General features: G+C 43.7%; 2 protein-coding genes and 2 long non-coding RNA genes across 4 annotated transcripts in view; 1 reads left to right on the forward strand and 3 right to left on the reverse strand.

Moving 5' to 3' along the window:
• Positions 1-11,393, reverse strand: part of LOC311134665 (ELKS/Rab6-interacting/CAST family member 1-like) — a 43,874-nt gene extending 32,481 nt beyond the window's left edge. Inside the window, exons 1-3 of the mRNA XM_084168413.1 lie at positions 11,212-11,393; positions 6,044-6,906; positions 5,579-5,767 (exon numbers count right to left, since the gene is read on the reverse strand). Of these exons, the coding sequence (XP_084024539.1) occupies positions 5,579-5,767; positions 6,044-6,613 (759 nt within the window). The 5' untranslated portion in view covers positions 6,614-6,906; positions 11,212-11,393. The remainder of the gene's footprint in view (positions 1-5,578; positions 5,768-6,043; positions 6,907-11,211) is intronic.
• A 12,845-nt stretch (positions 11,394-24,238) lies between these two features.
• Positions 24,239-24,784, reverse strand: LOC311134683. Its single transcript, XR_014613714.1, has 3 exons — positions 24,705-24,784; positions 24,564-24,629; positions 24,239-24,440 (listed from the first exon to the last, which is right to left on the reverse strand). It is a non-coding gene; the product is annotated as an uncharacterized lncRNA (long non-coding RNA).
• Positions 24,785-26,700: 1,916 nt separating this feature from the next.
• LOC311134685 lies at positions 26,701-27,598 on the reverse strand. The gene is made up of 3 exons (XR_014613716.1): positions 27,456-27,598; positions 26,900-26,918; positions 26,701-26,747 (listed from the first exon to the last, which is right to left on the reverse strand). It is a non-coding gene; the product is annotated as an uncharacterized lncRNA (long non-coding RNA).
• An 11,117-nt stretch (positions 27,599-38,715) lies between these two features.
• Positions 38,716-99,399, forward strand: LOC311134661 (serine/threonine-protein kinase WNK1-like). The gene is made up of 26 exons (XM_084168409.1): positions 38,716-38,839; positions 42,007-43,262; positions 73,933-74,105; positions 74,250-74,470; positions 76,116-76,273; positions 78,582-78,670; positions 78,901-79,120; positions 79,340-79,441; positions 79,556-79,934; positions 80,062-80,222; positions 80,369-80,446; positions 80,798-80,833; positions 81,278-81,418; positions 86,609-86,688; positions 86,895-87,054; positions 88,772-88,888; positions 89,074-89,199; positions 89,315-89,366; positions 89,453-89,596; positions 89,812-90,851; positions 91,008-91,082; positions 91,345-91,976; positions 95,141-95,328; positions 95,503-95,604; positions 95,778-95,986; positions 96,116-99,399. Exons 2-26 carry the CDS (start codon positions 42,477-42,479, stop codon positions 96,488-96,490), a joined length of 5,844 nt encoding a protein of 1,947 aa, XP_084024535.1. The 5' UTR covers positions 38,716-38,839; positions 42,007-42,476; the 3' UTR covers positions 96,491-99,399.
• Positions 99,400-104,441: the final 5,042 nt, after the last annotated feature.

Genomic DNA, 104,441 nt, shown 5'->3' on the forward strand with positions numbered 1-104,441 from the left:
GAGCCCGAGGCCGAGGGAGATTGACAGTTATTTTGTGTTTCTTCCATTTGCGAATAATCGCACCAACTGTTGTCACCTTCTCACCAAGCTGCTTGGCGATGGTCTTGTAGCCCATTCCAGCCTTGTGTAGGTCTACAATCTTGTCCCTGACATCCTTGGAGAGCTCTTTGGTCTTGGCCATAGTGGAGAGTTTGGAATCTGATTGATTGATTGCTTCTGTGGACAGGTGTCTTTTATACAGGTAACAAGCTGAGATTAGGAGCACTCCCTTTAAAAGTGTGCTCCTAATCTCAGCTCGTTTCCTGTATAAAAGACACCTGGGAGCCAGAAATCTTTCTGATTGAGAGGGGGTCAAATACTTATTTCCCTCATTAAAATGCAAATCAATTTATAACATGTGTTTTTCTGGATTGTTTTGTTGTTATTCTGTCTCTTACTGTTAAAATAAACCTACCATTAAAATTATAGACTGATCATTTCTTTGTCAGTGGGCAAACGTACAAAATCAGCAGGGGATCAAATACTTTTTTCCCTCACTGTGTGTGTATATATATATATATATACATACAGTGGGGGGAAAAAGTATTTAGTCAGCCACCAATTGTGCAAGTTCTCCCACTTAAAAAGATGAGAAAGGCCTGTAATTTTCATCATAGGTACACGTCAATTATGACAGACAAATTGAGGAAAAAAAATCCAGAAAATCACATTGTAGGATTTTTAATGAATTTATTTGCAAATTATGGTGGAAAATAAGTATTTGGTCACCTACAAACAAGCAAGATTTCTGGCTCTCACAGACCTGTAACTTCTTCTTTAAGAGGCTCCTCTGTCCTCCACTCGTTACCTGTATTAATGGCACCTGTTTGAACTTGTTATCAGTATAAAAAGACACCTGTCCACAACCTCAAACAGTCACACTCCAAACTCCACTATGGCCAAGACCAAAGAGCTGTCAAAGGACACCAGAAACAAAATTGTAGACCTGCACCAGGCTGGGAAGACTGAATCTGCAATAGGTAAGCAGCTTGGTTTGAAGAGATCAACTGTGGGAGCAATTATTAGGAAATGGAAGACATACAAGACCACTGATAATCTCCCTCGATTTGGGGCTCCACGCAAGATCTCACCCCGTGGGGTCAAAATGATCACAAGAACGGTGAGCAAAAATCCCAGAACCACACGGGGGGACCTAGTGAATGACCTGCAGAGAGCTGGAACCAAAGTAACAAAGCCTACCATCAGTAACACACTACGCCGCCAGGAACTCAAATCCTGCAGTGCCAGACGTGTCCCCCTGCTTAAGCCAGTACATGTCCAGGCCCGTCTGAAGTTTGCTAGAGTGCATTTGGATGATCCAGAAGAGGATTGGGAGAATGTCATATGGTCAGATGAAACCAAAATATAACTTTTTGGTAAAAACTCAACTCGTCGTGTTTGGAGGACAAAGAATGCTGAGTTGCATCCAAAGAACACCATACCTACTGTGAAGCATGGGGGTGGAAACATCATGCTTTGGGGCTGTTTTTCTGCAAAGGGACCAGGACGACTGATCTGTGTAAAGGAAAGAATGAATGGGGCCATGTATCGTGAGATTTTGAGTGAAAACCTCCTTCCATCAGCAAGGGCATTGAAGATGAAACGTGGCTGGGTCTTTCAGCATGACAATGATCCCAAACACACCGCCCGGGCAACGAAGGAGTGGCTTCGTAAGAAGCATTTCAAGGTCCTGGAGTGGCCTAGCCAGTCTCCAGATCTCAACCCCATAGAAAATCTTTGGAGGGAGTTGAAAGTCCGTGTTGCCCAGCGACAGCCCCAAAACATCACTGCTCTAGAGGAGATCTGCATGGAGGAATGGGCAAAAATACCAGCAACAGTGTGTGAAAACCTTGTGAAGACTTACAGAAAACGTTTGACCTGTGTCATTGCCAACAAAGGGTATATAACAAAGTATTGAGAAGCTTTTGTTATTGACCAAATACTTATTTTTCCACCATAATTTGCAAATAAATTCATTAAAAATCCTACAATGTGATTTTCTGGAATTTTTTTTCTCATTTTGTCTGTCATAGTTGACGTGTACCTATGATGAAAATTACAGGCCTCTCTCATCTTTTTAAGTGAAGAACTTGCACAATTGGTGGCTGACTAAATACTTTTTTTCCCCACTGTGTGTGTATATATATATATATATATATATACATACACACACACAGTTGAAGTCGGAAGTTTACATACACTTAGGTTGGAGTCATTAAAACTCGTTTTTCAACCACTCCACACATTTCTTGTTAACAAACTATAGTTTTGGCAAGTCGGTTAGGACATCTACTTTGTGCATGACACAAGTAATATTTCCAACAATTGTTTACAGACAGATTATTTCACTTATCACTCACTGTATCACAATTCCAGTGGATCAGAAGTTTACATACACTAAGTTGACTGTGCCTTTAAACAGCTTGGAAAATTCCAGAAAATGATATCATGGCTTTAGAAGCTTCTGATAGGCTAATTGACATAATTTGAGTCAATTGGAGGTGTACCTGTGGATGTATTTCAAGGCCTACCTTCAAACTCAGTGCCTTTTTGCTTGACATCATGGGAAAATCAAAAGAAATCAGCCAAGACCTCAGAAGAAAAAAAAATGGTAGACCTCCACAAGTCTGGTTCATCCTTGGGAGCAATTTCCAAACGCCACGTTCATCTGTACACACAATAGTACGCAAGTATAAACACCATGGGACCACGCAGCCGTCGTACCACTCAGGAAGGAGACGCGTTCTGTCTCCTAGAGATGAACGTACTTTGGTGCAAAAAGTGCAAATCAATCCCAGAGCAACAGCAAAGGACCTTGTGAAGATGCTGGAGGAAACAGATACAAAACTATCTATATCCACAGTAAAACGAGTCCTATATCGACATTACCTGAAAGGTCGCTCAGCAAGGGAGAAGCCACTGCTCCAAAACCGCCATAAAAAAGCCAGACTACTGTTTGCAACTGCACATTGGGACAAAGATCGTACTTTTTGGAGAAATGTCCTCTGGTCTGATGAAACAAAAATGGAACTGTTTGGCCATAATGACCATCGTTATGTTTGGAGGAAAAAGGGGAAGGATTGCAAGCCGAAGAACACCATCCCAACCGTGAAGCACGGGGGTGGCAGCATCATGCTGTGGGGGTGCTTTGCTGCAGGAGGAACTGGTGCACTTCACAAAATAGATGGCATCATGAGGAAGGCAAATTATGTGGATACATTGAAGCAACATCTCAAGACATCAGTCAAGAAGTTAAAGCTTGGTCGCAAATGGGTCTTCCAAATGGACAATGACCCAAGCATACTTCCAAAGTTGTGGCAAAATGGCTTAAGGACAACAAAGTCAAGGTATTGGAGTGGCCATCACAAAGCCCTGACCTCAATCCTATAGAACATTTGTGGGCAGAACTGAAAAAGCGTGTGCGAGCAAGGAGGTCTACAAACCTGACTCAGTTACACCAGCTCTGTCAGGAAGAATGGGCCAAAATTCACCCAACTTATTGCTACCTGAAACGTTTGACCCAAGTTAAACTAATTGAGTGTATGTAAACTTCTGACCCACTGAGAATGCGATGAAAGAAATAAAATCTGAAATAAATCATTCTCTCTACTATTATTCTGATATTTCACTTTCTTAAAATAAAGTAGTGATCCTAACTGACCTAAGACAGGGAATTTTTACTAGGATTAAATGTCAGGAATTGTGAAAAACTGAGTTTAAATGTATTTGGCTAAGGTGTATGTAAACTTCCGACTTCAACTGTATATTTATATATATATTTAGATGGCTGTCTATGCAATCTTTCCGTTTATAATCTAATGCTAAATTGCAGGTTTTACAGAATATATTGTTGTCTGCAAAGAGCATCCCAGCGGGGTATTTGCATCCTCTTTTTTCAAGTGATATTCTGATTTATAATTTCTTCATCTTTTCTGGTTGGATTCATAGTCTCTCCCCTTTAACTGTCCTAATTGCCCAATTTTTATAACCTCCTATGATCAGGGATTGAGTCTGTTGGAGAGGATCAGCTTGAGCAAAGTGAGGTGTAGAATCACTGATCTACAAATAGTATACCCTGCTAAATATTAGTCTTTGTGCAATTAAGATTCGTAAGCTACGCCTGCCCTGGTTTAGGCGATCCCCCACACAAAACACTCCAGACATTGAATGATTGATTGGAGACAGCTTCTGTCAATTAAATAGCATTTTCTAGGATTTTCTTCCTGCAGCAAACCCAGTGGATAATGCTGGAAATACCGGTCAAAGAGAAAACCCACAAAAAACTACCAAAACGCCTAACCCTATCTATAGGCTATAACCTGTCCTGTGCTTGAGGTGGTAAATTGCCCTAAACACAAATCTAGGATCAGATTATCTTTTTTTTTTCTTCTTTTTTTTTCTTTAACCTTTATTTAACCAGGTAAGCCAGTTGAGAACAAGTTCTCATTTACAACTGCGACCTGGCCAAGATAAAGCAAAGCAGTGCGATAAAAACAACAACACAGAGTTACATATGGGGTAAACAAAACATAAAGTCAAAAAGTACAACAGAAAATATATATACAGTGTGTGCGAATGTAGTAAGTTATGGAGGTAAGGCAATAAATAGGCCATAGTGCAAAATAGTTACAATTTCGTATTAACACTGGAATGATAGATGTGCAAAAGATTATGTGCAAATAGAGATACTGGGGTGCAAATTAGCAAAATAAATAACAATATGGGGATGAGGTAGTTGGGTGGGCTAATTTCAGAAAGGCTGTGTACAGGTGCAGTGATCGGTAAGCTGCTCTGACAACTGACGCTTAAAGTTAGTGAGGGAGATAAGAGTCTCCAGCTTCAGAGATTTTTGCAGTTCGTTCCAGTCATTGGCTGCAGAGAACTGGAAGGAATGGCGGCCAAAGGAGGTGTTGGCTTTGGGGATGACCAGTGAGATATACCTGCTGGAGCGCAGACTACGGGGGGTGTTGCTATGGTGACCAGTGAGCTAAGATAAGACAGGGATTTGCCTAGCAGTGATTTATAGATGGCCTGGAGCCAGTGGGTTTGGTGACGAATATGTAGTGAGGGCCAGCCAACAAGAGCGTACAGGTCACAATGGTGGGTAGTATATGGGGCTTTGGTGACAAAACGGATGGCACTGTGATAGACTACATCCAATTTCCTGAGTAGACTGTTGGAGGCTATTTTGTAAATGACATCGCCGAAGTCAAGGATCGGTAGGATAGTCAGTTTAACGAGGGCATGTTTGGCAGCATGAGTGAAGGAGGCTTTGTTGCGAAATAGGAAGCCGATTCTAGATCTAACTTTTGATTGGAGATGCTTAATGTGAGTCTGGAAGGAGAGTTTACAGTCTAACCAGACACCTAGGCATTTGGAGTTGCCCACATACTCTAGGTCAGACCCGCCGAGAGTAGTGATTCTAGTCGGGTGGGCGGGTGCAAACAGCGTTCGGTTGAAGAGCATGCATTTAGTTTTAATCTAACCCCCAATCCTTTCTTTAACAATTACATGGATGAAAAATATCACACACACACACCTGTGTCTCATCCTGCACCACGCGGTACTGTTCCTTCCAGACAGTGATCTTGGACACCTCGTCCTTCCTTAGTGCTCTCTCCTTCTTCAGCTCAGGGCTCCAGAAGGTCTTGATGGAGTTCATGGAGGAACTCAGCTTGCTCTCCTTCACCTCCACCTCACGACGCAGCAACTCGTTCTCACGCAGAACCTGAGGGACCAGGGTACACAGTCAGTCAAACATACAGTACCATACAGTCTGACTATCACACACACTGCAAATACAAAATGTTTTCACACAAAGCCTTCCACTAGCAGAGCACTCAACGTCAAAGTCAAACTGGATCCTCTGCTCAAAGTAGGGTACATGTCAAACAAGTTATTACTAACTTTCCTTTTGACATCACAGCATTGAGCTTTCCTTGTCCATTGTCATTCTACAGACGGACGGATGGACAGACTAACGTTACCAACTGTGGCTACTGACCTCTTTGAGTTGGGCCTGCAGGTCCAGTATGGTGTTGTCCCGGGCCTGTCTCAGGGAGTGAGGGACCGTGGAGGCCATGTGGTGATCCCCAAAAGCCAGGGCATCGCCTGCCATCATCCCCCCAGGGAGTACAGCATTGGCCTGGGCCGATGTGGCGATGTTGGGGGTGCTAGCTGCCACCCCTCCACCCCCTCCTGCACTTGCCCTTGACCCGTATGTCACCCTCTGCCGCCCCATTGTAGTCATCTCTCGACCACTCTTGTTAACGTGGTCGGACATGGCAACCTCGTTGTTGCTCAGGTACATGGGTCCTGAGGTGGCATAGGCGGCATTGAGGGACTGGATGTTCTCCATGGAGAGGGTCTTACCCCCTGCTCCGCCTGGACCCCCTCCACTGCCCCCCGTGCTGTTGGTGCGACGGTGGCCCATCCGTGGGGAGCGTGGGAGATGAGGGGAGCGACATGAACCCTGGCTTCTCCCCCCATCCCTCCCTGTGTCTCTTCCTCCATCTCTTCCTCCTCCGCTGTGGTTGGCATCCGCTCTGCCCACAGAACGGGCGCTGCCGTACATGTTCGCTGAAGCAGAGGAGTGAACGGATGGATGGTGGGAATGAAGGGGTGCAGTGTCTGAAACGTGAGGATGTAGCTTTGTCTAGTGTGTGTTTGAGATTTTGACAGCAGATCTGTGAATTTGTGCTGACGTGTCGCTCTGTTCCGGCTTCAACTGGAGTGTGCGAGCGCTTGTTTCATGTGAAACCGTTGAGCTCACTCTTCACGCTCACTCACTCTCAGAAGGGACTGGGTGACAGCTGTTCTTGGAGCTAGAGAATGGCCATTCAGAGAGTCCACACACAGGAAACTGATCTGGAAGAAGGAACAGAGTTTAAATGGGACCATCCCTACACCGAAAAGCATACTGTCGCAACCAGGGGCGCAACTTTGGTTTTAGAAGTGGGGGGGACATAACCTGGCGGGGGGTCTGGGGGTCCTCCCTCAGAATGTTTTGGCATCTAAAGCTTATTTCCTGCATTTCTATAAAATCTAATATGACCCTTTTGAGGTCACTTTTATTTATTTATTGTAAATAAGAATAGAATATGTTTCTAAACACTTCTACATGAATGTGGATGCTACCATGATTATGGATAATCCTGAATGAATCGTGAATAATGATAAGTGAGAAAGTTAGACGCACAAATATCATACCCCCAAGTCATGCTAACCTTTCACCATTACAATAACAGGGGAGGTTAACATTTTTGCGTCTAACTTTCTCACTCATCATTATTCACGATTCATTCAGGATTATCCATAAGCATGGTAGCATCCACGTTAATGTAGAAGTGTTTAGAAACATATTGTATTCTTATTTACAATAAATTGACTGCAAAATGACACAATACATTATTTACTATTAATTTCTATTGGGCACAAAATAATCTCAAACACAACTAAAACAAACAGCAAATGCATCCAACAAATGTGTAGAGTCACAAGCTTGATGTAGTCATTGTGTGCTATGAATGTGGAACCAAATACTTCATTTTGTACTACTTTAATACACATACGTACAAGTGAATTTGTCAAGAAGTGCTGTAATTTCTAAACGGTTCACCCGATATGGATGAAAATCGCCTCAAATGAAAGCTGACAGTCTGCACTTTAATTTCAAATCCAAACATTTGGAGTACAGAGCCAAAAGAAAAAATGCTTCACTGTCCCAATAATTACAGAGGGCACTGTAATTCATATAATAGGCCTAATAGTACTGTAGAAATATTTTTACTTGCACACAATATAGCTGGATGGCCACGTACTGCCCCTAAGGGTCCACCGCCCTGCAGTGCCCCAACCCAACACACCCCACTAAGCTTTAGGATCTTAGTGAAACATTCATTATTGGTTTCAGGTGTGTTAGGCCAAGGCCAGAGTGACAACCAATAGTACAGCAGACCCCCAGGGCCAGGACTGAGCAGCCCAGCGGCTAGGGATTGCCTGAATAGGTATCTCCCCTGACGTGGGCATGTTTTCAATACATACTCCTTTTGTCGTACAGTATTCCATATAAAGCATCCAGACCTTATGAAAGTTGCACAGTATACCCTTAATCTTGTAATAAATCAAATTGAGTGATACATAACTTGACATTTCTGCTATATATTGTGACATTGTGGGAGGATAACCAGCCTTCCAATTAATGGCAATGCATTTTTTAGCCGCTATAAATGCTAGGTTACACAGTTTCTTCTGATAACTGTCTCCAGTATCAACATTTCCAAGCAAACAAAAACAGGGAGAATCTGAAGACATGTTGAGATAAAAGAACATACTCTTTGCCAGAATTCAGCCAGCCTCCACAAGAGCATAACATATGCAAATATGTCCCCTTTTGTGTTTTACACCTCCAGCAGTGGAATTACATTTCTGAGTGGATGATATTCAGTTTCACTGGTATATAGTACGTTCTATGGATGGTCTTTATCTGCAGTAATTTATGTCTGAGATTATATGAATATGACTGGGCATTCAAACATATCTGTATCCATTCAGCATCATCAATAGTGCCTCCCAGGTCTTCCTGACATTTTTGTTTTCCATGTTTTGTGTCATCGGGAAAAGTCTATCAACCCTTGATAAAGTTTGGAAATCAACTTTAAAGGTTTGTCAGACTGTCTTAAAATAGTTTTAATCTTTGAAGCTCCTGGCTTGTCCAGTGTTTGCTGCACAGAGAGAATAAAGTGTCACCTCAGCGCTGTCACACACTGGTCTTCCCTGGTTGCCTGACCCTGCTGAGATCCCTGTCACCATCTGATCCTGCTCAGATGAGGCATGACAAATAAATACATTGGTGTACATTTATACATTATATTATCCAAGAATAGAATCAAAGGTTCAATATTTTAAATGACCATTATTCCCAGGTCCCAGACTGTAGCCTACCCATAAACTCAAGATGGAACTTTGTATCCATTCATTGATTGTTATAATATACTGCAAAATTCATCTGAGCTCCGTAGACTGGTCTTTCCTGGCTGTATGACCCTGCTGGGACACCTGTCACCATCTGATCATGCTAAAAAATGATGAGCATAGTGTTGTGTACTGACTGTGCACCATGACAGTGAAGGCTGTAGAGCTGTTTATACCGTGTCCGTGTGAAAAGTAGGGAATTAACTAGAGAACCTGGCAGATCAATATCATTACATTGCTATACTGACTCTAATTAAAACTCACATTGCGCTGTCAAAAAATGTCAGAATATCAGTCTTCAAACATTTGGCCACTGGTTTCATCGTTTGATTCAGGTCTAGTGTGATTGAGGCAAAAATAATAGCTAACGTTAGCCAACTTTTGGCTAGCTCTAATGGTACATCAACTGGTGAAAACAAGCAAAGTTAATTTACTTCTGTTGAAACGGGACAAAAAACAAAGGCTACAAAACATTTCCATACACAAAACAACTGTTAGATACTGCTACCTGACTGATAGCTAGAGGCTAGAGCTGAACTGGCTGTGGTAGCTAGCTAGTTCAATCACTTCAGACAGAACTTCAGTCGAGAGGGGATGAAATATTAGCTAACGTTACACGTCAGTTAAACTACTAGCTCAGCACTGGGAATAAATACTTTTTTCTGTTAAGTCAAACAGCAGTTACCTTGCCAGCTACATCAGTCAACGAAAGAGTAGCCAGTTTCTGCTTTGCTTGCTTTGACAACTTAGAGAAAAAGCACAACACACGCACAGAAAACAGCGGCCTCTGTTCGCACGCTCTGTGGTGTCCGTGCGGTCCTAAATCCAGCCGGCTGAAACTGCTCTGAGGCGTCCGCATGGCCCTAAAGAACAACCGATACCGCTTTTTGTACCACAGTGCAATGATAAAACTGGGTAGGACAAAAATGTAATTTCAGAATGTGGGGGGGGGGGGGGGGGGGGGTCATGTCCCCCCCCGTCCCCAGTGAAAGTTACGCCGCTGGTCGCAACCTCACTGTAGTGTCAAGCCAAGGTGTATGAAATAAGGAAAAAACTGGATATCCCTAACACACATCCGGGGTCCCTACACCAAGGATGTAACAGGAGTACCTCAATCGAATATTTGTCCCAACTATTCAGATCTAAACCACTAAAGAGCAAGCAGAGGTTACAGTGGCAAGAAAAAACTTGGTAGGTAGGAAGAAACCTTGAGAGGAACCAGACTCTAAAGGAGTCTGTGCCATATACTTCAGAAGAGGTTCAGCGTCAAAGGTTGAATTTCATGTAGGGGCGCATGTGCGTTATGCTATGTGTCACGTCATCTGGCTAATGTAGGGAGGAGCGCCCCTTTTCAGTTGTATCAAATGACAGAGTTGTGATCCCAAACATGCTACATAATTTCCAAAGAAACTCACCATCAATATGCATAATACATTTCACCACGGACAATTTCGATCGCAGACTCGTCATACGCGTAAGCATAGCTAGTTGGCCTATAGTTTCAATTGGCAGGCTAGTTACAGCTAGCAGCAAAAGCTAAGCTAATGTTGCTGTGTTATCAAGCGTTACAATGTAACGTTTTGCCGCAATATCATATTTTTTTGTAATGTAGCATCTCTTTGGCAGCACTGTTCCGACAAACGTAGGGATATCGCACTATATTGAGCAAGGAAGCGTGCTACATTGTTTCTTGCTCGCTAAGTGGATCGCTACATTAACTGTGTTGGATACACCGACTGACAGGGTTGGCCATTTAAACCTTGGGAATAAAAAAAAATGGGTGCAAGATAGGTAGCTGGTCCGAGGCGAGGGTAATAATACAATTGTCAACTTAGATGGCAAGACGTCTAAAATCTTTAGAAATGGACATCTAAAATGTTTTCTACGTTGGAAATACAAGCAAGGGGCTCAGGAGCCACCGAAAACATTCCTCTCAAATATGTACTGTTATCCCTTTCTCCTCCTCCATTACTTTAGGGCTGAACATCATTTACAGAGTTTTCCTTCATTAAAAGAAATCGCGCTCCCCTAAAAAACGAACACAAATGCCGTTATTTACATCGCCAAAATCTCATTATATCCCGATGCATACAAATGCATAAATACAAGGTATCCGATACGGTCAAGCAGAATCCGTTTTTTTTGCTTAGCAATGAACACAATGATTATGAAAATCACTTTTAGAGTGAACTAACGTACTTTGCTGTAGCTCTGTCTGATGGGGGTCAAGTCAGTTTGCTGTATCCTGCATCAAATGGAAAACGGCTACATATACGGACATTTTCCCTTATTACTTCAGCATACCTCTATCTGATTTTACCATATTTTTTGCCAACACAACCAGCGGGTCTCTTCTTCAGCAGCGTCTCGTCAGCGACACTAAAAAAAGTATTTCCGGGTCACGGAATTTTGGACATTTTCTAAATAAAAGTCCCCCACGTAATCGTAGAAAATTGTCAATAACCTGTATTTATTATTCATGATATGAAAAATAATTGTCTAAACATTAACAATGATTCATATTTGTTCATGTTTAAGTGACATTTGCATTAAATGTGGGTTTAAGACATGTTCCAAGCTCAAATAAATGCCCCGCTACAAGTCACTGTATATGAAATACACATTGGCTTATAAAGCAAAAAAGATTCTACGTGCCGCAGTAAAAGTATTTTAGGGAAAACTCAGTAGGGTTTGTAGAATGTATATGGTATCATTTCATGGAGCTCTGAATAATACGGAGTGTTGCTGGTCTTTTACTCTGCCCATTACATTGGCCACAATGCAAATCCCTGTAATGCATTACATATGGGCTTATAGAGCAAAAACTATTATTTGTGCCGATGTAAAAATGGGGTGGGGAGGACTCAGTACGGTCTGCAGAATGAATGTATGGTGTCATTTTCTTTCACGTTTGTTTTCTACTATTTATATTTATTTATTTGCATTGTTGGGAAGGACCCTTAAGTAAGCATGTCACTGTTATTTTTTATTTTATTTAACCTTTATTTAACCAGGTAAGCCAGTTGAGAACAAGTTCTCATTTACAACTGCGACCTGGCCAAGATAAAGCAAAGCAGTGCGATAAAAACAACAACACAGAGTTACATATGGGGTAAACAAAACATAAAGTCAAAAAGTACAACAGAAAATATATATACAGTGTGTGCGAATGTAGTAAGTTATGGAGGTAAGGCAATAAATAGGCCATAGTGCAAAATAGTTACAATTTCGTATTAACACTGGAATGATAGATGTGCAAAAGATTATGTGCAAATAGAGATATTGGGGTGCAAATTAGCAAAATAAATAACAATATGGGGATGAGGTAGTTGGGTGGGCTAATTTCAGAAAGGCTGTGTACAGGTGCAGTGATCGGTAAGCTGCTCTGACAACTGACGCTTAAAGTTAGTGAGGGAGATAAGAGTCTCCAGCTTCAGAGCTGTTGGTTATGAAGCATGTGACAAATAACATTTGATTTGATTTCATGGGGCACTGAATAATACAGTGTTGCTGGCCTTTTACTCCACCCAATCCATTGGCCACAATGCGAATCACTGTGTTTGGAATACATATTGGCTTATAGAACACACCTTTACACATTTAAAATCAGCCCATGGCCAGCCACATGTGCCAAAAAATGCATTAAGTAAATCGCTTGGCCTGACAAATAAAATATTTTTTAGGCAGTATCCTAAAATCATGTTGTTATAGGTTTATATCACCCAAAATTATGCATAGACTTCCAACTATTTTCTTAAACCCACCTTGGTCGCCTACACAATAGCAATCAATCAAAAGGTTCACCTTTTGGACTGAATATCGCAGGAATCTGTGTTCTGGTTTTGTCGATTGTGTGAACATTTTTTTGGCTCCTCATAAAATATGTGCTCACTAGGAAATGCCTTCATTCATGGATCATATAGCCAATCTCTCTATATTGTAATTTGTGAGAAAATACAAGATTACTAATTTGCTTCATTCAGCTTCATATGATGACTGCTTTGACAATGTACAGTAAATGGCCTAATGTCTTATAAGAATGCTATTTTAAAGTGCTAAACAAGCACAGTATAAGGATGTTGTTACTATTACTGTTTGTGTATGTAGGCTTACTGTATGTGTTGCATCACCGCCTGGTATCGTAACTGCTCGGCCTCCGACCGCAAGGTGCTACAGAGGGTAGTGCGTACGGCCCAGTACATCACTGGGGCCAAGCTTCCTGTCATCCAGGACCTCTATACCAGGTGGTGTCAGAGGAAGGCCCTAAAAACTGCCAAAGATCCAACCACCCTAGTCATAGACTGTTCTCTCTGCTCAAACGCATTGGACCGCAGAGTGAAGGAAAAGCAGCCAACAAGTGCTCAGCAAATGTGGCAACTCCTTCAAGACTGTTGGAAAAGCATTCCTCATGAAGCTGGCTGAGAGAATGCCAAGAGTGTGCAAAGCTTTCATCAAGGCAAAGGGTGGCTACTTTGAAGAATCTCAAATATAAAATACATTTTGATTTGTTTAACACTTTTTTGGTTACTACATGATTCCATATGTGTTATTTCATAGTTTGGATGTCTTCACTATTATTCTACAATGTAGAAAATAGTAAAAATAATGTTCAACCCTGGAATGAGTAGGTGTGTCCAAACTTTTGACTGGACATATTACCTTAATTATTTTGACTAACCTGTACCCCCGCACATTGACTAGGTTCCGGTACCCCCTGTATATAGCCTCGTTATTGTTATTTTCTTGTTATGCTTAAATTTTTTTACTTTAGTGTATTTAGTAAATATTTCTTAAAACTGCATTGTTCGTTAAGGGCTTGTAAGTAAGCATTTCACGGTAAGGTTGTATTCGGCGCATGTGACAAATAAAATGTAATTTGATTTAATTTAATAGGCCTATGTGTTGGGGTCAATTCGAATTGAAGTCAGTCAATTCAGTGAGTGATTTGAGTTCACAAAATGGAGAGAAAAAACTTGACATAAATATATCTCCTCATCAGCTTATTAGAAGTAAATTAAAATAGATATGCCTACCTCTTTTCAATTATTGCATTGAAATATAATTTTTCTTCCTGAATTGATTGCCTCCAATTCAAATTGACCCCAACCCTGAAGCCTAAATCCAACATTCAAATGAGATGAGGATCCCACTGCACTCAATGCATTCTGTTCTATAGCCTATCCAATTCACCTTCATTTACAGTTTAACGCCATGTTCAAGTAGACATAGTTATCAACAGTTTGTTTCTTTGTTGTTCTTTTTTGTCTTTCAAAATGTAGCCTACAGGTAGCCTAGCATTCAAGTAAGCTAGGGCCTACTCTATCAGTTGGTTACTTTTCACTGTCACGTTTTCGGCCGAGGCTGCTCCTCCTCCTGGTTCGGGCAGGCTTCGGCGGTCGTCGTCCCCGGAGTACTAGCTGCCACCGATCTATGTTTCATGTTCGTTTGGTTTTGTCTTGATGTGTACACCTGTGTCTTGTTAGTCCTCGTTAGTGTTCTATTTAGTTCTCGTTGTGTGTGTTTGTCTTTGTGTGTGATTGCTCTTCTGTTTCGTGTTGGAGCTACGTACTTCCCTCCAGTGTTTTGGAGAGGTTTTCGCACATGTTAGTGCGCTGTTTGTTTGACGCCTGTGTGCGCTGTTATTTCGCCTTCGGGCTTATTGTGCTTATTTTCTACGTGAATATTGCACTAAAGTCTTTTGGACTGAGCTTCTGCGTCCTGCGCTTGATTCATGCACCACACCCACCTTCAGCACCCCTTGACAGAATCAGCTACATTTTCACAATCCATGGTTCAAGAACAACTTCATTACAGTGGTGTAAAGGACATTGTTGAAGATTTTGTTCAGGAAATTCTACCTGCAAATTTCTTGGCAAATGATCTGCTCTACATTCACAGTCTAAACATTTCCAGTAAGTGTGATGCCCAGGCAGTGTATGGCCAGACTACAAAACCACTGATCGTAGAACCCAGGGACATTTCTGCAGAACTCACAGGCCCATACTTTGTTGGTTCGAATCAACAGAGCAGAGCATGTAATATATTTAAGAATTCAAAAGGCACTCAACATTCAAGCTGTAACCCATGGCCCACAGACTTTGTTTGTAAAAATGGACACGGCTCAGATCAAATTACCTAGAAGCTTTACTCTACCTTGCATATTTAGCAACATACAGTGCATTCAGAAAGTATTCAGACCCCTTGACTTTTTCCACATTTTGTTACGTTACAGTCTTATTAGAAAAATTGATCAAATAAAATAAAAAAATCATCAAGCTGTCTCCCGAGTGGCGCAGTGGTCTAAGGAACTGCATCGCAGTGCTAGCTGTGCCACTAGAGATCCTGGTTCGAATCCAGGCTCTGTCGTAGCCGGCCGTGACCGGGAGACCCATGGGGCGGCGCACAATTGGCCCAGCGTCATCCAGGGTAGGGGAGGGAATGGCCGGCAGGGATGTTGGTAGAGCATGGCGTTTGCAACGCCAGGGTTGTGGGTTTGATTCCCGCGGGGGGCCAGTATGAAAAAAATAAAAAATATGTATGCACTCACTAACTGTAAGTCGCTCTGGATAAGAGCGTCTGCTAAATGACTAAAATGTAAAACATGTAAAGCTACACACAATACCCCATAACGAGAAAGCGAAAACAGTTTTTTTTTAAAGAATTTTTGCAAATGTATTAAAAATAAAAATAAACTTTGCTATGAGACTCGAAATTGAGCTCAGGTGCATCCTGTTTCCATTGAACATCCTTGAGATGTTTCTACAACTTGATTGGAGTCCACCTGTGGTAAATTCAATTGATTGGACATGAACTGGAAAGGCACACACCTGTCTATATAACGCCCCACAGTTGACAGTGCATGTCAGAGCAATCGGGGGCAATCAGGGGAGAAGGGCCTTGGTCAGGGAGGTGACCAAGAACCCGATGGTCACTCTGACAGAGCTCCAAAGTTCCTCTGTGGAGATGGGAGAACCTTCCAGAAGGACAACCATCTCTGCAGCACTCCACCAATCAGGCCTTTATGGTAGAGTGGCCAGACGGGAGCCACTCCTCAGTAAAAGCCACATGACAGCCCGCATGGAGTTTGCCAAACGGCACCTAAAGACACTCAGACCATGAGAAACAAGATTATCTGGTCTGATGAAACCAAGATTGAACTCTTTGGCCTGAATGCCAAGCGTCACATCTGGAGAAAACCTGGCACCGTCCCTACGGTGAAGCATGGTGGTGGCAGCATCATGCTGTGGGGATGTTTTTCAGCAGCAGGGACTGGGAGACTAGTCAGGATCGAGGGAAAGATGAATGGAGCACAGAGAGATCCTTGATGAACCTGCTCCAGAGCGCTCAGGACCTCAGACTGGGGCAAAGGTTCACCTTCCAACAGGACAACGACCCTAAGCACACAGCCAAGACAACGCAGGAGTGGCTTCAGGACAAGTCTCTGAATGTCCTTGAGTGGCCCATTCAGAGCCCGGACTTGAACCCGATCTAACATCTCTGGAGACACCTGAAAATAGCTGTGCTGCGACACTTCCCATCCAACCTGACAAGAGCTTGAGAGGATGTGCAGAGAAGAATGGGAGAAACACTCCAAATACAGGTGTGCCAAGCGTGTAGCGTCATACCCAAGAAGACTCAAGGCTGTAATCACTGCCAAAGTTGCTTCAACAAAGTACTGAGTAAAGGCTCTGAATACTTATGTAAATGTGATATTTTATTTTTTTATTTTTTATTAATTTGTAAAAATGTCTAAAACCTGTTTTTGCTTTGTCATTATGGGGTATTGTGTGTAGATCGATGAGGGGAAAAAATAATTTAATCAATTTTAGAATAAGGCTGTAACGTCACAAAATATGGAAAAAGTCAAGAGGTCTGAATAGTTTCCGAATGCACTGTACACACACACACACACACACACACACACACACACACACACACACACACTACTTATGCTGCTGCTATATTGATTATTCTTACTATTTATCCTGCTACAAGTCACTTTATCCTTACCCCTGCCTACATGTACATACTGTATCTACCTTAACCACTCCAGTATCCCTGCTTATTGTACATTTGGCTCTGGCACGGACCCTGTATATAGCTTCCTGTCTCGTGTTTTTCTAATTTAATGTGTGTTTTCTTTTTAAATCGACTTCATACTATTTGATATTGAACACTGCATTGCTGGGAAAGAGCTAGAAAGTAAGCATTTCCCTGTACTTGTGCATGTGACAATAAAACTTGAAACTTATTTGAAACCTCTGTGTAACTGTTGATGTGATATTCAATGTGATATTTGTTATGAATAAAGTATGCTTTTTTGGACAACATTTACTTGCATCCCTCTTGCCTTTTTGAATAAACATATTGTACGTTGTATTTTTTTCCAAAGTGTCCACCAGAAAGAAGATTATAAGATATTTGTATTTTATATTATAGAGTATTTTGGTATGACAATATATGCATCCTATGACACAGTACTATATTTGAACCATATAGTGTTCAGGCACCACATTTTAAGCTGTTTGACCACAATAAAAGTCCAGCAACACTCTCTATAACTTAGCTTTTTGTTCAAACTCACCCTACTGAGTATTTTCCACCCCACTTTATCTGAGACAGCTAGTGAACCTTTTCCTTTACAGTCCAATATGTATTCCATATACAGTGACGTGCATTGTTCTGTTGCATGGGTAGGCTTCAATAGTCACAAACTCTGAATGACCAAATAATTTGTATTTATTAGCAAAAGATAGTAAAGGCAACTGCTGGGCACAGCACATAGCGTTATGGTTTCACAGAAATAGGATAAGACACATGAGGTTTTAAGCCACTAGAGGGTGCTACTTGGATAATACATTAAGCTTTAAGCCACTAGAGGGTGCTACTAGGACAATACATTAAGCTTTAAGCCACTAGATGGTGCTACTTGGATAAGACACATTAAGCTATAAACCACTAGGCCAAATAATCCTCCAGGAATACAACTCAAGCAAACTGGAAATAAATTAAAACTGTGATAGGATCTGTAAGAACCAAGAAACACTTTTAAGTATAGAACCAGTTATATACATAACATACAATTACATATTAAAAACAGCCATTTCTGAACTGTTCACCCCGACACCATCTAGAAGGCGGAGACAGTACAGGTGCATCAAAGATGGGACCGAGAGACTGAAAAACTGCTTCTATCTCCAGGCCATTAGACTATTAAATAGTTACCACTAGCCAGCCTCTGCCCAGTACCCTGCCCTGAACTTTATTCACTGGTACTAGCTGGCTACCACCCGGTATTCAAGCCTGCACCTTAGAGACTGCTGCCCTATGTACATACAGTGAGGGAAAAAAGTATTTGATCCCCTGCTGATTTTGTACGTTTGCCCACTGACAAAGAAATGATCAGTCTATAATTGTAATGGTAGGTTTATTTGAACAGTGAGAGACAGAACAACAAAATAATCCAGAAAAACGCATGTCAAAAATGTTATAAATTGATTTGCATTTTAATGAGGGAAATAAGTATTTGACCCCCTCTCAATCAGAAAGATTTCTGGCTCCCAGGTGTCTTTTATACAGGTAACGAGCTGAGATTAGGAGCACAATTTTAAAGGGAGTGCTCTCAGTTTGTTACCTGTATAAAAGACACCTGTCCACAGAAGCAATCAATCAATCAGATTCCAAACTCTCCACCATGGCCAAGACCAAAGAGCTCTCCAAGGATGTCAGGGACAAGATTGTAGACCTACACAAGGCTGGAATGGGCTACAAGACCATCGCCAAGTAGCTTGGTGAGAAGGTGACAACAGTTGGTGCGATTATTCGCAAATAGAAGAAACACAAAATAACTGTCAATCTCCCTTGGCCTGGGGCTCAATGCAAGATCTCACCTCGTGGAGTTGCAATGATCATGAGAACGGTGAGGAATCAGCCCAGAACTACACGGGAGGATCTTGTCAATGATCTCAAGGCAGCTGGGACCATAGTCACCAAGAAAACAATTGGTAACACTACGCCGTGAAGGACTGAAATCCTGCAGCGCCAAGGTCCCCCTGCTCAAGAAAGCACATATACAGCGCCGTCTGAAGTTTGCCAATGAACATCTGAATGATTCAGAGAAGAACTGGGTGAAAGTGTTGTGGTCAGATGAGACCAAAATCGAGCTCTTTGGCATCAACTCAACTCGCCGTGTTTGGAGGAGGAGGAATGCTGCCTATGACCCCAAGAACACCATCCCCACCGTCAATGGAGGTGGAAACATTATGCTTTGGGGGTGTTTTTCTGCTAAGGGGACAGGACAACTTCACCGCATCAAAGGGACGATGGACGGGGCCATGTACCGTCAAATCTTGGGTGAGAACCTCCTTCCCTCAGCCAGGGCATTGAAAATGGGTCGTGGATGGGTATTCCAGCATGACAATGACCCAAAACACACGGCCAAGGCAACAAAGGAGTGGCTTAAGAAGAAGCACATTAAGGTCCTGGAGTGGCCTAGCCAGTCTCCAGACCTTAATCCCATAGAAAATCTGTGGAGGGAGCTCAAGGTTCGAGTTGCAAACGTCAGCCTCGAAACCATAATGACTTGGAGAAGATCTGCAAAGAGGAGTGGGACAAAATCCCTCCTGAGATGTGTGCAAACCTGGTGGCCAACTACAAGAAACATCTGACCTCTGTGATTGCCAACAAGGGTTTTGCCACCAAGTACTAAGTCATGTTTTGCAGAGGGGTCAAATACTTATTTCCCTCATTAAAATGCAAATCAATTTATAACATTTTTGACATGCGTTTTTCTAGATTTTTGTTGTTGTTATTCTGTCTCTCATTGTTCAAATAAACCTACCATTAAAATTATAGACTGATCATGTCTTTGTCAGTGGGCAAACTTACAAAATCAGCAGGGGATCAAATACTTTTTTCCCTCACTGTATGTATTTATAGTCCGGACTCAGACATCACTCATTCTATTATTTCTATATTTCTTAATTCCTTTATTTTAATTTCTTGGATTTGCGTGTATTGTTTTGTATTGCTATGTATTACTGCAGTTGGCGCTAGGAACATTAGCATTTCGCTACACCCGCGACAACATCTGCAAAATATGTCTACCTGACCAATACATTTTGATTTTATTTACCTTTGAAATTTAGATATTAACATTTGATTTTAAATGTGCTACACCTTATAATATTATATGTCTTATAGTAAGTAGTATTTCTCGTTAGTTTCGATTTTTCCCTGATGTAGTTTTAATTTTATAACATAATTTTAACATTATGCACTATGACTATGCAGAGCTGCAAAAAAATATTGATTTCAAATCAAATCCCATTTTATTTGTCACATGCACCGAATAGAACAGATGTAGACCTTACCGTGAAATAATTACAAGCCCTTAACCAACAATGTAGTTCAAGAAATAGAGTTAAGAAAATATTTACTAAATAAAATAAAGTCAAAAATAAAATAAAAAGTAACACAATAAAATAACAATAACGAGGCCATATACAGGGGGCACCGGTACCGAGTCAATGTGCGGGGGTACAGGTTAGTCGAGGTAATTTGTACATGTACACTACCAGTCAAAAGTTTTAGAACACCTACTCATTCAAGGGTTTTTCTTTAGTTTTACTATTTTCTACATTGTAGAATAATAGTGAAGACATCAAAACTATGAAATAACACATATGGAATCATGTAGTAACCAAAAAGGTGTTCAACAAATCAAAATATATTTTATATTTGAGATTCTTCAAATAGCCACCCTTTGCCTTGATGACAGCTTTGCACACTCTTGGCATTCTCTCAACCAGCTTCATGAGGTAGTCACCTGGAATGCATTTAAATTAACAGGTGTGCCTTCTTATAAGCTAATTTGTGGAATTTCTTTCCTTCTTAATGCGTTTGAGCCAATCAGTTGTGCTGTGACAAGGTAAGGGGGGTATACAGAAGATAGCCCTATTTGGTAAAAGACCAAGTCCATATTATGGCAAGAACAACTCAAATAAGCAAAGAGAAATGACAGTCCATCATTACTTTAAGTCATGAAGGTCAGTCAATACGGAACATTTCAAGAACTTTGAAAGTTTCTTCAAGTGCAGTCGCAAAAACCATCAAGCGCTATGATGAAACTGGCTCTCATGAGGACCGCCACAGGAAAGGAAGACCCAGAGTTACCTCTGCTGCAGAGGACAAGTTCATTAGAGTTACCAGTCTCAGAAATTGCAGCCCAAATAAATGCTTCACAGTAACAGACACATCTCAACATCAACTTTTCAGAGGAGACTGTGTGAATCAGGCCTTCATGGTCTATTGCTGCAAAGAAACCATTACTAAAGGACACCAATAAGGAGAAGAGACCTTATTGGGCCAAGAAACAGGAGCAATGGACATTAGACTGGTGGAAATGTGTCCTTTGGTCTTGAGTCCAAATTGGAGATTTTTGGTTCCAACCGCCATGTCTTTGTGAGACGCGATGTGGGTGAACGGATGATCTCCACATGTGTATTTCCCACCGTAAAGCATGGAGGAGGAGGTGTTATGGTTTGGGGATGCTTTGCTGGTGACACTGTCTGTGATTTATTTAGAATTCAAGGCACACTTAACCAGCATGGCTACCACAGCATTCTGCAGCGATACGCCATCCCATCTGGTTTGGGCTTAGTGGGACTATCATTTGCTTTTCAACAGGACAATGACCCAACACACCTCCAGGCTGTGTAAGGGTTATTTTACCAAGAAGGAGGGTGATGGAGTGCTGCATCAGATGACCTGGCCTCCACAATCCCCCAACCTTAACCAAATTGAGATGGTTTGGGATGAGTCAGACAGCAGAGTGAAGGAAAAGCAGCCAACAAGTGCTCAGCATATGTGGGAACTCCTTCAAGACTGTTGGGAAAGCATTCCAGGTGAAGCTGGTTGAGAGAATGCCAAGCGTGTGCAAAGCTGTCATCAAGGCAAAGGGTGGCTATTTGAAGAATCTCTTAATATAAAAAATATTTTGATTTGTTTAACACTTTTTTGGTTACTACATGATTCCATATGTGTTATTTCATCATTTTGATGTATTCACTATTTTTCTATAATATAGAAAATAGTAAAAATAAAGAAAAACCTTTGAATGAGTAGGTGTTCTAAAACTATTTACCAGTAGTGTAGGTAGGGGTAAAGTGACTATCCTTAGATAATAAACCACAAGTAGTAACAGTGTGGTTTAGTCAATGTAAGTAGTCCGGGTGGCCATTTGATTAATTGTTCGGCAGTCTTATGGCTTGGGGGTATAAGCTGTTAAGGAGCCTTTTGGACCTAGACTTGGCGCTCCGGTACCGCTTACCGTGCGGTAGCAGAGAGAACAGTCTATGACTTGGATGACTGGAGTCTTTTACCATTTTTGGGGCCTTCCTCTGACACCGCCTAGTATATAGGTCCTGGATGGCAGGAAGCTTGGCCCCAGTGGGATGTACCCAGTGATGTATTATTCACATAGCGGTTTATCGCACACTTTTATTGTGAATGCAAAATCGGAAAACTGGAAGTCTTAAAGGAAAGGTTCACCCATGTTGAATGTTATATTGTTTTTGTGCATCTCTGATGGACGTTCTATTGATTCCCTGGGTCATTTCATGTTTTCATTTGTATCAGAGTTATTGGTGTTCAAGCAGGCAGAAGTCCGGCTGGAATTATGTACCACCTTGATAAAGTCGCTATCACTACACTGGAAGTTAATAGAAATACGATTTTTAGATCGCGAAAACTTCTATCATACATGTCAGATTTCAATACTGGCCGATGTCATAACTCGGGAGGATGTCTTCTCTCGAATGAGCCATTGATCATATTTTTGCGATATTCCTACCTTGAGAAATGTGTAATTTAACGGAGGGTGTAGCACATTTTTCCTATTTGTCTGCCTCTTTAGTCCATGGTGCATTGCATCAAATACTTCTATAATTTAACGGTATTGCAGCTGCCAAATATATTATAGAAAGGAGGTAGGAATCCAATTAATAAAGAACGTATAACGCTCCACCAGCAGACTGTCGTCCAATCGCGTTCACGTCGCCATGCAGTGTCACGCGGTTGCTAAGCACTCGTCACGCAATCCTGTCTCAAGGTCAGTGTATATGTCGAGAAACGTTTCTTATTTTCCTCGAAAGTACGTAACATCACGATTCCAAAACTATACGACACTACAGATATCAAGTTAAATATCTCACATCTCGGAAAAGACTTGTAATGTTGTAGTTTTTGTTGACGAAATTCGTGCTAATGTTGGGTTTTTGAGCTAGCGCCCAATAGACAACCATTCACTCCTTGAGGGAGAGCGCGCCATGTCCCAGAATCGCCCAGAAAGCACCGCGCTGCCCATTGACGTACCATGGGCAACGTTTCCTATATCCTCAAAAGTATATCTGCCGTTGCGAATGTTAGGCTCCACTCTGAGTCACATCGATCTGCACGTTGAACATGGTGAGATTGTAGACTCCTGAAGTGATAGTGCAGTTTGTTTAGTTGATTTTAGAGCTAGCGTAGAATCCCGTATTATCGTCATATTCAACAGCGTTTAAGAAATATATTACCTTCAACAGTGTTATCTTGTGATCAAGCCTTCAATGTTTTGTGATTATTGGTGTCGTAAAAATGTTAGCTAACGGTTTAGCAATTAGCAAGTTTGACATTTCATTTGAAAATATTACTGTTATCTGCTTTTGATAAGCGGTTTAGCAAAAAAATACGTCCCGTATTATCTGTATACGGCCCCCAGTTATTGGGCACCTTACTATTTTGTTCAATTACAAGATATATCCGTTTAATTTTGTTGAAAAAAGAGACACCAACCACGTACCCGAAGTGTTTACTAGATAGTTGACTAGTTGGCTAGTCTTCCGGTAAAAAATAATGACTTGCCTGTCAACTTTTCATTGCGTAGCCCGGTGCGCCCTCTTGTGGACTCTTAAAAAATGGTTCTTCACCAACATATTCAGTGTTGTAACCAAATTAAATATGAGTATTAATAATTTACATCAAATACACTTTAATTTCAGTTATGTGCATTAACATAAAACAATGAAAACACTGTTGGAGTTTGTGTTGCAGAGGTGCACTTGGAAAGTAAAGGAAGAAATACACAAGATGGGTTCAATAAATATATATATTATATTTTAGACATTTATTTTTTTGAACAAATAAATAATTTCATATGAACACAAACAAAACAAACTATTAAATCTCGACCTCCATCCCTATATTGTCACAAAAATCACAATAAAAATCCAGCTCCACCGCTACCTCTTGATCCCACTGCACACACCTGCAGTGGAACCAGTGCTGGCAGAAGTCACAGCACACCCATGGCACCTCGGATCTACACTCCTGAGAGGAGCTTGCAGGCGGATCACGCTCCCCGCAGCGAGCACAGCAGGTGGTGTCTTCTTTTATAAAAAATTAAATAATAATACAAATTGATTAATATGGTTTTGCAAAATGTAGAAGTTCTTCAACAACAATAGTAATTGATACAACTGAGAGAGCGAGAAAAACAGATTATGAAGTACCTGAGAGTGGTGCCATGGGTGGTGTGACAGATGTGACCGGTGTAGCTTTTCTCTTCCTTTTCTGTGCTGCAGTTTGAGAAAAAGTGGTGTTAGACAGAGCATGTTGCATAAAAACCCTTTTAAACTTTTTTACATCAATACCTCTGGAGGAAGCTGCAGAGGTTTTGGAGGAGGCGGAGATGACTTGAGGGCTGGTGCTATGTACTGTAGATATGTAAAGATATATATATATATTTTTTACATTGCTGTTTTATAAAACAGATAACAAACAGTCATTTTTTCGTAATTTAACATGTGTTTACCTGTGGAGGTGGCGGTATTCAAATTGCAGGGGGCAGGGACACCAGACGAGGCTGCAATGGTGGTGTGACCAGGGGAGACGGAGGAGGCAGTTGGTCCAGAGGAGGCCGTGTTGGTGGTGACAGACATGGGGGGTGGTGTGCATTGGGGTGGTGGTGGACAAAACCGCCGACGATGGCTTGGAGGAGCTGGTGTTTGTAACGGTGGGGTTGAGGGGCCGACGATGGTGTGGCCGGGAGAGTAGGCATGTGGCCTTCTTCTGCAGCTGGGGACTCCGGCGGCTCCTACAGGTGTTGCACACTGGGAGGCACTGGCAGTGGTGATGCAGCTGTCAGGAGTGGTTCCAGCAGGGGGTCCAGCAGAGGCGATGGCGTCAATGGTCTCATCCATGGCAGACCTCTCCTGTGCCCTCTGTGTTCTGAGGGCTGCCCGACGCTCTTTCTCCTCTGCCCTGGCCCTCTCCTTCTCACCCCTCTCCTGCCACTGGCGCGTGTATTCCTCCCTGGTGAGGCATGTGGCGACCACAGGGAGTCTTCTGTATCGGTCCAGCCGATACTTCAGGACAGTAAGGATGTGCCCCAGGTCCTTCGCTATCAGCCCCCCCTCTATTAGGGGGTGCTCTTCTAGAGCTAGGGATAGGACTGGAGCAGCGGCTGGGACTGGGGCAGGGGCTGAGGGTCCTCCTGTGGTCGCTGGGGAGGAGGTGCTGATGGATGGCACAGTGCTGCTGGTTTCAGTAGAGGCGGTGTTGGGATCCGGTAGGGTCCGAGACGGCATTAAACGGGACCCTTCAATGGCTGAAGGGTCAAAAGGGAAGAGGTCACACTTCTTAAACCCTTCCACCACATAGCGCATGTCCTTGCATCGCTGGTACGAGTAGCGGAATACTCTGACAAATTCTGATTTGTTTACCATATAGGAGTGGGGGGGGGGGGGCCTCCCAGGGGGGGCCTCCCAGGGGGGGCCTCCCAGTGTGTAGTGGCCACCGGGGAAACACTTGGGGTAGATGATAAACGGGGGGATGTCCTCCCCAGTTGCGTTGAAGCAGGCCAGCACTGTGATGTGCTCCTTGGTCCCCGGAGCCTGCTGGTACACGTGTTTTGCGCCCCGGGGAGCCAGCACTTTGTGCCTGCTCTGGTCGCTACGAAACCCAGACTCATCGCAGTTATAGATTTGTCTGGGTTTCTCCCTCAACCCACTCTCCTCCAAGTGCTTCTCATAAGAAGTGAAGAAGGTGTCCATCGTCGGACGTGTGGCACACTCAGCTCTCCCCCTATCCAGGGTGTCCGGCCTCCTCATGCTTAGGTTCTTGTGCCTCCTCCTGAACATTTCCCACCACCTCTTCCCCAGTGGTGGGATTGTTTCCCCTGGGTGCCGAAACCTACAATAGAATAGAATATATAATTGTCCATCCAGGATGAAAATGTTTGTTTTGGCATCACCATACACATCCACATTTACATCACACACATTGATAACAGTCAGTCCAGCATTCTACATACATAAACCTGCGTATTTTGTCGGCGTATTTCATCAGCCTCTGTCTGGTGAAGGGGAACCCATGGCTGGCGCAGTAGATACAGTACTGCACCAGAGACTTTTCATCCTCTGGTGCAAGCAATGTGGGTGGGCCACTGCGACAACCATGGGTCACCCGGCCGCTCAGCCTGTCCGCCAGGGTCTGCCGAGGTACACCATGCACCTTGGTAGATAAGAAAAGAAAACTGTTACTAGCAGATAAAATTCACATACACATGGTAATCTCCTAAAAACAAAAGATGCCTAACCTTGGCAGCCTGGCGGATAGCCATCCCTGCCCCGCAGTCCTCCATGGCATGGAACATGTCCACCTCACTCCACTGCTTCCTCTTGACTTTCTCCATGCTGCAGTGGTAAATACATGTAGCTAAATAACTTGGCATACTATACACATTTTAGAAAGATAACTCAATCTGAATATGTATAAACATTTACATTTCAAAGCTAAGGCATTGAAAGGTGATGAAAGTTTTCACAATAACTGAAAGTGTACCCACGTTTTTTGTTTGATGTTATCTGTAATGAAAATTAGTGTCCCAATTAGTGTAATATTGATGCATACATTGTACCATTTAACTAAATACTGCCTCTATGTAGCTGTTGTAAGATGAAATATAGCCAACAGTGATAGGTGTCGAAAAGTTCATGGTTCAAAGTTCCAAATACATTTTTTGCAGATTGTGCAAAACGCCTCCGTCAGAGGACTCCAATTTTGATACGGTAAAGCTTGACAACATGCAGCTGTTTTCGTGATATGTATTATCTAACACTTACAATTTCTTTCCTTTTTGCTTACTTAGCAGTTCTATCAACATTTAGCAACTAAGATAGCAACATTAGAAAATCCATTAGCTATATTTCAGAGGTAAAAAGTTGGATATTAAATTAGGTGTGGTCTGTCGCGCAGTCGAATTTTACAATATGCAGCGTGTTCCACAAAATGTGTACATATAACTTTTTTGAAAACTCTCAAAACCTAACTTAACTTACATAAATTGCACTGAAAATCGGTGGTCAGCTAGCTAAAAGGGTGTCGTTAGTCACAAAACTTACCGTTATTTTTCAGTCCATTTAAATGTTGAGCTCGAGGTGATTCAGTCCTCCAACCGCTAGAAAGTGTCCGAGGTCAGGGGGTGTCTGATGTTTGGGGAAAATTAGCTAGCTAGCTAGGTTACATGCTGATATTGATTTTGGTATTATTGTGTGTAGTTACGGCCAGCCAGCCCATAGAGAGAGCATAGCATTGCATTGTGGATTTTGTAGTCGACTTGAGCTGCGTCCCCTGGTATCATATAAACACACATAAAACATAAAAGAATGCATAGAATTGCGGGAAATTAACTTTAAAACTGCAACATTTTCTCTCCACCAACAAGGGTGTCAACAGTTTGGTTTCGCATGTGTTGCGAGGTGGGGGTTTGTTACGACGCAGATAAATTACATTATCCATCGGGGCCTTTGCCACCAATTACATTTGTGCGACCGGACCTTCTCAAATAGTACTTGAGTACCCCTGGTCTATACTTAGTGAGTGGCTGTCTGGCTGACACATTCGATTTTATTTTATTTTAGGGGCGTGGGAGAAACTGCCAGTGGACACAGTGCCCTTCGCTCCCGCTTGAACGGCGTAGCAAGTACACTACATTACCAAAAGTATGTGGACACCTGCTCGTCAAACATCTCATTACAAAATCATGGGCATTAATATGGAGTTGGTCCCCCCCTTTGCTGCTAGTTTACATACACCTTAGCCAAATACATTTAAACTCAGTTTTTCACAATTCCTGACATGTAATCCTAGTTAAAATTCCCTGTCTTAGGTCAGTTAGGATCACCACTTTATTTTAAGAATGTGAAATGTCAGAATAATAGTAGAGATAATTATTTATTTCAGCTTTTATTTCTTTCATCACATTCCCAGTGGGTCAGAAGTTTACATACACTCAATTAGTATTTGGTAACATTGCCTTTAAATTGTTTAACTTGGGTCAAACGTTTCGGGTAGCCTTCCACAAGCTTCCCACAATAAGTTGGGTGAATTTTGGCCCATTCCTCCTGACAGAGCTGGTGTAACTGAGTCAGGTTTGTAGGCCTCCTTGCTCGCACACGCTTTTTCAGTTCTGCCCACAAATGTTCTATAGGATTGAGGTCAGGGCTTTGTGATGGCCACTCCAATACCTTGACTTTGTTGTCCATTTTGCCTCAACTTTGGAAGTATGCTTGGGGTCATTGTCCATTTGGAAGACCCATTTGCGACCAAGCTTTTTAACTTCCTGACTGATGTCTTGAGATGTAGCTTCAATATATCCACATACATTTTCCTTCCTCATGATGCCATCTATTTTGTGAAGTGCACCAGACCCTCCTGCAGCAAAGCACCCCCACAGCATGATGCTGCCACCCCCGTGCTTCACGGTTGGGATGGTGTTCTTCGGCTTGCAAGCAGCCCCCTTTTTCCTCCAAACATAACGATGGTCATTATGGCCAAACAGTTCTATTTTTGTTTAATCAGACCAGAGGACATTTCTCAAAAAAGTACGATCTTTGTCCCCATGTGCAGTTGCAAACCGTAGTCTGGCATTTTTTATGGCGGTTTTGGAGCAGTGACTTCTTCCTTGCTGAGCGGCCTTTCAGGTTGTTGATATAGGACTACTAGGTGTTGCTCGGTGGAGGGGAAAGTAGCAGAGACAGATTCCTAGATCTATGTATCCCACTGTAAGACTATTCTAACTCAGAGGAGAAAGATGACATCGCCACTGCGGAGCATTGTTTTTGTGTTTGTGTCTGTGTGTTTTTGCAGTGAATCTCAACTTCCCTATTGGTAAGATGCTAGACGGACACACTGCAACAGACTACTAGGACCACTGCAACAGACTACTAGGAGGAACCCGACGACCTAGAGATAAGGGAGCTGAGGATGCTGGAGATGACAAGGATCAGGTGATGGGGAGACGATGTTAAGAGGAATGATACTGATGAGCTACGTGTTCTGGGTGATTCCCTCATTGGAAGGACAGACTGACATACCTCCAAGAACTTCAAGATCTTCCAGATTTTCAAGAAGCACCTTACTAGCACACCATTCAGTTCTATGTATTTGTAGGGTTTACTTAATAGAAATTGGGGAGTATATTAGAAATTGGTATTAAGAATAATTGGTAAACATGATAATTTGTCATACAGTAAATGCTTATATGGATTTCTTGGATTAGAAATGAAATCAATTAAACTGTTATGTTTTGTCTTCTAGTGAGGTAAACACAGATGGTGTCTTGATGCATAGCAGGGATAATTTGGCCTACAATGGTGTGTACCTAAATAAAAATAAACAACCTATGAACCGGATGAAGATGAATATCAGAGGCGTTGAAGACATTTCTGTAAGCACCACTTCTACATGCAACTTGAAGCTATCAAATGATTTTCTCATGTTTTTATATCAAGAGAGTGGGACAGGAGTCCACCATTGAGTGAGAATGGAGAAATATATGTTCAAAGGCAACATTTCTTATGTTGTGGACATAATGGTTGGCAAATGGACAAGACAATGGGTTGTAGGGAAGGTGGTGACTCGGATGAGACATTGTAGTTGTGACATTGTCATGGGCAGGTCATTTTGAAATATGAAGTTGTCTGAAGAACATAATGGAGAGACGCCAGAAGATTTAAGTGCTGGGAGAAAAAAGGGGTTGCTTAGCTGTGTTAATAAAAATTTGGATTTATCTAAATTTGCTAATTTGGCCAATAGGTACAGTGAGGGAAAAATGTATTTGATCCCCTGCTGATTTTGTATGTTTGCCCACTGACAAAGAAATGATCAGTCTATACGCATGTCAAACATTTTATAAATTGATTTGCATTTTAATGAGGGAAATAAGTATTTGACCCCCTCTCAATCAGAAAGATTTCTGGCTCCCAGGTGTCTTTTCTACAGGTAACGAGCTGAGATTATGAGCACACTTTTAAAGGGAGTGCTCCTAATCTCAGCTTGTTACCTGTATAAAAGACACCTGTCCACAGAAGCAATCAGATTCCAAACTCTCCACCATGGCCAAGACTAAAGAGCTCTCCAAGGATGTCAGGGACAAGATTGTAGACCTACACAAGGCTGGAATGGGCTACAAGACCATTGCCAAGCAGCTTGGTGAGAAGGTGACAACAGTTGGTGCGATTATTCGCAAATGGAAGAAACACAAAATAACTGTCAATCTCCCTCGGCCTGGGGCTCCATGCAAAATCTCACCTCGTGGAGTTGCAATGATCATGAGAATGGTGAGGAATCAGCCCAGAACTACACTGGATGATCTTGTCAATGATCTCAAGGCAGCTGGGACCATAGTCACCAAGAAAACAATTGGTAACACTACGCCGTGATGGACTGAAATCCTGCAGCGCCCGCAAGGTCCCCCTGCTCAAGAAAGCACATATACAGGGCCATCTGATGTTTGCCAATGAACATCTGAATGATTCAGAGAAGAACTGGGTGAAAGTGTTGTGGTCAGATGAGACCAAAATCGAGCTCTTTGGCATCAACTCAACTCGCCGTGTTTGGAGGAGGAGGAATGCTGCCTATGACCCCAAGAACACCATCCCCACCGTTAAACATGAAGGTGGAAACATTATGCTTTGTGGGTGTTTTTCTGCTAATGGGACAGGACAACTTCACCGCATCAAAGGGACGATGGACGGGGCCATGTACCGTCAAATTTTGGGTGAGAACCTCCTTCCCTCAGCCAGGGCATTGAAAATGGGTCGTGGATGGGTATTCCAGCATGACAATGACCCAAAACACACGGCCAAGGCAACAAAGGAGTGGCTCAAGAAGAAGCACATTAAGGTCCTGGAGTGGCCTAGCCAGTCTCCAGACCTTAATCCCATAGAAAATCTGTGGAGGGAGCTGAAGGTTTGAGTTGCCAAACGTCAGGCTCGAAACCTTAATGACTTGGAGAAGATCTGCAAAGAGGAGTGGAACAAAATCCCTCCTGAGATGTGTGCAAACCTGGTGGCCAACTACAAGAAACGTCTGACCTCTGTGATTGCCAACAAGGGTTTTGCCACCAAGTACTAAGTCATGTTTTGCAGAGGGGTCAAATACTTATTTCCCTCATTAAAATGCAAATCAATTTATAACATTTTTGACATGCGTTTTTCTGGATTTGTTTGTTGTTATTCTGTCTCTCACTGTTCAAATAAACCTACCATTAAAATTATAGACTGATCATGTCTTTGTCAGTGGGCAAACGTACAAAATCAGCAGGGGATCAAATACTTTTTTCCCTCACTGTATATACACTGCTAAATTAATAGTATTAAGAATGCATTGAGATAATGATCTGTATTTATTATCAGGATGAGGAAAGTCATAATAGAATTATGGATGTTTATACTGTATGTTAATATAAGTGTACATTCTGACAGTTGTAATGGGTGATAAAATTAAGGGTTTTAAATTTGAGTGATAGGACCAAGTGAATCAATAAGAATGGTCATTCTAAATTTGGTTGAGTTAAGTAATTTGGTTTTGGGTTATAATTTATAAGATGACTGAGTGATTTAAGTAAATCATTAGTATGTATTAGTATAAATATTTTCAAGATGAAGGATATTGCTTGTACAATTGAGAACTATCTTATATAGGTATTAGGTTAAAACAGTGATACATTATGGTAATGTCTTAAGATTGTTGTGTGAACCAGGTTAAAGTTAGTAGATAAGCGATTCTGGGCGCCGCACAGTCTGAATACCAAGGGATTCCATTATGTCGAGGGAGATTACTGAGGTTGATTTTATAATGATTGATGGACATGATATACTGACTTGGGTACAGGGTAAGAACATCAGAGAAGAGAGTGCCCACTGATGGTTAACAGATGTGTTGAAGAAACGTGTAATCGAAGCTATATAAGCTGAGATATGTTCTTTATTCAGTAGTTTGGGAATGGCAAGAGGCAAAGCACTGTCTGTTTGTTATGCGAACCATGGTACCTATTAAATATTTATATGAACTCCCCAGCTAAGTGTTAAATATCTTCTTGCGTCATGAATTACTTGATACCCGAGAAACTCATCATAACACTGGCCTACAAACAATACCCCATAATGTCGAAGTGAATTAAATGTCTTGAGTCAATAAGTATTCAACCCCTTTGTTATGGCAAGCTTAAATAAGTTCAGGAGTAAATATTTGCTTTACAAGTCACATAATAAGTTGCATGGACTCACTCTGTGTGCAATAATAGTGTTTGATATTGTTTTTTTTGCCTCATCTATGTACCTCACACATACAATTAAAGTGCATTCGGAAAGTATTCAGACCCCTTGACTTTTTCCACATTTTGTTATGGTACAGCCTTATTCTAAAATTGATAAATATGTTTTTCCCCTCATCAATCTACACACAATACCCCATAATGACAAAGCAAAAACAGGTTGTTGTTTTTTTATACATTTTTGCAAATGTATTAAAAATAAAAAACAGAAATACCTTATTTACATAAGTATTCAGACCCTTTGCTATGAGACTCAAAATGTAGATCAGGTGCATCTTGTTTCCATTGATCATCCTTGAGATGTTTATACAACTTGATTGGAGTCCACCTGTGGTAAATTCAATTGATTGGACATGATTTGGAAAGGCACACACCTGTCTATATAAGGTACCACAGTACACAGTGCATGTCAGAGCAAAAAACAAGCCATGAGGTTGAAGGAATTGTCCATGAATTGTCCAACTGCTGGGCCTCCGACCGCAAGGCACTACAGAGGGTAGTGCGTACGGCCCAGTACATCACTGGGGCCAAGCTTCCTGCCATCCAGGACCTCTATATCAGGCGGTGTCAGAGGAAGGCCCTCAAAATTGTCAAAGACTCCAGCCACCCTAGTCATAGACTGTTCTCTCTGCTACCGCACGGCAAGCGGCCAAGTCTAGGTCCAAAAGGCTTCTCAACAGCTTCTACCCCCAAGCCATAAGACTCCTGAACAGCTTATCATGGCTACCCGGACTATTTGCACTGCCCCCCCCACCCCATCCCCCTTTTTGACTCTGCTGCTTCTCTGTTTATTATTTATGCATAGTCACTTTAACTCTACCCACATGTACATATTACCTCAATTACCTCGACTAGCCGGTGCCCCCGCACATTGACTCTGCACCGGTACACCCCTGTATACAGTGGGGGAAAAAAGTATTTAGTCAGCCACCAATTGTGCAAGTTCTCCCACTTAAAAAGATGGGAGAGGCCTGTAATTTTCATCATAGGTACACATCAACTATGACAGACAAATTGAGAATTTTTTTTCCTGAAAATCACATTGTAGGATTTTTAATCAGTATAAACTTGTTATCAGTATAAAAAGACACCTGTCCACAACCTCAAACAGTCACACTCCAAACTCCACTATGGCAAAGACCAAAGAGCTGTCAAAGGACACCAGAAACAAAATTGTAGACCTGCACCATGCTGGGAAGACTGAATCTGCAATAGGTAAGCAGCTTGGTTTGAAGAAATCAACTGTGGGAACAATTATTAAGAAATGGAAGACATACAAGACCACTGATAATCTCCCTCGATCTGGGGCTCCATGCAAGATCTCACCCCGTGGGGTCAAAATGATCACAAGAACGGTGAGCAAAAATCCCAGAACCACACGGGGGGACCTAGTGAATGACCTGCAGAGAGCTGGGACCAAAGTAACAAAGCCTACCATCAGTAACACACTACGCCACCAGGGACTCAAATCCTGCAGTGCCAGACGTGTCCCCCTGCTTAAGCCAGTACATGTCCAGGCCCGTCTGAAGTTTGCTAGAGTGCATTTGGATGATCCAGAAGAGGATTGGGAGAATGTCATATGGTCAGATGAAACCAAAATATAACTTTTTGGTAAAAACTCAACTCGTCGTGTTTGGAGGACAAAGAATGCTGAGTTGCATCCAAAGAACACCATACCTACTGTGAAGCATGGGGGTGGAAACATCATGCGAATGAATGAATGGGGCCATGTATCGTGAGATTTTAAGTGAAAACCTCCTTCCATCAGCAAGGGCATTGAAGATGAAACGTGGCTGGGTCTTTCAGCATGACAATGATCCCAAACACACCGCCCGGGCAATGAAGGAGTGGCTTCTTAAGAAGCATTTCAAGGTCCTGGAGTGGCCTAGCCAGTCTCCAGATCTCAACCCCATAGAAAATCTTTGGAGGGAGTTGAAAGTCTGTGTTGCCCAGCGACAGCCCCAAAACATCACTGCTCTAGAGGAGATCTGCATGGAGGAATGGGCCAAAATACCAGCAACAGTGTGTGAAAACCTTGTGAAGACTTACAGAAAACGTTTGACCTGTGTCATTGCTAACAAAGGGTATGTAACAGAGTATTGAGAAACCTTTGTTATTGACCAAATACTTATTTTCCACCATAATTTGCAAATAAATTCATAAAAAATCCTACAATGTGATTTTCTGGAGAAAAAAAATCTCATTTTGTCTGTCATAGTTGACGTGTACCTATGATGAAAATTACAGGCCTCTCTCATCTTTTTAAGTGGGAGAACTTGCACAATTGGTGGCTGACTAAATACTTTTTTCCCCCACTGTATAGCCTCCCTACTGTTATTTTATTTTACTGCTGCTCTTTAGTTATTTGCTTTTATTTATTTTTTGCTTAACTCTTTTTTTATTTGTTTTACTTTGCATTGTTGGTTAAGGGCTTGTAAGTAAGCATTTCACTGTAATGTCTACACCTGTTGTATTTGGCGCATGTGGCAAATACAATTTGATTTGACTTGATTTGAAGCTCCGAGACAGGATTGTGTCGAGGCACAGATCTGGGGAAGGGTACAAAAACAATTCTGCAGCATTGGCGATCCCCAAGAACACAGTGGCCTTCATCATTCTTAAATGGAAGAAGTTTGGAACCACCAAGACTCTTCCTAGAGGTGGCCGCCCGGCAAAACTGAGCAATCAGGGAGGGGCCTTGGTCAGGGAGGTGACCAAGAACCCGATGGTCACTCTGACAGAGCTCCAGAGTTCCTCTGTGGAGATGGGAGAACCTTCCAGAAGGACAACCATCTCTGCAGCACTCCACCAATCAGGCCTTTATGGTAGAGTGGCCAGACGGAAGCCACTCCTCAGTAAAAGGCACGTGACAGCCCGCTTGGAGTTTGCCAAACGGCACCTAAAGACTCTCAGACCATGAGAAACAAAATTCTCTGGTCTGATGAAACCAAGATTGAACTCTTTGTGCTGAATGCCAAGCTTCACGTCAGGAGGAAACCTGGCACCATCCCTACGGTGAATCATGGTGGTGGCAGCATCATACTGTGGGGATGTTTTTCAGCGGCAGGGACTGGGAGACTAGTCAGGATCGAGGGAAAGATGAACGGAGGAAAGTACAAAGAGATCCTTGATGAAAACCTGCTCCAGAGCGCTCAGGACCTCTGACTGGGGCGAAGGTTCACCTTCCAACAGGACAACGACCCTAAGCACACAGCCAAGATAACGCAGGAGTGGCTTCGGGACAAGTCTCTGAATGTCCTTGAGTGGCCCAGCGAGAGTCCGGACTTGAACCCGATCGAACATCTCGGGAGAGACGTGAAAATAGCTGTGCAGCGACGCTCCCCATCCAACCTGACAGAGCTTGAGAGGATCTGCAGAGAAGAATGGGAGAAACTCCCTAAATATTTACATTTACATTTTAGTTAGCTAGCAGACGCTCTTATCCAGAGCGACTTACAGTTAGTGAGTGCATACATTTTTCATACTGGCCCCCCGTGAGAAACGAACCCACAACCCTGCCGTTGCATGCGCCATGCTCTACCAACTGAGCTACAGGGGACTAAATACAGGTGGGCCAAGCTTGTAGCGTAATACCCAAGAAGACTCAAGGCTGTAATTGCTGCCAAAGTTGCTTCAGCAAAGTACTGAGTAAAGGGTCTGAATACTTATGTAAATGTCATATTTCAGTTGTTGTTGTTTTTATTTGCAGAAATTTCAAAAAAAAAAAAACTTGTTTTTGCTTTGTCATTATGGGGGTATTGTGTGTTGATTGATGAGTGGGAAAAAAAAAACAATTTAATCAATTTTAGAATAAGGCTGCAATGTAACAAAATTTGGAAAAAGTCAAAGGATCTGAATACTTTCCGAACGCACTGTATCTTTAAGGTCCCTCAGTCGAGCAGTGAATTTCAAACACATATTCAACCACAAAGACCAGGGAGGTTTTCCAATGCCTCACAAAGAAAGGCACCTATTGGTAGATGGGTAAAAAAGCAAAACAGACATTGAATATTCCTTTGAGCACGGTAAAGTTATTAATTACACTTTGGATGGTGTATCAATACACCCAGTCACTACAAAGATATAGCCGTCCTTCCTAACTCAGTTGCCGGAGACTAAGGAAACTTCTCAGGGATTTCACCATGAGGCCAATGGTGACTTTAAAACAGTTACAGAGTTTAATGGCTATGATATGAGAAAACTGAGGATGGATCATCAACATTGTAGTTACTCCACAATACTAACCTAATTGACAAAGGGAAAAGAAGGAAGCCTGTACAGAATAAAACATATTTCATAACATGCATCCTGTTTGCAACAAGGCACTGAAATATTACTGCAAAAAACTGTGGCAAAGCAATGCACTTCTTTTCCTGAATACAAAGTGTTTGTTTGGGGCAAGTCCAATACAAAACATTTCTGAGTACCACTCTCCATATTTTCAAGCATAGTGGTGGCTGTATCGTGTAATCGTTAAGGACAGGGACGTTTTTCAGGATAAAAATGTAAGTCGCTCTGGATAAGAGCGTCTGCTAAATGACGTAAATGTAAATGTGAATGGAGCTAAGCGCAAGCAAAATCCTAGAGGAAAACCTGGTTCAGTCTGCTTTCCACCAGACACTGGGAGATGAATTCAACTTTCAGCAGGACAATACCCTAAAACACAAGGCCAAATCTACACTGGAGTTGCTTACCAAGAAGAATGAATGTTCCTGAGTGGCCAAGTTACAGTTTTGAGTTAAATCTACATGAAAATCTATGGCAAGACCTGAAAATGGTTGTCTAGCAATGATCAACAGCCAATTTGACAGAGCTTGAAGAATTTTGAATATGAAAAATGGTTAAGTGGTGTGGAATGCATAGGCCTGATCTGGGAGATCCTATATAGGGTGTGGACAGGGTTTGTTTGAGGGGGTCTCGGCTGGTTAGGCTGGGGGTGGGGATGTGGCTGGTGATGCTGTGGTCTGAGTGTAGGTCCTCTTGGAGTGGGTTCTCTTGGTGCAGGTCCTTCGGGAGGGGGTCTCGCAAGTCTGGGAGGGTGTCTCGCTGGTCTGGGCGGGGTGTCCGTTGCTCTGTTGCTCCTGTGTGAGGTGCTGGGGCTGCGGTTGAGGGTGACGTCCATCAGGGTCCTGGCAAAAGTTGGGATTGCTGCCTTGTAGAGGTGGACCTGGTCTTAAAGGCTGTTCAAGTCCAGGGTGTAGTGGTGGGCCAGCTAGACATTAGATTTTGAGGCACAGTCCCGGGACATTCTTGCATTCCCCTGTATGGTGGCAGGGTGAAAGTATTTTCGTGGTAGCAGGATGGAGATGACCACTCGTGTGTTAGGGAATGTGTAAGAAGCTTTTTCAATCACTCTATCACACACAAACACACACACACAGTGTCTGTATTCTTTGTCGAATCGAATCAGCAGAGGGCAGTGTTTACCAACCTACGAAAAGGCTAGAGGCCCTTATATTATGATAAAGATTAGGCCTCAAGCCCACTATCCCTTGAACTATCCCTGTATAAAACATTATTCACATACAGTAAGCTTTTTGTTATTTTTGATTTACGTGAAATACTCTTCTTGTACATGATCTCAAACGGGTCATGATGCTATAGTTAATGAGAAATTATGCATTCTAAAACTCGGCCTACATTTCATTTTTGGGTGCTCTTGTTTACATTTTCATAATCGGTTTACAGGTTATCGTGTCTCTCCGAAGCTGCAGCGCTTTTGGACAGGGCAGGGACAGCACCATACAGATAGAATCCAGTATAGAATACGATTCTATTTCTATGGACAACACCAAAGATGTTATATTTGTGACAACACTGAGGTGAGTGTTCTTGTGAGGTCACCATATTCAGTGATGCTCGCGGTGGTATCTAGTGACCACCCACACGTAGCAGTAGCTATTTTGCCGCTAGTAGCCGGATGAATTTGGGGGAGTGCCTGGTTTGAAAGTAGCAAACTGCCGTCGTTAGCGGGAAGGAGGCGGTTCTAGTCCTCGGCTAGCACGAGAGAAGACCCGCCTCATCTGTAGAATGAACGCTGCCAGTCTGTGGGAACGTTCCGACAGTTCTTATTATACCTCAGTGGTTCCAACAGGCTCCTTGGCTTTGGTAAACATGTTAGAGAGTTATCTCACAGCTTGATGACTACGTATGGATGGAAACTTGACGGTAAATGACACCACAAATCAACGTATTTATATTAGTGGTAGCCTACTATGGCGGGGATGGAATCGCAGTTATGCCAACGCTGAACTTTCATTCGATGTTCTATGCGGAGATAACGTTAACAAAGAACCCTCGCTCCAGCTAGCCAAAGCTAACGTTAATCAGACAGATTTAAAACAGTCATGGCGGAAATTCACTAATCGTTGTTGTCTTTGTATTGTTTTTAATTATGTTTTATCGTTTCGATTTCTCGATAGTGTATTTTGACAAACGACGTTAATCAATTGCTATTTTAATAGTTAAGCTGGGGTAGCTAGCTAGCTGCTAACTAGCTGGCTAGCCGCCATCAAGCAGAAGAGTGTCGCTATCACTGTAACGTTAGCTAGATAGCTAGCTAAATGCGCAGTCGGACATGGAACGATGTCGGTGATGCCTGTGAGCAAGTTAACGCAAAAGTAACGTTTCTCCACAGATTTAAAAAACAAAAGGGTTCGTCTGTTAGCTAACTACGTTAATGTGTAAAATGGTGTTTACTAGTTGATGAGACAGTTTACATTGATTGATGACAGAACTAGTTAACGTTAAATGTAAAGCAAGCACTGGCTAGTTCACCTCTGTAAAATTTTCAATAATATTGTTTGTCGTAGCTAAGGCCGGTGTGGTAAACTAAAAGCCTTGAGTTGTCAGCAGCCAGTCAAGTGTATGTAGGCTGTAGCTATGCTCAGATGTAACACATTATTTTCTCTACAAAGCTCCAACATTAATCCAAGCAGAGACGATGAATATGAGTCAGTCTCCTCTCTAGCCCAGTTAGCTGCCATTCGTTTTCCCATTAGACAGCTCTGCAAACGTTATATTGTCAAAATACATTCGTTAATCACCAAATGTGGAGTTTCTTTGAGTAACTATTGTAATTTACTGCTGTCACGCCCGGTAGGTACTTCCGAAAAAGGTCTAAATAAAAATGTACAAGTAACCGAAAAAAATTGTCTGGAAAGAATTGATGGTATTGTTTTTTGTAAGTGTAACGTTACATGCGCCAAATCCACATATTCGTTAAGATTACTGTAAAAACGTCACCTATATTGCCTACTTAATCTGATTACATGAAATATTATTGCATTCCGTGTAGCATGTGTGAAACAACCGGTTGATAAGACATTAATACTGTTGTAGGTGATAAAATCAATGATCTTTCGGGATACTGTACGGCTGCAGTAATTAGTCACATTATTAGTGATTTTAATGGAAGTACTGAAGAGGTGGAAGTACGTGCACACTTGGTAAAAAAACAAACAATAAAGATTATTTCCAGACAATACATTTTTTTTGTGTTGCTTATGTTTTATTAACACCTTTTTTGGAAGTACATACCGGGCGTAAAGGCAGTAAATTACTAGTTGCTCAGCGAAACTCCATATTTGGTGAGTAACGAACGTATTTTGACATAACACTTGCAGAGCTGTCTAATGGGAAAATGAATGGTAGCTAAATGGGCTAGAGAGGAGACTCATCGTATTAATTATCTCCTCCTCTGCCCAGATACTGGTTCAGACTACACATAGCTAGCAGATTGTAACGGGCTAATGTGTTGCTCCATCAGCTGTTATATGTTAGGTACTGTTTGGCATAAGACAGCAAATTTACGACCAACCTTAACTTTATTATTTGCCACATGTGCCGAATACAACAGGTGTAGACATTACAGTGAAATGCTTACTTACAAGCCCTTAACCAACAATGCAAAGTAAAACAAATAAAAAAAGTGTTAAGCAAAAAAAATTAAAGCAAATAACTAAAGAGCAGCAGTAAAATAAAAAACAGTAGGGAGGCTATATACAGGGGGGTACCTCAATGTGCGGGGGCACCGGCTAGTTAATATGTACATGTGGGTAGAGGCACACTTCCTCAATTCCCAACTTGGATGACAGCCAAAGTCTAGTTGCAGGGGTTTCATTTGAATTTAGAAAATGCTCTGTTATTAAATAAAATAAATGTTTTGCTCCAAATAAGTTATCAGTGTTCTCTATTTCAAATCTTCTCTCATTTATCGAGACAGGTGAGTGTCATCATGACATGCAGCACTTTGGAATGGACACCCACCTGTCCCAATCAATGAGAGACGATTTAAAATAGACAAGATGGCGGCGTACACGTTGTAGCTCAGTTGGTAGAGCATGGTGTTTGCAACGCCAGGGTTGTGGGTTCGATTCCCACGGGGGGCCAGTATGAAAATGTATGCACTCACTAACTGTAAGTCGCTCTGGATAAGAGCGTCTGCTAAATGACTAAAATGTTGGATTACTTAATGGAGCAAAAAATGGATTCAGTTTAATAACGGAGCATTTTCTAAAATTAAAACTAACCCCCTGCAACTAGACATGGATGTTTAGAAGACAGTCTGTCTTCCAAATTGGGAATTGAGGAAGTATCGACAAGTTAAGGTCCGTCGTAAATTCTCTGTGCTACGCCAAACAGTACCTATCTAATAACGCCTATCAGCCAGCTGGAATAAATAGGCTATATTTTTAATAGCTAGATTGCACCACAAGCTAGTGAAACTACTGTAGTATTATGTGTATGTCCTGTGTGTTATGATATTTAGTTACCTAGCAGGACACTGTTTTTTTTTGCTGTGTACTGTAAAGCTTGAGAACTGTCTGCCATTTGATCACCATGACAAGGCACAGATCTTTTTTTTATTTTTTATAACCTTTATTTAACTAGGCAAGTCAGTTAAGAACAAATTCGTATTTACAATGACGGCCTACACCGGCCAAACCCGGACGACGCTGGGCCAATTGTGCACCGCCCTATGGGACTCCCAATCACGGCCGGTTGTGATACAGCCTGGAATCGAACCAGGGGGTCTGTAGTGACCCCTCAAGCACTGAGATGCAGTACCTTAGACCGCTGTGCCACTTGATATATAAATACTGAAAATTGACAGTAGGCTACATTCAGTCTGTAGTTTCTACTGCTTTTTAAAAAACAATTTTAAACAGACATTCCTCTCAAACCTTTCTTTGCAGTCAGTGATGGCATTTTACCTGTTAAGTCATGAATTCTAGATTTTTTTTACCCCCCCACAAGTAAACCAGTTTGCCCCTTTACCCCTGAATTTCATTGCTATACTGATCTCGGCTGTCCCTGCTTCTTTCCCCCTGCAGTGACACTGGATCTCTGCTGGCAGTGTGTGGCCTGTCGTTGCCTGCAGAGTGAAGCTTGGTGCCTGGAGCTGAGTCTAGCTCTTTCCCCCTCCCTTCTGGTGGCTCCTTATACTGGATTGCGGCTGTACCCTGTGTCTTGCAGGATGGATGGTGTGGATCTAAAGGGTCTCGTGTGTCGGCAGCGCTCCCTGTTCTGTGACAGTGTTCTGTTCTTTTCCATTTACAAAAGAACACCCCCCATCCTCCACACAGACTCTGAGCCCTCTATACATACTAACTGTTTTTAAGCAAGTCACACAGGTAGGAATAGGAGAGGGAGATCTGCAAAACAAGCTCCTGTTTATTTGGTCAGTGATTTTTCTTTTTTTACCACATAGATTTCAGTTTCTTTCCAAAGCCTTTATGGAGGAAGTTTGAGTTTTCTTTTCTCTGTTGAATCGTATCCGCTCACTATCGTCGGGGGTGGTGGGATGTCGGAAAAGCCCAACAACAAGATGGTGAAGTTCCTGGCTCCCCTCCCCAAGAGTGGTAATGGTAACGGAAACAACGGGTCTGGCTCGGACTCGCTTGTTGGTGAACGGATGGCAGCGGAGGTGAGGCGGCGCCACCACACCATGGAGCGTGACCGTTGCGCCGCAGAACATCGAACATTCTTCCGTCGCAGCGTCATTAGCGACTCCAACGCCACAGCCCTTGACCTCCCCTTACCCAGTAAAATCCCTGTCCTCGCGCCCCTGGTACCCCGTGTGCGAGATGTCGCGCCCCGGCCTGCCGGTGCACCCCTCACCCCAAGACCTGCACCCCATGTGACTGTGAGGGAGGAGTCGGCTGAGAGCGAAGGTGGAGTGAAGGTGGATGTGGTGTCTGTAGAGCAGAAGGCTGCTGTACTACAGGATATCTGTGATGGGGAAGCAGTGGTGGCTCAGCCAGCAAACAGTCTAGCTGCCCAACCTCGGAGCCAAACGACAGAACCTGAACCTGAGAGTGAGGTGAAGGAGAGAGGAGAGGGGGAAGAAGGAGAGGGGAAGGAAGAGGATAAGGAAGAGAAGGAGAAAGCCCGGGTAGAGGCTGAACAGAGAGAGGCGGAGAAGAAGGTGCAGGATGACATTGAGGAAGCAGAGACGAAAGCGGTGGGAACATCGCCGGATGGGCGTTTCCTGAAGTTTGACATTGAGATTGGACGTGGTTCTTTCAAGACGGTCTACAAGGGCCTGGACACAGAGACCACAGTGGAGGTGGCATGGTGTGAGCTGCAGGTAAGATTGTGGGCTGCATCTCAATACTATCTATGTAGCCTAACAAACTTGTATCCTCATTTCCCTCCCTTCATGACTACTGATATGAAAGAGCACCACTGATAAGCCCAGTGATTACAAAATTGTCCGGTAGTCACTCATAACCTACAAAATCTGTGAGAAGAATATTCTAGTCTCATCTCAACCTGGTCTCAGAGCATTTTGTATTATTCTGTACGTAAATCAGAGACCCTCGATTTAGTATGATACTGTATGTTACATTTCGTATGGTATGTAATAATTTGTGGATGTCATCATCCATTATGTATGATATGTTAGAAATGCAATTCTTGCAATATGTTACAAATTTGAAAAATATACCATATGTTATGAATTCCAATTTGTGTCTGTTAGCTAGGTGGCTACCTCTAACGTTAGCTAGCTGGCTAACGTTAGCTAGGAGTTAAGGTTAGGGGTAGGGTTAGCTAAAAGGGTTAGGGGAAGGGTTAGGTAACATGCTAAGTAGTTGCAAAGTAGCTAAAATGTAATAATAATAATATGCCATTTAGCAGACGCTTTTATCCAAAGCGACTTACAGTCATGTGTGCATACATTTTTACGTATGGGTGGTCCCGGTGATCACAACACGCTACCCTGGCGTTACAAGCGCCATGCTCTACCAATTGAGCTACAGAGGACCACAAGTAGTTGCAAAGGTGTCCTTGATGAGATTTGAACGCGCAACCTTTGGGTTGCTAAACGTTTGCATTATATGCCCACCTATCCACGCTGACCAACCACCCTACTTATGTTTTTGTCTTAAGTAACCATCTGTCTTATGTAGCCATACCAAACGTAACATATAATTCTAATATGACTTTCCAAATTACATTGAATTTTCCAATTCTAATTTGCCTTTCCAATTTAATTTACTATGTCTAGTCTATGAGACCAGGCTACTCATATTGACAAGTAGGCTTAGGCCCATAAGTCTGCCTTTCTTTCCTTCTGCGGTGACTATGGTCCTTCATGCTGTCTTTGAGTCACATTCGGGGCATTTGGACATTGTAACTGTGGGTGTCACCGGTTAAACACCTAAGGGTCTGTCAATCAGTCATAGTCATCCCTTCAGTGGTGTTGCAATTCCAGTGAACACTGGACCATTTGAATATTGTTGTGATCAAATGAAGTTTCAACCCCCATCCCCCGTTCCAATCTCACCCCACCCGAGGACCTAAGGGCTCAAATTAAATAAACATGGATAAAAAAACAACAACATAAGCAACACGTCAGTGTTTCAGCAGCGAGCAGCAAGAAGCTATTGGTTCAAAGTGTCTTCTTTAGCGCCATGAATGCAAGCTGTAGACTCCATATAAATTACATCCATAAAAGTGAGGATCCCTTGATGGATAGAGAGTGGACCATTGTAATCGTAGAACTCATTCTTAAAAGGGAAATGTACAGTCCAATAACAATGTTTCCCCTATATTTTTTTCCGGCAGCCGTGGGAAAGTAAGCATTGAGCGCGGGCGTGGCCAATTGCATGCACGGTCTCCGACCAAAGATTTTAAAGGCCCTCCTCTTGGGCACTTAGACAAAATTGTGCTTTTTTAAAAGCAGATTTCGTGCAATTCTACAGATTTTGCCATGCCGTGTTCTTATGCTATCTGTGACTCAAACATTATAATAAAATCCATAGGAGACATTTTGTTTATTTGATTCTCTCGGACTGTCTAGTTTTTATTGGTGATTTGTTAGTTCTCAAAGATGATCTTAATAAAAATATAGCTCCATTATCTTTTCTACATAATTTACATCCAGTTTAAGTTTACACTGACAACGTTTTACCATCTCAAAAAGTATTTTCTAAAAATATTTATTGGAGTAGCGGCAACGATTTAGCAGCGGCGGCCCGCTTCTGCTAAATGACTGTAGGGGAAACACTGAATAGTTCTCCTGACATTTGCTGCATACGCTATTGTAATCTCCCTTTGTATTTATGATAGGCCTTATCTCCTTAGTCACGAGTTACTGGCATTTCCTCTTTGAGATCTAGCCCGTTGCCAATACAATATAATGTTACAGAGCTGAAAATATATTTTCTATCAGGATGGACCTACCCCTTCCTGAATATAAGGGTCATGTTCATTAGTGCACAAAGCAGCAACGCTTTTTGAAATGGAATATGACAATCTTTGTTCTTATTGATCTCTGTTTCTAAATCGTTTCATGCCTACTGGACCCAGTCCTGTTCTATAGGTCCACGCAACCACACAACACCGGTGACTGGTTTGCCTTTGCGTTCCAGTAGACTTTGTTCTCGTGGCCCACAGCCAGAGTGATTTCCTCCCTGATTCAGTCTTCTGAGTCACAGCCACGGATGTTTCCCCTTTAAGAGACCTGGCCACCGTTTGCATGCATACAGTGGGGGAAAAAAAGTATTTAGTCAGCCACCAATTGTGCAAGTTCTCCCACTTAAAAAGATGAGAGAGGCCTGTAATTTTCATCATAGGTACACGTCAACTATGACAGACAAATTGAGAGAGAAAAAATCCAGAAAATCACATATTAATGGCACCTGATTGAACTTGTTATCAGTATAAAAGACACCTGTCCACAACATCAAACAGTCACACTCCAAACTCCACTATGGCCAAGACCAAAGAGCTGTCAAAGGACACCAGAAACAAAATTGTAGACCTGCACCAGGCTGGGAAGACTGAATCTGCAATAGGTAAGCAGCTTGGTTTGAAGAAATCAACTGTGGGAGCAATTATTAGGAAATGGAAGACATACAAGACCACTGATAATCTCCCTCGATCTGGGGCTCCACGCAAGATCTCACCCCGTGGGGTCAAAATGATCACAAGAACGGTGAGCAAAAATCCCAGAACCACATGGGGGGACCTAGTGAATGACCTGCAGAGAGCTGGGACCAAAGTAACAAAGCCTACCATCAGTAACACACTACGCCGCCAGGGACTCAAATCCTGCAGTGCCAGACGTGTCCCCCTGCTTAAGCCAGTACATGTCCAGGCCCGTCTGAAGTTTGCTAGAGTGCATTTGAATGATCCAGAAGAGGATTGGGAGAATGTCATATGGTCAGATGAAACCAAAATATAACTTTTTGGTAAAAACTCAAAGAACACCATACCTACTGTGAAGCATGAGGGTGGAAACATCATGCTTTGGGGCTGTGTTTCTGCAAAGGGACCAGGACGACTGATCCGTGTAAAGGAAAGAATGAATGGGGCCATGTATCGTGAGATTTTGAGTGAAAACCTCCTTCCATCAGCAAGGGCATTGAAGATGAAACGTGGCTGGGTCTTTCAGCATGACAATGATCCCAAACACACCGCCCGGGCAACGAAGGAATGGCTTCGTAAGAAGCATTTCAAGGTCCTGGAGTGGCCTAGCCAGTCTCCAGATCTCAACCCCATAGAAAATCTTTGGAGGGAGTTGAAAGTCCGTGTTGCCCAGCGACAGCCCCAAAACATCACTGCTCTAGAGGAGATCTGCATGGAGGAATGGGCCAAAATACCAGCAACAGTGTGTGAAAACCTTGTGAAGAATTACAGAAAACGTTTGACCTGTGTCATTGCCAAGAAAGGGTATATAACAAAGTATTGAGAAACTTTTGTTATTGACCAAATACTTATTTTCCACCATAATTTGCAAATAAAAATGTGATTTTCTGGATTTTTTTTCCTCATTTTGTCTGTCATAGTTGACGTGTACCTATGATGAAAATTACAGGCCTCTCTCATCTTTTTAAGTGGGAGAACTTGCACAATTGGTGGCTGACTAAATACTTTTTTCCCCCACTGTATGTTGATTTCTTCTAAAAGCGTTATTTATTTAGAGGTGTTGACGTGTTGGCCTGGATTTGGCCCTTAGTTAAATAGACCTACTGAATACAGTCAATAACACTTTATTTCCCCCTAGAGTTAATTTTTTGACTCAGCATCTTCTGTAACTCTGTAGTGCTGTTTCTTGTTTTACTCCCTGTAGTGAAAGGGCTGTAGCATTCTGCTTTAGCTCGGTAGCTGTAGCTCAGGGGGATTCTGGCAAACCAAAGGCCCAACGATAGCCCTGGCCCAGACGGGCTGTCTGCTTTTCCAGGGAAAAGGACAAGACACACAGCAGAGTTTAACCCCATTCAGTACATACAGTTGAAGCCGGAAGTTTACATACACCTTAGCCAAATACATTTAAACTCAGTTTTTCACAATTCCTGACATTTAATCCTAGTAAAAATTCCCTGTCTTAGGTCAGTTAGGATCACCACTTTATTTTAAGAATGTGAAATGTCAGAATAATAGTAGAGTGATTTTATTTCAGCTTTTATTTCTTTCATCATATTCCCAGTGGGTCAGAAGTTTACATACACTAAATTAGTATTTTGTAGCATTGCCTTTAAATTGTTTAACTTGGGTCAAACGTTTCGGGTAGCCTTCCACAAGCTTCCCACAATAAGTTGGGTGAATTTTGGCCCATTCCTCCTGACAGAGCTGGTGTAACTGAGTCAGGTTTGTAGGCCTCCTTGCTCGCACACGCTTTTTCAGTTCTGCCCACACATTTTCTATAGGATTGAGGTCAGGGCATTGTGATGGCCACTCCAATACCTTGACTTTGTTGTCCTTAAGCCATTTTGCCACAACTTTGGAAGTATGCTTGGGGTCATTGTCCATTTGGAAAACCCATTTGTGGCCAAGCTTTAACTTCCTGACTAATTTTCCTTCCTCATGATGCCATCTATTGTGTTAAGTGCACCAGTTCCTCCTGCAGCAAAGCACCCCCACAGCATGATGCTGCCACCCCCGTCCTTCACGGCTGGGATGGTGTTCTTCGGCTTGCAAGTTATCCCCTTTTTCCTCCAAACATAACGATGGTCATAATGGCCAAACAGTTCTATTTTTGTTTCATCAGACCAGAGGACATTTCTCCAAAAAGTACGATCTTTGTCCCCATGTGCAGTTGCAAACCGTAGTCTGGCTTTTCTATGGCGGTTTTGGAGCAGTGGCTTCTTCCTTGCTGAGCGGCCTTTCAGGTTATGCCGATATAGGGGCGGTAGGTAGCTTAGTGGTTAAGAGCGTTGTGCCAGTAACCGAAAGGTCGCAGGTTCTAATCCTCGAGCCGACTAGGTGAAAAATGTGCCCTTGAGCAAGGCACTTAACCCTAATTGCTCCTGTAAGTTGCTCTGGATAAGTAATAAAAATAAAATATAGGACTCGTTTTACTGTGGATATAGATACTTTTGTACCTATTTCCTCCAGCATCTTCACAAGGTCCTTTGCTGTTGTTCTGGGATTTATTTGCACTTTTCGCACCAAAGTACGTTCATCTCTAGGAGACAGAATGCGTCTCCTTCTTGAGCGGTATGACGGCTGCGTGGTCCCATGGTGTTTATACTTGCGTACTATTGTTTGTACAGATGAACCTTTAGCCCATTCAGGTGTTTGGAAATTGCTCCCGAGGATGAACCAGACTTGTGGAGGTCTACAATTTTTTTTCTGAGGTCTTGGCTGATTTCTTTTGATTTTCCCATGATGTCAAGCAAAGAGGCACTGAGTTTGAAGGTAGGCCTTGACATACATCCACAGAGACACCTCCAATTGACGCAAATGATGTCAATTAGCCTATCAGAAGCTTCTAAAGCCATGACATCATTTTCTGGAATTTTCCAAGCTGTTTAAAGGCACAGTCAACTTAGTGTATGCAAACTTCTGACCCACTGGAATTGTGATACAGTGAATTATAAGTGAAATAATCTGTCTGTAAACAATTGTTGCAAAAATTACTTGTGTCAGGCACAAAGTAGATGTCCTAACTGACTTGCCAAAACTATAGTTTGTTAACAAGACATTTGTGGAGTGGTTGAAAAACGAGTTTTAATGAGTCCATCCTAAGTGTATGTAAACTTCCGAATTCAACTGTATTTATATTGACACGCTTTGAACCTGTCAGAACCAGCACAGACAGCACACACACTGACAACGGAGCCTGTGGAGATGCTGCTGACACAGACCAGGCCCCTCACTCAGCGCAGAGAGAGAATCCTGCACATGCTCCTGAGCTCAATGCTTGTGTGAATGTAAAATGGGTCAGATTCCTGACAGAGGAATTTCTTATCTCCTGTGTGAAGTGCAGCAGGTTTCTTCCCATCCAGTCCCCCTTCAGCCCTTTATGCATCCACCCTCTCTCCCACCCCTCCCCCCTCCACTACTCCCTTCTCTCGCCCCTTCCTCCCTCTCTCCTCAGCCCCCTCCATTCTTCAGAGATGATGCTGACAGTGGCACATGACTAAGTGAGGCATATCTACACTATCTCCCCAGGATTCAGACCTAAAGCATATAACCAAATCAAACTGCTCATTTCTTTTTTTGTTGCCTAGACGCTGGATATATTCTTGCCTTTTCTCTTTCTTTTATGCTCCCTCTATCTAACTTTCCATCTCAAACCTTTTTCGTCCTGTAGAGAATGGAGAAATATGTTTGGTTTGGTGAAGAGCACATTGTCATCTCATATGAACATTCCCCATGAGTTGTCTCATATATTAATGCAACTCTTACTCAGTCATTGTTGCGCAAGTCATTGTTGAATGTGCACTGTTTATCTATGTGGCAGGGGTCACATTAATGCAGAATTCTGCATTTTTCAAAAAAAATTATAATAAAAAGATCGCAGAAATATCTTGCTGCGTTTTGTAAACTCAGATCTAAAATGCTTCTTATTGTAATCTCTGCTCGGCTTCTGACTAATTTTGTGCTTCCACTTGGATGAGATATCTTTGCTCTCGTCTTTAGACCAATTACATTCCTGCATTCACGAATGGGCATTCGATCAGCAGACAGCACTCTGACTGATTGCAGAGAGGAAGAGGCGATGGTTACTTTAATATGGTAGTTTTGGCAAGTTAAATTGCAAGATTAATGTGAAGCAAAACATTAGGAAATGTAGCTGGCTACCTTCTTTCTATGGTAAACATCATGGCCATGCATAGTCTTTGCAAAAACATATACCTTGCTCTTTCATTATAGAGTCTCTAGTAATGATAAGCTGCTAATTTACCTCTCGCCGACCCTGATTGAGTCAATTTGTCAAGTCTGATGGGGAAACTAGCTGACTTCCATAAACAAAGTTAGGTGTGTGTGTGTAACTTGACCCCATCCCGAGCCTGGGCTCCCCATGGCTGTATGCCTGCAGGCTAATATGCTTATGCAGGGATGGAATGCTCAATGAATCTTTCATCTGTCTAGCAGCTTTTCATTACTAGACTCTGCTGTAGGCACTACGCTGGGAGGAGCTGAAATCCCCTCTCACACAGATATTAAAGCTGTCCCATGATCAGGTAAACTAAAGCACACAGCTTTATTCCCCAGACATATCCTAAGGCTACACACCAACCACCCTAACCCCATGTACACTGAGGCCCATCTCCTCCCTCCCAGCCTAGACTAGACCAGACAGCCTTTCCAGCCTCCCAGCTCCAGACAGAGCCTATGTGTGAAGACTGGTCAGAGAGGCCAATCAGATAGCTGTTTAACATGTCTTTATGAGATATCTTAAAGGGTTTAATGAAATAGTAAAGTGGTGGTAATTCAGTGGACACTTTAACAATTACCATCTACAGTGACTATATACTTTCAGAACCGCTTTCTTTATAAAACCACTGTTAACTTATAGCCTACTCTCATAACTGCCCTCTCAGAAACCTTCATGCAGACTTTAACCCATAAGAGTCTAAGCCCTGGCTAAGCCGGGGAGGGGGGGGTTCTGCTAAGCTATATGGAATTGTTTTAAAAGGTCATACCAAGGAGGATTTTGCTTTTTGCTTTAGAATTTTAAGACCCCTTGAAGTACACTATATGACCAAAAGTATGTGGACACACTGCTCGTCGAACATCTCATTCCAAAATCATGGGCATTAATATGGTGTTGGTCCCCCCCCTTTGCTGCTGTAACAGCCTCCACTCTTCTGGAAAGGCTTTCCACTAGATGTTGGAACATTGCTGCGGGGACTTGCTTCCATTTAGCCACGAGCATTAGTGAGGTCGGGCACTGATGTTGGACGATTAGGCCTGGCTCGCAGTCGGCGTTCCAATTCATCCCAAAGGTTTTCGATGGGGTTGAGGTCAGGGCTCTGTGCAGGCCAGTCAAGTTCTTCCACACCGATCTTGACAAACCATTTCTGTATGGACCTCCCATTGTGCACGGGGGGAATTGTCATGCTAAAACAGGAAAGGGCCTTCCCCAAACTGTTGCCACAAATTTAGAAGCACATAATTGTCTAGAATGTCATTGTATGCTGTAGCATTAAGATTTCCCTTCACGGGAACTAAGGGGCATAGCCCGAACCGTGACAAACAGCCCCAGACCATTATTCCTCCTCCATCAAACTTTACAATTGGCACTATGCATTGGGGTAGGTAGCGTTCCCCTGGCATCCGCCAAACCCAGATTCGTCAGTCAAACTGCCAGATGGTGAAGTGTGATTCATCACTCCAGAGAACGCGTTTCCGCTGCTCCAGAGTCCAATGGCAGCGAGCTTTACACCACTCCAGCCGACTCTTGGCATTGCGCATGGTGATCTTTGGATTGACCCCTTTCATGAAGCTCCCGACAAACAGTTATTGTGCTGACGTTGCTTCCAGAGGCAGTTTGGAATTAGGTAGTGAGTGTTGCAACCGAGGACAGACGATTTTTACGCGCTTCAGCACTCGGCGCTCCCATTCTGTGAGCTTGTGTGGCCTACCACTTTGCGCTGAGCCGTTGCTGCTCCTAGATGTTTCCACTTTACAATAACAGCACTTACAGTTGACCGGGGCAGTGCTAGCAGGGAAGAAATTTGACAACCTATGACGGTGCCACGTTGAAAGTCACTGAGCTCTTCAGTGAGGACCTTCTACTGCCAATGTTTGTCTATGGAGATTGCATGGCTGTGCTCGATTTTATACACCTGTCAGCAACGGGTGTGGCTGAAATATCAGAATCTACTAATTTGAAGGGGTGTCGACATACTTTTGTGTGTGTATAGTGTATCAAAATAAATTATTTGATAAAATGTTATTTGGCCTTAGTGCTATTAGCCCATACAAACACATTGAATAACAGATTCACTACATGGAACAACAGTCTCCCAAAAAAATCTAAAGGAAGTTCGTTCTGAAGTGTCTGTCCTATATAAGAAAGATCAGTAAACATTATTTTTTTGGGACATGTATTACGCTCCATATATTGGGCACTAAACATTGTCCATATATACTTCCATTCATTTTTTTTATCAACTGGTACCAGGGGACCTTCAGACGAGTCTTATGAGGCCTGTGAGTCTCACCTTTCCACAGATGGGTCATATTAGTGTGTAGGCCAAACTGTTTGGACGCTACAGACAGAAGTTAGCAGATTGGCTGTACCGACTTCAGACGAGTCCCACAATGCTTGTTGGGGGTCGTAGAGCAAAACGGAGAACATCGTGTTCGTGAGAGTCATCTTTCCATAGAGGGGTCATAATAGTTTGTAGGCCAAACGTTCGGCCACTACAGACGATTTTGTGAGAAGACCGATTTTTGGGATGCCTCATGGTCTGACAAACACCGCTCTAGCTCTGTCACCTTACATCACAGATGCGGAAGTGCGACATAGGCATATGCGGTGGATTGATACGCATCCAATGCAAAAAACGGATTATCTCTAGCTTAAACTGACATATTTTTTATGGGGATTTTGTATTTATTATGCTAATTTAGATTTATGCGGGGGCGCGGACATCAACCTTAGGGGGTTTTAAGAACGAGTCCCCAATAAAGGTCCTCAGTCGACACTGCTTTCCTACTATCCTAGTGAAAATCCACATAGCCTTACATATAATATGTAGACTAGTTATAGCAAATTTTCAGATCTGCTTTCCATGTATCAACCAACAGGCTTTGGAGTGTGTAGTCAACCAATGTTCGCAAAAAAATAGTTCTGCACTGAACAAATTCCAGGTCTGCTGTGCGCAAACTTCTGTGCAACTTCCGGCGCGCGTTTACTGTGAACACTGAGGTTGTACCCTCTAAGTTCGTTTTAACAGTGGCCAAGTAGGCTACTGTGGCCATTTGATCATAATGTAGGCCTACCAGAGTTGCCTACTGTCAAAAATAATGGAGAAAAATGCATCCCATAACATTTTAACATGGAAATAGAGCAGCTATCATTCAGCCTACAGTAGCAGCTAATGTGGTGTTCGATGCCTACATTCCTTGAGACTTTTGGGGAAAAAATACACGCAGGGCTTGTCCTTCAGACAAGGAGGTGACTGAAAATGTTGTTTGATGCAAGAAACCACTTTACAAAATAAAAGTCTTTATTATTCAAATACCATTATTACAGAGAATCAGACAAATTATGCTCGGTCTATTGGGTACGTAGCTTATTCAAGACCATCTCAAAATGCAACACTGCCCCTTTAAGACATAAAAAAGCTCTTTACCTGATTGGTAATGGTGGACCAGTCTGTGTAGAGTATGAGTTGTGCCTGTCAATGCAATAGAATCCTATTCCAATGCGCTCTGCCTACAAGTAAATCTCTTGCACAGTTTTACATACTAAATCTTGCATAGTTCGTTTTGTTTCAGTATAATACATTGGAAGTGGCTAATGTGTTGATTTGATCACAATTTACACAGTAGAGCGAACCGTTGATAGTGTTAACTAAAGGGGAAAACTGTAGAAAGTTGAGTGAAGTTCAGTCTCGTGCTTCTCTGCCCGGGCTCATATTTCTTCTGGCAGTCCGAGGGGAGCATTGTAGTCAACCACAATCATTCTAATTACATGAATGTAAAATCCTAAGAACGGTGTCTACGAAACCGATTCCATTCACCCATGCAAAACTACATGCTGCTTTTCTCTCCCTGCCTGCCTGTAACCCAGTCCATTAATGTCACTGTGGACCTGAGTCATTACGGTATTGAATGCACAGCTCTTCACTGGCATGGCACCAGTCAGGTTTCATCCTATTGTTTTACTGCATGTTAGTGCCAAGAGTCTCTTGAAGCCTATCTGATCTGGCAGGGCCACAGTACCTTCAGTATTGAAACTAAGTTGTTGCTGCTCCATGTGTATTGATTTCTCTGTGTTGTCTGTATCCTAAGTGTGTGTGGTCAGACCAACATGAAAGGGACAGTGCGTTTAGTATTTGACTGACAGCACAATTCTTGTGGATTTAGCTACTGTACACTACATACACAACAGTGTAATGTTGATAAAAAGCTTCACCCAATTGTTATTGTAGTAAATGTACATTGTGTACAAGTTATGACTAGGGTTGTCATGATACCAGTATCGCAATACTATGATAGCTGATTTTCAATGGCAAAAAGGAAAACACAAAGCAGACTAAACCTACTGTGTATGTAAAATATTGTGTGCTATAGCTTGGTAAAGAAACACGTGATTCTGGGTGACAACATAAGGCTGCTAATTTCCAACATTAGGGCTGTTTTCCTCATGAAATTCAGTCTGCTTGATGTTCTGGTATCGTGACAACCCTAGTTATGACAGTGATCTCATGTTGAAATGCATTCCCTGATGTATCTATAGGTTGTTTAGGGTATTGATAAATTCATCAGAGACTCAGGCAGGAACCTGTCTTAGTGGAAGAGCCTGTTGATCTGTGTTCATCAGCGCATACGTTAATCAGACTAGCTATTGCTTGCTCTACGGAAGTGTGAGATGAAGCTGTAAGCGTTTGAATGCAACAGCAGTACTCCAGACAGCAACACGTTTCACAAGTTTCCCCTCATAAAGCTCCTGAATCTTGTTTTAGTGTTAAAACGACACACAAAATGTTAATGGAATGGCCCCTTGATACTTTCAATCTGGAAGCCATATGTCCATACTGGTCTGGTAAAAATGTTGAATCATCCACCCACCCGTGCACACACACACCCTCTCCATCTCATTCGTTTGGATCTCACATTGTAGGCATGTTTAAACGATAAGTAGGTCACAGCACAGGAGGAGGGAGGGGAAAAGAGACTCCTCTCTCTCTCACCCTGCCTCAACAAAGCATGTCATCCCGCCCTCCTGTCCTCCTTTGGCTGAGCCCCAGCATAGAAAGCTGAGCAGGAGAACTGTGAGGCAGGCATCCTTCAGTAGGCCAGGAACAGAAGGCTGCCAGTCTGGCTCAGAGCTGGTAAAATCCAGAGACTGCCACGATGCCAGCTGGTCAGGCTACGTTCCCCATAGTATTCTAGTGGCCTCTCCTTGTCTCTTCTCCTGACAGCTCTTCAATCGCATTCCAGAGCTATGTTGGAGCAGCTGTGCTACCATTCTGGACACTATGGGTTCGAGGGCTTGTCATATGATCCTCTGAAATGTATGACATCTCTCATAGACTTTTGCATCCATAGCTGTTGACCCATTGGGTTTAAAACATTTTGGAGGGTTCATCGTTTCAGTGGATGGCTATATTCAATTTTGGTTTGGCCAGTGAAGGCTAAACATCCCATCCATTCATGTGGCAAAACCGATGTGTTTCTTCCATTGCGGCTAGTGACACACAAGGTAGCCGTTTTGTGCCTGAACACTCGCTAGATGCCAGCTATTGCATTAGAAAGCTGACCACTGTGGAATTAGGAAAGCATTCTGTGCCAGAATTTAATGGTTATTTTCCAACCCGCAATGTTGTTTTAAAGAGATTAGCGATTTCCGGTGTTCGTACAAGCAGGATTTCTCTGGCTAACTCTGTTAGCGTGATCTGATGTGATTTTTAGACTAGAGATTTCTAGAGGCTTCTCTGTACGAAGACATTCCTTGTTTTTTCTATTTTAATCTAATGGATAAAGAGGGGAAGACTGAAGCTTTGCTGTAGCTCTTTTATGTTTTGTGTGAACCAAAGAATCACTTAATCTGTGATCAGAAGGATAAGCAGTTCTGTATGAGCCTGTTGCTTTGAGTTCAGTCAAACAGCCTCCTCCTAGCTGGTTAGCTGGCTTGTACTTCGTTCATTCAATAAATAGTCTAGTGAATTTACACCTGGGAACACCTTGGAATATTTTTCTGTGACTTTCTTTTCCATATGTCAGCAAAAAATCTTAAATGTCAATCATTGGCTTTATATGAACCAGTCAACTTTGCTCCTGGGCCTTGACAAGCAAAAAGCAGTAATTCATTGGCCAACATCACGTGTGTCAAAAACATTAAAGCACTATATAGCCAGCCGCCTGAGATACCATGTGCTTCACCCTCTCTGCCCCCCATATAGCCTACTGCCGTACACCAACTCTCCACACATAGTCTCGCTAGTTGCTACACACACACCCATCCACACAGCCATGTTTCTCACCCACCCACGTTATGGGGTTAATGTGTATGTGTGAGTTTTCTACCAGTCTCCACTGACCTGCGGAACTCAGCTAGTCATTTTGTTAGTTCAGATGTAGTTCAGCCTGTAGTGTGAGGCGACCCCAGTCTGTCACTGGCTGACTGCTCTTCTCTCTGTATATGCTGTTCCACTGACCTCTACTGTCATTCCCCGTGGCCATCGGGGAGCTCCACACATGCATGTCAAATGTATAGAGAGGACACCACCATTGGAAGTTGATGGTTTGTAGCCAAACAACATTAGCCAAGTATGCAATCAAGGTATCACCAAATCTATGTGAGGGCTAATTGATTAAATGTGTTATGGTCTTCTCAATGGAAAATAGGTGCCCTGCTGCTGTTGCCAATATGGCCTGAGTCAGACCAGTGAACTGCTTCCCATTTTTAAATGTATCTTTTCCCCCAGTTTCACCCTCAGAGCAGAAACCTGACCAAGCCAGGCCTCAGAGTGGGCACAGACCCTTCTCTTTCCCTGCTCTTTGTCTATCTATTTATAGACTACATGGGTTATTTATGACAGCCTTTGCCTGGTAGCAGTGTGTGATCTTCCATGGAGGCCTGGGTTTTTACTGGCTTTAGAGTGGGTCCATGATGCTCTGTCTGAAAGCTGCCTCACATCACCTGGGCCGTTTGACTGCCCAGCTCTGGCTGTAACGCCAGGAATCTGCCCTCGTTAAAAAGGCATACACCTGCTAGCCATTTCTTATCCATGCTAGGGTAGCAGCTTGATATACAGCAGTGGCAACATAGCTATTTATTGAGCTGACTCATTCCCAGTCTGACAGACACAGAGAGCTACTGCTGTGAGTTACGACTGCAGTCTAGTCACTCGCTACTGCTGCTGTCTGCCCTCTGAATGGCTGCCAGCTGCCTGCCTGCCACCCGGGGATTTGGTTCACTTTATTACTGCTTTATTCCTATATTTTATAGGTCCCTTCCTTTGGCTGGCACACCTTTCAAATTACATTTGAATGATGTTGGCTGTGTCTCAAGTCTCCACTAGCTTCCTTGCCTTGTCTCCTTTCCTTCACCACCACTGATGTGAGAAAAGGTGATCGTATATTTTCACCTGCTAGTTTTAGAAGAAAATTAGGAGAAGAAAGGAGGAAAGTAGGGCTGGAAGGCAGCCATTGCCCCAGTGTTAATGTTGTGGTGGTCTTTGCCCTCTCCCCAGGTGGTGACAGATATAACCTGTGTGTATGGGTCCCCATAGCTACAGTCAGTAAGCTGTGCTGTGACTGACAGATACTGGAGATGCATCCAGCTGCAGATTATGCGGGCTGAGGTGGTCTGCGAATCTCAAAGCGCATGCGCCTCAGACGGTATTTTTGGTCTCAGACTGTATTTTTGGTCTCAGGTGGAATGCAACCTGAACTCGAGACATGCTCCAGGGCGTCAGTGTGCTACGCACATACCAGTCGGTGCACTAGCTCTGGTCCAGGGCGTTATGTTAGTGCGTTAGCATTGTAGTGGTTGAAGTTGGGAGAGGCTAGCTATCTGTGTGTTCAGGGTTAATTTTTTGATACAATGTTAATGCCAAAAATCACTACAACCAAGCAACCAGTGTTGCTTGTATTGTAGCTGTCACCTTGATAAATTGGCTACACTGACTAGCTAGCTACTACTAATAGCAAAGATACTGATAAGAGATGTGCATCTCTCCTTTCATGAACGATTCGATTTGCATCTAGATGATACTTTGGCTCCGATACAGGAACGATCCGTTTTAGTTTGAAACGATTCGGTTTGAATAGGGTAATGAATTGATGCAATACGATTCGATGCACTAAATGTTTTTGCGTGAACACATTAATTTTCCATTTTAAATTAATATCTGCTGCTGATGGGAGCTCAGGAGCTGGCCCCCGTTGCATAAAACATGTTCATTTTCTACTTATCTTTTCCATTAAAGTTTCTTCAACTTTGTCAGTTGCACAAAACATTTTGTAAGGGTGCCCATGATGTCCCTTAAGTGCTTCATTCAGTATAGATATCAATGTAAACAGCATTTGTGGAGGTGAATGTTGCTTGCCTCTGCCCTGGTTTCAAAAGTAAATCAACCGTCAGCTAGCTAGCTAGGTACGCTAGCTAGCTACTTAGCTAAACAATGGAAGGTGCACATTCCATGACTACAAAGTTAGCTTGACGTGCTAGAAAGTAATTGAAACAAGTTGAGAAAAGGTAACTAAAATAAACGTGTTTTATTATCTTCTGAATAAATGCATATCTTTGACAAGTTCAGCCAGTGAATCACTCTTTCTGCCATACATCAAATCAAATTTTATTTGCCACATGTGCGGAATACAACAAGTGTAGACCTTACAGTGAAATGCTTACTTATAAGCCCTTAACCAACAACGCAGTTTTAAGAAAAATAAGTGTTAAGTATTTTTTTTATAGATAAGTAAAACATTTAAATAACTAATAATTAAAGAGCAGCAGTAAAATAACAGTAGGGAGGCTATATACAGGGGGTACCGGTACAGAGTCAATGTGCGGGGGCATAGGTTAGTCGAGGTAAATGAGGTAATATGTACATGTGGGTAGAGTTAAAGTGACTATGCATAGATAATAAACAGAGTAGCAGCAGCGTAAAAGAGGGGGTGGGGGGACAATGCAAATAGTCCGGGTAGCCATGATTAGCTGTTCAGGAGTCTTATGGCTTAGGGTGAATATAGGTCCTGGTATATAGGTCCTGGATGGCAGGAAGCTTGGCCCCAGTGATGTGCTGGGCCGTACGCACTACCCTCTGTAGTGCCTTGAGGTCGGAGGCCAAGCAATTGCCATACCAGGCAGTGATGCAACCAGTCAGGATGCTCTCGATGGTTCAGCTGTAGAACTTTTTCAGGATCTGAGGACCCATGCCAAATCTTTTCAGTCTCCTGAGGGGGAATAGGCTTTGTCGTGCCCTCTTCACAACTGTCTTGGTGTGTTTGGACCATGATATTTATTGGTGATGTGGACACCTAGGAACTTGAAGCTCTCAACCTGTTCCACTACAGCCCCGTCGATGAGAATTGGGGCATGCTCAGTCCTCTTTTTTTCCTGTTGTCCACAATCATCTCCTTCTGTCTTGATCACTTTGAGGGAGAGGTTGTTATCCTGGCACCACACGGCCAGGTCTCTTACCTCCTCCCTATAGGCTGTCTCATCGTTGTCGGTGATCAGGCCTACCACTGTTGTGTCGTCGGCAAACTTAATGATGGTGTCGGAGTCGTGCCTGGCCATGCAGTCATGGGTGAACAGGGAGTACAGGAGGGGACTGAGGGGCCCCCGTGTTGAGGATCAGCGTGGCAGATGTATCAAATAGCCCCCGCGATATGCAACTTTTCAGGGAAGTTAGGAACCAATATACACAAGCAGTTAGGAAAGCAAAGGCTAACTTTTTCAAACAGAAATTTGCATCCTGTAGCACTAACTCCAAAAAGTTTTGGGACACTGTAAAGTCCATGGAAAATAAGAGCACTTCCTCCCAGCTGCCCACTGCACTGAGGCTAGGAAACACTATCACCACCGATAAATCTACAATAATCGAGAATTTCAACAAGCATTTTGCTACGGCTGGCCATGCTTTCCACCTGGCTACCACTACCCCGGCCACCAGCTCTGCACCCTCCGCTGCAACTTGCCCATGCCCCCCCCCCGCTTCTCCTTCACACAAATCCAGACAGCTGATGTTCTGAAAGAGCTGCAAAATCTGGACCCCTACAAATCATCTGGGCTAGACAATCTGGACCCTTTCTAAAACTAGCCGCCGAAATTGTCGCAACCCCTATTACTAGCCTGTTCAACCTCTCTTTCATAACGTCTGAGATCCCCAGAGATTGGAAAGCTGCCGCGGTCATCCCCCTCTTCAAAGGGGGTGACACTCTAGATCCAAACTGTTACAGACCCATATCCATCCTGCCCTGCCTTTCAAAAGTTTTTGAAAGCCAAGTTAACAAACAGATCACCGACCATTTCGAATCCCACCGTACCTTCTCCGCTATGCAATCCGGTTTCCGAGCTGGTCATGGGTGCACTTCAGCCACGCTCAAGGTCCTAAACGATATTATAACCGCGATCGATAATAGACAGTACTGTGCAGCCGTTTTCATTGACCTGGCCAAGGCTTTCGACTCTGTCAACCACCGCATTCTTATTGGCAGACTAAATAGCCTTGGTTTCTCAAATGACTGCCTCGCCTGGTTCACCAACTACTTCTCAGATAGAGTTCAATGTGTCAAATCGGAGGGCCTGTTGTCTGGACCTATGGCAGTCTCTATGGGGGTGCCACAGGGTTCAATTATTGGGCCGACTCTTTTCTGTGTATATCAATGACGTCGCTCTTGCTGCTGGTGTCTCTCAGATCCACCTCTACGCAGACGACACCATTTTGTATACATCTGGCCCTTCATTGGACACTGTGTTAACAAACCTCCAAACGAGCTTCAATGCCATACAACACTCCTTCAGTAGCCTCCAACTGCTCTTAAACAGTAGTAAAACTAAATGCATGCTCTTCAACCGAACGCTTCTTGCACCCGCCCACCCGACTAGAATCACTACTCTCGACGGGTCTGACCTAGAGTATGTGGACAACTACAAATATCTAGGTGTCTGGTTAGACTGTAAACTCTCCTTCCAGACTCACATTAAGAATCTCCAATCCAAAGTTAAATCTAGAATCGGTTTCCTATTTCGCAACAAAGCCTCCTTCACTCATGCTGCCAAACTTGCCCTCGTAAAACTGACTATCCTACCGATCCTTGACTTCGGCGATGTCATTTACAAAATAGCCTCCAACACTCTACTCAGCAAATTGGATGTAGTCTATCACAGTGCCATCCGTTTTGTCTCCAAAGCCCCATATACTACCCACCACTGTGACCTGTACGCTCTTGTTGGCTGGTCCTCACTACATATTCGTCGCCAAACCCACTGGCTCCAGGCCATCTATAAATCACTGCTAGGCAAATCCCCGCCTTATCTTAGCTCATTGGTCACCATAGCAACACCCACCCGTAGTATGCGCTCCAGCAGGTATATCTCACTGGTCATCCCCAAAGCCAACACCTCCTTTGGCCGCCATTCCTTCCAGTTCTCTGCTGCCAATGACTGGAACAAATTGCAAAAATCTCTGAAGCTGGAGACACTTATCTCCCTCACTAACTTTAAGCATCAGTTGTCAGAGCACCTTACCGATCACTGCACCTGTACACAGCCCATCTGAAATTAGCCCGCCCAACTACCTCATCCCTATATTGTTATTTATTTTGCTAATTTGTACCCCAGTATCTCTATTTGCACATCATCTCTTGCACATCTATCATTCCAGTGTTAATACTAATTGTAATTATTTTGCACTATAGCCTATTTATTGCCTTACCTCCATAACTTGCTACATTTGCACACACTGTATATATATTTATTTCTGTTGTATTTTTGACTTTGTTTTGTTTTACCCCATATGTAACTCTGTGTTGTTGTTTTTATCGCACTGCTTTGCTTTATCTTGGCCAGGTCGCAGTTGTAAATGAGAACTTGTTCTCAACTGGTTTACCTGGTTAAATAAAGGTGAAATAAATAAAATAAATAAATAAATAAAATGTGTTGTTACCTACCCTTACCACCTGGGGGCAGCCCATCAGGAAGTCCAGGATCCAGTTGCAGAGGGGAGGTGTTTAGTCCCAGAGTCCTTACATGCCTTCAAACTACCGTAAAACCATTAAATGATGCCCTCACCTAAGGAAATGTTTGAGGGGCTCTATGCAACACCCTTAAACAATTCCTTTAGGTAAGGGAACATTATTCCTTAAAGGTGCAATATGCAGAAATCACTCCGCCACTTCCTGGTTGCTAAAATTAAAATAGTTTGCCCAATTTCAGTTTGTGACAAAACAAGCAATGTTTAGTGTAGAGAATCATTGTAACATCTAAACCGCTGTGAAATATATTTTCAATAAGCAAAAATATTGTATTTTCAGCTGTTTGAAGCTGGTGTACAAAACCAAAAGTGAAAGACGCAAAAATGTAACTTAAGAACAGGAAGGATCTGAATAGCGCACATAGAACAGATCTACAGCTTCTTAGAATTGCTTTCAATGAGAATTACAGATCTAAAACTCAGATTTCTATGTGAATTTGGTTGTGTTGCCCAAAAGGGTGCATATTGCAGCTTTAAGGTAAACCCTTAAGGTAAACAATTAAGATGTTTTATGCAACCGGGCCCTGGGCCTCAGCTGATTCTGTCTGAGATTACTTCTCTAAGCTGAGTGGCTCTCTGTTAGTGTGTGTGGCAATGTATTCTTTTTGTCCCCCCACGTTTTATCAGAAATCACAATCACCTACTGATTAACTTGTCAGTTTTGCAGATAATAAATGTTTTGAGGTAGTACTATGTCAATATTTATCTTTAGAGATTAGCATGGCATTTAGCCAATTAATATAATGCAGCTTTGGATTTTACCCGTCTCAAAAGTGATTGGTTTAGACCTTTTGGAATTTTACAGAGAGCTTCTCCCGCTCTGACCAATGAATGTGACCATGCGCAGCTCGCAAAAAATATTTCTGTCCTTTATGAAATTACCCTGTTAAATTAAAAATGACCAAATACACTGACTGTTTTAAAGCAAAACTACCAAAACTATTTTTATGGTGAACCTGAACAATCTAAATAAAATCTGAATGATTGACAACCCCAATCAGCAGTGAGTTACAGTGGGGAGAACAAGTATTTGATACACTGCCGATTTTGCAGGTTTTCCTACTTACAAAGCATGAAGAGGTCTGTAATTTTTATCATAGGTACACTTAAACTGTGAGAGACGGAATCTAAAACAAAAATCCAGATCCAATCACATTGTATGATTTTTAAGTAATCATTTGCATTTTATTGCATGACATAAGTATTTGATCACCTACCAACCAGTAAGAATTCCGGCTCTCACAGACCTGTTAGTTTTTCTTTAAGAAGCCCTCCTGTTCTCCACTCATTACCTGTATTAACTGCACCTGTTTGAACTCGTTACCTGTATAAAAGACACCTGTCCACACACTCAATCAAACAGACTCCAACCTCTCCACAATGGCCAAAACCAGAGAGCTGTGTAAGGACATCAGGGATAAAATTGTAGACCTGCACAAGGCTGGGATGGGTTTCAGGACAATAGGCAAGCAGCTTGGTGAGAAGGCAACAACTGTTGGCGCAATTATTAGAAAATGGAAGAAGTTCAAGATGACGGTCAATCACCCTCGGTCTGGGGCTCCATGCAAGATCTCACCTCGTGGGGCATCAATGATCATGAGGAAGGTGAGTGATCAGCCCAGAACTAGTCAATGACCTGAAGGACCTGGTCAATGACCTGAAGAGAGCTGGGACCACAGTCTCAAAGAAAACCATTAGTAACACACTACGCCGTCATGGATTAAAATCCTGCAGCGCACGCAAGGTCCCCCTGCTCAAGCCAGCGCATGTCCAGGCCCGTCTGAAGTTTGCCAATGACCATCTGGATGATCCAGAGGAGGAATGGGAGGTCATGTGGTCTGATGAGACAAAAATATAGCTTTTTGGTCTAAACTCCACTCGCTGTGTTTGGAGGAAGAAGGATGAGTACAACCCCAAGAACACCATCCCAACCGTGAAGCATGGAGGTGGAAACATCATTCTTTGGGGATGCTTTTCTGCAAAGGGGACAGGACGACTGCACCGTATTGAGGGGAGGATGGATGGGGCCATGTATCGCGAGATCTTGGCCAACAACCTCCTTCCCTCAGTAAGAGCATTGAAGATGGGTCGTGGCTGGGTCTTCCAGTTTGACAACGACCCGAAACACACAGCCAGGGCTACTAAGGAGTGGCTCGGTAAGAAGCATCTCAAGGTCCTGGAGTGGCCTAGCCAGTCTCCAGACCTGAACCCAATAGAAAATCATTGGAGGGAGCTGAAAGTCCGTATTGCCCAGCGACAGCCCCAAAACCTGAAGGATCTGGAGAAGGTCTGTATGGAGGAGTGGGCCAAAATCCCTGCTGCAGTGTGCAAACCTGGTCAAGACCTACAGGAAACGTATGATCTCTGTAATTGCAAACAAAGGTTTCTGTACCAAATATTAAGTTCTGCTTTTCTGATGTATCAAATACTTATGTCATGCAATAAAATGCAAATTAATTACTTAAAAATCATACAATGTGATTTTCTGGATTTTTGTTTTAGATTCCGTCTCTCACAGTTGAAGTGTACCTATGATTAAAAATTACAGACCTCCTACATGCTTTGTAAGTAGGAAAACCTGCAAAATCGGCAGTGTATCAAATACTTGTTCTCCCCACTGTATTTGCGAGGGGAAAAAAACATATGGGGAATTGGAAGTAATGCAGACAATTACATTGATTACACAGTTATCTGACAGCCATACGCAGTAGGCTTGGGCGGTATACTGTGTATACCGGTGCATTTTGAAAAAGCCACAGGATGGTTTTTCAATACCGTTAACTATTTCTTTGAAGTTTGTTTTAATAAATTTGAATATTTGTAGCTGCTTTTTAAGGAAATACCTGCAGTCAACGTATGCGATACGTTAGGAGATAAAGAACATTGCGTTCTTCATCTGTCACATTATGTAGTTTATGGTAGTCCCCAGTCACGTGTCATGTGGTGTTTGTTTATAAACACACGACAACAAGAGACCGGAGCCTTGAGAGTCACTCACTGTCGTGCAGCATGCGCCAGGTGATCTAATTACAGTATGGAATTCATAACTACATGTTTGCCAACTAGATACAGTATCATAACTATTAAGTTAACTGTCTAAAATGTTCTAAATGCTCTGCAGTTGTGCATTTGGTTTGCTAATTTATTAGCTAGTTCGCTATCTAGCTAAGTGGTTAGCTTGTTCTAAAATCAAGTATTTATTGTTGACAGCAGAAATTCCCATCTTGGATCAAGAACCTGACTGGAGAATTTTTGTTTTGTGCATACAGCAAACTGTGAGTAGTGTTTTTTAGTTACTTGTATAGTTTAGGTCAGAAACAAGAACAAATTGTTCGCAATGCGCTCGTTATAATTTAGTTAGCATTGTCTATGAGGATTCCTTAGTACTTGTTAGCATTTTGTTAGAAGTGAAATTTTTTGGGCTTTTTTATTTTTTATTTAACTAGGCAAGTCAGTTAACAAATTCTTATTTACAATGACGGCCTACCCCGGCCAAACCTGGACGACGCTGGGCCAATTGTGCACCGCCCTATGGGACCCCCAATCACGGCCGGTTTGTGATACAGCCTGGAATCGAACCAGGGTCTGTAGTGACGCCTCTAGCACTGAGATGCAATTTCACCACCCATGCTGTTGGTGGCGGTAACGCACCATCCTCTGTCACCATTCCACATCCTGTCTCAGCTCGTACGTTTCACAGCATTTATGCCTTGAGAAGGTATCTGATGGAGACAGACTCTTTTGAGATACTTGGCCTATTTCGGCACTGGATTTATGGCTGTGGTAATGTTTACATTTTGCAGTGGAGGACATTCTGATTTGCATTTGTACCCTACCCATTACCCAGAACATTCTGTGCCAGCATGGTGCCCATTACAATTCTAGGTTAGTAAATCTCAAACTAGGTTTGTGAATATCTGTAGTTTTGGGTCAGTATGAGTGCTCTTTCTGAGTGAGTCGCAACCTGCTTAGTCAGAAACTCCGTATAGTTGTTAGTTACCAAAAAACAGCAAGGCTATAACTGTGACTCTTGTCAATCTTAGTGGTGACTGATTTCATAGTGAAGCAATGAGCTCAGTTGGTAGAGCATGGCGCTTGCAACGCCAGGGTTGTGGGTTCGATTCCCATGGGGGGCCAGTATGAAAAATGTATGCACTCACTAACTGTAAGTCGCTCTGGATAAGAGTGTCTGCTAAATTACTAAAATGTAAGTCTGAAGTTTACATACACTTAGGTTGGAGTCATTAAACTCCACAAATTTCTTGTTAACAAACTATAGTTTTGGCAAGTCGGTTAGGACATCTACTTTGTGCATGACACAAGTAATTTTTCCAACAATTGTTTACAGACAGATTATTTCACTTATAATTCACTGTATTACAATTCCAGTGGGTCAGAAGTTTACATACACTAAGTTGACTGTGCCTTCAAACAGCTTGGAAAATTCCATAAAATGATGTGAGCTCCTGAGTGGCGCAGTGGTCTAAGGCACTGCATTGCAGTGCTAACTGTGTCACTAGAGATCCTGGTTCGAATCCAGACTCTGTCGCAGCCGGCCGCGACCGGGAGACTCATGGGCGGCGCACAATTGGCCCAGCGTTGTCCAGGGTAGGGGAGGGAATGGCCGGCAGGGATGTAGCTCAGTTGATAGAGCATGGCGTTTGCAACGCCAGGGTTGTGGGTTCGATTCCCATGGGGGGCCAGTATAAAAAAAAATATAAAAAACTGTAAGTCGCTCTGGATAAGAGCGTCTGCTAAATGACAAAAATGTAAATGTAATGGCTTTAGAAGCTTCTGAAAGGTAATTAACATCATTTGAGTCACTTGGAGGTGTACCTGTGGATGTATTTCAAGGCCTACCTTCAAACTCAATGCCTCTTTGCTTGACATCATGGGAAAATCTAAAGAAATCAGCCAAGACATCAGAAAAAAAATGGTAGACCTCCACAAGTCTTGTTCATCCTTGGGAGCAATTTCCACACGCCTGAAGGTACCACGTTCATCTGTACAAACAATAGTACGCAAGTATAAACACCATGGGACCACGCAGCCATCATACCACTCAGGAAGGAGATGTGTTCTGTCTCCTAGAGATGAACGTACTTTGGTGCGAAAAGTGCAAATCAATCCCAGAACAACAGCAAAGGACCTTGTGAAGATGCTGGAGGAAACAGGTACAAAAGTATCTATATCCACAGTAAAACGAGTCCTATATCGACATAACCTGAAAGGCCGCTCAGCAAGGAAGAAGCCACTGCTCCAAAACTGCCATAAAAAAGCCAGACTATGGTTTGCAACTGCACATGGGGACAAAGATCATACTTTTTGGATAAATGTCCTCTGGTCTGATGAAACAAAAATATAACTGTTTGGCCATAATGACCATCATTATGTTTGGAGTGAAAAGGCTTGCAAGCCAAAGAACACCATCCCAACCCTGAAGCACGGGGGTGGCAGCAGCATGCTATGGGGCTTTGCTGCAGGAGGGACTGGTGCACTTCACAAAATAGATGGCATCATGAGGAAGGAAAATTATGTGGATATATTGAAGCAACATCTCAAGACATCAGTCAGGAAGTTAAAGCTTGGTCGCAAATTGGTCTTCCAAATGGACAATTACCCCAAGCATACTTCCAAAGTTGTGGCAAAATGGCTTAAGGACAACATAGACAAGGTATTGGAGTGGCCATCACAATGCCCTGACCTCAATCCCATAGAACATTTGTGGGCAGAACTGAGAAAAAGCGTGTGCGAGCAAGGAGGCCTACAAACCTGACTCAGTTACACCAGCTCTGTCAGGAGGAATGGGCCAAAAATTCACCCAACTTATTGTGGGAAGCTTGTGGAAGGCTACCTGAAACGTTTGACCCAAGTTAAACAATTTAAAGGCAATGCTACCAAATACTAATTGAGTGTATGTAAACTTGTGAACCACAGGGAATGTGATGAAAGAAATAAAAGCTGAAATAAATCCTTCTCGCTACTATTATTCTGACATTTCACATTCTTAAAATAAAGTGGTGATCCTAACTGACCTAAGACAGGGACTTTTTACTAGGATTAAATGTCAGGAATTGTGAAAAACTGAGTTTAAATGTATTTGCCTAAGGTGTATGTAAACTTCTGACTTCAACTGTATGTGGCTCACTGTTGTTCGCTGTCATGATCTCACTTCTGAGTGTTGAGCTGTTTAACACTACTGACATTCTGATCTTGTGATACTGTTTTCAGAGAAAGGCTGTGCACACAGGTGTGTTTGTATGTGTAGGCCTAAGTGTGTGTGTCTGTGTGTTGGTTTGTGAGTGTGCTGTGGAGTGGCACTGGCAGGCTCTGAGAGGAGGCTATTCAGGTGAGCTAGGAGACGGTGGCTGAGTGCTGCTATGTTTACTTACTAAACTCGAATCTGCCCCACTGACTCTCTCCCTCTCCTGGCCTCCTCAGTCAGTTAACCATTGCTCGGACTGGGCACAGCCCAGATAGCAGCAGACAGTACAGTACAACTCTGACGTGAGGAGACACTTAACGTTACAGTTCAGGGGTCCAAGTCAAGCCCTACCCTATGCACTCAACTGTAGATCTGACAGAATTGGATTAGAATTAGCACGAAGGCAAATAGATCGGATAGAAAGGCATCTGACTGTCAGGCTGCTCCGAACTCTAATGACAGTACAGTACAATGTAAATCTACCTTAATAATCCACTGAAAATCTTGTCAGCTTTACAAGATGTGCTAATGTGTATTAGGGCTGGGCGTTATTGCGAAAATATATCCCGGTATAAAAAGGGACGGTATTTTATGTTTTTGAATAATTACAAATGATCTTTATGAGTAATGTGTGACCCTAGGGTGGCAACACATACATTCTAAGGGATTTCAATGGGTCTTTCTCCATTCTGATTGTTTTATGCGGTTCAATTGAACTTCAACCCAAAATAATTTTCTGCATTTTCATCCATTTCTGCATTTCCTGAGATCAGTTCCACCCTGCCACGAAGGGCTGCACGATATGAGCAAACGATCTAGGCCTTATTTTTTACCAAATCTTGCAATTGTGATTTGACTTGTGATTTAGAGCAAAACACTTGGGTGAACGGTTTGAATCATGGAAATGGAATGATTATTCTAATTCTATAGTTAGAATATAATAGTGGGCACTTTGAATACAGTGTTTGACATGACGACAAATGAAAATGCCAGGGAGGAGTTATTGTAACAGAATAGGAATCAGTGTTGACAAGTGTTTCCTAGGGGACCCTATAATCTTTGGCTACATTTTAATATTTTCTCTTAGCTACTTCATGTAGCTAACATATTTTTGCTTTGCGTGTTCCTCTTTGATTTAGAAGATACTGTTGCACAAAAAAACATGCAGATGTACACTACGTCAAAGGTTTGGACACACCTACTCATTCAAGGGTTTTTCTTTATTTTTACATTTTTTTACATTGTAGAAAAATCAAAACTATGAAATAACACACAGAATCATGTAGTTAGCAAAAAAGTGTTAAACAAATCAAAATATATTTGAGATTCTTCAATAGCCACCCTTTGCCTTGATGACCGCTTTGCGCACTCTCTTGGCATTCTCTCAACCAGCTTCATGAGGTAGTCACCTGGAATGCATTTCAATTAACAGGTGTGCCGCCTTAAAAGTTAATTTGTGGAATTTATTTCCTTAATGCGTTTGAGCCAATCAGTTGTGTTGTGACAAGGTAGGGGGGGATATACAGAAGATAGCCCTATTTGGTAAAAGACCAAGTCCATATTATGGCAAGAACAGCTCAAATAAGCAAAGACAAACGACAGTCCATCATTACTTTAAGACATGAAGGTCAGTCAATAGGGAACATTTCAAGAACTTTGAATGTTTCTTCAAGTGCAATCGCAAAAACCATGAAGCGCTATGATGAAACTGGCTTTCATGAGGACCGCCACAGGAATGGAAGATCCAGAGTTACCTCTGCTGCAGAGGATAAGTTCATTAGAGTTACCAGCCTCAGAAATTGCATCCCAAATAAATGCTTCACAGAGTTCAAGTCACAGACACATCTCAACATCAACTGTTCAGAAGGGACTGTGTGAATCAGGCCTTCATGGTCGAATTGCTGCAAAGAAACCACTACTAAAGGACACCAATAAGAAGAATAGACCTGCTTGGGCCAAGAAACACGAGCAATGGACATTAGACCATTGGAACTGTGTCCTTTGGTCTGGAGTCCAAATTGGAGATTTCTGGTTCAAACCGCCATGTCTTTGTGAGACGCAGAGTAGGTGAACTGATGATCTCCACATGTGTATTTCCCACCGTAAAGCATGGAGGAGGAGGTGTAATGGTGTGGGGGTGCTTTGCTGGTGACACTGTCTTTTGATTTATTTAGAATTCAAGGCACACTTAACCAGCATGTCTACCACAGCATTCTGCAGCGATACGCCATCCCATCTGGTTTGGGTGTTGTGGGTCTATCATTTTTTCCAACAGGACAATGACCCAACACACCTCCAGGCTGTGTAAGGGCTATTTTACCAAGAGGGAGAGTGATGGAGTGCTGCATCAGATGACCTGGCCTCCACAATCACCCTACCTCAAACCAATTGGGATGGTTTGGGATGAGTCGGACAGCAGAGTGAAGGAAACGCAGCCAACAAGTGCTCAGCATATGTGGGAACTCCTTCAAGACTGTTGGAAAAGCATTCCAGGTGAAGCTGGTTGAGAGCATGCCAAGAGTGTGCAAAGCTGTCATAGGCAAAGGGTGGCTACTTTGAAGAATCTCAAATATAAAATATATTTTGATTTGTTTTAACACTTTTTGGGTTACTACATGATTCCATATGTGTTATTTCATAGTTTTGATGTCTTCATTATTATTCTACAATGTAGAAAATAGTAAGAAATAAAGAACAACCCTTGAATGAGTAGGTGTGTCCAAACTTTTAACTGGTACTGTAGGTCTACACCATCACTGGCATTATCAGGCTGTATAGCTAGTTATGTTTGTTCTGACTCACGCCTTGATCACACCGATAGCGTCATTGTGCAAAATAGTATGCAGCATCATCTGGAAATGTGTGCAACCAAAGTTCACCGTTCACCTTCTGCTACCATTTCTGTCAAGCCGTCTACGCATACAGTTTGACGCATACGTTCGATAAATCCAATGTATGCACCACACAGAATGCACTGCAACTGCCTCTGCAATGCAATGCTGCAAGGCAAACACAGCGTTCCATGGGAAATTTAATGTACTTCTGGTGTACCAAAATGCAATGACGCTGTTGGTGTGATCGAGGCGTCAGTACATTTTATTAGCTAGATAGTGATTAGCATTAGCAGCTAACAAGATTTAGGCCCAACTTTCTATGGAAAGACAAACTAGCTGTTTGCCGATGTAAGAAACACAAACTAATAGTGTAATTATAGAACGCTAGTGGATTTATATTAAAAAGTAAAGTGATGACTGCATCGTTGTCAACAACATTGTTGCATGTGCTGCATTGACCATGCAGAGACAATTCAAGTGTTGTGGTCGAGGAACAACAAATGCGCTCCTTTAGTAACAGGGGGCAGGGCTAGGTCTGTGTGGAAAGCGGCATGGAGAGAGATGACTCAGGTAGAAAACTATATCAATGGATGTTACACACGGCGTATCACATTTAACAAACCAAACATTCACATACCGTTATAGAAGGTAAAGTAAAAACCCAAACCGATCTGTGCATCAATGTAAAATACGGTATACTGCCCAGCCCTAATGTGTAGGGGCGAGGGGTCTGTTTTTGATTTGAAAGAGCAAAGAAAAGGAAAGGGGAACCACGGGCCCAGCAGAAACTGAAACTAGGTCAGAGGGCACAGCAAGCACCCCCTCGACCCTGACATTCACCCCCAGCCCTCATCCAGGCTCAGGGTCACCCCTCCGACTAAAATATACTCTTGTTCCCTATCACCCCCTCAACCCTCCGCCCCTTACAGAAAACGCTGCCTCTTGTCCAAAGAATGTGTCCTGTCTGCCAAAACACCCTCCCTAGTAACTGCCCCCCCACACTCAACACTCATCAGTCAGACCAAAGCCCCACAGTCGGAACAGCTCAGGTCCTCTTTAACTGCTGTTTCATTGCTCTTTTGTTGAGAAAGTTCTCGCTCTGTCTCTCTTTCCCTGTGCTCTCCTCAAACAATGGGGAGCGTTTCCTGGACAACCTGGCAGGGTGTCAGGTCTTTGACTAAGGGGGTTCTATTCTGGGCTGGGTTGACTGGTGATGGGTTGCCAGATCTTGTGCTGACGTTTTATATTGTGGTCTGGTCTGGGTTGGCAGAGCACAGTGCAAATGTAGGTCAGTCCAGCAGTATATCTGGCAACTAGTGGCAACCCTGAGACTGAGGCATAAAGGCCTCAGGCCTGTGCACAGACTCTGGCCGTTTTAGTATTTACAAAGGCCTATTGTAAAATTAGACTTTCTTTTTACATTTTAGTCATTTAGCAGACGCTCTTATCCAGAGCGACTTACAGTTAGTGAGTGCATACAATTTATTTGCTGTCTCTCTTAGTGAAGAAAATGTTGGTTGTTTTATTTGTCCAAGAATGTAGGCATTGGCTATCATAAAGAGTTCAAATGAGTTCTAGCCTACAGATGCATGAAGGTATTTGAGTTGATATTCTGTCAGGACTTTAGGCTGGCCACCTGTTGAACGTTGCCAGACAGAACTCTTGGAATAGAGTGCTCTAGGAGTAGTGTGTAGTCTGCTTAATCTGTATGTTGACTTGAACTCTTTATCAGGAATCAATTGTTTCAAATAGATGCATGAAGCTTTATTGTTTGTTGTGGTAAGCTGGCCTTGTCTGCTGAGTAGAGCCAGCTGTTTTTACTGACCACATGACCTGACCAAGAAAAACGCCTGTCCCTACTGATGAGACATTTTGCGTGCTTTGCGGTGGTAGACTGAGGGGAGTTGGTTAGTAGACGGGAGAAATGAGGTTTTTCACGTATCCACTTCACATTCATCTCTCTCACGCTTTGGCTCTTTGTTTTCTTTGGTGGAAAAGTAGGCCAAAGCTGCACACATTCCTCTCATGTCACTGCCCCACGCCAGAGAAAACAGGGACAATGCCCTACGCCCCAGATTCTGTGTGTGTCGGCGTGCACACGATTGTTTGATAGTGTGTGTGAGAGAGATGTTTGAAAGCTGTTTCATCTGATTTGATGAAAACCTGTAGGTCTAGAGAGGCTATAGGTTGACATACTACTGTTCTTTATATACTCTAAAGCACCTTCATCCAACTCTATGCCGTTTACAGCTTTGAAAGATACAAGTGGTGAAGTATTTTGTCCCAAGCACGCTAAAAACATTGTAATTGTAGGTTAACTGACGGAAATGTTTGCGGACTTGTTCTCTTGCCAAGAGTTTAGTGAGCTAAGCATTTGTATTGCAAAAACAACACTAGGCCTAACTGACGGAAATGTAGACTGCTTTCACTTTGGCATACTAGTAGTAGGCTACTGTTCCTGTTGTGTTATTTGACCTCTCCTGCATATAAAAAGTATTTGCCATATAAGCATGCAAGCTAAATCCACTCTTTCAACTGTATTGACGCTCTCCCTCTCCTTTATGTAACACTGACGTTCCTATGATTTCCCCCCTGTAGGACCGTAAGCTGTCCAAGTCGGAGCGCCAGCGGTTCAAGGAGGAGGCGGGCATGCTGAAGGGGCTGCAGCACCCCAACATCGTCCGCTTCTACGACTCCTGGGAGGCCCCTGTTAAAGGCAGGAAGTGCATTGTGCTGGTCACAGAACTCATGACCTCTGGAACACTCAAAACGTGAGTCTCACTCTCACACACAGACGTCAACACCAGTCCATCATCATGATTAAATTGTCGGTCCTAGGTACCCCAATCAGTGAAATGTGATGAGGATGGTTGTGCGATGTCAATCTTTAGCCCTATATCCCTCCTGTTTTGTAGGTATCTGAAGCGCTTCAAGGTCATGAAGATCAAGGTTCTGAGGAGCTGGTGTAGGCAGATCCTGAAGGGCCTACACTTCCTCCACACCAGGGCCCCTCCCATCATCCATAGGGACCTGAAGTGTGACAACATCTTCATCACGGGCCCCACAGGCTCCGTCAAGATAGGAGACCTGGGATTGGCCACACTCAAGAGGTCCTCTTTTGCCAAGAGTGTCATAGGTAAGACCCCAATATCACCCGCTACCTTTTACTGTGCCCTGCTTTCTTCCCCACTACACTCCAATGGGGGATGTCTTGTGTGTGTGTGTGGGGGGGTTAGGTTTTTATTTCTGATCTTTTTTTGACTGACAATGAGGTTGGAAAACAGACCACAATGTTTCAGCTCTCTATTCAAACCACAGCTCAAGTGGAGGCCAGGCCATGGGGAGACCCACAAACCCTCTCTTTACACACACTGTGTTATGTCAGCGAGTCCGCCAGGGCTGGTTACTCGGTGACACAATCCATTTGATTATCTTTTTCCTCCTCAAAGTGAAAGTTCACTGTTTCAGGCTCCTACTGAGAGTAAGTAGCGCCTCCAATTTCTCTGTCTCTCTGTGAAATATGAATCTCAATCCACCTGTCATGCCTTAACTGTTAGGCTAACCAGGCCAGGGCTACAGGTATGGCCTCTGGTTCTGTGTTCTTTCTCAGACTGGTCTTTGCTCTGTGGTTTGGAAATATGTGGTCTGTTTGCCAGTGATGCCAATAACGTTTGCCGTTTCTGTTTTTTGAAGGGTTTGCTCCTACAGGTTTTTGTCAGTGTTTCTCTGTCTTTTAAACAATTTCAGGAGCACAGAGAATAATGTCTGCTTCTTTTTCTGTCTGGAAAGCCCCCACCCCCTTCCCACTTTCCTCTTCTCCTTTATCAGCCTTTTTTTTTTTTTTTTTCACACTCGGGTATGTTTTGAAACTGTAGGCTCTAGCCTCAGCTGTGTCCATTCTGCAGTAAAGGAATAAATAGGGTACTTCTGGTCAGTGAGTATTTGCTGTTATGGGCCTGGTAAGTGTGCGAGTGCACTGTGACACACATCTTACAAAAACCAAATCATTTCAAATAACAATTAGAGTTTTTCTGTGTAAGACCATTAGAAGATTGAGAGCAGAGTATCTGCTATTTGAATAAGGCTGGTGTCCAGACATGCACTGTTTCACTAACTAGCTATGGGATCTGCTTCTCTCAGCCCTCACCGTAACACCTTACTCCCCAGGTCAAGGAGGACAGGTGAGTCAGACTACTCAAAGGTATGTTTGTATGAAACAGGTTATGTTTGAGTGTTTAGTTGTGAAATGTAAGGTCTTGACACAAGTTATTTCCATAGCTAGTCTTACTATTTGTGCCCCTTCTCTGCCGTTTTGAGGCCCCTGATCATTGGCGTTCAACTCAACTCACTAACCGGGTTCTGATTGGTAAACCGGGCCATTCTACAGCCTGTCAGTAGTTAAACTGACAGGTGTGTCTAACACCAGTTTGCCCCCCTCCCCCCCACAGTGTTTTAAGTATACCAGCCATCTTCTATAGACTCCCTATACAAGGTGTCACCCCACAGATAAGCAGGTCTTACACAGAGAAACTTGTGCCTCTTTCACTACGGTCTAACTGAGCCCGCCCCCCCCCCCCCCTTTTTTTTTTTTTCTTCTCTCCTCCCCTCTCTCTATTTCTCTACTCTCTTCTCGCAGCTTCTGCTCACCCGGAGGCAGCGGTGGACCGGTCACTCTTCCTCCTCTTGGTTAGAGGAGAAGAGGGGCGTTTGGGGTGTGACACTCGGAGATGGAGACGAACACACAGAGAGACAGAGTTCTGAATGGTTGTATTTGATTTAAGGTACCCCTGAGTTCATGGCGCCTGAGATGTATGAGGAGAAGTACGACGAGTCAGTGGATGTGTATGCCTTTGGGATGTGCATGCTGGAGATGGCCACCTCAGAGTACCCATACTCCGAGTGCCAGAACGCTGCACAGATCTACCGCAGAGTCACCAGCGTAAGTCTCCCCTGCCTCAACCCCAATTCCCTGAAACCCTCTCCCTGTTGTCCTCGCTCTGCCACCCGCTCTCCTCCTCTTTCCAGTTCCCTCTTTACCTGCCCCTTCTCCTCCCTCCGTGCTTCCCCCGCCCTGCTGTTCTGTCCCTTTAGAGATGATCATTTATTTACCATTTGCATTATTGGCCTTTCTTTGCCACTCTCTCTCTTTTGTCTTTTTCTCACCACTCTTTGTCTTCGCTGCGAGCCCTCTTCCTCTCTCTGTCTCTCCATTACCTCTTTTCCCACCTCCCTCAATCCTGCAACCTACATTATTTTTCTCTTTCTATTGCACTTTTTCTCGTTCTTTCTCTTGTGTTGAGTGTGTCTGTCAGTTGAAGTGAGGAGTGTGGGATTGATTGGGGGGAGTGTCTGGACTGTCCTCTTATTCCCTTCTGGCTGATACTGTAACCGGGCCTGGGCTTGGATCCAAAGGAGGAACACGCGCACACACCTCAGCATAGATACTTGTCATGTGAATTTCTATCTCTAATTCAACCTAAGCTTGAATCATTACCAGAGGTTGTAAGGCTCTGGTTTTAATCATCAATGATTCAAGGTCCATAACCACGAAGAAGGATTTTTTGTATGTTTATTCATGGAGAGCTCTGGCGCCAAAGACACAAACATACGATTTTATACCTCCTGAACTTGACTCCTCCCACCTTTAGGTGACTTTTCTAAACAGTTTCCGCCTTCCCCTTCACCCTTGAATGTTTAGTACCGCCCCCTCTGTTAGTGGGTTGACACTACATGATAATTCTAACATTTATACTGTATTTGGGGTGAAATCCTTTAGTCATTATTCTTAAAATCCAAATTAATCTAACAATACTCCATGATTTATGGTTAAAAATGGGCCTTGAAGGTGAGCCTATTTTCTCACCAATCAGCGTTGCCATTCTAGTAATGTCTGCTGCCAGTTTCAGTGAGCACAGTTGATCATCAACTACATTGGGAGGTAGTAGGTACACCTTCTCGCATGTGCCTGTTCCTTCTATGAGCGCCACATGACACAGGTTACTTTTTACCTTAGCTAAACATTGTTAAACTCCCTTGATAAGTAACATGCATTCCAGGAATCAGTATATATACCAGACTTATTGCATTGAGGCCATCAGAAGTGTGCAACCTTATGACTGTCTATCAGCGCTTCAGATATCATATATGACAGTCTGCTGCTGTCTCTATAGACCTATCATCACTCGACACGTCACACATACATCCTCCGCTCCCTCCTCCATTTCTCCTTCACTCCTCTTTCACTGCATCACTCCTTCTCTTCTCCTTCCTCTCCCCTCATCAACCCTCTTTTCTGGAATCCATCCTCTCCCCAACTCCCAGCAACAACAGCACCAGCCCCTAGTCGTCAAAGTGTGGGAGTGTCAGCATAACTCCTGAGTTCACATGTAGACTTCTAGGTTAGTGGTCCTCAGCAGCACAGGCCCTGGGTATAGTGGGTTGCTGCTGAACCTTGCTCTGAGACGGGAATGCTGTAACTGGTGACTATGGAGCACGCCAGCTTGTAGTCTTAAAACCCGGAAATAAGTTACCTCTGGTTTGGTCAGCCATCCCTAAAGTCTGAGGTTAATACAGGCATAGGAGATCTTATACGGTTGTTCTATGAGATAATACCAGTCAGTTAACATGACCTTTATGAATTATGAAGCCTTTAAGTGGTTTGTGTTTTTTATTATTACATACATTCTTAAAGGTTCACAAAACGTGACGTTAGCTGATGAAGATTATCTCATAGAACGCAACGTATAAGATCTCCTAAGCCTGTGTTTACCACAGACCTTATTTTTGGTGTTTATCCAAAACCGCTTCAAAAAAGCCATTCATTTTCCTCATAGGCTTTGTCCAACGAACCATGACTGCGTTAGTGCCAACAAAAAGATGCCATTACTATTTTGCTCCATTCCCCCTCAACAACTTTGTTTTCCCACAAGGAAGACTCAAGTAGATCACATTCAATTACATGAGTTTGAACATATAGCATGCGCTGCAGCCCAATACAGTGTTATACACTGTTCTAATATGGTACTGCTATGAGGCGACATTGCAACGCCACAGAAGGCGCAGATATAAATATATTACAGAGAACAGACATACTTCTCTGTCATGTAGAATATGTAATAATTTCATCTCTGTACAATACATTTCTATCTGCAACCTTGGGCCCTACTTAACGCAACCCTGTCTAGAATCACGGAAACAGAATGTTGACAATGTGTGGGTTGTGACTGGGAGGTCTGTGTGTCTTATAGGGGGTGAAGCCAGCCAGCTTCGACAAGGTGGCCATCCCCGAGGTGAAGGAGATCATCGAGGGATGTATCCGACAGAACAAGGACGAGAGGTCAACTCACATTCACATTTTGATAATTTAGCAGACACTCTTATCCAATGTGATTTGAGCTTCATAACCAGCTATTGAGACACAGATACAGGGAGAGTATTCATACTCAACCACCCAGGACCTTCTCAAAATGAGATCAGTTTCAAAGTGTGTTAAAGATGTCTGTATTGATTTGACTCATCCGCTCTCCCTCTTCTGTTCTCTCTCACCCCCATCTCACTGTCTCCCAGGTACTCGATAAAGGACCTGCTGAACCATGCCTTCTTCCAGGAGGAGACGGGGGTGCGTGTGGAGCTGGCCGAGGAGGACGACGGGGAGATGGAGGCCATAAAGCTGTGGCTGAGGATAGAGGACGTCAAGAAGCTGAAGGGGAAGTACAAGGACAACGAGGCCATCGAGTTCTCCTTCGACCTCAGCAAGGACGTTCCTGAGGACGTGGCCCAGGAGATGGTGGGTGACAACACAATGTCCACTTCAGAGAGATATTGACTGTGTCCCAAATGGCACCCTGTTCCCTATATAGTGCATTCATTTTGACCAGGACACAATCTTTATTCTTCCTGATTATTTAGGAATCCTTGATTTACAAACATCATCTAGACTAAATAATAATAAATGTGAGTCAAGTCCTAACACTGCCTGTTCTGTGTGTGTGTGTTTGTTTGTCAGGTGGAGTCTGGCTACGTGTGTGAAGGGGACCATAAGACAATGGCTAAGGCCATCAAGGACAGAGTTTCCCTCATCAGCAGGAAAAGAGAGCAGAGGCAACAGGTCTGTACCGGCTCAATGGAATCTTTGATTTGAATCCTGGATGAATGTAAAGTTTTATGGTATTGCAATCAAATGAATTAAACGAAGCTAAACTAGATGTGATTTGGATTTAAGGTGAGAGAGGAGCAGGAGAAGAGGAGGCTGGAGGAGGAGCAGGGCCAACAACAACAACAACAGCAGCAACAACTACTACAGCAGCAGGGCCAACCTCAACCAGGGCTCCAGCCCAGCACAGAGGGCCCCCAACCAGCCCAGCCCGTCCCTCAGGCAGCCCCCTACATCCCCCCCACCCAGCAGCCAGCCCAGCCCATGGCACCCTACATCCCCCCTCAGACAGCACAGCTGGGGCCACAGGGGGTTCCCTATATACCCCAGTGTACAGGGCAGCTCCCAGTCTCTGTCCCAGTATTGGCCCAGGTTCCAGTTCAGGTTTCAGTCCAGCCAGAGTCAGAGAGGCCAGAGGTGGACCAGTACCCACAGCAGACTGAGACCGGTCTGTACCTTCTGCCTTTTTGCTCTCAGGGCGCTGTATTATTGACCTACATTATAGTCTTAATCTAGTGTTTATAAACTATCAATTGACAAACCATCTCCCCATTCTCTACCCCTCCCTATTTCAGCCAATCAAATGACAGATAGTGCTCAGGGTTCCTCCGTCCTTCATGAGACGCACCCGGTTCAGCCGGTGATGTCATACAGCTCTCTTCCCAGTCAGCAGCTTCAGCCAGAGGCCCCCTCTCCTGTCCAAACAGACCAATCGCGTCAGCCACAGCAGACCATGGTGAGTCATTATCGTGGCACACGCAATGCATTTAATATGTTCTCACAGTAAAAGTACCCAACTCTTGTCTCTGCATGTATCATAGAGAAAGTCCGATGTAGTTTCTATCTCATTCTCTCTCCTCCTCCGTCTGTCCTGTTTGTCAGGTGGTTCCTGCTGCCCAGCATGCCATTGTTGTCCCTGGGGCTCCAAGCTCCCAGCCTGCCCCTGGGGCTCCACAACAGGTACACGTCTCCATCACAATACAACTTCACCACCACAACACTGCTGTTCCTCAGCTGATCACACCTAGTTCATAGATCAAAACACTGAATAGATCTAGATCAGAGGTTTCTCTGGGCTCTTACCAAAAGGCCAAATGGGCATGTTGTTGAAAACATTGGTGGACCCTCCCAGCTCTCTCTCTCTCTCCCTCTTTCTTTCGGTTTCTTTGTGCGTTCCTTTTGGTTGTCAGTTGTTTTTCTTTCTTCCTATGCTTTTGTATCCCTCTCTCCTTATATTTTCCTATTTCCTTCCTCTGTTCTGTCTCTCTCCTCTCCCTCTTACCCTTTGTTGTATTTTGTTTCTTATTATAGTACGGAGGTTACTTCCACCCATCGCTCTCCCCTCAGGTAGATAAAAACCGTCCCTTGCAAACGCACACTTCTTCCCTCTACTCTCATACCCACAGCCTTTCTCTAAACATATACTGTTTATATGGTATCCCTATACTGTTTCTATGGTATCCCTATACTATTTCTATGCTGTCCTTCTGCTATTTGAGTAGTGTGTGTGTGTACTGTATAATCCATGCAGTAAAACCTATACTGAAGCTATATGAGACTGATTTATAGTATTGGTATGTGATGCAGTAGGTAAGTGCCTGGGGGAGTTGGATGAGAGCTAGTGTAAAACTGAGGTGGTTAGGCCTCTGGGTGAGGGATGGTGGGTTTGTTTGAAGAGCAGTGTGTTGGTGAATAGATAATGAAGAGAGAGTCTTGTCTCTCTTCTCTGCAGATATGGCTGTTCGATTTGTGCAGATCTCTTATCGCTGTCTCTCCCCCCACCCCCTGTAGATGCCCCCCCAGCAGGTGGCGTTGCTCCCCTCCTCTCAGCCCATCCCTCCCCTGCACCTCCAGCAGCCACAGCCAGAGAGCAGCGATGCACCTCAGAGCTCAGCACTACCACCTCTCCAGCCTGGAGACCAGCAAATACAGGTGAGGCACTCACACCAACACATTGGTCAAGTGCACAACAACCCCAGCTTACGCTCATACTAACGCTAAAACACTCAGACAATCTACAAACAAGGACACTGAATGTATTCCATCTAGTAAATGTTTTATCACGCATGTACAGTCTCGTCATTCCTTTCTCTTTTCTATTCTTTCCCTCTTCTTTTTTTCTTCTTCTGCTTTTTGACTAACTGCTCTGTGTCGGCCTCTACTCTTTCATCCACTCTTTCTTTCATGCGTTCCTTTTGCATGCTGCTGCTTTTTCCTGCATGGCTGTCAGTCATGGGCCAATGAACCAAGCCCTCCTATCCTGTCTCCTCCAATCAATGCAGAGTACCTCTACTTCCTCTATCAGGCCACAAACGTCTCTGTGCTGCAGGTACACACAGGCCAGGGGCAACGTGTGTGTGTGTGTGTGTGATTAGTGTTAGTTGTTAGGCTTGACATGTGTTAGTAGTATAAGGAGCCTACAAACAGACACATCATGTCCTACGAGAAGTAAAACCTTGTACTTCCTGTTCACCCCGCTACCATCTAGAAGGCGGAGACGGTACAGGTGCATCAAAGCTGGGACCGAGAGACTGAGAAACAGCTTCTATCGCCAGGCCATCAGACTGTTAGACAGTCACCACTAGCTGACCTCCACCCAGTACCTTGCCCTGAACCTTAGAGACTGCTGCCCTATGTACATAGTCATTGAACACTGGTCACTTTTAATAATGTTTACATACTGTTTTACCCACTTCATATGTATATACTAGTGGTCAAGATCACTTTCTGAGTCAAAATGCAAGCCGATATCCACCGCTCAGATTTTCTTTAAACATTATTTCAAAAACGTAAACCCATGCAGCATAATGAGGTTTGTGCAGTAGGCGATAGGTCCAATACATTATCACTGCATATTGGCTATGCTTGAATTGCCCTGCCAAAATAAATTATATTTTAAACCATTTGGTATATGATCACACTGGTAATAGATCATTTGTTTTATTACAGCGGAGTGAGCGTAATAGCCCTATTGATGGCCTGCATCTGATGGTCAGTCTGAGGGGAGGGAGAGAGCAGCGGTGAGGCTGCCTCTCACCTGACTCACCGTTCATCTGCTCTCTCTCCCTCGGCTGAGAAAAGGGGACACAGTCTTTCAGCTGATGGTGAAACTCTAGTCGCACTGCATTGATTTCTGCCTCATGCACCAATTCATGTTGTTACTCCTATGACCAGAGAGTGAAATATTCCTCTATTAAAAGACACAAGCCGTTAATAATGAAAGCTTATCGGAACACTTTGCTATACTCATTCATTGCAGCTGCAGTTGCTGGTTGTAGCGTGAGTGGAAGTAGGGAGAACGCACATTTTATGGCTTATAAAGGTGTTGAACAAAGTTTTGAAATCTCACAGTATCAACTTTGCTGGGTGTTCAAGGTTTATTTACAGTCTATGGCTCGAGGAAACTGTGCAGACAGTGATCTGATTGGCCAGCGGTAGGCCTATAGGGGCCCTTGATTTGCTCTCTGGGCCTGCCGGCTAGGCAGAGTTCTATCTTCAGACAGGTGAAATGGGACAAAACACTTTGCCTTCCCGGCGCTAGGGCTGCTGAATCAAGTGCACCTACCGCCAACAGCGAAAATAAATACAAATAAATATAGGAACGCAAGGCTTTATCATTGGGTTTTTTACAGAAATGTTTGGTGATCAACTAGGAATGTCTTGGAGATCGATCAGTCTATTGCGATGGACCGGTTGGTGACCACTGGTATAATACTATATTCTAGTAATGGCTAATCCTATATAACTACTGCTGTACACACCTTTTCTATTAATATACTGTCCATACTGTCTTTACACATCATTATATGTATATACAGCTGTGGAAAAAATTAAGAGACCACTGGAAAATTATCAGTTTCTCTGGTTTTACTATTTAAAGGTATGTGTTTGGTTAAAAATTACATTTTTGTTTTATTCTATAAACTACTGACAACATTTCTCCCAAATTCCAAATAAAAATATTGTCATTTAGAGCATTTATTTGCAGAAAATGACAACTGGTCAAAATAACAAAAAAAGATGCAGTGTTGTCAGACCTCAAATAATGCAAAGAAAATAAGTTCATGTTCATTTTTAAACAACACAATACTAATGTTTTAATTTAGGACGAGTTGAGAAATCAATATTTGGTGGAATAACCCTGATTTTCAATCACAGCTTTCATGCGTCTTGGCATGCTCTCAACCAGTCTTTCACATTGATGTTGGGTGACTTTATGCCACTCCTGGCGCAAAAATTCAAGCAGCTCGGCTTTGTTTGATGGCTTGTGACATCCATCTTCCTCTTGATCACATTCCAGAAGTTTTCAATGGGGTTCAGGTCTGGAGATTGGGCTGGCCATGACAGGGTCTTGATCTGGTGGTCCTCCATCCACACCTTGATTGACCTGGCTGTGTGGCATGGTGCATTGTCCTACTGGAAAAACCAATCCTCAGAGTTGGGGAACAATGTCAGAGCAAAAGGTTTTCTTCCAGGACAACCTTGTACTTTTGCAAACCTCAGCCTGGCTCTTCTTTGCTTCTCATTGATGAACGGCTTTTTTCTAGCTTTGCACGACTTCAGCCCTGCCCCTAGGAGCCTGTTTCGAACCGTTCTCGCTGTGTACTTCACCTCAGCTGCCGTTTGCCATTCTTTTTGTAGGTCACTTGATGTCATCCTACGGTTGTTATGTGACATTCAAATGAGTTGGCGGTCATCCCGGTCAGTGGAGTCGTTTTCGCCCTCTGCCTGTCTAGCTTTGTTGTCCCCAATGTCTGCTGCTTGACCTTGTTCTTATGAACCGCCATCTTTGAAATTTTAAGGATGGAAGCAACCTGACGCTCACTGTATCCCTCTGCCAGTAAAGCCAGAATTGAACCCTTCTTTTCCTCACTCCAAAACTTTCCTTTTCAACTCTTTTGGCATGGTCAATCGTTTTTTTTTTGTGATTAATATTACTTTTGAGGTACTATTAGCACTGTTTTTGCCATCCAGCTGGTCCTATTGCAAGAGGATAGTGATGACCACAGCAGTGGTTTTTATACTTTTCCTCGTTAAATGAGATTTGGTTCAGGTGATCACCTAATCAGTACCTAATTCAGTAGAATGAGGTGTGCCTGTGTTGGAATTCAACAGACACTGGAATTGAATGGCTGTCATACATGTAGAGATGCTGATTTAAGAAACATTTGCAGTGGTCTCTTAATTTTTTCCACAGCTGTATATATATATAGTTGAAGTCTGAAGTTTACATACACCTTAGCCAGATACATTTAAACTCAGTTTTTCACAATTCCTGACATTTAATCCTAGTAAAGATTCCCTGTCTTAGGTCAGTTAGGATCACCACTTTATTTTAAGAATGTGAAATGTCAGAACAATAGTAGAGTGATTTATTTAAGCTTTCATCACATTCCCAGTGGGTCAGAAGTTGACATACACTCAATTACTATTTGGTAGCATTGCCTTTAAATTGTTTAACTTGGGTCAAACATTTCGGGTAGCCTTCCACAAGCTTCCCACAATAAGTTGGGTGAATTTTGGCCCATTCCTCCTGACAGAGCTGGTGTAACTGAGTCAGGTTTGTAGGCCTCCTTGCTCTAACACGCTTTTTCAGTTCTGCCCACACATTTTCTATAGGATTGAGGTCAGGGCATTGTGATGGCCACTCCAATACCTTGACTTTGTTGTCCATTTTGCCTCAACTTTGGAAGTATGCTTGGGGTCATTGTCCATTTGGAAGACCCATTTGCAACCAAGCTTTAACTTCCTGTGATGCCTTGAGATTCAATATATCCACATAATTATCCTTCCTCATGATGCCATCTATTTTGTGAAGTGCACCAGTCCTTCCTGCAGCAAAGCACCCCCACAGCATGATGCTGCCACCCCGTGCTTCACGGTTGGGATGGTGTTCTTCGGCTTGCAATCCTTGCCCTTTTTCCTCCAAACATAACGATGGTCATTATGGCCAAACAGTTATATTTTTGTTTCATCAGACCAGAGGACATTTCTCCAAAAAGAATGATCTTTGTCCCCATGTGCAGTTGCAAACCGTAGTCTGGCTTTTTTATGGCAGTTTTGGAGCAGTGGCTTCTTCCTTGCTGAGCGGCCTTTCGGGTTATGTCGAGATATAGGACTTGTTTTACTGTGGATATAGATACTTTTGTACCTGTTTCCTCCAGCATCTTCACAAGGGCCTTTGCTGTTTTTCTGGAATTGATTTGCACTTTTCGCACCAAAGTACGTTCATCTCTAGGAAACTGAACGCGTCTCCTTCCTGAGCGGTATGACGGCTGCATGGTCCCATGTTGTTTATACTTGCGTACTATTGTTTGTACAGATGAACGTGGTACCTTCAGCCGTTTGGAAATTGCTCCCAAGGATGAACCAGACTTTTTTTTTTTCTGAGGTCTTGGCTGATTTCTTTTGATTTTCCCATGATGTCAAGCAAAGAGGCACTGAGTTTGAGGGTAGGCCTTGAAATACATCCACAGGTACACCTCCAATTGACTCAAATGATGTCAATTAGCCTATCAGAAGCTTCTAACGCCATGACATCATTTTCTGGAATATTCCAAGCTGTTTAAAGGCACAGTCAACTTAGTTTATGTAAACTTCTGACCCACTGGAATTGTGATAGTGAATTATAAGTGAAGTAATCTGTCTGTAAACAATTGTTGGAAAAATGACTTGTGTAATGCACAAAGTAGATGTCCTAACCGACTTGCCCAAACTATAGTTTGTTAACAAGACATTTGTGGAGTGGTTGAAAAACGAGTTTTAATGACTCCAACCTAAGTGTATGTAAACTTCCGAGTACAGCTGATATATATATATTTTTTAAATCTGGATGATGTGTGTGTTGTGTTTTTCTAAATTATTGTTAGGTATTACTGCACTGTTGGAGCTAGAAACACAAGCATTTCGCTGCACCTGCTATAACATCTGAAAATCTTTGCCAGCGAACAAACTTTGAGTTGATTTCATTGTGTTTGTGGTCAAAGCACTGCTAATACCTCGGTCAGATTACACACCCTTTAGTGCTTAAGGTGAAGCCAGATCCAGCCCTTGCTTTCATGCCTGACATGACATGGTTGTAAAGCTCCTTTAATGAACAGTGTGTGTGTGATGATGTTTCAGGCCTCTGTGAGTGTATCCCAGCCGGCGCCAGCAGAGCAGGCAGTAGGACCGACAACGCTGGTCCCTCAGTCTGTGGAGAGGTAAGGCATCACATCTCTCCACAACAGCCCTAGACCTAGCTTATACCAGATAGCCTTTTCTGTTACTCAATATGTTCTATTAAAAATGCATCTTAATATGAAACGGCCCTGTGTTCATTGTGATGTCCTCCTAGTAATTGCTAAATGTCTCTATCCCTCCTCTCTCTCCCTCTCCCCCCACCTCTCTCTCCATCTCCATCTCCCAGTTGTCTGTCGGACGCGGCGTCAGGTCTGAGTGACGGCTATGAAGGGGCGTCGGGTGGTAGACACGAGGGGCGCTCCATGATCAAGCGGCACCAGCGGCGCTCCGTACGCAGCCGCTCTCGTCATGAGAAGACCGCCAAGGCCAAGCTCAACGTCCTCAATGTAAGAGTCACATGGTCACTTTCACCTCAACTCACTGTCTGTATTCTCCCACATGGCAACTCTATCTCCTCGGCCCCTTTGTTGGCCAAATTTGTTGGCCTCTCATCCCCTCGCTGTGTCTACAGATGTCGAGTTGTACACTGAACACAAATATAAACGCAACATGTGAAGTGTTGGTTTCATGAACTGAAATAAAACATACCAGAAATGTTCCATACGCACAAAAAGCTTGTTTCTCTCAAATGTTGTGTGCAAATTTGTTTACACCCCTGTTAGTGAGCATTTCTCATTTGTAAAGATAATCCATCCACCTGACAGGTGTGGCATATTAAGAAGCTGATTAAACAGCATGATCATTACACAGGTGCACCTTGTGCTGGGGACAATGAAAGGCCACTCTAAAATGTGCAGTTTTGTCACACAACACAATGCCACAGATTACATTTACATTTTAGTCATTTAGCAGATGCTCTTATCCAGAGCGACTTAGTGAGTGCATACAGTTTTTCATACTGCCCCCCCCCCCCCCCCCCCCCCCGGGAATCGAACCCACAACCCTGGCAGTGCCATGCTCTACCAACTGAGCTACTGGAGACCTACAGATGTCTCTAGTTTTGAGGGAGCGTGCCGTTGTCATGCTGACTGCAGGAATGCTCACCAGAGCGGTTGCCAGATAATTTAATGTTAATTTTAGAGAATTTGGCAGTACGTCCAACCAGCCTCACAACCGCAGACCATGTGCATGGCGTTGTGTGGGCGAGCGGTGTGCTGATGTCAAATCAAATTTTATTTGCCACATGCGCCGAATACATCAGGTGTAGACCTTACAGTGAAATGCTTACTTACAAGCCCTTAACCAACAATGCGGTTTTAAGATGAGTAACTTACTTAGACTAAAAATAGATAAGTAAAAAAATAACTAATTAAAGAGCAGCAGTAAAATAAAATAACAGTAGGCCTTGAAATACATCCACAGGTACACCTCCAATTGACTCAAATGATGTCAATTAGCCTATCAGAAGCTTCTAAAGCCATGACATTATTTTCTGGAACTTTCCAAGCTGTTTAAAGGCACAGTCAACTTAGTGTATGTAAACTTCTGACCCACTGGAATTGTGATACAGTGAATTATAAGTGAAATAATCTGTCTGTAAACAATTGTTGGAAAAATTACTTGTGTCATGCACAAAGTAGATGTCCTAACCGACTTGCCAAAACTATAGTTTGTTAACAAGAAATTTGTGGAGTGGTTGAAAAACTGGTTTTAATGACTCCAACCTAAGTGTATGTAAACTTCCGACTTCAACTGTAGGTAGGGGTAAAGTGTCAATGCAAATAGTCCGGGTAGCCATTTTTTTAATTGTTCAGCAGGCTTATGGCTTGGGGTAGAAGCTGTTATGGAGCCTTTTGGTCCTAGACTTGGCGCTCCGGTACCTCTTGCCGTGCGGTAGCAGAGAGAACAGTCTATGACTTTGGTGGCTGGAAGCTGTTCAAGTGTATCTCAGTTGGTAGAGCATGGCTCTTGCAGTGCCAGGGTTGTGGGTTCGATTTAAAATGTATGCACTCACTACTGTAAGTCACTCTGGATAAGAGCGTCTGCTAAATGTCAAATGTGGCTGGAGTCTTTGACAATTTTTTGGGCCTATCTCTGACACCGCCTAGTATAGAGGTCCTGGATGGCAGGAAGCATGAACTTATCTCTGTGTGTCTGTTTCAGATCTCCAACATGGGAGACCGGGTGGCAGAGTGCCAGCTGGAGACCCACAACAGGAAGATGGTCACCTTTAAGTTTGACCTGGATGGAGATAACCCAGAGGAGATTGCACAGATCATGGTAGTGATAGCAAACTCAAAAGCACCGATCTGGATTGTATTGATCTCGATCAAATGTGTTTCCCCAAGGCGCTGTAGTCAAAAGTAAAGGAATTTGATATTTTATTTTGGTAGCTCTACAGGTCTATGTGGATTTAATGGGCATGATTTGTGGGTATTGTAGTTCAATATCTGTCCTTCTCTCAGGTGCAGAGTGAGTTTATCCTGGAGAGTGAACGCGAGTCGTTCATCGAGCAGGTCCGTGAGGTCATCGAAATGGCTGACGATAGAGAGGGCATGAAGGAAGGCTACGCTCAACCACCCTTCACTCAGGTAACATACTTCAACAGTACACAGCAACACTTCATCCTTCACCTCACTACCGTACCCACCCACTAACTCTTGGGCAGCCTTTAGTTGACATGGTGTTGTCCTTCTCTCTCCACAGATTGTGGTGGATGACCCCTCACAGCAGCCTGACATGCCCACTCATCTGCCTGGTAAACACGCACCTACACATCACGATCTCTACTGAAAGATGATTGTCTGAGCTCCACCTCCTCACCTCTAACCCATTGCCCCCCAGGTGTTCCTCCCAGCGTTGCAGCTCAGGTGGTCCACTCTGCAGGCCGGAGGTTCATCGTCAGCCCTGTCCCAGAGTCCCGTCTGAGGGAGCAGTTCTTCGGCCCTCCCTCTGCTAACACCTCGTTTGGGGATGAGCCCCCTCAAGGTGAGGGAAACTGGAATCTATGGGTCATTGAGTGCAACTAGAACTCATGTTCCAAACATGTGCCCCTCTTCCAACCTTGGAATATTTGAGAACTCTAAAACATGTTCCTTGATGCATATACCAACGTTAGTATGTTTGAAGTCATGATGATAACCTGTACACTTACAAGAAGTAATTTATGTAAGTGACTCTTCTCTCTGTGTTCCTCCCTTCAGTCCCAGTGAGTCTGGGTCTGTCCCTGTCTGCTCCCTCAGGCCGCCTCCAGCAGGACTTCACTGAGATGAGGCAGACGCATGGGGAGAGACGAGCCACCATGGACCACCCAGCCGAGCCAGACCCCAGCATAGTCCCCTCCTCCCTGCGCCCAGCCTCCCCTCTCTCCCACCCTCACCAAACCTTGGCTCCCCCAGAGGCTACAGCCCCCACCAACACCAGCTTCTCCACCCTGCCTCCTGTCTCTGGCATCCCCACTGAGTCCTCCACTTTTCCCCCCTCCACATGCCAAGTTGCCACCGGGAGGGTGTCTCCAACCCCAGTTCCAGCCCCTGCACCTGCTACCACTGATCCTACCCCACACCCCCAGCCTGGCTACCAAGCCGCCCCCTCTCAGCCTACCCCTGCCCCAATCACATCCCCTCCCCAGGCCACCCCGGCCTCTCTCCCCCCAGCTGCTGCCCCTCAGCTGGGCAGCAGCTCTGCCCCTTTCCCCCCTGTCTCTGGAGCTCCACCCAGTAACTCTGGGACTGTGACCAGCTCAGAGCAGAACCCTGCAGCTAATCTTGTTCCTATTCCGTCCTCTCAGCCTATCCCTGAGTCCATACCTGTCACTCAGCCCACCTCCTCCCAGTCTCAGCCTATCCCTGCCTCTGTCCCTGTGGCACAGCCTGCAATGGCCCCCACCCAACTTCCACCCTCTACCCTGCCCTCCCAACCGTCCCAGCCAGGGGACCCAGATGGTGGAGAGTCCCAGTCCAAGGTCCCTGGTATAGATGACATCCATGCCCTGGATAAGAAGCTGCGCTCCCTCTTTAAGGACACATCCTCCGCTGACACTGGCAACAATGAGACCACCTCTCCCCCGACAGGGACCATCTCCCCTCCCCCCGGGGCGGCCCTGGTGCCCCCCTCCAACCTGTCTCTCACTGCCGGGGGACAGGGAGCCCAGGGCCCCACCTCGACCCCAGGACAGGGCCTCACACCAGTGGGACATGCACAGACACCTCCAGCCAAGACTGGTCAAGCCACCAGTGCACAGGTACAATGGAGGAAACTCTATGATTGTCTAGTGACTGAGAAGATACAGTATTTGTACTAAATGCTTTTCCCCCTCAACTCTTTCCTCAGTTGTAACTTGAGTATGATTTTCTCCCACCATGATGATAATAATTACATCTTCCTGTGTGTGTGTCAGGTGTATCCTGATGGCTCCGAGCAGGCAGGCACCCCTACCTCCGAGCAACTGCCTCCATTCCCAGGACCAAACCAGGTTAGTCCTCTTGTCAGAACTTGTCCCGTTGTAAGTTGTGTAAAGTTGTGAGTTTTGTAGATGTGTGGAATAGGTGATTATTTACGATCGTTGTGATCTTTGAGTTGTGGTTGTTGTGTCATCTTATCTATATTAGTTGTTAGGTATGAGTCCTGATAGTTGTGTGAGTAGTGGTGAGTTATTTTGAGTGGTACTTTCTGAGTGAGTTGTTTTGGTATATTTGTTACTGACATGTCTCGTTTGTGTGTGTGTCCAATCCCAGCAGCCTGTGGGTAGTCTGGACAGCCAGCTGAGGAGAGCTCTGAGCCCAGAGACCATCTCAGGGAGCAGTGGGGCAGCCCCGCCCTCCACAAGGGTCGTTAAACTGGGACGCTTCCAGGTCTCCGTTGCAGCAGACAGTAGCGCCGGCAGCACTCCTGACCCCTCCAACATCGCCTCCTCTTCCTCTCTCACCCCCTCCTCATCCTCCTCTTCTTCCTCCTCTTCCTCTTCCTCCCTCTCCAGCCCGGAGAACACCCTCCACCGCTCCTCCTCCCTCCTCTCCAAAGGGGTCCGGAGAGGAGACTCCGTAGATGCGCTCTCTTCTGTCGCAACACAGCCCACCACCATCGGACGCTTCCTGGTGTCTACCAGTGCCAGCACTGGCCCCAGCCCTAACTCTGTCTCGAAGGTGGGCCGTTTCTCAGTGATGCCAGCCACAGCGAATCCCACGGCCCCTTCGGGGTCTAGCCCCTCCCATCAGAACGGCCCTTCCTCTTTGACCTCTGACCCCTGTAGCTCCGTCCCCGGCGTGAACAGTGGTTCATTTAACCATTACATGACCAGCGACAACGAGGATGACTCGGGGCCTGAGGACGAGGCCTTCCAGAGGGAAGTCAGCTGCCTCCGAGAGAAGTATGTTACATCAAATCAATTTATTTGTCACGTGCCGAATACAACAGGTGTAGACCTTAAAGTGAAATGCTTACAAGCCCTTAACCAATTGATATGACGTGTTTTCACAGTGTTGTAGGAACAAGGTTAAATCCATTAGATAGGTCACTCTTGGTGCCACAAGGTCTGAATGCCAAGGATTCCAGTATGTCGAGGGAGCTTACTGGTGTTTATCTTAGAATGATTGATAGATGGAATATCCTGCCTGGGGTACAGGGTGATACCATCAGGGTGGGGAGTGCCCACTGATGGTTACCAGATGTTGTTGAAGAAATATGTAACAGGGAATATAAGAAGTAAGATATTTTCTGTGTCCATCATTCGGATAGTAAGATGCAACCCACGTACAGCTTGCTATGTTGAATCCGGTACCGTATCTATTAAATACATTGTATCAACTCTCCATATAATTGTTTAAGTGTATTCTTGCATCCTGAATTACTTGATACCCGAGAAACTCATAACACCAACAATGCAGTTTTAAGAAAAATAAGTGTTAAGTAAAAAATTGATAAATAAAAAATTACAAATAATTAAAGAGCAGCAGTAAAATAACAGTAGCGAGGCTATATACAGGGGGTACCGGTACAGAGTCAATGTGCGGGGGCAAAGGTTAGTCGAGGTAATTGAGGTAATATGTACATGTGGGTAGAGTTAAAGTGACTATGCATAGATAATAAACAGAGTAGCAGCAGCGTAAAAAGAGGGGGTGGGGGGGACAATGCAAATAGTCCGGGTAGCCATTTGATGAGCTGTTCAGGAGTCTTATGGCTTGGGGGCAGAAGCTGTTAAGAAGCCTTTTGGACCTAGACTTGGCGCTCCGGTACTGCTTGCCGTGCGGTAGCAGAGAGAACAGTCTATGACTAGGGTGGCTGGAGTCTTTGGACATTTTTAGGGCCTTCCTCTGACACCGCCTGGTATAGAGGTCCTGGATGGCAGGAAGCTTGGCCCCAGTGATGTACTGGGCCGTACGCACTACCCTCTCTAGTGCCTTGCGGTCGGAGGCCGAGCAGTTGCCATACCAGGCGGTGATGCAACCAGTCAGGATGCTCTCAATGGTGAAGCTGTATAACATTTTGAGGATCTGAGGACCCATGCCAAGTCTTTTCAGTCTCCTGAGGGGGAATAGGCTTTGTCGTGCCCTCTTCCCGACTGTCTTGGTGTGTTTGGACCATGATAGTTTGTTGGTGATGTGGACACCAAGGAACTTGAATCTCTCAACCTGCTCCACTACAGCCCCGTCGATGAGAATGGGGGCGTGCTCGGTCCTCCTTTTCCTGTAGTCTACAATCATCTCCTTTGTCTTGATCATGTTGAGGGAGAGGTTGTTATCCTGGCACCACACTGCCAGGTCTCTGACGACCTCCCTATAGGCTCTGTCATCGTTGTCTGTGATCAGGCCTACCACTGTTGTGTCGTCGGCAAACTTAATGATGGTGTTGGAGTCGTGCTTGGCCATGCAGTCATGGGTGAACAGGGAGTACAGGAGGGGACTGAGCACGCACCCCTGAGGGGCCTCCGTGTTGAGGATCAGCGTGGCAGATGTGTTGTTACCTACCCTTACCACATTGGGGCAACCCTTCAGGAAGTCCAGGATCCAGTTGCAGAGGGAGGTGTTTAGTCCCAGGATCCTTAGCTTAGTGATGAGCTTTGAGGGCACTATGGTGTTGAATGCTGAGCTGTAGTCAATGAATAGCATTCTCACGTAGGTGTTCCTCTTGTCCAGGTGGGAAATGGCAGTGTGGAGTGCAATATAGATTGTATCATCTGTGGATCTGTTGGGGCGGTATGCAAATTGTAGTGGGTCTAGGGTTTCTAGGATAATGGTGTTGATGTGAGCCATGACCAGCACTTCATGGCTACAGACGTGAGCGCTACGGGTCGGTAGTCATTTAGGCAGGTTACCTTAGTGTTCTTGGGCACAGGGACTATGGTGGTCTGCTTGAAACATGTTGGTATTACAGACTCAGTCAGGGACAGGTTGAAGATGTCAGTGAAGACACTTGCCAGCTGGTCAGCGCATAATATAATAATAAATATAATATATAATATAATATGCCATTTAGCAGACGCTTTTATCCAAAGCGACTTACAGTCATGCGTGCATACATTTTTGTGTATGGGTGGTCCCGGGGATCGAACCCACTACCTTGGCGTTACAAGCGCCGTGCTCTACCAGCTGAGCTACAGAGGACGCATGCTCGGAGTACACGTCCTGGTAATCCGTCTGGCCCTGTGGCCTTGTGAATGTTGACCTGTTGAAAGGTCTTACTCACATCGGCTACGGAGAGCGTGATCACACAGTCGTCCGGAACAGCTGATGTTCTCATGCATGCTTCAGTGTTGCTTGCCTCGAAGCGAGCATAGAAGTAATTTAGCTCGTCTGGTTGGCTCGTGTCATTGGGCAGCTCGCGGCTGTGCTTCCCTTTGTAGTCAGTAATAGTTTGCAAGCCTTGTCACATCCAACGAGTGTCGGAGCCGGTGTAGTACGATTCAATCATAGTCCTGTATTGACGCTTTGCCTGTTTGATGGTTCGTCGGAGAGCATAGCGGGATTTCTTACAAGCGTACCGGTTAGAGTCCCGCTTAACCAGTTTGTTTGCTGTTTTGGGCTCTATTTCCCTTTATATTTTTTAATCTCAATGGGATCACTTGCATAAGTAAAGGATAAAAGGAGAGTGGTGACTGTTGTACTGTATTTCTTGTTACAACTAGGGATGTGATGGTCATGGAATTTTGGATGACTGCAATTGGCCAGCCAAATGACGAGGTCTCTGTAATAACCGTTAGAATAGCAAACAAATTAATGTTTGCGCCAACAACTTGCTTGTTTCAGCAAGGAGCAACACAGTTTCATCACATTAAGAGTCCATGTTACAGCAGAAACAGACTCAAAGGCATGAATGCCCCCGGCCATCCCGTCTTCAGTCAGCTGTTCGTTGCCACAACAAACAAACAAAACGTTAACTGTTATGACGGTTATTTTATTTTCATGACACTTCATCCATAACCGTCAGTTACGCAGTAATTGTGCCAGCCCTAGTTACAACCCTGCCTCACACTCTGCCCTCCCCTTCTCCTCCCCTTCTCCTCCCCTTCTCCTCCCCTTCTCCTCCCCTCCACAGACATATGATAGAGATCCAGACCCTCCACTCACGTCAGAAGGAGGAGATAGATGCTCTGTTCACCAGGCTGGGTAAACCACCTCCTTCAGCTGTCCTTTCCCCCGCTATGGCAGGGGGCCGACGCAGGCCCAAGACCAAGGCCAGCAAATCAGCCCGCAGCAGCGCCCAGGCCAGCCCAATGCACTCGGGTAACCAGCGTTATGATTGGTCTGTCTGTGCACTGCTGAATGGAAATGTACACGACTGCAAGCAACAACTAATTAGTCGATATTAAAGGGTAGAGGCTGCTAGATTAGAAAGTGTAAATGTAATGTGATCAGTTTCTCTCCTCTCAACTCTGGTTGATGTTGGTGTGTGTTTAGGAGCCCCAGTCACAGGCCAGAGCCCCCCAGCGTCCCCCCCTAAGCAGACCTCTCCCCCCACTGCAGGGGTCTCTGAGTCAGGCAGCCGGACTTCCACCATGGGTAAGCACAAAGAGCCGCTCTCCTATTGTCTATGCTCCTTCACTAAATGTTTTAGAAAGGCAAACCCAAGCAATATTCCTCAAACCAAGAGATGACTCTCCAGAAGAGAAGCCAAACTTGATTGAGAAATTAGTTGGCTTCCCAGGTTGAACTCGTCTCTGTGTTCCTTCCAGGAGTGAGTGGGACCAGTTCAGACAGTGGAGCGAACACCAGCCACTCCCAGCCGTCAGGCCCAAACACAGCCACGGCCCTAACACAGAGCCGAAAGGGCACGTTCACAGACGACCTGCACCAGCTCGTTGACAACTGGGCCCGAGACGCAATCAGCCTCTCCCAAGGCAAGAAAGGACCCAAGGGGACAGCCCAGGGACCCGGACATGACGTAAGGCCACACTACTCAGTCTAAAGACCAGTGCATCTCAATGTCAGTCTAATTCGTTTTTAGCTCCATTTTACATAATTTTACTTAATTACTTAATTGTGGTTTTGAACACCCTCTCCCTAACTACAGATCCCTCCACAAGCCAACATGAGCCGAAAGTTTTCTGCCCCCGGCCACCTCTGCCCCACCCTCCCCTCCACCACCTCTACCACCCTGGCAGGTGCCCACCTCCCCATCACCACTAACCCCTCCATCCCACTCTGCCAGCGTCAGGGCTCTCTGGGCCCCCCTCCCCAGGGGTTTGGTTACGGCCCAGCCCCCTACAGCGCCCCCCAGTGGGCAGGACCCTGTCAGGTGGGTCTCCTGGCCCCCACCCAGCCGCTGGCCCAGTACCAGCCCCAGGCCCCTTCCTCGGCCTCAGCCCCCCTTCAGCAGGCCTTCCACATGGGAGCCACCCAGAAACCTGTCAGCAACCCTGGAGGTCTCAACCTGAGGCCCACGTAGCCCAGCTTGCAGCCCTGGACCTGGGTTAGTCAGGCTGGGATGAGAGGGACTGAGGGCAGGGAGGAAGAGAGCCATAGGAGGACAACTACTATCTGACGTTTTGTTCTGTTTCGCTAATTGGTGAGGTGGAATAAAGAGGATAAAGTGAAAACGGAGGAGAGGAGACTGTGGTTCAGTCTTGTCAGACAGAGAGTGATGTCTGTCAGTTGGAGGGAGAGTGCAATACATACCCACAGCACACAATCACACCTTCACCCTTACCAGGGCCCAGTCTTTTCTGCCAATGGCTGTGGAATCGGGCTGTGATTGACATTTGGGTTTGTCCAATGAAAGCTATGGACCCAAGGGCACAACTGGCAACGGCCAAAGACGTCTGTTGAAAGCACCATTGTGATCTCATCATTCCCTTAAAGAGGAGGGTAGGGAGGGGGAACTCTTAATCACTTCTTGACTGTAACTGGCCTTAAGCTTAACTAGAACAGAGTTAGTAGATGGAGTGAAACCCTGCAAACACACATGCGCCTCCTAGCACTACTGTCATTGGCTGAGATTGAGGCGTTGAATGGTATGGGAAGCTTTCTTTCTGAGAAACTGATTAATTGTGGCGAACAAGTTTGTGAAAGGAAAGGAGAGAGCGATATGTAGAGAAGGAGAGAAGAGGTGGAATGAAAGAGAGTGAATGGAAGTTGGTTAGGTAGGGTTATAGTGGACAGTGTTTGTTTAGTGTTATTCATTTGGTCGCCATACAGTAAGATGCAGTAATAGCAATGTGAGGAAAGGAGTGAGCCCCCTGTGTAAGAGTGGCCTTAAACCCCCAAACACATGTACACATTGTCTTTGTATATAGATATTTCTTGTCCTAAGTTATGGTTATTTTACTTTATCGGTCCCTCTGAGCTGGTCTGATGTGATGTTATGCCTGACTGGGTGTGTTAGTTTCTTATGAGACCACCTAACGTTAGTGTGAGCTAAGTAACTGACCTGTCTGTAGATAGTTTATCAATACCTACTTCACCTGTCTTGTCCAGGTTTTGGATTAAGCCTGAAGTGACTGTATCCATGAGTGATTTGGGTTTACGCCTTAGCAACTGGTTAGGCTCAGTGGTTTGAGTCATTGGCTTCAGCTACTGTGATCATTTGGTTTTCGACCTTAGCTACTGTGTCAGTCAGTTGTCTCGCACCTCACCACCTGGTGTACTGTAGTCAGACTGATAAGCAAGGCTATGGTCCTCGGTACAGTTCTGTTAGAAAGGTATTACATTCATAGGGTTATCTAGCGAGTGAACGGTGCATGATGTTCACACACAGACCTCTAAGCAATGTCAACAAAAATGTCTCCAACCTTATTTCCAGTTGTCGTCATCTTTCAGAATCATGACAAATTGTCTAGGGTTCTCTTTCTGTGGTTAGTTTTATGTGTATATTTTAAATAAAAATACAAAATATGTTCTTTATCGACCTGTTCAGCGATCAGATTTTGATGTTTCACAGTGATTATTAAATGTTGTTAAACAACGTAGTTAAATGAATATAAAAGAGCAATTGCAGGGTTATTAGTATTGTACTCTGTAACACAGGGGAGTAGTTATGTGCTTCTTCTGCTCTTATCATACACCACCCTGTCATTTCATCTTGTTTTTTATCTATACATACACGGTAAATGTTTCATATTAAATTATGCTTTCACATAATGCTCATCATCATAGAGTACTACGTGTCTTGCTGTAACCCACCCCCACATAGTACCAGTAAAAATGTACAGAACTCTTTAGTGCCTTGCATTCTCACTACTGAGAGAAATTCCACCATAATCACCTAGCCCTGCTGTTCTGATGGCTTAATGTCCAGTGACTGAAAGACCAGTTTACTACCAACCTGTGAGATCCATCAGAAATGTCATCAGACATTGGTAAATGTCTAATGTGTGGAGGTTGAGGAAGTTTAACATACCTAAACAAGTCAGTGTCAGAAGAGGCAGGTGACAGTCTTATTCCAACACAAGACTGACTAATTGAAAGCAGAGCACACTGGGTTGTATGAAGTCGAGTTATTTTCTGTCGTCACCAAAACAGCATGTGTTTGTGTGTATCCTATATTGGTTGTTGAAGGTAGATTTGGGTAAGATTTGTCCGTTAGTAGGTTCTCTGAATGAATGTAATCAGTACAGTATTGCATAGCAGCACTTATTTTAAGTGAAGGAGAACTAAACTGTTGTCTTGTTTTTTTTCCTCATTGGTACCATTCTCTTGCTTCTTTGTCACCTCACATGAATGGTGCCATTTCCCTCACTACAGTGCCCTTCTCACCTACCCAGTCCTGGATTGAACAACTACTTTCACTTCTCTAGAGAATATTAAATTACTGCAATGCAGAATATGCTATGTTTAAAGTTTTATAGGAACTGAGGGGGAATGGAGATGTTTGCATGCTGAGGAGGGTTGTTACTGACTTTACAAAAAGTGTTTTCGATATTTGGAAAACCGAGATCCTGCTTTTTTTCTTTTTTTTTGTTAATCTTTGCCTTCCTGTAAGTGAGTCCACACAAAGTGCCGATCTTTCAGTTATCAATATATCAATATATCTGTGTTTCCTGAATTCTGCATGCTAACTGGTTTTAGCCCTTGGGCTTACTTACAACACAACCCACTGTACAGCACATGGTCACACAGAAGCTACTAGTCATCCTATTAACAGTAAATATGTTATTTATCCTCAAGTGGTTAAAATATTATCCCGGCAAAATACGGTCTCCTAAGGCTACTGACATATCACTAAGTTATTTAATGTTGTACCCTTGGATTCCTGTCCCTCTGGCTCTTCTTGTGACCAGTCTACTCTATGGTTTTGTGTATGTTTTTTCACATTGTACAAAATGTAAAAAAGATTAATAAAAATTGAACTGATCATTATGAGTGTCATCTTCTTGCAGCATGAATTGACATGTCCACCTAATCAAAGGATCAGATAATGAATCTAGTACTGAACGCATAAGCTACAGCTAGCTAGCACTGCATAAAATGTGAGGAGTAGTTGACTCAGAGAAAGACAATAGTTTAACAGTTTTGAACAAATAAATTTGGAGAGATTCATTTTTTTTTTTTTTTTTTTACTTTGTTTCACTTACTTAGCTAGCAAATGCAGTTAGCTAGTTTAGCCTACTCAAACACCCTGCTCAAACAGGGATGCTATGTTAGCTAGCTGGCAATGACTATGCAACACAACACTGGAACTCTTGCATGGAAAGGTTTTTTTGCCTGGTCACATACAGCTGATGTGTTGTGCATTGAAGTCCACAAGCGAAGGGACAAGGTGAGAGGAGAGTGCATTGATGCTAGAAGGAATACAACGTGGCTGCTATGAAAGTGAACTGTGTTTACGCATGATCAGGGTTGTATTCATTCCGCAGATTCTGTTAAAATGTTTCTTAATGGGGATAAACATACCTGAATTTGTCCTATAGAAACTCTTGTTTGCAAATGTTGGACTAATGATTACAGCCTATATAAGCTAGATGCAGGCAAGAGTGTGCAAGGTGGTATTGAATGTGTCCCTGTCTGTCCATGTGTCACCTCAAAAATGTATCTCGACCTGTGTGCACCTACACTGTGAACTTTAATTCATAGGCTAGGTTGTAGCAACCTCAGTGTGTGAAGTCACTGTTATGGTGGTGAGGACAATCATTCCAATTGGACATTGAGTGGAAACCTTATTGCTGTTACATTGAACTGGGTGAATGGAATATGAGTGACAGTCATCCAATATGCCATAATAGAAATGCAGCCATGCTTATTAAATAAATATATAATCCTCCCTCATCTTAAACGGCACTGACTGCCACTGATTTCTGCCAATGAGGTTGGGGGGCTGTACTGGGGTTGGTGCCACCCATGACCTCGGCTGTGTGGTGGGGGTTCGTGGGTCGTGTTCCCCCTATGGTCATTCTACACCCTACATTCTATTGTCTCATTCACTTCTCTTTTTTGATTTGCACTGTTGGAGCTCGGAGCATTAGAATTGCACTGTACCCGTACCTTGCGATTACATCTGCGACCCTGTGCATGTGACTAATAAACTCATCTAATCTAGTTTAGCTAGCTAGCTAACAGTAACTATAGTGTACTCGTACTGGCTAGCAGGAGTTTTGGCAAGCATTTGCCGATGGAAACGGAGCTAGCTATGAGGTGACGCTTTACTATTCGACACAAACGTTGGGAAGTTCATAAATGTTCCGTAAATTACCTTGGAGTTTACAGCGTGTAGAGTTTAGCTAGCTAGTGAATTCTATCTACAAATATGATTTGCATTTCCCGCTTGCCTGGGTCGTAGTTTGAGTGGCGTGTCTCCTCGAAATTTACCCAGGTCACGCCCTTTGCTTTGTACATTGGTCGTAAACGGGTTCAGTGGATTTGTATTTGAAAGGATATTAGATTTGCGCAGTGATGCCCTAAATTAATCACCATCATAGCCGTATGTGTAACAAAAACAAATAATAACCTCGGAAAAATATTTGTAATCGCCGTTTCTCTACCACAGTTGTGGCAAACCGTGCCCTGATTGACTGCACTGACAACCGCCACGATCATGTCATGATGTTCGTGTCATGACGATGTGACAGATGGCAGAGACGCGAGACCAACACTGGGTAATATTGGGGTCAATGCTGTATATAGAGCAGCATGTTTCTAAACTCCATTAGACAGGCCTTTATGAGGAGATAATGGTCATATTCAAAATGTGAATTACACATGACATCTAGGCTACATCTGGACAAAAGAATGTTGCCTTATAGCCTGCTGCCCCACAAAAGCTATTTCAAAAAGAAAATCGTGTAGTGCCTCTTTTATGTGTGTGTGTTAGTGTGTGTGTGTGTGTGGACGTGTTTAACTATACTTTTGGGGACCAGAAGTCCCTACAAGAATAGTAAATCAAGAAAAATTTGACCAACTGGGGACATTTTGTTGGTCCCCACACACAAATTCTAGGAGGTTAGGGTTAAGGTTAGAATTAGGGTTAGGGTTAGGAGCTAGGGTTAGGTTTAGGGTTAGGGTTAAGGTTAGGTTAGGTTTTTGGGTTAAGGTTGGGGTTAGGGTTAGGGTAAGGGTACAGGTTAGGGTTAGGGAAAATAGGATTTTGAATGGGACTGAATTGTATGTCCCCACAAGGTTAGCTGCACAAGACTGTGTGTGTGTATGAATGTGAGTGCGTGCGTGCGTACGTGTGTGGATCATGTTCAAGTTTCACAAGTTCAGACACCGGCCCCTGCCGCCCTCTCTAATGCCACTACTGTAAAACCACAGAACTCACTGGATCTGACTGTTCAGTTCTGACTACAGCTCAGCGTTCAACACCATAGTGCCCACAAAGCTCATCACTAAGCTAAGGACCATGGGACTAAACACCTCCCTCTGCAACTGGATCCTGGACTTCCTGACGGGCCGCCCCCAGGTGGTAAGGGTAGGCAACATCACATCTGCCACGCTGATCCTCAACACGGGGGCCCCTCAGGGGTGCGTGCTTAGTCCCCTCCTGTAGTCCCTGTTCACCCACGACTGCGTGGCCAAGCACGACTCCAACACCATCATTAAGTTTGCTGACAACACAACAGTGGTAGGCCTGATCACCGACAACGATGAGACAGCCTATAGGGAGGAGGTCAGAGACCTGGCAGTGTGGTGCCAGGACAACAACCTCTCCCTCAATGTGAGCAAGACAAAGGAGATGATTGTGGACTACAGGAAAAGGAGGGCCAAACATGCCCCCATTCACATCGACGGGGCTGTAGTGGAGCGGGTCGAGAGTTTCAAGTTCCTTGGTGTCCACATCACCAACAAACTATCATGGTCCAAACACACCAAGAAAGTCGTGAAGAGGGCACGACAACGCCTTTTCCCCCTCAGGAGACTGAAAAGATTTGGCATTGGTCCCCAGATCCTCAAAAAGTTCTACAGCTGCACCATCAAGTGCATCCTGACTGGTTGCATCACCGCCTGTTATGGCAATTCCTCGGCATCCGACTGTAAGGCGCTACAGAGGGTGCTGCGTACGGCCCAGTACATCACTGGGGCCAAGCTTCCAGAACCTATGTACTAGGCAGTGTCAGAGGACAGCCCAAAAAATTGTCAAAGACTCCAGTCACCCAAGTCATAGACTGTTCTCTCTGCTACCGCACGGCAAGCGGTACCGGAGCGCCAAGTCTAGGTCCACCCCCACTTTGTTTTTACACTGCTGCTACTCGCTGTTTATTATCTATGCATAGTCACTTTACCCCAACCTACATGTACAAATTACCTTGACTAAGCTGTACCCCCGCATATTGACTCGGTACCGGTACCCCCTGTATATAGCCTCGTTATTGTTCTTTTATTGTGTTACTTTTTTCTTTTTTTTTTACTTTAGTTTATTTAGTAAATATTTTCTTAACTCTATTTTCTTAAAACTGCATTGTTGGTTAAGGGCTTGTAAGTAAGCATTTCACGATAAGGTCTACACCTGTTGTATTCGGCGCATGTGACAAATGCAATTTGATTTGATTTCTACTCTATTATAATCCTTTTGTACACAATCATTGTTATGGAGATAGTCCAACACCTGAACCTCCTAAACACCAAGCATGGGCCTACAGAATATATATATATATATATTACTCAAATTTATGATGTACCCTCACTGTAGAAATGAAGTAGTAGCCTAGACTAGTACTATAATTTATACTAGGCTAATTATCCTAATTGTAATATTAGGCCTATAAAACGTCAATTCCATAGCCCTATAGTGTGCACAAATAAGTTTTATTTTAGTCCCGGTTCACCACTTTGTCTTTGGTTCATTTACTTACTTTAACCTTCACACAAATCACTCCCTCACCACTATTGCCTGTAACTGTGTAAGTTAGACACTTACTTACAGTGGGGAAAAAAAGTATTTAGTCAGCCACCAATTGTGCAAGTTCTCCCACTTAAAAAGATGAGAGAGGCCTGTAATTTTCATCATAGGTACACGTCAACTATGACAGACAAAATGAGGAAAAAAAATCCAGAAAATCACATTGTAGGATTTTTTATGAATTTATTTGCAAATTATGGTGGAAAATAAGTATTTGGTCAATAACAAAAGTTACTCAATACTTTGTTATATACCCTTTGTTGGCAATGACACAGGTCAAACGTTTTCTGTAAGTCTTCACAAGGTTTTCACACACTGTTGCTGGTATTTTGGCCCATTCCTCCATGCAGATCTCCTCTAGAGCAGTGATGTTTTGGGGCTGTCGCTGGGCAACACGGACTTTCAACTCCCTCCAAAGATTTTCTATGGGGTTGAGATCTGGAGACTGGCTAGGCCACTCCAGGACCTTGAAATGCTTCTTACGAAGCCACTCCTTCGTTGCCCGGGCGGTGTGTTTGGGATCATTGTCATGCTGAAAGACCCAGCCACGTTTCATCTTCAATGCCCTTGCTGATGGAAGGAGGTTTTCACTCAAAATCTCACGATACATGGCCCCATTCATTCTTTCCTTTACACGGATCAGTCGTCCTGGTCCCTTTGCAGAAAAACAGCCCCAAAGCATGATGTTTACACCCCCATGCTTCACAGTAGGTATGGTGTTCTTTGGATGCAACTCAGCATTCTTTGTCCTCCAAACACGACGAGTTGAGTTTTTACCAAAAAGTTATATTTTGGTTTCATCTGACCATATGACATTCTCCCAATCCTCTTCTGGATCATCCAAATGCACTCTAGCAAACTTCAGACGGGCCTGGACATGTACTGGCTTAAGCAGGGGGACACGTCTGGCACTGCAGGATTTGAGTCCCTGGCGGCGTAGTGTGTTACTGATGGTATGCTTTGTTACTTTGGTCCCAGCCCTCTGCAGGTCATTCACTAGATCCCCCCGTGTGGTTCTGGGATTTTTGCTCACCGTTCTTGTGATAATTTTGACCCCACGGGGTGAGAT

This window comes from Coregonus lavaretus, assembly GCF_964263955.1.
Source record: "Coregonus lavaretus genome assembly, chromosome: 9".
Taxonomy (NCBI): Eukaryota; Metazoa; Chordata; class Actinopteri; order Salmoniformes; family Salmonidae; genus Coregonus; species Coregonus lavaretus.

What these genes read in the sequence shown, in the direction of transcription:
- LOC311134661 (XM_084168409.1), top strand. Translation starts at nt 42,477, where the DNA reads ATGTCGGAAAAGCCCAACAACAAGATGGTGAAGTTCCTGGCTCCCCTC. An exon ending in CATGCCCACTCATCTGCCTG is followed by an intron (nt 89,367 to 89,452) that starts GTAAACACGCAC and finishes ATTGCCCCCCAG; the next exon opens with GTGTTCCTCCCAGCGTTGCA. An exon ending in CATTCCCAGGACCAAACCAG is followed by an intron (nt 91,083 to 91,344) that starts GTTAGTCCTCTT and finishes GTCCAATCCCAG; the next exon opens with CAGCCTGTGGGTAGTCTGGA.